At 64.0% G+C, this 109,213-nt stretch overlaps 5 protein-coding genes across 15 annotated transcripts in view; 3 read left to right on the forward strand and 2 right to left on the reverse strand.

Moving 5' to 3' along the window:
• The window catches only part of STK16 (serine/threonine kinase 16), a 5,527-nt gene extending 5,143 nt beyond the window's left edge, over positions 1-384 (reverse strand). Inside the window, 1 exon segment of the mRNA XM_073304837.1 lies at positions 147-384. Coding sequence (XP_073160938.1) covers positions 147-232 — 86 coding nt within the window. The 5' untranslated portion in view covers positions 233-384.
• Positions 385-15,026: 14,642 nt separating this feature from the next.
• On the forward strand, positions 15,027-35,687 carry GLB1L (galactosidase beta 1 like). Of its 5 annotated transcripts, XM_073304846.1 has the most exons (16): positions 15,031-15,149; positions 16,791-16,963; positions 17,508-17,658; positions 20,663-20,723; positions 21,081-21,175; positions 29,067-29,247; positions 30,231-30,289; positions 30,630-30,751; positions 31,613-31,653; positions 32,781-32,899; positions 33,187-33,261; positions 33,344-33,433; positions 33,612-33,725; positions 34,165-34,296; positions 34,508-34,723; positions 34,959-35,269. In XM_073304846.1, the coding sequence occupies exons 1-16, from the start codon at positions 15,096-15,098 to the stop codon at positions 35,184-35,186; spliced, it is 1,911 nt and encodes a 636-aa protein (XP_073160947.1). In that variant the 5' UTR covers positions 15,031-15,095; the 3' UTR covers positions 35,187-35,269. The 5 variants fall into 5 exon arrangements, with proteins under 5 accessions (XP_073160948.1, XP_073160945.1, XP_073160946.1 ...); XM_073304847.1 differs by lacking the exon at positions 34,959-35,269 and having other exon boundaries at positions 15,027-15,149; positions 34,062-34,296; positions 34,508-34,717; XM_073304844.1 differs by having other exon boundaries at positions 15,028-15,149; positions 34,508-35,687.
• ANKZF1 (ankyrin repeat and zinc finger peptidyl tRNA hydrolase 1) lies at positions 34,850-49,670 on the reverse strand. 2 transcript variants are annotated; one of them, XM_073304849.1, is made up of 16 exons: positions 49,573-49,670; positions 46,826-46,968; positions 46,247-46,356; positions 45,442-45,544; positions 43,749-43,939; positions 43,079-43,194; positions 42,347-42,500; positions 40,708-40,930; positions 40,246-40,347; positions 39,781-39,918; positions 39,362-39,487; positions 38,149-38,473; positions 37,632-37,743; positions 37,133-37,267; positions 36,935-37,005; positions 34,850-36,785 (listed from the first exon to the last, which is right to left on the reverse strand). In XM_073304849.1, exons 2-16 carry the CDS (start codon positions 46,950-46,952, stop codon positions 36,665-36,667), a joined length of 2,154 nt encoding a protein of 717 aa, XP_073160950.1. In that variant the 5' UTR covers positions 46,953-46,968; positions 49,573-49,670; the 3' UTR covers positions 34,850-36,664. The 2 variants fall into 2 exon arrangements, with proteins under 2 accessions (XP_073160950.1, XP_073160951.1); XM_073304850.1 differs by lacking the exon at positions 40,246-40,347.
• Positions 49,671-49,728: 58 nt separating this feature from the next.
• Positions 49,729-64,862, forward strand: ATG9A (autophagy related 9A). Of its 4 annotated transcripts, none has more exons than XM_073304839.1 (15): positions 49,729-49,775; positions 50,646-50,767; positions 51,160-51,202; positions 51,838-51,903; positions 52,289-52,450; positions 54,103-54,244; positions 55,431-56,179; positions 56,724-56,877; positions 57,324-57,503; positions 58,135-58,380; positions 58,767-58,984; positions 59,674-59,791; positions 60,270-60,492; positions 61,032-61,174; positions 61,843-64,862. In XM_073304839.1, the coding sequence occupies exons 2-15, from the start codon at positions 50,665-50,667 to the stop codon at positions 61,846-61,848; spliced, it is 2,553 nt and encodes an 850-aa protein (XP_073160940.1). In that variant the 5' UTR covers positions 49,729-49,775; positions 50,646-50,664; the 3' UTR covers positions 61,849-64,862. The 4 variants fall into 4 exon arrangements, with proteins under 4 accessions (XP_073160940.1, XP_073160939.1, XP_073160941.1 ...); XM_073304838.1 differs by lacking the exon at positions 49,729-49,775 and adding an exon at positions 49,778-49,852; XM_073304840.1 differs by lacking the exon at positions 49,729-49,775 and adding an exon at positions 49,778-49,852 and having other exon boundaries at positions 55,458-56,179.
• An 8,785-nt stretch (positions 64,863-73,647) lies between these two features.
• On the forward strand, positions 73,648-98,252 carry ABCB6 (ATP binding cassette subfamily B member 6 (LAN blood group)). 3 transcript variants are annotated; one of them, XM_073304854.1, is made up of 20 exons: positions 73,649-73,729; positions 76,577-77,108; positions 79,256-79,393; positions 82,846-83,035; positions 85,998-86,090; positions 86,779-86,971; positions 87,321-87,442; positions 87,726-87,835; positions 88,104-88,169; positions 88,527-88,652; positions 88,880-88,956; positions 89,331-89,394; positions 89,966-90,051; positions 90,858-90,915; positions 91,150-91,254; positions 93,203-93,377; positions 93,826-93,938; positions 94,480-94,574; positions 96,624-96,692; positions 97,530-97,772. In XM_073304854.1, exons 2-20 carry the CDS (start codon positions 76,593-76,595, stop codon positions 97,669-97,671), a joined length of 2,538 nt encoding a protein of 845 aa, XP_073160955.1. In that variant the 5' UTR covers positions 73,649-73,729; positions 76,577-76,592; the 3' UTR covers positions 97,672-97,772. The 3 variants fall into 3 exon arrangements, with proteins under 3 accessions (XP_073160953.1, XP_073160955.1, XP_073160952.1); XM_073304851.1 differs by lacking the exon at positions 94,480-94,574 and having other exon boundaries at positions 97,530-98,252; XM_073304852.1 differs by lacking the exons at positions 94,480-94,574; positions 96,624-96,692; positions 97,530-97,772 and having other exon boundaries at positions 73,648-73,729; positions 93,826-94,473.
• Positions 98,253-109,213: the final 10,961 nt, after the last annotated feature.

The following is a 109,213-nucleotide window of genomic DNA, read 5'->3' on the forward strand; positions in this document are numbered from 1 at the left end:
ACGCGCTATCTCAGAGTCGGCCCCCCCCGCGCGCCCCCCCCAGCTCGGCCCCCCCGCGCTCACCCCTCACCCAGCTCGGCCCCCCCCCGCGCGCCCCCCCGGCCCCCCCGCGCGCGCCCCCCCCAGCTCGGCCCCCCCGCGCTCACCCCTCCCCCAGGCGCTGCAGCAGCAGGTAGCGCTGCCCCTCGATGCTGAGGCTGCCCCGCGCGCAGGCGCACAGCGCGTGGCCCATCGCCCGTCCCGGGCCCGGCGCTGGCGGCGGCTGGGCGGGGGCGGGACCCGGACCCCGGCGGGGACGTCATGACCCGCGAGCCCCGCCCCTTCCCGGCCGGCGCCTGGGCCGGAAGTGCCGTCACGTCATCACCCCGCGCCGGCAGCCGCGGAGAGGGGGAGGGGCGGGGCTGTGGGGGAGGGGAGGGGAAGGGGCGGGGCAGAGGGGCTGTGGGGGGGGAGGGGCAGAGCAGAGGGGCTGTGGGGGAGGGGAGGGGTGGAGGAGAGGGGAAGGGGAGGGGCAGAGGGGTTGAGGGGAGGGGTGGAGGAGAAGGGGAGGGTCAGAGGGGTTGTGGGGGGGTGGGGGGAGGAGAGGGGAAGGGGCAGGGCAGAGGGGCTGTGGGGGAGGGGTGGAAGAGAGGAGAAGGGGTGGGGAAGGGGCGGGGCTGTGGGGAAGTGGGGGAGGGGAGGGGTGGAGGAGAGGAGAAGGGGCGGGCTGTGGGGAAGTGGGGGAGGGGAGGGGTGGAGGAGAGGAAAAGGGGCGGGGCTGTGGGGAAGTGGGGGAGGGGAGGGGTGGAGGAGAGGAGAAGGGGCGGGCTGTGGGGAAGTGGGGGAGGGGAGGGGTGGAGGAGAGGAGAAGGGGCGGGGCTGTGGGGAAGTGGGGGAGGGGAGGGGTGGAGGAGAGGAGAAGGGGCGGGCTGTGGGGAAGTGGGGGAGGGGAGGGGTGGAGGAGAGGAGAAGGGGCGGGGCTGTGGGGAAGTGGGGGAGGGGAGGGGTGGAGGAGAGGAGAAGGGGCGGGCTGTGGGGAAGTGGGGGAGGGGAGGGGTGGAGGAGAGGAGAAGGGGCGGGGCTGTGGGGAAGTGGGGGAGGGGAGGGGTGGAGGAGAGGAGAAGGGGCGGGGCTGTGGGGAAGTGGGGGAGGGGAGGGATGGAGGAGAGGAAAAGGGGCGGGGCTGTGGGGAAGTGGGGGAGGGGAGGGGTGGAGGAGAGGAGAAGGGGCGGGGCTGTGGGAAGGACATAAGAACATAAGAGCGGCCAGACTGGGTCAGACCAAAGGTCCATCCAGCCCTGTGTCCTGTCTGCTGACAGTGGCCAGGGCCAGGTGCCCCAGAGGGAATGGACAGAACAGGTAACTATCAAGTGATCCATCCCCTCGTCTATTCCCAGCTTCTGGCAAACAGAGGCTCGGGACACCATCCCTGCCCATCCTGGCTAATAGCCATTGATGGACTTAACCTCCACGAATTTATCCAGTTCTCTTTTAAACCCTGTTATAGTCCTAGCCTTCACAACCTCCTCAGGCAAGGAGTTCCATAGGTTGACTGTGCGCTGAGTGAAGAAGAACTTCCTTTTATTTGTTTTAAGCCTGCTGCCCATTCATTTCATTTGGTGGCCTGCAGTTCTTATATTATGGGAACAAGTAAATAACTTTTCCTTATTCCCTTTCTCCACACCACTCATGGGTTTATAGACCTCTGTCATCTCCCCCCTTAGTCTCCTCTTTTCCAAGCTGAAAAGTCCTAGCCTCTTTAATCTCTCCTCCTATGGGACCCGTTCCAAACCCCTAATCATTTTAGTTGCCCTTCTCTGAACCTTTTCTAATGCCAGCATAGCTTTTCTGAGATGAGGGGACCACATCTGTACGCACTATTCAAGATGTGGGTATACCATGGATTTATATAAGGGCAAGAAGATATTCTCCGTCTTATTCTCTGTCCCTTTTTTAATGACTCCTAACATCTCGTTTACTGTTTTGACTGCCACTGCACACTGTGTGGACGTCTTCAGAGAACTATCCACAATAACGCCAAGATCTTTCTCCTGATTAGCTGTAGCTAAATTAGCCCCCATCATGTTGTATGTATCGTTGGGGTTATATATATATAAGTGGAAGGGGTGCAGGAGAGGAGAAGGCCTTCCACTCTGTCAACCATGAGGCTCTGTGGAAAATCATGTCAAAGTTTGGCTGCCCAAGCAAATGTAGCACCATTGTAAGACTCCTCCACGACCAGATGACTGCCTCCATCCTGTGCAGTGGCTCTGCCTCTGAGCCCTGAGCCATCCGAACTGGCGTGAAACAAGGCTGTGTACCAGCACCCACCCTTTTCTGCCTTTTCTTAGCAGCTACGAAAACACTAACCCAAGACCGGTTACCACAGGACATTGGCATCCAATATCAGATGATGGCAACCTCTTCAACCTTTTTCGTCTCCGTGCCAGAACTAAAGTAATATCAGCAACAATAGCTGAACTCCAGTATGCAGATGATTGTGCTGGAGTTGCACGCTCAAAGGAGGATCTTCAAACAGCCCTTAATTGCTCTCTGAAGCTTACAAAAGCATAGGGATAACTCTGAACATCAGCAAAACAAAAATTCTCCACCAACCAGTCCCCAGTCAATCATCAGACCCAGCAAGGAAGAACTATATCGACAAAGCAGATCTGGAAAAGGTAGAATACTTTGCCTATCTTGGCAGTCATCTCTCACAGAGGGCAGACACAGACGTCGAGATTCAGCACAGAATTCGCTGTGCCAGCCTTGTCTTTGGCAGACTGTCTCGCCGGGTGTTCAACAATCACAACATCAGAACACACACTAGACTTTTAGTTTATAAAGCGGGGGTAATCCCAACTCTCCTCTATGGCTGTGAGACTTGGGTGACCTACAGAAAACAGCTGAAAAACCTGGAACGTCAGCCCCAGCACTTTCTTCGGAAGATCCTCAACATAAAGTGGGAGGATCATCGCACTAATGTCAGTCAGGGCCTGATTAACTCTCCTGTGGGCTTGAGGCTATTAGATTTTGTGGGGCCCCCCGTATACAAGTCTTTTTCCTAATTTAAAACAAAATTATCACAATTATGGCATCGAGGCTATTAACACTATACCAAACTTGCCTTTAAATTAACATCAAGCCGTTCTGTGGTTACATTTCAGTCTTAAAACATAGTGGTTAAGTTAATTCAAAATAGCCTACTTCTTACTTTAAACAGCTGTTATATTAGTTTCCTTCTGGTCTTCAGGGCTGAGAAATCCTCGATGATGTCACTGAAATCCAGTTGACAAAGCAAGTCATACTGTACTGACATTAGATCCAAATTATTCAGTCTCATCTGGTCCATGCTTGACCTCTGCTTGTTTTTCATTGAGCCAGTTTTGAAAACAATCATTCCCTTCCAGCGTTAGTTACTGGCAATGTCAAAAAAATCTGTAAGGCAATGGACTGCAGACACCGTTGTCTTAAAACGTGAAGTAGTGTGTTTGCTGTTTTGTTTTCCTCGTTTTTTGTGAAGTTCCTAGATTGAACTAGTTCATCTGCAAAATCCTCTTGTAAGTCGGTACTATATTTGTTTTGTAGTTTAATCATATAGTTCTGATGCAGAAAGTAGATGAAGATTGTTCATAAATCCGAAGTAGCCGCATACCTCTTTGTATGCTTCATACCTGCGATGCAACTCTGCAACAAGTTTATCAATAACAACGCTGAAAACCTCCATGCAAAATTTCTCTCGACCTGACAACTTACAGTCCGGCTCCCCAGACTCGTCCTGTTGGTTTTTACGCTTCAGTTCACAGTGCTTTTCCGATTTGTGCTGTTGAGAAACTCAAAGTGTCATTTGTTTAGCAGTAGTTTCAAAGCTGTCAAACTGAACTTGTAGATCAGCCACAAAATCCTCTAAAGAGCCCACCAACCTTACAGCATTAGGCAAGTCAAGGTCAGCAGCCTGAAGTGTTTGTGGCTTGAAATCTCTGCAGAACTGTGTTCCAGAGGTTGCAAAGAAAAGCAATTTCCAGCTTGTCCATTTTCATGACCAGTGATCAAGCATCGTTGCACACTGTTTGGGTTCTGATTTTGATTGTTGGCTAGTTTTCAGAGAGATTCCTGAATATTATCATAATTCACCTGTACTGCTCTTGTAGCCTGGGCATGTGCAGACCACCTTGTATCTGAAAGAGCTTTCAGCATCTCAATTCACTATTGTCATTTGGCTCTAATCCTGCAGTAACAATTTGCCAGCGAGTGGTTGATTTGGAGCAGAAATTAAAAAGTGACCGAACAAAGGAAAAAAACGTTTGCCTCCTAGCAGCAGTTTACGCTCATAACTGCAACTAAATGGAGAGTGTGAGCTGCGCAAGGTACCCACTCTACTAAAGGGTTTATCTCGTGAATTCGTGATTGCAGACCATTGTATGCCCCTGACGTGTGTGACAGTGTACCCCATAAAGCTCTATGGAAATATGCTTATGAATGTATATATATGACATAACTGGAATATGTTCTATGCTACATATGCCATGTAACATATCTCTGGAAAGGTTATGATCTACTAAATCTATTCCTTCTCTTTGTATGCCTGTATCATTTTTGTAGTTGAAGTTACGAATATTGGCCGTGTACTGGCTTGATTTCTAAATAACCTTAGTAGAGCATTTGGTCAATTCCTGGAGAAAGGAATTTGTGAAGTTACGTTCCCAGTCAAGAAGCACTTAAGGAACAATGCATCTTGGAAGGCTCCAATCCACATAAGAAGTCTTCCTGGAGACATTCAAGACGCCATGTGGGCAATGGCTGCTGTCTGTAAAAACTGTTAGTTATGAATGGACATGTGACTTGCCCAGGTGACTCCAGAACTCCCTCTTGGAGCTGGACTTTCCATAGGAGAGAGGAGGGGGTCTCCACCCAAAAGAGAGAGTCTATTTAAGCCCATGGGAGACCCCTCCATTTTGTCTTCAGCTGGCTAAGGAGAGAGCCTTTCTGCCCCCAAGGATACCTGAAAGAAACTGGAACAAAGGACAGTAACCACGGGGGTGTGAGTGATTGCTGGACCAGACTAGAAGGAGATCAGTCTGTAAAAGGAAGCTTACTGGAACTGGTTAGGTTTATCATAGAATCACAGAAGATCAGGGTTGGAAGGAACCTCAGGAGGTCATCTAGTCCAACCCCCTGCTCAAAGCAGGACCAATCCCCAACTAAATCATCCCAGCCAGGGCTTTGTCAAGCCTGACCTTAAAAATATCTAAGGAAGGAGATTCCACCACCTCCCTAGGTAACACATTCCAGTGTTTCACCACCCTCCTAGTGAAAAAGTTTTTCCTAATATCCAACCTAAACCTCCTCCACTGCAACTTGAGACCATTACTCCTTGATCTGTCATCAGCTACCACTGAGAACAGTCTAGATCCATCCTCTTTGGAACCCCCTTTCAGGTAGTTGAAAGCAGCTATCAAATCCCCCCTCATTCTTCTCTTCCGCAGACTAAACAATCCCAGTTCCCTCAGCCTCTACTCATAAGTCATGTGTTCCAGTCCCCTAATCATTTTTGTTGCCCTCCGCTGGACTCTCTCCAATTTTTCCACATCCTTCTTGTAGTGTGGGGCCCAAAACTGGACACAGGACTCCAGATGAGGCCTCACCAATGTTGAATAAAGGGGAACGATCACGTCCCTCGATCTGCTGGCAATGCCCCTACGTATACATCCCAAAATGCCATTGGCCTTCTTGGCAAAAAGGGCACACTGCTGACTCATATCCAGCTTCTTGTCCACTGTAACCCCTAGGTCTTTTTCTGCAGAACTGCTGCCTAGCCATTCGGTCCCTAGTCTGTAGCGGTGCATGGGGTTCTTCCATCCTAAGTGCAGGACTCTGCATGTGTCCTTGTTGAACCTCATCAGATTTCTTTTGGCCCAATCCTCCAATTTGTGTAGGGCCCTCTGTATCCTATCCCTCCCCTCCAGCGTATCTACCTCTCCTCCCAGTTTAGTGTCATCTGCAAACTTGCTGAGGGTGTAATCCACACCATCCTCCAGATCATTTATGAAGATATTGAACAAAACCAGCCCCAGGACCGACCCTTGGGGCACTCCACTTGATACCGGCTGCCAACTAGACATGGAGCCATTGATCACTACCCGTTGAGCCCGACAATCTAGCCAACTTTCTATCCACCTTATAGTCCATTCATCCAGCCCATACTTCTTTAACTTGCTGGCAAGAATACCGTGGGAGACCGTGTCAAAAGCTTTGCTAAAGTCAAGGAACAACATGTCCACCGCTTTCCCCTCATCCACAGAGCCAGTTATCTCATCATAGAAGGCAATTAGATTAGTCAGGCATGACTTGCCCTTGGTGAATCCATGCTGACTGTTCCTGATCACTTTCCTCTTGTGTAAGTGCTTCAGGATTGATTCCTTGAGGACCTGCTCCATGATTTTTCCAGGGACTGAGGTGAGGCTGACTGGCCTGTAGTTCCCAGGATCCTCCTTCTTCCCTTTTTTAAATATGGGCACTACATTAGCCTTTTTCCAGTCGTCCGGGACTTCCCCGGATCGCCATGAGTTTTCAAAGATAATGGCCAATGGCTCTGCAATCACATCCGCCAACTCCTTCAGCACTCTCGGATGCAGCGCATCCGGCCCCATGGACTTGTGCTCGTCCAGCTTTTCTAAATCGTCCCGAACCACTTCTTCTTTCACAGAGGGCTGGTCACCTCCTCCCCATGCTGTGCTGCCCAGTGCAGCAGTCTGGGAGCTGACCTTGTTCGTGAAGACAGAGGCAAAAAAAGCAGTGAGTACATTAGCTTTTTCCACATCCTCTGTCACTAGGTTGCCTCCCTCATTCAGTAAGGGGCCCACATTCTCCTTGACTTTCTTCTTGTTGCTAACATACCTGAAGAAACCCTTCTTGTTACTCTTAACATCTCTTGCGAGCTGCAACTCCAGGTGTGATTTGGCCTTCCTGATTTCACTCCGGCATGCCCGAGCAATATCTTTATACTCTTCCCTGGTTATTTGTCCAATCTTCCACTTCTTGTAAGCTTCTTTTTTGTGTTTTGTCTTTTTTGTGAGCCACTTAAATCCTTCTTTCTGTATTTAATAAAATCACTTTTTACTTATTAATTAACCCAGAGTATGTATTAATACTTGGGGGGGCAAACAGCCGTGCATATCTCTATCAGTGTTATAGAGGGCAAACAATTTATGAGTTTACCCTGTATAAGCTTTATACAGGGTAAAACGGATTTATTTGGGGTTTGGACCCGATTGGGAGTTGGGCATCTGAGTGTTAAAGATGGGAACACTCCTGTAAACTGCTTTCAATTAAGCCTACAGCTGTTAGGGGACATGGTTCAGACCTGGGTGTGGGTTTGCGGCAGTCTAGCAGGTCTGGTTCAACCCAGGCAGGGCACTGAAGTCCTACGCTGACGGCAGGAAAGCAGGAGCAGAAGTAACCTTGGCACATCAGGGGGCAGCTCCCAGGGGGTTTCTGTGATCCAGCCCGTCACAGTGTTACTAGCATTGTCATAACACTGACCTCTGCCGTTTGCTGTGTCAATGTCCATCCTGTGAACTGTCCAAACTGTGAAAACCGAATGACAAAGTGACTTTCCAGTATGACTTATTATTGCGAGAGATTTAAGAAAACGCTCTTGAATCTGCGTCTCTCTTGCGACACATAGCGGACAATGAATATAAGTTGATCTACGTGGGATATGTCAGGAGTGGAATCTACAATAATTGAAAAGTACTTTGCAATCTGCAACTGACTGTTTATTTCTGTAAGCACCCTTTGTCCCATTAAAGTTATAAATTCCTCACAAATCGTTGAAGAAAGGTATGAAGGCCTTCCTTTACCGGGGTTCCCATATTTTTTTATATGTTCATTTAGAAAAGGATCAAAGTGACTCAATAATTCCAAGGTGCCCAAGTGTCACGGAGTCACTGGGCAATGCTCTGGAACTACGAAGCCAGTCAGGACTCTGGGGGAGCCTCCTCTCTCTGAACAGACTGCCTCCAGGACAAGAAGCTTCCACAGCTTCCACCTTCCTGGGTCTGACCTCGGAGCATTCAGCATCCCCTGCCCCACTGTGCCCTTCCCGCAGTGAGTCCGCCCTGGCGGGGCTCCTGGGGGGGGCCAGAGGGTCCTGCCCCCCAACTCCGCAGTCAGACCTGACTCTCAACCAGCCAGTAAAACAGAAGGTTTATTAGATGACCAGAACACAGCCCAAAACAGAGCTTGTAAGTACACAGAACAGGACCCCTCAGTCAGGTCCACCTTGGGGGCCAGGGAGCTGGGCTCCCTCCTTTTCCCCAGCCAGCTCTGAACTGAAACCCCCTCTAGCCCCTCCTCTGGCCTTTGTTCCTTTCCCGGGCCAGGAGGCCACCTGATCTCTTTGTTCTCCAACCCCTTCAGTTATCACCTTGCAGGGGAGGGGCCATCACAGACACTCTGTGCAGACACCATCACACTGGCCCTCTAGGGCTCTGCAACAGTCACACCTCCTGATCCCCCCACCTGGATACTTAAGAACTGCCTAGGGGAAACTGAGGCACCCCCACAGTATTCAGAGGAAACGTTCCCACTTCATCACACCAAGTAATTCCCGTTAATGGGGGATCCATCAGTTTCACTGTCTGCTCCGAAAGAAACCCCACGCTCTGCCAGAAAATTAACAACTGCAACAACCCGTCTGAGGACCTCTTTCCAATGAGCAAGGTCAGTTTCAAACTCTTTTTTCAGTTCTGAGTCAATTTGCCCTTTGGCTTGTGTCTGAGAAATCTCGGTAAGCATTGCATCTCTGTGACTCGGCTGGACAACAGGGACTGCAGCATGTTTCCAGTCATTAAAGCCACAACCACTGAATGCCCTTGTATGAGAGGATGAATCTCCAAACAATCAACACACAAAACGAAAAACAGACCCTGTCGATGGAGAATAAAGAAGTCACTCCCAAGGAACAGATTCCCCATTTTGAAAAGTACATGTGAAGAGGGTTTTCGATAAACACCTTTTCTGCTGTTTGTTTTTCAGACACTGAAAAATCACAATTTTTGTTTTGATTTTGTGATCCAATAAGATCGCCCCATTTCACTTCCTGGGCCCCAGCGTGCTGCATCCGGGCTGCATGGGTCAAAGTTAGCTGCGTTTTTACCTTCATCACATACAGCTCTTGCACTCTCGTCTGAAACTGGCTGGCTGACAGTTGTGGCTGCTGTCGCTCCCTTGCGCGGATTTGTGACGCTCGTTGACTTATTTTCCAAATCACTGATATCTGGTGCATTTGTTGGCGGTTGACTGAAATAGCCTGTCAGTATCGGTATTTTGTTTAACAGCTGTTCCTCATGATTCGTTTTTAGCTTCTGCACTTTCCTCTTTTGAGCTCGACAGTTGTATTTTCTCGGTTCACGTGCACCATCATCTGACAGTTTTATGAAACCTCTGCACAGATGCACAAATCCAAGCAATAAGAAATGGCACGTGATTGGATTTTATCCCATGATAATTATGATCAGGAAGGAAGTTGTTTTAATAGGACATGTTAGTAAAATAGATTTGTTCTATGCTCTTGTTTCTTTGGCTATTTGCACACGTAATTGCAATAACTGCCCATGTAAATTGGGTATGGAAGGACACATGCATTTTGCATGCAGAATTGTCCCATCTATGTTTTTAGAAATCAAGGCCCTGGCTTCAAGGTTAACATGTCATTTAGATAAATGTGGGGTGGTGGTTTTCACATCTCTCAACGCTACAGCTTCACTCTAAGACCATGCTACATTGCTTGGTGTTAGTTAGGTTTTCTTAGTGACCGTAAGAGCCAGAAAGTTTCTTTGTTTTGTTTTTAAATAAAATCTGGAAATTGGCAGGATCTCAGTGTGCTATGAGGACATTAATAATACATTACATAGGCCCAGTCTGGCCTGGCTACCCCAAACCTAGATCATACTTTTTTTTATATATGGGGTCGGCAACAACCTTTGGCCCGAGGCCTGTCAGGGTAATCCGCTGGCGGGCCACAGAGTTTATTTACCTGACAGGCCGCGTGCCAAAAGTTGTTGCCGACCCCATTTTTTTCAAAAATATATAATTGGATTTATTTTTGCAGGGCCAGGGCCCCCCTTAGCCTGAGGCCCTGGGCTGCAGCCCCTAAAGCCCCTGCATTAATCCAGCCTGATGTCAGTGTCCTCACAGAGACCAACATCTTCAGTGTTGAGGCCCTGACTACCCAGCACCATCTGAGTTGGAGAGGGCACTGCGTGCGCACGCCTGATGTGCGCTTACCAGAACAACGGCTGTATGCCCAGCTCACCAAAGGAGAAGGGAAACGAGGAGGCCCAAAAAACCGCTATAAAGACACCCTGAAGATAAACTTCAAGAGACGTGACACCACATACTGGGAGACAGCAGCCCAGGAGAGGAGTAACTGGCAAAGGAGGGAGGGAGGGAACGTCCACCTTTGAGGAAAATCGCCTTGCCCTGGTCATGGCAGAAAAATGCCAGAAAAGAAAGGAAAGACAACAGCCACACAGCAATCACAGCCCGACCCTGTCTTCTAACACCACCTGCAGTGTCTGCCGACCAGCCTGCGGCCCAGGGATTGGACTCCTCAGTCCCCAAAGGACCCATGAAAAATAAAACCTGAGACAGAGACCCTCCTCGACCTCGAGGGATTGCTGACGACCATCCGCCCCCTCTCTTCCACAACCCCTGGAGTCCCTCCCAGTCCCAGGTGTTCTTATAGTTAACGAAAAGGAGGCAGAGGGGATGCAGAAACCCTCCCTGTCTGCCTTTGGCTCCAAACACCAGAGAGGCCTTTCGGGGAGGTGGGTGTTAGCCCTTTTGAATTCAGTTTCTTTTCTATGGCCTCAATTCCCTCCCCTGGGAAGGGAAATTCCCCCATGCTGCCGGGGAATCATTTACCTGCAGCAAAATAAGCTAGAAGACAGTGGAATCTGAGCCAAGTTCACGGTCACCAGCCCGTAGCACTGACAAAATCCTCAGTCAGGCCCCGAAAATCTGGAGCATGGCTTAAAGATCACAAGATTGTTGTTAACAACGATCAACCTTGGGTTCTTTCTGTTTGTCTCCTGGTTTCTGAGTCATTGTGTGTGGGAAGGGGGGGCATGTTTCTAAGCTTTTCTCCCCGTTCAGGAGGGCTAGAAACATACGTATTTTTCAAATGGAAGCTGAGATTCTCCCATCATCACCTGACAAATTAGAGGATTGGGCGAAAAGAAATATGATGATGTTCACCAAGGACAAATGCAGAGTCCTGCACTTAGGAGGGAAGAATCCCATGCACCGCTACAGACTAGGGACCGAATGGCTAGGCAGCAGTGCTGCAGAAAAGGACCTAAGGGTTACAGTGGACGAGAAGCTGGATATGAGTCAACAGTGTGCCCTTGTTGCCAAGAAGGCTAACGGCATTTTGGGCTGTATAAGTAGGGGCATTGCCAGCAGATCGAGGGACGTGATCGTTCCCCTCTATTCGGCACTGGTGAGGCCTCATCTGGAGTACTGTCTCCAGTTTTGGGCCCCACACTACAAGAAGGATGTGGAAAAATTGGAAAGCGTCCAGCGGAGGGCAACAAAAATGATTAGGGGTCTGGAGCACATGACTTATGAGGAGAGGCTGAGGGAACTGGGATTGTTTAGCCTGCAGAAGAGAAGAATGAGGGGGGATTTGATAGCTGCTTTCAACACCTGAAAGGGGGTTCCAAAGAGGATGGATCTAGACTGTTCTCAGTGGTGGGAGATGACAGAACGAGGAGCAATGGTCTCAAGTTGCAGTGAGGAGGTCTAGGTTGGATATTAGGAAACACTATTTCACTAGGAGGGTGGTGATGCACTGGAATGGGTTCCCTAGGGAGGTGGTGGAATCTCCTTCCTTAGAGGTTTTTAAGGCCCAGCTTGACAAAGCCCTGGCTGGGGTGATTTAGTTGGGGTTGGTCCTGCTTTGAGCAGGGGGTTGGACTAGAACCTCCTGAGGTCTCTTCCAGCCCTGATAGTCTGTGATTCTATGACTCTGAGAGCTGGGGCTTTACGAAAAACATCGACTGTCGCAAGACTCCTGCTAAAATCAGGAGAGTTGGCAGCCTGCAAGTGTCACCTCCTGCCCAGAGGAGCTCAGGGGACTCGTCGCAGGAGAGAGGCCAGCTAGTGAGAGCGGATGGCACCACGGGCCCCAGCGTAGAACCCTCTGTGTGAATACGGCGGCACCTGTCAGGCCTGCGGCACCCAAAGGACCTGGTTCTCACATGAGCTCCCATTAGTGAGAAAGGAATTACACCCGCCTGTGCCGGGGAGGTCCTGAGAGCCCCGCCGGGGCTGCTCGTGTGCGGACGGGCCTGTCCCAGCTGAGCTGGGATTCTCCTCTCCACACTGGGGATGGCCACAGCCCCAGGTGCCTATTTCAGCCAGGCTCCGCTCTTGCCCCGCATGGGGCTGCAGCCAGTGGCCTTCTGAACATCACCAACTGGCTGCTTTCAGCGGCATCCTGCCGCTGCCCGTTCCGGCTCTGCACCCGCACTGCCCTGGCTGGGTAGAGAGCTGTTTGCTGATGGAGGGGAAGGGGGAAGGGAGGGTGGGCAGCAGCCTGGCTCTGCACAATCAGGGCCGTGCGTCAGCCCAAGGTGCTCTCCCGCGGGTGGCCCTATGTGGGGAGCCACTCTCTGCTGTGGCTTCATGACGGCAAGGCTGGGAGGGGGCAGCTGCCGGGAGGGGTGTGAAGGGTGGGCTACCAGGATGCAAGGAGAATGCCTGTTGCGTCAACATTCAGCATCTCTGGTCTCTGCTCCAGAAGGACCCTGCTCCCCCACCCCCTTCCCGTCCCTTACAGTTCAGTGAGCAGCCGGCCTGTGCTTCACCGCAGGGCAGACCCCTCACAGTGGCAGCGTGCCCCACTCTGGCTGCGCATGTCTCCTGAAGGGCGCGTAAATTCGGTCTGGAGCCCCAGCCTTTTGCCAGCCTGCCCCGAGGTGCTGGGGCCCTGGAAGCAGAATGGTGGGTTACTTGCTGGTGAGAGCCAGCTCTCGCGGCCGGTCTTGGCGCCGTGGTTTAACCGCGTCCCAGACAGCAGCAGGTTCCAGGCAAACGACGCAGGAGCGAAGAAGGGCGAGGCTGGCAGAGCGGGCAGTCCCGGCCATGGGCCCCACCGGTGATCGGCGCTGCGGTAGCATCCGCACACCCACCAGGAGCGCGCTGTGCTCGGTGGCCAGCTGCCCCCTGGCCTTGCCGCGGAGCCGGTCGCTACTTTCCAAAGGGAGCGAGAGGGAGGGGAGGGGGAGGGAGCAAAGGGGGGCAGAGACGGGCACAGAGCAATGTCCTGGGGGGATGGGAAGCTGCCTCGGCTGCGCCCTCATTGTGAGCTGTCATGGAACATGGTGATGTCCTGCTCTGGGGGGCGCCGGGGCCAAGGCAGCGGGCAGCGTCCAGTGGAGTCGTGGGCCTCCCGCTCTCCAGGGAGCTGGCCTCGACCTGGTGATAGCGGGGAAGCTCAGCTGGCCAAGGGGCTGCCCTGCCCCAGCCGCTGGGACACAGGACTCCAGCGAGGGCAGCTGGGCTTCACCGGGCACTGCCCCAGAGGGACGAGTGTGCCTAGCGGGCACTGCCTGTGGCTGGCACCCGGTCAGCAGCCCTGCTCCTTGGGACTGACCCCCCTCCCCTTCTGCCCCCAGCACAGACCCCCCTAGAGATCGCTGCTCCCCGTCCCCCCTGTCTGCCCCCAGCACAGACCCACCCTAGAAATCGCAGCTCCCCAGGGCCCCCGTCTGCCCCCAGCACAGACCCCCCCCAAGATCACTGCTCCCCTGTCCCCCCATCTGCCCCCAGCACAGATACCTGCCTCCGAGATCTCTGCTCCCCTGGACTCCCGTCTGCCCCCAGCACAGACCCGCCCCACAAAATCGCTGCTCCCCTGGGCCCCCGTCTGCCACCCTAGAGATCACTGCTCCCCTGTCCCCCCATCGGCCGCCAGCACAGACCCCCCCAGTGATTGCTGCTCCCCTGGGCCCCCCCATTAGCCCCCATCACTGATCCCCTAGAGATCACTGCTCCCCTGGGCCCCCCGTCTGCCCCCAGGACAGACCCCCCCAGAGATCTCTGCTCCCCTGGGCCCCCCCATTGGCCCCCAGCGCAGACCCTGATGCTGGGTCCCTTCCCTCGGGTGGAGTCACCGGGGGCCCTGGGGCCGCAGCTGTGGGCCGGGGTCCCCGGCTCTCCTGGCTCTGGCCTGGCCAGTGCCGTGCGCAGAGGGGACCCTCGGGTGCTGTCCGCACTGCGGGGTCGCTGGCGGCAGAACTCCAGCGGTGCCTGGGCCGAGCCCGGCTCCGTCCGCACGCGCAGGGCACGGCCCCAGCTGCTCAGTGACTGCCCCGGCTGCGGGTACGAGCGCCCGGCTGAGCCCAGCGGCCTGGCTCTGGTGCGGTGCGAGGACAAGGAGCGGCCAGGGGCTGCCCCCGGGGAGGCCTCTCGCCCAGTGGCTCTCAGCCCGGGGTGCACGGTGGGGACACCAACGGGTCTGTTCTGGGGGGACACCAACCCCGCTGGGGATTTGCCGAGTTTCACGGCAGGCTCCAGACAAGCCCTAGCGAAGTCGGTGCAAACGGACCCTTCCTGCCGCCAGCGACCGGGTCGCAGGGCTCTGGGTAGGACGGACCCCCGGCCACGGGAGGACCATGGCCCGCTTCCAGTCGATTCCTTGCCCCGGGGCACCGAGAGCGGGGCCGGGGCACTGGGGTCCTCGTGTCTGGTTTTGTCAGCAAGTCGTTTCTCAGTGAGGCGAAACGTGGGGTCCACAAGACACAGCCGGCCCCTGCCAGGGGGCCAGGGTCTGGCCAGGCTGAGAGTCGGGGCGCTGGGCCCGGCTGGCACCGGGGGGGGGGGTGCTGTGGGGTCCAGGCTCGTGGGGGTGCGATGCTGGGGCTGGGGCGCTGCACAGAGCCCAGGACGGGGGAGCTCGGGGGGGGGCGCTCGGGGGGGGGCTCCCTTTGCCCCCCCCCCCCCGTGGGGCTGGTGTCCCTGGGAAGGGGCCTGTCTAGGGCCGGGAGGGGCCGAGGCCGGTCATGTGACGGCTCCTGCTTCCTTCCCAGCTGCGGGGGGCTGTGAGCATGGGGCCCGGGCGCCGACTCCTGCTGCTGGCCGCGGCGCTCCTGCCGCTGGAGGTGAGTCGGGCCGAGCCGAGCCGGGCCGGGCCGGGCCGGGCCGAGCCGAGCCGGGCCGGGCCGGGCCGGGAGCCCGGGGGGCGCTGGATCCGCTTTGACAGAGCAGCTAAAAACCCTGCGACCCGAGCCTGGGTCTGTCTCCCCGTCCCCCTTGGGGGCTCCGGGACTCGGAGCCCTCCGCGCCCCCTCCACTCCGGCCCCCAACCCGCCCGAGCCGGGGGCGGCAGCGGCCCGGGTGCCACCGAGCGGGGCGGGGGGTGGCCCATGGCCAGAGCTGGGTAAACCCCGTGGCCGTCGCCCTGCTCTGGCACCTGGCTGCGCCCCCAAGGCTGACCTGCCGGGCGTCGCGGAGAGCAGCCCCCCCACCCCGGCTCGTCCCTGCCTTGACCCCCCAGCCATGGGGCAGCAGGAGGCGCCCCCAGCTTCCCTTCGATCCGCCCCCCAGGGCGCCCCCAGCTTCCCTTCGATCCGCCCCCCAGGGCGCCCCCAGCTTCCCTTCGATCCGCCCCCCCGGGGCGCCCCCAGCTTCCCTTCGATCCTCCCCCCCGGGGCGCCCCCCAGCTTCCCTTCGATCCTCCCCCCCGGGGCGCCCCCCAGCTTCCCTTCGATCCTCCCCCCCGGGGCGCCCCCCAGCTTCCCTTCGATCCGCCCCCCAGGGCGCCCCCAGCTTCCCTTCGATCCGCCCCCCAGGGCGCCCCCAGCTTCCCTTCGATCCTCCCCCCCGGGGCGCCCCCCAGCTTCCCTTCGATCCTCCCCCCCGGGGCGCCCCCCAGCTTCCCTTCGATCCTCCCCCCCGGGGCGCCCCCCAGCTTCCCTTCGATCCTCCCCCCCGGGGCGCCCCCCAGCTTCCCTTCGATCCTCCCCCCCGGGGCGCCCCCAGCTTCCCTTCGATCCTCCCCCCCGGGGCGCCCCCAGCTTCCCTTCGATCCTCCCCCCCGGGGCGCCCCCAGCTTCCCTTCGATCCTCCCCCCCGGGGCGCCCCCCAGCTTCCCTTCGATCCTCCCCCCCGGGGCGCCCCCCAGCTTCCCTTCGATCCTCCCCCCCGGGGCGCCCCCCAGCTTCCCTTCGATCCTCCCCCCCGGGGCGCCCCCCAGCTTCCCTTCGATCCTCCCCCCCGGGGCGCCCCCCAGCTTCCCTTCGATCCTGCCCCCCCGGGGCGCCCCCAGCTTCCCTTCGATCCTCCCCCCCGGGGCGCCCCCAGCTTCCCTTCGATCCTCCCCCCCGGGGCGCCCCCCAGCTTCCCTTCGATCCGCCCCCCCGGGGCGCCCCCCAGCTTCCCTTCGATCCGCCCCCCCGGGGCGCCCCCCAGCTTCCCTTCGACCCTGCCCCCCCGGGCGCCCCCCAGCTTCCCTTCGACCCTGCCCCCCCAGGGCGCCCCCAGCTTCCCTTCGACCCTGCCCCCCCAGGGCACCCCCCAGCTTCCCTTCGACCCTGCCCCCCCAGGGCGCCCCCCAGCTTCCCTTCGATCCTCCCCCAGGGCACCCCCCAGCTTCCCTTTGACCCTGCCCCCCAGGGCGCCCCCCAGCTTCCCTTCGATCTGCCCCCCCCGGGCGCCCCCCAGCTTCCCTTCGATCCTGCCCCCCAGGGTGAGGCCAGCACCCCGGGTAGGGCAGCGTGTGCTCACAGCCCCCGTGGGGCCAGGCCTATGCCGGTGCCCGCTCCTTCCAGGTGGATTACACCCACGACTGCTTCCGCAAGGACGGCGCCCCCTTCCGCTACGTCTCGGGCAGCGTCCACTACGCCCGCGTCCCGCGCCCCGCCTGGCGCGACCGGCTCCGGAAGATGTACATGAGCGGCCTCAACGCCGTGCAGGTGTAGGTGACCCGCGTGCTCCCATGGGGCTCCCCCGGGGCGGGCTGCCCCCAGGGCCGGTCCTGCCAGGGCCACTCGCCCGCCCACGGGCTCTCCAGGTCACGGCTCTCGCCCTGGGGTCCCCGGTTCCTGCCCCAAAACCAGAGCCTCGTGTGGGGCCGAAGTGATCTCCGGTCCCCGAGCCTGGGGCTCTGATCCCAGCCCCACCCCTGCAGCCTCCGGCGGAGCAGCCATGGCCCCGGCGGCTGGTGACGGTGGCCAGGTCGGCTCACAGGAGACACTTGTCCCCCCCCAGCGCGGCCAGTCGGCCCTCTGGCGTCCGAAGAGTTAATGCACCGATAACTGGGTCAGGGCCCTCGGTCCTGTGCCGCGCCCGGGACCCACACCTGTCGTTAGGGATCTCCCTGCCGTGCTGGGGTGCTCGGCCTTCCACCACGGGCCGAGCCCCCCCCAGGGAGTACAGACCCCGGCAGCTGTGCCCCCCACCACTCTGAGATAGCGCGTCCGGCGGCCGCTCCCCTCACTGATCCTGTCTCTCTTCCCCAGCTACGTCCCCTGGAATTACCACGAGCCACTGCCCGGGGTCTATGACTTCTCTGGGGACCGAGACCTGGGAAGCTTCCTGGACCTGACGGCAGAGCTGGGCCTCCTGGTGATCCTGCGGCCCGGGCCCTACATCTGCGCCGAGTGGGAGATGGTGAGGGCTGGGCAGGGGCTGCTCTGCCCTGAGTCTGACCCCAGCCCCTGTGTTCCCGGCCCAGCCCCCCACCCCACCCTGGCCCAGCCCCCAGCGCCCCACCCCGGTCCGGCCCAGCCCCTCCTCCCCCGCATCCGGCCCAGCCCCCAGCGCCCCACCCCGGTCCGGCCCAGCCCCTCCTCCCCTGCATCCGGCCCAGCCCCCAGCGCCCCACCCCGGTCCGGCCCAGCCCCCTCCTCCCCTGCATCCGGCCCAGCCCCCAGCGCCCCACCCCGGCCCAGCCCCCTCCTCCCCCGCATCCGGCCCAGCCCACAGCGCCCCACCCCGGTCCAGCCCAGCCCCCTCCTCCCCCGCATCCGGCCCAGCCCCCAGCGCCCCACCCCGGTCCGGCCCAGCCCCCTCCTCCCCCGCATCCGGCCCAGCCCCCAGCGCCCCACCCCGGCCCAGCCCCCTCCTCCCTGCATCCGGCCCAGCCCCCAGCGCCCCACCCCGGTCCGGCCCAGCCCCCTCCTCCCCTGCATCCGGCCCAGCCCCCAACGCCCCACCCCGTCCGGCCCAGCCCCCTCTGCCCCCGCATCCGGCCCAGCCCCCAGCGCCCCACCCCGGCCCAGCCCCCTCCTCCCCCGCATCCGGCCCAGCCCCCAGCGCCCCACCCCGGTCCGGCCCAGCCCCCTCCTCCCCCGCATCCGGCCCAGCCCCCAGCGCCCCACCCCGGTCCGGCCCAGCCCCCTCCTCCCCCGCATCCTGCCCAGCCCCCAGCGCCCCACCCCGGTCCGGCCCAGCCCCCTCTGCCCCCGCATCCGGTCCAGCCCCCAGCGCCCCACCCCGGTCCGGCCCAGCCCCCTCCTCCCCCGCATCCGGCCCAGCCCCCAGCGCCCCACCCCGCATCCGGCCCAGCCCCCTCCTCCCCCGCATCCGGCCCAGCCCCCAGCGCCCCACCCCGGCCCAGCCCCCTCCTCCCCCGCATCCGGCCCAGCCCACAGCGCCCCACCCCGGTCCGGCCCAGCCCCTCCTCCCCCGCATCCGGCCCAGCCCCCAGCGCCCCACCCCGGTCCGGCCCAGCCCCCTCCTCCCCCGCATCCTGCCCAGCCCCCAGCGCCCCACCCCGGTCCGGCCCAGCCCCCTCTGCCCCCGCATCCGGTCCAGCCCCCAGCGCCCCACCCCGGTCCGGCCCAGCCCCCTCCTCCCCCGCATCCGGCCCAGCCCCCAGCGCCCCACCCCGGTCCGGCCCAGCCCCCTCCTCCCCCGCATCCGGCCCAGCCCCCAGCGCCCCACCCCGCATCCGACCCAGCCCCCTCCTCCCCCGCATCCGGCCCAGCCCCCAACGCCCCACCCCGTCCGGCCCAGCCCCCTCTGCCCCCGCATCCGGCCCAGCCCCCAGCGCCCCACCCCAGTCCGGCCCAGACCCCTCCTCCCCTGCATCCGGCCCAGCCCCCAGCGCCCCACCCCGGTCCGGCCCAGCCCCCTCCTCCCCCGCATCCGGCCCAGCCCCAGCGCCCCACCCCGGTCCGGCCCAGCCCCCTCTGCCCCCGCATCCGGCCCAGCCCCCAGCGCCCCACCCCGGTCCGGCCCAGCCCCCTCCTCCCCCGCATCCGGCCCAGCCCCCAGCGCCCCACCCCGCATCCGGCCCAGCCCCCTCTGCCCCCGCATCCGGCCCAGCCCCCAGCGCCCCACCCCAGTCCGGCCCAGACCCCTCCTCCCCTGCATCCGGCCCAGCCCCCAGCGCCCCACCCCAGTCCGGCCCAGACCCCTCCTCCCCTGCATCCGGCCCAGCCCCCAGCGCCCCACCCCGGCCCAGCCCCCTCCTCCCCTGCATCCGGCCCAGCCCCCAGCGCCCCACCCCGGTCCGGCCCAGCCCCCTCTGCCCCCGCATCCGGCCCAGCCCCCAGCGCCCCACCCCGGTCCGGCCCAGACCCCTCCTCCCCCGCATCTGGCCCAGCCCCCAGCGCCCCACCCCGGTCCGGCCCAGCCCCCTGCTCCCCCGCATCTGGCCCAGCCCCCAGCGCCCCACCCCGGTCCGGCCCAGCCCCCTCTGCCCCCGCATCCGGCCCAGCCCCCAGCGCCCCACCCCTGTCCGGCCCAGACCCCTCCTCCCCCGCATCCGGCCCAGCCCCAACGCCCCACCCCGTCCAGCCCAGCCCCCTCTGCCCCCGCATCCGGCCCAGCCCCAGCGCCCCACCCCGGTCCGGCCCAGACCCCTCCTCCCCTGCATCCAGCCCAGCCCCCAGCGCCCCACCCCGGTCCGGCCCAGACCCCTCCTCCCCGCATCCGGCCCAGCCCCCAGCGCCCCATCCCGGTCCGGCCCAGCCCCCTCTGCCCCCGCATCCGGCCCAGCCCCCAGCGCCCCACCCCGGTCCAGCCCAGCCCCCTCCTCCCCCGCATCCGGCCCAGCCCCCAGCGCCCCACCCCCGGTCCGGCCCAGCCCCCTCCTCCCCCGCATCCGGCCCAGCCCCCAGCACCCCACCCCGGTCCGGCCCAGCCCCCTCCTCCCCCGCATCTGGCCCAGCCCCAGCGCCCCACCCCGGCCCAGCCCCCTCTTCCCCCGCATCCGGCCCAGCCCCCAGCGCCCCACCCCGGTCCGGCTCAGATCCCTGCTTGAGCTGAATTCAGGCCAATGTGGGGAAGCTCATCACAGAGGCACCTCGGAGACCCGCATGCGCCCACCAGCAAATGTCTGGGAGCAGAGAATACGCGGCGTGGATGCCAGACGGGGCAGCTGGAGCCGGGAACATCCGAGCGACCCCTTCCATCTGTGTGCTCACGAGCACCCCACACACGGCTCTGCTATTCCCTGCCCTGGGCTCCCCCCCCACACCTCCGCTGGTGCCCCTCACTCCCGACCCACAGCCCCCTCCTAGCTCTGCTGCCGCCCGTGAATTCTGACCCCTTTGTGGTGGGTCTGTGACGCAGGCCAATGAGACCTTCCTGCGCCTTCCACTTGGCCCAGAACCGCCATGTGTCTGGGGACTTACGAGTCTCTTTCTCCTCCGGGCTGTTTCTCTAGGGTGGCCTCCCTGCCTGGCTGCTGTGGAAACCAGACATTGTCCTTCGCTCCTCTGACCCAGGTAAGGGGCATCCCTCGAGGACCAGCCCACCGGGCTCCTGCCCTCAGCCACGCAGGGCCACTTAGTTGGTGCCAGGACGCTGTGGGGCTCTTGCGTTTACCTGCTAGGCTTCTCCCCATCCTTGGAGACCCGAATGCAGAGCAGCTGGGCTCCTTCTCTTCCCCCTCCCTCCCCGCCGCCCGCTGGAGACGGGGGTCAGCCTCTCACCCCTGGGCGCGCCAGGAAAGGCTGGCAGGCTCTGCCAGCGCCCTGTGCCCTCCCCACAAACCACAGTGGGCTTCTGGCTCTCACACGAACCTGCACCTGCCAGTGCAGTCCGAGACGGGGGCTGAGCCCAGCTGCTGTCTCTGCTCCCAGATTACCTGCAGGCCGTGGATTCCTGGCTGGACGTCCTGCTGCCCAGGATCAAGCCCCGGTTGTACCAGAATGGAGGGAACATCATCAGCATCCAGGTGGGGTGGGGTGCGGGGCTCAGGGTCCCTTCCCTGGCTCACTGCTTCTTTCCAAGCCTATCCCAGCAACCCAGAGCCCTCTGTGCTGTCCCCCTGGAGCTCCCTGCCCCTATAACCCTCCCACTAGAGTCTCCTACCCCTGCAACCCCCATTGCCCTGGAGCCCTCTTCCCATCACTCCTGTCCCCCACAGAGCCCCCTGCCCCAGTTGTTACCCGCACAAAATTCTGTTACTTGCACTCTCTAGGACATCCCACCTCTACCTAGTTCCTAGGGCTCAAGGTGTAACCCAGTTGATTTTAGCACCCCAACCCTTTCCCAGTTCCTAGGGCTCCCGGCAAAAGGCACCTAACTTTACCCCTTCATGGCTCCACTTCTACTCCAGGCTCAGAGCAAACACCCATTCCCTGTGGACTCAGGGCTTAATCTTTTGTGGGTTTACGGAGTCTTTTACCAGTGAAAGAGCCTCACACAGTAATAGCCTCTTGACCTCTATTTATTAACAGTCACCAAAACAGAACGTGCATGCTACACATACAACCCCCACCACTCCCAGTAAGACAGAGGAACTTTTCTTGATGGCCCATCAGGATCAGGTCCGTCTGGGGGACTCCAGTTTCTGCCTGGTGTCATTGGCAGCGTGTTGGTGTCTGGCAGCTCTGGGGCTCTGTCCTGGAGTTGGTTCCCAAGAATTCCTTTTGGACATCAGTTTATATAGTGAAACTTGCATCTCGCTTAGCTGTACCTTCACCAATCATTTTACTAACCAAGCCTAACATTGTAACAAAATTCTCTAACCAGTCCTACCCCACCACCTTAATTAATTTACACCTAGCAAAATTAACTATGTAACAGACAGAAACAATAGGGAAGTGGGGACCATGCAGATAAAACAAGACATGAGGATTTCGCAACCCCAACTATTGAGAAGTGATTTCTTGCCAGACAGGACACTATGAAACTACGTTGTCTTTAACCAGCTTGAGATCTGTTTCTTTATCCGGTGAGGGTGCATGCTATTTGGATGGGGTCTCCTTCTTATCAGCCCGATATTACATTGTTTTAATGTCATTAGTTGGAATGTGAGGATGTGACTTCCTGCTTCTCAGCGAACGGCTGCTGCTCTCCTAACATGGCTGCAGACAAAGGCCTCAGGCCTCACAACATGGCTACAGGAAAAGGCCTGAGGCCTTACAGTCCCTTCCTTAATGACGCTTTTACCAAAGCTGCCGTTACTATCCCATGAGTCTGACACTGCAGGCCAGCCTCCCGTGTTCTTCCAACCGTTCTCCTCCTCCAGCAAGCCAAAGCCACTAATAAAGCCACTAATAAAGCCAATTGGATTCCAATGATCACCACAATGGGGTGAACCGTAGAATATCAGGGTTGGAAGGGACCTCTTGAGATATCTAGTCCAACCCCCTGCTCAAAGCAGGACCAACCCCAACTAAATCATCCCAGCCAGGGCTTTGTCAAGCCAGGCCTTAAAAACCTCTAAGGAAGGAGATTCCACCACCTCCCTAGGCAACGCATTCCAGTGTTTCACCACCCTCCTAGTGAAAAAGTTTTTCCTAATATCCAACCTAAACCTCCCCCACTGCAACTTGAGACCATTACTCCTTGTCCTGTCCTCTTCCACCACTGAGAATAGTCTAGAACCATCCTCTCTGGAACCACCTCTCAGGTAGTTGAAAGCAGCTATCAAATCCCCTCTCATTCTTCTCTTCTGCAGACTAAACAATCCCAGTTCCCTCAGCCGCTCCTCATAAGTCATGTGTTCCAGCCCCCTAATCATTTTTGTTGCCCTTCGCTGGACTCTCTCCAATTTATCCACATCCTTCTTGTAGTGTGGGGCCCAAAACTGGACACAGTACTCCAGATGAGGCCTCACCAATGTCGAATAGAGGGGGACGATCACGTCTCTCGATCTGCTCGCTATGCCCCTACTTATACATCCCAAAATGCCATTGGCCTTCTTGGCAACAAGGGCACACTGCTGACTCATATCCAGCTTCTTGTCCACTGTCACCCCTAGGTCCTTTTCCGCAGAACTGCTGCCTAGCCATTCGGTCCCTAGTCTGTAGCTGTGCATTGGGTTCTTCCATCCTAAGTGCAGGACTCTGCACTTATCCTTATTGAACCTCATCAGATTTCTTCACCACCCTCCTGGTGAAATAGTGTTTCCTAATATCCAACCTAGACCTCCCCCACTGCAACTTGAGACCATTGCTCCTCGTTCTGTCATCTGCTACCACTGAGAACAGCCGAGCTCCATCCTCTTTGGAACCCCCCTGCAGGTAGCTGAAAGTGATACAATTGTGGTTTAAACTTCAAAGTAGTTCACAGTCCTTACTGATACGTAGTGTTCACAGTCATAACTTTTAACCTTTGTAATGTTGCAAAAACTTCTCTTAACTAAATAAGTCATAAAATACAATTCATTATTGTCTACTCCTGCCATTGGACAATGACTTCTAACACAAACACATCCCCTTCCTGCCTATACAACAGCTGGCTTTTGTTCGGTGAATATCTCAGACATACAGCTTGGGTTCCTTTGTCTTTAACATAGACACGTCCATCTCTTTCTTGTAAATTTTGATCCTCACACACACACCCCAAATTTTCATGGGCTACCTGCTGAAACATGTCAATGGTTTTCCGCTCTTGGGTTTCTTTATATGCCCAGGGATGGTGATTTTTTTGCTCGCCGGGTTCCCACAGGTACCACTGGATATATACCAGTAGCAAGAGGGTGTAGAGTTACTAGATATGCTCATAGAACCCTTTGATCTTTATTTAGGGTAAAGTTCACCAATTTCCATCATGCCGTTAATTGTCTCTCCCCTTCTGTAACGTTTTCCCACAACAGTTTTTATTTCCAAAGGCAAATTTCCTCACATGCCTTCCCAGATTATTTGAATGACCAAGTGCTGCCTTATTTCCTGGGCCCGCGTACAGGCGAATGCTCAGGACACGTTTCCTTGTACTGAGTCCAAAGTCCCTGCCAACAAGAACGAATCCTTTTCACCTCGCTGTTGCCACACTGGCAGTATTTTAGAAAATCATTGTTGCCCCATCCCTCTATGTGAGCAGCACCCAGTACTCAACTCCTAATCCAGTTCCACCCAAAGCAGTTTCCAGTACACCCCTTGGGAGCCTAGGCTACCCACCCCTCCTGGCTGCCAGGCAAATCCAGTAACCTTCAGTGGTTCACACTGAGGAAATGTTGGGGCAGTTCTACCTTTACCGTACTGCCCCGTATAGTAATCAGGGAAGGTGTGGCAATGGCCTTCCTTCCCTTCCTTCCAACTTTATACAACACCCAGGTGCATTCAGCTGGGCTTGCGTGCTGGAAGTTGATTAAGGCATGCTGATTATTACTGATTTTCAGGGGCGGCGGGTCGCATAGGCTAGGGGAGGCTCAGCCTCCCAAAACAGCCGGGCATGACCCCACCGCTTGCCGTGACCGCTCCCTGGGCTCCAGTTCTCTGGCTCCTTGAGCCCCCCGCGCTCCAGGGCAAGGGGGGCTGGGGCCACAAGCCGCTCTCCCTCCTGGCGCTCCTTTGGGGTTGGGGGGCTCGTCATGGGACTGGGCCAGTAGCCGCGGTGTGGGGGGTGGGGCTCTGGCAGGGTGTGGAAGGGGCGGGGCTGGGGATTCGCCTCCCCACACTGGGGGTTCACGTGCCCCTGGTAACCAGTGGTTTCACATACTTTCCTTTCCCTTGGTAATTTCACTTTGAGCTTAAAATGTTTTATGTCCATCCTTCCATTCCCACCAACAGATAAACCTTGTGTCTGAGGCACGTTCTGCCTTTAAACGTGCCTTTACCACCTGGGGATGTTTCCCTGTTCGCCTCTGCCTTTGACCTCTGCCATTCTGCACTATTGGTTTCTGTGAATACAGTTCAAATCCTCATTAATCCTGTTCTGCCTAATGCAGTAGTTAAAACAAAACAAAACAAAACGCAACACACAGCAACGGTAGCACAAGACAAACAACAACACAACACAAAATATAAAGCACAAAACACGCTATCTGCCGTGGCAGTGGATCCGCGGTATTCTGGGCTGCTCTTCAGCGGGTAGCAGCTTTCCCTGAAGTTCTGAAAGACAAAGAGCATTTTTCTACCCCCTCTGGGGGCGGCAGATTATGGCTTAAAATATCTCTTCCTTTTACAAATCTCCTTGCGGATTGCAGGCAAAACAGAGGAATTACCCCACATTCTTTCCTTTGGTTTTGTTCTATAGGCAGGCCAGGATTTAATGGCGTCTACCTTTTAAGGGTTTAGGGTGAATTATCTCACTGTTCAGTCATTACATTCATGAGGTGGTGTACCTCAGTTTCCCTTTCCATACAGCAAACCAAGTTTGTAATCGATTTTTGTTAGGTTGCTTTTTTGCTGTGCTAAGCGTTAAGTTTATTCCCAGGTCATAGCTGAGAAGCATCATTATCATAATGCTTTTTTCTTCCTTTTTTTTTTTTAAAAAACCACGAGGTGTGTTTCCAATTACCATTTCTAGCAGACTTAAAATTTTTTTCCCCAAAAAATCATATACATCGTTACAGGGTTACTCGTTAACATTACATTTATCCCAGTGTTTAATATTAACAATAACATTTGCATCGAATGTATTACAAGTGGGCATTTAACCATATCTTGTTATGCCTCTTACTTAGACAATTTGTCAGTGAGGCCAGTGCGTTCAATGTCCTCTTGAATCTTTGCATAGGCTTTAATTGAATTATATCCTTGGGATTTAGGTGAATTACACGGTAGGGGGATCATGCATGTCAGCAGACCCCTTTTGATCTGTCTATAGATTTCAGCACTGTGCATATACACACACGCACACAAAACATTCTACTTAGGGTAACCTGTCCTTATTCTTGGGCTTGACTCCTTTTTCCTTCCTTCCTTCCTTTCCAAAGGGTCATAATTTGAGCCTTTTGGTTTCAGGTAGTTTGTTTGCTGACCAGGTATGTCCTTTATCTGTGGCTCCTTTGTGCTGCCATTTATGGGCAGCTCTCTCCTTCCTCTATCAGTTAGGTAATTTGCATCAACACAGACGCTTTCTGGCTTGCTTTTGGCTCCAAAGCCATCAGCAGCTCAGAGACTCTGTCTTAAAAGAGACACAGTTAACTTCCACCAGAGTTTTGATTACTTTCCACTTTCAACTCCTGCTTCCAAAAGACACACAGTGATCTGAAAAAGAAAACACAACTGTCAAGGCTGATTCCCCCCTCTGGCACTTCGAGTGCAGAAGGTGGGGGCCTGCAAGGATTCTAAAAATTAATACTGGCCGCTCCAGGCTTGTATTAACTCCCAAGGTTACAGCTTCTCTCTGGCCTTGGCTTGGTAAACGCTGCCACCACCCAAATGCAAAAAAAACCCTTTGAACCCAGGAAGGAGCACTTGGGAATTCCTCCCTGTGGGGTACCCTCAAGCTCTTTCACCCCCCTCCAGGGAAGAGCTGAGAAAGAAAACAAAGGAAATTAGCTGTGGCTATCAGCTACTCAAACAGCATACTGACAGGTTTCAGAGTAGCAGCCGTGTTAGTCTGTATTCGCAAAAAGAAAAGGAGGACTTGTGGCACCTTAGAGACTAACCAATTTATTTGAGCATGAGCTTCCGTGAGCTACAGCTCACTTCATCGGATGCATACTGTGGAAAGTGTAGAAGATCTTTTATACACACAAAGCATGAAACCTCTTAGGACACCAAAAATCCAACACTGTTCTTAAAAAGGTAAATTTTATTAGAAACCAAAAGGAAAAAAATGCATCTGGAACTTAGGCTTTTTGCTAGAACTTAAAAGAAACAATTACAAAAATTAAGCACCCAAAATAGCTTTCTTGGGGGTTCAGCTTAAAGGTTACAAGCAAACTAAGGCTTCTGGGGTTAGCCCAGAGGAGATCCACAAGCCAAAATAAACTAAAAAAAACCTAATTGCGGCTATTTAAACATGCCCTGTCCAATAATTTCTTCTAGGTATGGAAGATGCATATTTATACCTGGTTCAAGCCTTACACAGCATTCCTGCTGCCCTCTGTTGCCCTCTTTCCCGGAGAGACACAACACACAAACCAAGAGAAGTTTCCCCCCCACCCCATTTTAAAAAGTTCTAGCCCTCCCATTGGCTCTTTTGGTCCGGTGCTCACTCCTTTTCCTTTACCTGGGGAACTTTGTTAATACTTTACAGGTAAAGCAAGCAGAGAACAGCCACCAAGAGGGACTTTTTTAGCTAACTGGGTGGCTGGGTGTCCATAAAAGGAAACTACCCCCCCCCTTCATTTATCACAACAACCTACTGTGGCTCCTTTTGGAGCCCTAATAGGATTTTAATTAAGTAGCATGTTTTGTTTGTATTTCTTTTACCCGTTCTACAATAGACACTGCACATGACCTGGGGAAAATGCACCTTCAGTGAGCTGTAGCTCACGAAAGCTCATGCTCAAATAAATTGGTTCGTCTCTAAGGTGCCACGAGTCCTCCTTTTCTTTTTGCGAACACAGACTAACACGGCTGCTACTCTGAAACCTTCCTTCCCTAGTTTAACTTCTATAACGTTAGCCATACCAGTTTTTACATACAGTGTAACTGTTTCTTTTGAGCTCAGAGAGTTTTCATGTGCGCTTATCACAGTGACAGTCTGATTACGCAGAGCCACCTGATCAGTGTTCCCGACGTTGTTTCTTTGTGCACCTCACCTCTGCTGTCACTCCAGAGGGCACCGTCTGTTCGTTAACAAGAAAAAGTTAGAATCTCTCTCCCTTCTCCCGGTTCTGGCTGCCCCTTACTACAGCCCCGACTTTGGTCTATAAAAAAATATTGAACTTTATAAAGCACTGGGGTATCTTAAGGGTTAAATGCTAACTACCAAAGCCAAACACCACTAGTTACCTGTGTCTGGCAAAAAGCCTCCCTCAGTTTTGCAGCTTTGAGTGAAAGATTCAAATGGATTTTTAGTGGTATTACTTAAAACAAACAAAGAAACAAACAAAAAGCCAATTCGTCTTAAACCTACAAAACAGGGTTTTACAAACCAGGAATGTTGTAAAATACACGTTTACACAATATATTTACCCCCCCCCCCCGATATGTACCTACAGTCGTTTTTTCCTTAGCAGCCCTTACACTGCTTTAATTCTCACACAGCTGTGCCGCCTCTTATACACTTGGGGGCAGGTAAATTCCAATAGAAACCCCTTCTTCTTTTAGCGAATTTGACTAAATTGTCGATAGTCCAATTATTTAAATCAGATTGTCTCTGTGCCTGGATTATTTACAGACATTTCTTTGGAAAAGGGCCCATTTTTCCTTCAGAATCGCTGCAAAGAAACCAAGAATTCTCTTTCTGTAACACTTCCCATCTTTCAGCTGTTCCGTTCCCTCCAGCCTCTGCATAGTTAACTTCTCACTCTCTGTCCTTACATCACTTGTTTATCTCCCAAAATGACACCTTCATCAACTCAGATTTCACCATTCCCAGTATTGTCCCAGGGATCTGAAATCCCCATGCCTGGACTGACTTACTCCTTCCCTTACTCCTGCCACTATGCCCCTCAGGGCTCCTAACCTGTTTTCCAATCTCTTTATCTGTTGCCTGCCTGCTTGTCTGGGCCTGATCCTGCTTTCCTCGCTGAACTGCCCCTGCCCATGGGCACAGGCCTTGTCCCACTACCCATTTAGCAAGGAGGGTGGGCTCCTCAACTAGCCCCCACCCCTCCTGGTCCCTTTTCTTTGTTCCCTTTCTCTCGTGTTGCTCTGGGGGGGTCACTCTGCCAAGTAGGTAGCGACCCTTTCTGACAGCAGGCACAGCGGGGGGGGAGTGGGGGGAGGCCAGGGTCCCGCAGCGCCCCCCCCCCTCACGGCTGCCCGGCCCCGCAGGTGGAGAACGAATATGGGAGCTACTCCGCCTGCGACTACGACTACCTGCGTCACCTACTGGCCGCCTTCCGCGCCCGGCTGGGGCCCGACGTGCTGCTCTTCACCACCGACGGCAACAGCGCCCCCGAGCTGCGCTGCGGCACCCTGCAGGGGCTCTACGCCACCGTGGACTTCGGGCCAGGTGCCCCTGGGCGGGGGTGGGGGCAGGACGGTGGGGGACTGGCTTGGACGGGGGGCAGGACAGTGGAGGGGCTGCCTCAGACGGGGGCAGGACGGCAGGGGGAGCTGGTTCGGATGCGGGCAGGACGGCAGGGGGAGCTGGTTCGGATGGGGGGCAGGACGGCAGGGGGAGCTGGTTCGGATGGGGGGCAGGACGGCAGGGGGAGCTGGTTCGGATGGGGGGCAGGACGGTGCGGGGAGCTGGCTCAGATGGGGCAGGACGGTGCGGGGAGCTGGCTCGGATGGGGGGCAGGACGGCAGGGGGAGCTGGCTCGGATGGGGGGCAGGACGGCAGGGGGAGCTGGTTCGGATGGGGGGCAGGACGGCGGGGGGAGCTGGCTCAGATGGGGCAGGATGGCAGGGGGAGCTGGCTCGGATGGGGGCAGGACAACAGGGGGAGCTGGTTCAGATGGGGGGCAGGACAACAGGAGGAGCTGGTTCAGATGGGGGGCAGGACGGCAGGGGGAGCTGGTTCGGATGGGGGGCAGGACGGCAGGGGGAGCTGGTTCGGATGGGGGGCAGGACGGTGCGGGGAGCTGGCTCAGACGGGGCAGGACGGTGCGGGGAGCTGGCTCGGATGGGGGGCAGGACGGCAGGGGGAGCTGGCTCGGATGGGGGGCAGGACGGCAGGGGGAGCTGGTTCGGATGGGGGGCAGGACGGCGGGGGGAGCTGGCTCAGATGGGGCAGGATGGCAGGGGGAGCTGGCTCGGATGGGGGCAGGACAACAGGGGGAGCTGGTTCAGATGGGGGGCAGGACAACAGGAGGAGCTGGTTCAGATGGGGGGCAGGACGGCAGGGGGAGCTGGCTCGGATGGGGGCAGGACGGCGGGGGGAGCTGGCTCGGATGGGGGCAGGACGGCGGGGGGTATAAGGGAGGGGGGCTGGCAGACAAGCCCGATGGGGGCCTAGAGCCCTGCACTGACCTGCCCCCTTCTGTCCCCCAGGCCCCAATGTCACAGCCGCGTTTGCCCCTCAGCGACTCTATGAACCCAAGGGACCTCTGGTGAGAGTGGGCCCCGTGGGCATGGGGGGCGGGTGCTGCCTCGGCCTTTGTGGGTTGTAGGAGTTGGGGGTTGGTTGTGGCAGGAGCTCTGTGCTCAGAAGGGCTCTGGGGGATGTCGCTCTGGGGCATGGGGGGGCTCTGTGGGGCACAGGGGGCCTGGGCAGGGGGCTCTGGACTCCCTTGTCTCAGAAGCGACTCCTGCAGGCTCAGTGCTGGGGGGCGGGGAGTGGGGGGGCTGCCCGGTGCCTGGAGCGACTCCCTCTGGTGGCTGCTGGGAGCTGGGGGCTTGGGGGGCCCTGGCTGGCTGCCGGGGCTGTGGGTAACGGCCCGTCTGCCCCAGGTGAACTCGGAGTACTACACGGGCTGGCTGGACTACTGGGGAGAGCCGCATGCCAGCAGCAGCCCCGCGCAGGTGGCTCAGGGTCTCCAGGACATGCTGCAGCTGGGAGCCAACGTCAACATGTGACTGTCCGGCCGCGGGGGGGGGCCGGGCCGGGGGGGTGGCCTGGGCGGGGCAGAGGAACCCCTGGCCATGGGGCGCCTGCTGCCGGATCCCAGCGGGCGCCAGGCCCCCAAGGCCCGGGGGTTCCTCTGCCCCAGGCTGCCTGGGGAGGTTCTGCCGGGTCCGGCCCCAGGGCTGTGTCGTGCGGGAGGGAGAGGGATTGGTGCTGCCGTGCTGGAGGGCCAGGGCCATCCTCTGCTAGGGTCTGGCCAGCCCCGCAGGAGCCGCCCTCGGCAGTGGGGTGCGGCTGGCCCTGCCCCAGGGAGCCCCGTGCGGCCAGTTCCTTTGTCCCTGGTTCCCCGTCTCCGCGCCACCCCCAGCACCCAGGGGTCCCTGGGCTGAGCCAGGTGCCAGCCCTGCCATGCAGGTCGGTGCCGTGGCCCTGGCACGATTCTGGGCCACGCTGCACTCCCTGCATGGGGACTGGTAGCAAAGGGCCCCAGGGGCTTCCCCTTCCCTGCTCCAGGCAGGAGGCCCCAGTGCAGCCCTGGGTCAATGCAACCTGCCCTCTCCTTCCTGCCTCCCCTCCCCCCGGGTCTCTCTCGGTCCCTGTCCCCCCTCCCGGGGTCTCTCTCTGTCCCATGCTCCCCAGAGGCTCTGGCCCTTTCCCTTGGGCAGTAGCCGGTTTACACGGCTGGCTGCATTTGGTGATTTCCAGCCCATGGTGGGGCTGGGTCCCTCTTTGGGAACTGGGGGGTCAGGAAGGAGGGAGGTGATGGGGGGTAGCTGAAGGGAGGGTGGCTGCCCAGCCCTCAGGCCTGTCTGGGCTAGCTGCTGGGGCCACGCTGGGCGCTGATGGCCCCCTCTGGGTTATCACGTAGGTACATGTTCCAGGGAGGCACCAACTTCGGCTACTGGAGCGGTGAGTCCCCCCCGCCCCCGCCCCTGGGGAGCAGAGGAGCCAGGGAGGGCACAGGGCTGGGGGGGCTGTCCCGGCATCCCCGGGCCATGCTCTGGAACTGCTCCCTACGAAGCCAGGCAGGACTCTGGGGAAGTCTCCTTTCTGTGAGCAGCCTGTCTGCAGGACACACAGCTCACCCGGCTCCACCTTCCTGGGTCCGACCTCGGAGCATTCAGCCTCCTCTGCCCCTCCGTGCGCTTCCCACAGCGAGTCCGCCCAGGCGGGGTCCTGGGGAAGCCAGAGGGTCCTGCCCCCCAACTCCGCAATCAGACGGGACTCTCCGCCAGCCAGTAACACAGAAGGTTTATTAGACGACAGGAACATGGTCTAACACAGAGCTTGTAGCTGCAGAGAACAGGACCCCTCAGCTGGGTCCGTTTTGGGGGGCAGTGAGCCAGACAACCCCGTCTGCCCTTCACTCCATGTCCCAGCCAGCCCCAAACTGAAAACCCCCTCCAGCCCCTCCTCCTCTGGGCTTTGTCCCTGTCCCTGGCCAGGAGGTCACCGGATTCCTTTGTTCTCCAGCCCTTTAGCTCTCACCTTGCAGGGGGAAGGGCCCAGGGCATCAGTGGCCAGGAGACAGAGTGTCAGCCCTTTATGGACCCTGGCCCTTTGCTCTGCAACAATTACACCCCCTTATCCCACCCCTAGAGACGTAAGAAATGCATAGGGGAAACTGAGGCACCCCACCGTATTCAGAGGAAATATTAAGAACAGTCCCGCTTCGTCACAGCGGCTGCCTGGCGGGTCCCTGCAGGGCTGTGGTACCTAGGCATTGGCCCATCCTACTGGGGCCTGGTGCAGCGAGCCCCTTCTCTGCCCTGTAGCCCATGCCGGCACTGGCCCTCATCCTCCAGTAACGTGCCAGGCCACAGTCCGTGCGGTTTCCGTGCCACGGGCCAGGCCCCGTTCCCATCAGCGGCCCCTGGCCCTTGCCCCTGTCTCCCTCGGCTTGCCAGGCTCCGAGCCAGTGGGGGGCCCAGGCAGGGCCACGGCAAGAAGAGCCACGGCAGGGCAGAGCCACGGCAGGGCCCAGGAAGGGGCACCGTTGGGGCCCAGCCGTGGCTCACTGCGCCTGCCTTGGCCAGGTGCCGACTACAAGGGCCAATACAAGCCAGTCACCACCAGCTACGACTACGATGCGCCGCTCTCGGAGGCCGGCGACCCCACCGAGAAGCTGTTTGCCATCCGGACGGTCATCAGCAAGGTACCGAGCCCAGCGGGCCGGCGGGGAACCAGCCCCAGGCACAGCACAAAACCGGTGCGGCTGCCTGTGTCTGGGGCAGGGCTCTGTCCTGCCCACACCGTAACGCCCTGCTCTCCGCGGGGACAGCTGGGGGCGAGGGCGGCTCGCAGGGCGGAGGGAGAGGGGCGCCCCCGGCGCGCCCCCTGGGTTGATGGCTCCGGTCCCCTGCCCCACTTCCATGGCATCAGGAGGGGGCACCGTGCCCCTGACCCAGCCTGGCCGGCTCCTAATGGGGGTTTGCTGTTCAGTTCCAGCCCCTGCCTGAGGGTCCGATGCCGCCCGCCACCCCCAAGTACGCCTACGGCTCCGTGCCCCTGCGGAAGGTGAGTGGCTGCCCTGGGAGCTCCCCCCGCCCGGCCCCAGGAGGCGGCCGGCCACCCACCCAGCCTCTCTCCTCTTTTGCAGCAGGGCGAGGTGCTGGAGCTGCTGGACGTGCTGTGCCCCAGCGGGCCCATCCGGAGCCGGTTCCCCCTCACCTTCGAGGCCGTGAAGCAGGTGAGGGGGCAGGGGTGGGCACGGGGTCCTGGCGCCAGACTCCTCGCCTCTGCCAAGGCTCTACCTGGGAAGGAAGGAGCTGGGCCTGCTGCAGCCGGGAGGCCCTGGGGAGGGTTTCCCATGGGCAGCGCCTCAGCCCCCTGCTCCCACGGGGCTCTCACCCTCCACTCTGCTGCAGGCTCACGGCTTCGTCCTCTACCGGACTCGCCTGCCCCGGGACGTCTGGGATCCAGCCCCTCTGAGCTCCCCTCCCAACAGCGTCTGCGACCGCGCCTACGTGCTGCTCGACGGGGTGCGTACTGGCCCACTCCGGGGCCCTGAGCTCTGTGGGGCAATGCCCAGCCCCTCTCTCTGCAGCAGAAGGGGGGTTAGTGCCCATGGGGCAGAGGGGCTGGCAGTGCTGGAGACAGTGCAGGGGTCCTTGCTTCTGGGCACTTCTGCGGCGCTTGCTTGTCTGTGGGCCTTTGCCCTGGTCCCCGTCTCTGCTGTGGGGGCGGATCTGTGGGGGGTTTGCTTTGGCGTTCACCCCCCCGGGGTATCCATATGGGAGGGAGACCTGGGAGCTGGTTCCGCCTGCCCCCCGCTGGGGAGAGTCCATCTGGTCGCTTGCCTGTCCCGGTGTGTGCAGGGAGTGGGGGCGCCCAGACCGGACCTGGAAGGCCTGGCACCAAGGGGCCTCTGGGGAGGGGAGGCTGGCGCTGACCGAGTTCCCCATGCCTGCCTGGCGCCAGGAGTACCAGGGGAGGCTGGAGCGCGACGGGCAGACAACACTGAACCTCACGGGCCAGGCTGGTGCCACGCTGGACCTGCTGGTGGAGAACATGGGCAGGATCAACTTTGGTGTGAACACCAGCGACTTCAAGGTGAGGGGCGGGAGGTGGGCGCGCTGCTGCCAGGTGCCCGCTGGGCCGGGCACCCTCAATGCCTGCTGTCCCTGCGGACATAGGGGAGGGGCTGGGCAGCCTCCCCAGGCGGAAGGAGCAGGGTTCGCCCTGTGTGGGGAGCCCGCGGGCGGAGCCGTCAGTGCCCGGGACGTTGCTCCTCCCCACCGGTCTCCCGTCCCCGTGTTGGCAGGGCCTGCTCCGGAATCTCTCCCTGGACTCGGCTCTGCTCAGCGACTGGCTGATTTACCCCCTGGACGTGGACGCGGCCGTGGCGCGAGGCTGGCCCCTGCCCACCCCCCAGGCTGAGGGGAGCAGGGCCACGCTGCGGCCGGCTCTCTATACGGGGACCTTCCAGACCCCTGGCATCGCCTGGGACACCTTCGTGAAGTTCCCAGGCTGGAGCAAGGTACCGAGGCAGAGGGAGAGCTGGGGGCAGGGGAGCCGGCTGGAGGCGGGGGGCCAGCTTGGGGCCTGGCTGCGATGGAACAGCTGCTCACTGCCCACTGCTTGGGGGTGGGGGTCAGGGGAGAGGGCACCGGGTGGGTGTGTAGGGTGGAGGCAGTGGGCAGGGGCAGCAGTGTGCCAGGCTGAGAATGCCCCCCCCACACACACACACTCAGGTCCTCTCTCTGCCCCTCCAGGGCCAGCTCTGGATAAATGGCTTCAACCTGGGCCGGTACTGGCCGGCACAGGGGCCCCAGCAGACGCTCTTCGTGCCCGGCTCCCTGCTGCACGCTTCGGCCCCCAACAACATCACCCTGCTGGAGCTGGAGGGGGCCCCCCCCAGGCCCTTCCTGCTGTTCCTGGACCGGCCCCTGCTCAACCGGACCGCCAGCCCCGGGACTGGGGCCAAGCTGCTGACTCCCTAACGCGCCCCCCGCAGTGTCTCCTGGGCCCCAGAGGGCTCACCCTGGCCCAGCTGTGCAGAGGGCAGGGCCTGGGGGCCCCTTGCAGCCGCAGAGGCGGGGGGCAGCGTTGCTCCTGGTGAAATAGCAGGTACTGGCTGGGGCAGGGCTGCCCAGAACCTCATCATGGCCCCCCACAGCTGGGCCAGCCCCCAGCGGGCAGAGTCTGTCCCCCCACCAGTGGAAGACCCCAAGTGCCGCCCCTGGGGCCCGGCAGGCGCCCGGCCCAGCTGCCTGCAGCAGGACGAGCCGAGGGCCCCCCGTGCCCCGCAGAATGGAGACACAGCGTTCACTGCCTGCGGCTTTGGCTTGCCCTTTATTGCCCAGTGCGGGGTGTGTTGCGGCCACGTGCCGCGGGGGCTACTCCTGCGGCGCTGGTTTCCCGCCTGCCGACTCGCCCCCCAGGCTGGGCACCAAGGGTTACATTTTATTACCTGGTAAAGCAAAGAAAATCTCGTGCCCTCCCTACCGTGTCCGGCGTGTTCTGTCACCCTGGCACCGTGCCCGCCCCAGGGTGGTTCACCGCAAACCTCACGGGCCGTGAACAGCTCTGAGTGACCACGGGGGCACCAGCCGAGCCACCCTGAGCCAGAGCCCGGGTTCAGAGCCCCGGGGGGCACTCAAGGGCCATTGGGGGCTTGCTCAGGGTACTGGGGTCAAGGTACTGCACCCTGGGGAAAAACCGGGCACTCGTCCGCAACATGGCCCCCAGCACCCAGGGGGTGACTAGGACCTTGGGCACTGGGGGGGGGGGGGGAGGTTCCTCCCCCACCTCTGCAGGGCAAGGGGGAAGCAGTGCGGGGGCTATATCACCTTCCCCCCCCTTCCCCAGATCCAGCAGCAAGGGCAGGCGTGTGCTGGGCTGAGCTTTAGGGGCAGCGGCCTGAGTCAGTCACCGCTTGGGCTACCCCGGGCCAGCCAGCTCAGCCCCTGGGTAAAGGGGAGGATTCATGGGTGCCGGGCAGGGCCCAGGGTGCTGCAGGGAGCTCCCCCCAAGGCAAGGGGCTGCTGCCCTGAGCCAAGCTGCCCGTCATTAACCACCCTCAGCCCAGCTTGTGGGGCACACTCAGGTGGATGGCACAGCACCAGCGTTGAGCCGTCTAGTCCCTCCTCCATCGATCCACCAGCCACGCTGCCCCTTCAGCACCCCCTGCCCCAAAACAGGACCCTGACCCCGTGTTCCGGTGACGCTCCTGCCCAGGGGTCGGTGCTCGCCCCCCACCCAACCCATCCTGCGCCATGATCCCCTTCCCCTTGAGGCAGGGGCAGGGGGCTGCCCCCCGTGCTGGGAAGGAGGCCTTGAGGTGCGACAGGGATTTACACTCGGGCTCAGCCCCCCGGGAGCTCCCAGCGCCTCCCCCCAGCACCTGGCAGGCGACTGTCCATTTCCACACAACCCCCATTGCGCTCGGCAGCTGCCTGCCTTCCCGGCGGCGCGGGCGCTAGGTGGGGCCGGCGCGGCCCCGGCGATGAGCCTGCAGGCAGCCCGTGGAGCAGAAGGAGGAGTCGAGGTAGTGGAAGGGGATCCGGCCCAGCAGGGACTCGCCACACTGCCAGCAGCGCCTACACAAACCAGAAGGTACGGCATGGGCCAGCGTCTGGGGCCAGGCCTGCTCCCTGCCAGCAACTGGACAGGGGAGCTGCCAGCCCCACAGGGGAACAGGGCCTCCCCGCTGCCCCCCCGGGCCCGCAGCAGGTTCAGTGCCTGTTACCTGGTGTTGGCGAGAGCCGCGCCCGTGTCCGACAGCTGGGCAGCCAGTCTCCGCTCGGCAGCGAGGGCCCTCTGAGGAGCAGAGAGCCAGAGCCCCAGTGAGTGGGGTGAGCCCTGCCCCCCGGCCTGAGCAGCCCCTGAGAGCCAGGGCAGGGAGCCCCCCATGGGGGTCGGGGTGTCTGGGCCCCCCAGGCCTCACCTTCTCCCGGTCTGGCAGGGCCGCAAAGCGCCGCTTCTCCTCCTCCTCCTGCACCCGCTGCTTCCGCTGTGCTTTCTGTGCCCGCTGCTTCTCCAGCCGCCCGGCCTCCATCTCCGCCGTCAGGGGCCCGGGCACCTGGGGAGGACGAGCTCCGTCAGCCGGGGGGGGTCCTGGCTCCCCGGCCCGGCTCTGCGGACAGCCCCCACAGCTGGCTCGCGGTGGGCCGGGGGTTGGGTTCCTCGATTGTACACAGGGGCCTTAACACTACAGCCCCTCCTGGCTCCTCACACGGCTACCCCCCACCCCAACTCAGAGCGGGGCAGGTGCAGCCTAGGGGCAGGGCCCCCCAGCGTGGGGGAGGGGGCCAGCAGCCTGGAGCTGGATTGGTGCTCCCCAGGGAGGGCTCAGGCACCCCGGGGTGGGAGGATTTGAGCTCCCCCAGCTGTCCGAGGGCGCCAGGGAGGGATCTCAGGGCTGAAGGGCAGCGGGAGGCACCCACCTTGGCCCGCCTGTAGTCGTACTTGGCTGGGTGATCCACCATGAACCTGCGGAAGACGTTGCGTGTCGACTTGTCGGCAGAGACGCAATACGGAGGTCGCTCCTGCCAGTCCCTGGGAGCCAAGCAGAGAGCGGCTCAGGGCCGGGATAGGCCAGGGCTTGCTGCTTCCCTTTGGCAGGCTGCCCTCCCCCAGCCCCTGCAGGACGGGCAGCCCCACGAGCCAGCCAGGCCCTGGGGAGAACTGGGAAGGGGACCCCACCCCGCCCTGCTCCCTGGCCAGCCCACCCACCCAGCTGGCTAGATGTCCTGGGGCAGGGGAGAGGGAGCAGGCTGGGGGGCCCAGAGGCTGGAGTGGTGCAGGCGGAGGGCACCTTCCCGCAGGCCCCCGGGACCAGACCAGACCGGGCATTGAAGGGCGAACAAGGAAGCTGCAGACCCCCGGGCCCACAGGCAGGGCCAGCCTTGGGGGGAAGGGGGGGTGACTGCCCAGAGCGCTGGCCTCAGGGGGTCGCTGTACCTGAGCGCAGGATCGGCACCAGCCTCCAGCAGCAGTCGCACGGCTGCCCCCTTCCCTGCCGCAGCCGCCACGTGCAGCAGGGTGAAGCCGGTCCCGTCGATGGGCTCGCTGAGCAGCGAGAGGAGCCCAGGGGCCGCACAGGTGGGCTCTGACCCCTCACTCTGCACCCTGCCAGGGTGGCCTTGGGGCTGCCCCACAGCACCATCCTCACTGCCCGCAGGGGGGGCCCCACTCTCCGCCGCACCCAGGAGGCGCCGCAGCGTCCCCGCGTCCCCCGTCTTGCAGGCCGTGAACAGGGCGTCACGGAGCTGGCCCAGCAGCGTTTCTGGCAGGGAAGGACAGAGCAGCTCAGAGCCGGCCCCAGGGGCCCCCCAGCCCAAGCAGCACAGGGGTCTGACCCCTGTGCGGCATCCACCAGAGTGCGCCCCCGGCCCGTCACCCCAGGCTGTGGCTAAAGCATGGGCCAGGATGGCACCAGGCCAGATGCAAAGCCAGCCAGAGAGGACATGCCATGGTTAACGACCTGCAGGGTTAGCGAGGTGCACCAGCTTTTCGTTCGTCTGGCTCTGGCTCTGCCTGTCTCGGCTGGCCTGAGGAGCTGTTAGCCCCCGCAGGGCTCTCCCGCAAGGAGTGACGCACCGCGATCACCACCGCTCCAGAAGGGATGCAGACGGTGCTCCCCACAGGTCTCAGTGCAAGAGACCTCTGCTTCTCTGCACCTCTCCGTTTTTTCAAACATCCTCCTTAAACTGTGGAGCCCAGAACTGGACGCAGGACCAGGGGCGGTCTCCCCAGGGCTGTGTACAGAGGTAAAATCCCCCGTTCACACCCCACGGCTCACGTTAGCCCTTCGCCACAGCACCACCCTGGGAGCTCATGCTCAGCCATTTACCACTGACCCCCGAGTCCTTTCCAGAGGCCCCCACTCCACGGTGTGGCCTGCAGCCTCGCTCCTAGGGGTGGGCCTTTCCACCTGCCCATATTACAGCGCAGACTGGGCGATCCGGATCGCTCAGTATGGCCACCACTCTGCTGATCTGCCTCTTTGGCCCCCCTCGGCCCCTGCTCGCACACAGCAGCACATGGGAGGGGTGAGCTGGAGGGGTCTGACAGGGCAAATGGGGTGCAGGGGAGGAGCGGCCTGAGCCCACAGAGCCCCGACGTGGCACACGTGGGCAGGGCAGAGACAGCAGCATGGCCCAGCCTGACTTACCTCCATTCTCCCAGGGAGCAGGCTCTGCCCCAGGCCCGTCCTGGGGCTCCGCCACCATCCCTGCTCCTGGCTGCGGTGCTGAGCCCTCGGGCTCTTCGTGGCCTCCTGGCCCCACGGCGCAGGCCCCTGCTCCGGGAACAACCAGGAGAGGGATAAACACGGTCCGGGGCCAACACCCTCCCCCCATCCCGGGGGCATGCAGCTTCCCCCAGCCCCTGCCAGCAAAGGCCAGGTGCCAGCTGCCCCCAGCGCCAGAGGCAAAGGCAGGGAAGCCAGCAGCTTCCACCTGCTCATGCACCCCCCCCAACACACACCAAAGGACACCCATGTTAGCCCCTTGTGCCGCGAGGGCCTTGCCCTTGAGTGGGTCTGGCAGGGCCACCAGCAGCGCCCGTCCCAGGGGAACCCCCCGTTCTTACCTCTCCCCACTTTGTTTTTCTTCTTCCTCCTCTTGCGGCTTCGCTTAGGCATCACCTCAAACTCCTGGAGCTGCAGCGTGCTCAGCGTCACCTCCACGGTCTCCAGCTCCCCAGCCTGGCTCTCCTCCTCCGACGGGGCTTTGGGGGAGACAGGTGGGATTGGGGCTGGTGGGCCCGCCCGTGCGCTCAGGCCCCACCCCTTCTCTGCAGGTGAGTTGGGGGAAGGGCCCGCTGGGAAGGACTGTGCCTGGATCAGAGCAGTCCAGGAGCGCCCCCCACGCCCAGACCGTGCCCTGCGGCACCGTGCTCTTACGGGGTGCCCAGATGCCTGGAACCTGCTGTCCCAAGGGGACCACAAGGCTGGGGCACAAACAAGAGCAGGTCCAGTGCTGGGCACCCTCCCTCCCCGATTCAGGAAACACCGCTGGGGGTGGGAGTCAGCCGGTGCCCTTCCCCCTCACTCACTGCTGGCGTCACCCTGCTGGGGCTCTTCCACCGGCACACACGGCACTTTCCTCCAGCCCTTCCGGGGGGAGCCAGCGAGATCCGCCACTGCTGTGTCCTTCCCTGCGGGACAGGAGCCTTGGGGCTGCGGGCCACCAGCTGGGCCCCGCAGAGACCATCCCCAGACAGAGGGCAGAGCAGGGAGCCAGCCCACCCCCCTTCCACAGAGCGTGGGGCAGGGCAGGTGCTGCAGACAGAGCGGGATGGGGCATCGCAGCCAACCACCATCCCTGGGGGAGGAACCCACTGCCCCCCACCCAGGAGGATTCCTCTGAAGTAGGCAGCTTGGCACCGCTACTCTGGCCTGGGCAGAGTCTAGAAACAATGCCATCCCAGCCTGGTGGCCAGGGGAACAGGCAGCAGGGAAGCAGACCACTCACGCCTGGCCCCCCAGCACCACTGTCCCCGCACCCCAGTATTCACCATACACCTGCAGGGTGGCCAGGGCCACGTGCACCCGCAGCACCTCCCTGAAGGTGGCTCTGCGGGTGCTGAAGGGGATGTTGTAGACGCGGGGGTCGTCCTTGTGCAGAGGGGGGTTCCTGCCGCCGAAGAGCAGTGCCCGGTTGGCACGGGGGGCACGCAGGAAGATGCGCTGGGCTCCCTGCAGATGCTGTGCCCAGCCGGCCAGCAGGTCCTGGATGTCCTGGGGGTGGAAGGGGAGGGATCACCGCTAGCTCCTGGGCCCCACCTGCCAGCCCTCCTCTGGACTGGGGTATGGCCAAGCACAGCCAGCCCTGTGCAGCTGGGGGGTGCCAGGGCGGGGGGGACGGGGATTCAGAGGTTGTGGCCGCACAGCTTAGTGGTTCTGCTATTATCAAGGCATCAGTATGGTGCTCGCTGCAGGATCCCCCGTGTGCTGCCTGCCGGCCGCCCCTCCCCCCAGCCTAGGGACAATGGGGACTCATTAACCTTAACGACTGCTCTGATGCCTAACGGGTACTCGAAGGGGCTTGGCTGAAGGCACAGGTTTTCGCCACAGCTGGTTGGAGAGTGGGCACTTCCCGGAGGCAGAGGTGACAAAGCAGGGTTAAAGGACTCCTGGGGAGAAGCTTTGGAGAGAGATCCAGGAAGATCTGGCACGACAGGGACAGGCAGGCTTTGCAGCAGGGGGCCTGGGGCAGCGGTGGGACCACCCAAGGACCGAGAAAGCAAGTGGGCCATGGTGGAAAGAGGGCGCCGGCCTGGAAGTCAAGCCAAGCTCTGCAGCAGGAAGATCCTGGACCCCCGAGGACCAGGGCCCTGCAGAGCACGCTGCAGCGGGGAGGAAGCTGGGGCAGGGAGATGCGTGTAGGGATTATCGGTTAGGTCTAGATCTGGGCATTTCTCGAGCTGTGAAGTGAAGAGCAGTGGTGGGTAGGATTCTGTGCGGGGACGTGACCCCAGAGCGCCCGGCCGGTGGAGGTCTGCCAGGGGCTGAGTTTAAGCGATGGGGCCCGTCTGAGGGGCCAGCAGCAGTCCCCCCGGGCTGGGCAGGGGCCCATGAGGTCTCCGCTCTCGGGAGGAGGAGCTAGAGAGGGGTCTGCATTTCCACTGTGCGCCGGACACCCCGAGCCAGGGCAGCGCCTGGACTGTTCAGATGCCAGCCAATAAGGGGCACTCAGCTAGATGTGACAGGGCGCCTGGCAGGCTGGCCTCGGATCCTGGGATGGGGGGGGCGTTATCCCTAAATGCCTCTCTCAGGGACTGCCAGAAGCCTGGGGAGGGAGCCCAAAGGCCTGGCCCTGGGGTAGGAGGCAGGGCATCCCAAGCACAGGGGCGCCTCTCTCATGCCCCAGCCCCTAAGCAGGGGGACTGGAACCCAGGGTGGCATCCCAGTGGGGAGCATGGCACTGTCCTAGCCTCCCTGCCAGGCCCCGCGCGCCCCCTCCATCCCCACTCCCGGGCACTCCAGCCATAGCACACACCCTGTCCAGCCTCTGCCCACGGAGCCACCTGCAGCCAAGGCCTTGGAGGGGCTGCTCATGGCCTAGGCAGCCCCCACCCAGAGGCTGCCCCAGAACAGTGGCGTGGCCAGCACCGAGGGCCCAATCCTGAACTGGGCCCGTGCGCTCGCCCCTACCTTGAGCAGAGCCGCCTCGTTGTAACGCCGCAGCGAGGCACCAGCCGATTTGGGCATGGAGGCCTGGCCCTGGGCATCGCGCACTCCCTGCACTGTGCCGCGGCGGGCACGCACTGTGTACCGATGGAAGGTCTTGTGATCCAGCACCTCAGGCCTGGGGAGAGAAACCGCAGAGTGGGCCAGGGCAGCAGGACCCAGACCCTTGTTGCCATGGGGGGACAGGGCTTAAGCCCACTCCATGAGGGCAGGCCTGGCCATGGGTCTGTGCGGCACACACTGGGTGGGTGTCAGGACTCCTGGGTTTTCTTCCCAGCTCCGGCACTGACTCACTCTGGGACCCGGGTGAGCTCCTGCCCCTGTTGGGGCCTCCATACAGAAGGGAAATGAACACTCCTCTTCCAGCCAGAGCACACTGCCAGCTTCGGGGGACAGACGGGCAGAAGAAGGGTCTCCCAGGAGCTGCTGCTGCTACGGGCCCGTGAAGGCTCTGGGAGTGCCACATGTCCCTGGGGAGAGGAGAGACGCCTTCTGGGCCAGCCCCACAAGCAGACAGGGGGCAAGGGCCCATCTCACCACGTCCCCTCTGATCCCCTCTGCCAGGGGAAAACAGCCCCAAACCACCCACAAGCTACAGAGCTCTCCTTCCCACACCAAGGCCCTCACAGGATTCTGCCCACTGGAGCAGCAGACCCTGCCCCAGCCCCATGCTCAGGGCCAGACTGGGACACTCACCCCCTGAAGACGGCTCCTGCAAAGTGTCCACCGCCTGTCATCAGGATAACCCAACAGGTGCCTGCGCCCAGGCTCTGCAGAGATGCCACCAGCTCCGCCTGCTGCTCACCACCACCCTGGCACAAGGAAACCCTCCTGTCAGCAGCCTGGTGGCACAGGCTCTCCCTCTGCTGGAGCCGATGTCCCAGCGGGGTTTGCCAGCTGGGAGCCATTAGCCAGGGGCTCTGCAGGCAGTCAAGGAAGGGGCAGTCTGGGGGCTGACCCACGTGGCAGGGGTCGCCCCTTCCTGCTGAGGCCAGACAGGTGATCATGGCAGCAGCAGCTCCCATCTGAACAGGGCTCATCATGCACCAACTAAAGCCTTGGTTCCTGCCGGATGAGCTGGGCCTGGCCACCCCCCTGCACTTGGGCAAGGATCCTCTGGCAAGCACCGCTCCAGCTAAACCCCGACCACTTGTACAATGGAACAGCCAGATCCCGACAGAGCTGGCGCCCGGCTCCCCTGCACATGCGTCCAGCTGCCCGCAGGATCATAGGGGGCAAAGAGGGGTCGGGGTCCCAGCCAAACCCCGCTTGCTGGCCCGTCAGGGCTATCCCGGACCATGACCTGCTCCAGGACCTCTGGCAGGTCACCGGGGATGGGGCTCAGCACTGCTGGGCCGTTGCTTACCTTCTTACTGCCCAGCACACAGCGGTAGGCGGAGAGCAGCTGGCCCTGGGAGTTGCGGAACAGAACCTTAGCCGAGCGGTGGCTCTGCTGGCCGCTCCCTGGGTCTGCATGGCCTCGGGGAGGGAGCAGGTCGGTCTCGCTGCCCGAATCGGAGTTGTCAGAATCGGACCCGGAGATGCTGGAGACATCACCTGCAAACGGGGCAGGAGGGGGACAGGGCTGTCAGATGCTAAGGTGCCCGAGGAAGGCACGAGTCCTAAAATGAAGAGGAGGGAACAATTCCCAGTCCACTAGGATCACAGAGCCACCTCCTCCACGTCCCACCTGGAGACCTAGAGATCCCGCGAATATCCATTGCCCTCCCCCCCTCCTTCCCCCAGCCTTCTAGGTCACGTGCGATGGCCTCTCACAGCCCAGCCAACGTGAACAGTGTGGAGACGACCCACCTGACGCTCCTGGGGTAGCGAACCAGGCAGATGCTGTGGAAGGACTGCACCACATTCTGGGGTGCAGCAGGATCCTGGGGTCGGGGGAGCGAGTGTTTGAGGAGGGAGGCACCCGCAGAACATACAGTCCTCACTGAGATACCCGACTATGGCTTGGTCCCACTTGACAGGTCAGAGCAGCCAGCTCCAGGGGGCAGAGAAGGGACTAGAACAAACCTCACCACAAAGAGCAGAAGAGCGGCCAGCCTGGGTCAGACCAAAGGTCCGTCTAGCCCAGTCTCCTGTCTGCCGACAAAAAGAACAGGAGTACTTGTGGCCCCTTATTCTTTTGCAGACACAGACTAACACGGCTGCGACTCTGAAACCTGTCTGCCGACAGTGGCCAGGGCCAGGTGCCCCAGAGGGAATGAACAGAACAGGGAATCACCCAGTGATCCTTCCTGTTGTCCACTCCCAGCTTCTAGCAAATCTTTTTTGAGATGGGGCAACCATATCTACATGCAGTCTTCAAGATGTGGGCATACTATGGATTTATATAGCGGTAATGTATGACATGACCTGACAGGACCTGAACTCATCTCAGAGGAGCCTCCCACATGGGGCAGGAAAACAAAGGGATCCAGGAAGCAGGCAGCTACTAGGGAGAAGATAAGTGGGACTGGTGCTCAGAGCTTCTCCACACAGTCAGGTGCCAGCAGAGAGGCTTCCTGCTGCCTATGGGCCCTGCTGAAGAGTTGCTGTGATGGAGTGTACCAGACATGTGACGCCCCTGCCACATTGTCACCTCTCCATCCAAAGGAGGCATGCTCTCTGGGGAGAAAAAAGTAGCAAGTTTAAACCTCCAAGAGCTGCCCAGAAAGGCCACCCCTAGGATCAGCTGCTAGTGGAAGCAACAAGAATTGATCCTCCAGCAGGTAGAAAGGCCAGGAGTGGGCAAAACCCAGTCAGGGCCCAGCAGCCAAGATAAAACAGCCAGCTGCCTCCTCCAGTGGCCAGTTGCAGGTGAAGCTAGGATGGGGAGGAAGGATTGCTCCAGCTGATCCCAAAAGCCAGTCTGGTCAGGGGCCTAACCCCAGCCGCACCTTTGGATTGAGCCAGCGACAGATTGTTCTATGTTGCAGAATTTGCAGAGCAGGGGACGCCTAGAGTTGGATACCAACTGATAATCAAAGGGTGCTTGCTTCGTGCGGCGCTCCACCAACTCAAGCAAGCCCGTGACAGCAGCCCTTCCTGTCTGCCCCCCTCACCTGCACGGGTCTTCTCCTCAAACTCCTCTGCTGCAAGTGCCCGGCGCCCCAGCAAACGCTGCTTCAGGTTAAAGCGGTGCCAGTCCAGGCGGTAATGCTCAGTCTGGGAAGGAAACGGAGTGAGAAGGGGCCTCCCATACTGATAATCCCCCAGGTCGGATGAATGGAAGCGCACCGACCCATGCCCCGGGACTGGACAGTGCGGAGGTCCCCTCAGCCAGATGCCAGCCTGCCGGGGACTTGGGAATCAGCAGAAGCTGCCTTGCTTTATTGGCACGTCATGGTCACTTGGTTAGCTAATGCCCTTAGCGCCAAGTTCCCACCCTGCCCCCAGGGTTGCAGGGCCTTGGCACCAGCTTTCTGGCCCAGGGCTTTGCAGCGTGTGGAAGCTGGTAATGTGGCTATGCCAGAGCTCCCAGACCCTGCCCAGCTGAGAGATGCAGCCGCAGTTTACCAGGGGCCTGAGGAATGCACTTGACTGGCTTAAAATAGAATCAATTGCAGCCTCCCTCGTTCTGTGGGTGCGGCTGATGGAGACTACAAATCCCAGCGTGAAATACTCCACCTTGTGCCAAGTGGGTAAGCCCAAAATGGAGCACTGCATTTCAGGACCAGTAGTCTCTGGGCTGCATCTCCACGTACCCAGGCCACAACTGCAGATCTCCATGGTCCACATTTCGGCCATTCACATACCCATTTCACACAACCCGGCTTCCCCAGCTGCCTGCTCGCTCACAACACTGCCTGCTGGAGGCAATGGAAAACACACCACCCCTCCGCCTCCACCCCCGAGGCTGCTGCCTACCTGCTCCTCCCTGCTGTCAAACACCCGGGAGCAGGCTGAGCAGCACATCCGGTCCGATATCTCTGGGACCCCTCGGGCTCTCTCCTCCCTAATGGCCACCACTAGCTTCTCTGAAAGAGGGAGAGGAGCTCAGGGAAGATAAGCCACTTCCATTGGAGAGGGACAGAGGGCTACAGGACAGACAGATCACTCCAAAGTGTGGCTAGAGCAAACAGTGAAGAGTCAGTTTGACTGTTCCTGACTCTGCCACTCACTTTATGCATGGCCCTGGGCAAGTTACTGCACCTCTGTGCCTCAGTTTCCCCACCTGTAACACAGGGATGATACCGACCCACCAAACAGGATTAGTTTCAGTGTGCGTGTGAAGTGTTTTGCGCTCCTCAGGCTGAAGGCTCTTGACTGGGGTAAAGCAGCTCAAACCAGAGCCCATCACCCCACCAAGCCCCAGAGAGTGGGATACCTCTTAGTATTGGACTGCAGCAAAATCCCCCCACTGGACACTCTCCCACCCTCCCCCCAGGAAGCCCCTCCGCTGGCTCCACTACCCCTCTAGCCAGCTCACTGGCTTTTATGCACTACCTTGCGTTATGGCATTAGAGTCTATGGACCGCACGTCCTCTGAAACACCATTGACGAGGGAGAGTCCATGCAGGAAGGTGGGGTCCTGGGCAGCCTCAAACACAGACCTGACCTCGAGGGGCTGCATTGTTTCCAGCAGGAGTCTGAAGAAGGAATGAGAGTGAGGCAGAGAGAGCCATCGACAGGCTCCCGTGCCCTGTGACTTGGCACCCGTGACCTGGCAGGGGATGGGCAGTTGTGCCGCACCATGAGCTGGAAGAAAAGGAGGACTTGTGGCACCTTAGAGACTAACCAATTTATCTGAGCATGAGCTTTCGTGAGCTACAGCTCACTTCAGCGGATGCATCCTGTGGAAAGTACAGAAGACGTTTTTATACACACAAACCATGAAAAAATGGGTGATTATCACTACAAAAGGCTGGGGGCTGCCGTGAGGAGGGGGAGGGCTGATGGGGGGGAGGGCTGTATTGATGGGGGTTCTGGGCAGATGGGGTGAGTGCTGGGAGGGTGAACTGAGGGTAGTGGGAGGCAATGGGGGAGGGGGACTGAACTGAGGGGCACTGAAGGGGGGGTTGGGTGAGGAGAGAACTGGTGGGGGGCTGGGGGACAGGATAAAGTGCTGGGCAGGAGACTGCAGATGTGGGGGTGAGAGCTCATTAGCTGGGGGACACAGGGCAAAGAGCCCGCAGTGCTGCTCTTGGCGATGGAGGTTCCCCTCCAGGACAGGGCTGCTGGCTTTGGAGCGAAAGGTCCCAAGTTCTATCACTGCGGCCATGTGACCGCCGAGTGCCTGGGGAGCCTGCCACGGACACCAGGCACCAACCACATCATGACCCCACCGCAGACGTGCCAACTCTTGGGGAAGAGAACGCTCACATGGCAGGATGATTCTTTCCAGTCAAACAGGAGTTACCTGCCCTGGACAAAGGAATGCGGTTTCTCCACCAGGCAGCTAATTACAAAGTACTTTGAAAGACAATGAGAATTTATTTACACCTCTGATAAACAAAGCTGTCAAGCTAACGAGAGACAGGAGCCGACTCTCCAGCAGGGAAGAGAAAATTCATCTGGGGGGGGCCCCCTCCACAACCCTCAAATAAGCAATTGAATCAACTAGAAAAAAATGAGAGTTCTAAAAGTGAGGCTTAATTTTATTTAGAAATCCTGTCAGCCACCCCGGGCCTGAGCGGGGCTTTGGCTGTCAGCCCAGGCGGCTGCTCCCCTGCTAGCCTGGGAAGTGGGAGAGGGGACCCCACTGCAGCCCTGCCCCCCTCCCTGAGGTCTGGAGAGGGTGAAGAACCTTAAGGAGCAGAGGTGAGGCTGGGAGCTGCCATGAGGAGGGGGAGGGCTGACGGGGAGGGGAAGGGCTGTATTGATAGGGGGTTCTGGGCAGATGGGGTGAGTGCTAGGAGGGTGAACTAAGGGTAGTGGGAGGCAATGGGGGAGGGGGACTGAACTGAGGGGCGCTGAAGGGGGGGTTGGGTGAGGAGAGAACTGGTGGGGGGCTGGGGGACAGGATAAAGTGCTGGGCAGGAGACTGCAGATGTGGGGGTGAGAGCTCCTGCAGCTGGGTTTCGGGGCGAGCCGTGTCAGTCTATATCCACAAAAACAACGAGGAGTCCGGTGGCCATATCCAGCCCGTGTGGGGGAGCGGGCGACACTAATTGCCCCACACACGCACCTTGGGAAGGGGTGCGAGGGGGGTTTCAAACACCACGAGACTGGCCGAAAACACACAATTAAATCTGGGTTTAAATGTCGCAATTTGGGGGCCAATCTCCGGGTTCCTGAGGGTCTGACGCACGATTGTCGATCTCCTGAAGGCGGCAATGAGGCGTTAGAATGCGGCTAGAGGGGTCAGCGCAGGCCAGGACGGGCCACGGGGACCTTGTGCCCTGAATGCCCAGCAGAGCCTGGAGGATCCCCCCCCCATTGGCCAGGGGGACCCAGGGGACCCCGCCCCCCCCATTGGCCAGGGGGACCGAGGGGACCCCGCCCCGCCCCCCATTGGCCAGGGGGACCGAGGGGACCCCGCCCCGCCCCCCATTGGCCAGGGGGACCGAGGGGACCCCGCATTGGCCAGGGGGACCCAGGGGACCCCGCCCCCCCATTGGCCAGGGGGACCCAGGGGATCCCGCATTGGCCAGGGGGACCCAGGGGACCCCGCCCCCCCCATTGGCCAGGGGGACCCAGGGGACCCCGCCCCGCCCCCCATTGGCCAGGGGGACCCAGAGGACCCCGCCCCCCCCATTGGCCAGGGGGACCCAGAGGACCCCGCATTGGCCAGGGGGACCCAGAGGACCCCGCCCCGCCCCCCATTGGCCAGGGGGACCCAGGGGACCCCACCTCCCCCCATTGGCCGGGGGACCCAGAGGACCCCGCCCCCCCCATTGGCCAGGGGGACCCAGAGGACCCCGCCCCGCCCCCCATTGGCCAGGGGGACCCAGAGGACCCCGCATTGGCCAGGGGGACCCAGAGGACCCCGCCCTCCCCATTGGCCAGGGGCGGCCAGGAGACCCCGCCCCGCCCCCCATTGGCCAGGGGCGGCCAGGAGACCCCGCCCCGCCCCCCATTGGCCAGGGGCGGCCAGGAGACCCCGCCCCGCCCCGCCCCCCATTGGCCAGGAGACCCCGCCCCCCCATTGGCCAGGGGATCCCGCCCCCCCCCATTGGCCAGGGGATCCCGACCGTGCCCCGCGCGGGGCCAGAGGGGCCCTGCCCCCCGAAGGCCGCGAGGGCGGCGCTCACCTGTCCCGAGGGGAAGCGAAGCGGGCAGCGCCTCACCCGGAAGCCAACGGCAGCCGCGCAGGACGTCACATCCGCCCCCCGACGGAGCGCCGTCGGGGACAACCCTGTAGCCCCGCCCCCGCCGCCTCTCACCCTCCCTCGGATTGGCCCCCCGCGGTCCCGCCCACAGGCGCCGATTGGCCGCCGGAGCCGCCCGTTCGGAGGTAGTGACACAGGAGGCGGCGGCCCGGCCTGGTGCAGGGAGGGGGCGGCTGGGGCCGGTTACCGGGGAGACCGGCAGGTGAGGGGGGGTCCCCGCCGAGAACCCAGGAGTTCGGCCCGAGCCCCCCCCGCCCTGACCTTCCCCCCCCCGAGGGGCGGGCCCGGGCCGGGGGGGCTGGTCCTGCTCCCCCCTGCTCTGACCTTCCCCCCCCCGAGGGGCGGCCCCGGGCCGGGGGGGGCTGGTCCTGCTCCCCCCCTGCTCTGACCTTCCCCCCCCCCGAGGGGTGGCCCCGGGCCGGGGGGGGCTGGTCCTGCTCCCCCCTGCTCTGACCTTCCCCCCCCCCGAGGGGCGGCCCCGGGCCGGGGGGGGCTGGTCCTGCTCCCCCCCTGCTCTGACCTTCCCCCCCCCGAGGGGCGGGCACGGGCCGGGGGGGCTGGTCCTGCTCCCCCCTGCTCTGACCTTCCCCCCCCCCCGAGGGGTGGCCCCGGGCCGGGGGGGGCTGGTCCTGCTCCCCCCTGCTCTGACCTTCCCCCCCACCCCGAGGGGCGGCCCCGGGCCGGGGGGGGCTGGTCCTGCTCCCCCCTGCTCTGACCTTCCCCCCCCCCCCGAGGGGCGGGCCCGGGCCGGGGGGGCTGGTCCTGCTCCCCCCTGCTCTGACCTTCCCCCCCCCCCGAGGGGCGGCCCCGGGCCGGGGGGGGCTGGTCCTGCTCCCCTCTGCTCTGACCTTCCCCCTCCCGAGGGGTGGCCCCGGGCCGGGGGGGGCTGGTCCTGCTCCCCCCTGCTCTGACCTTCCCCCCCCCCGAGGGGCGGCCCCGGGCCGGGGGGGGCTGGTCCTGCTCCCACTCCCTCTGACCCTGCCTCCTCCCCGCAGGGCCCGGCGGGCCGGCGCCATGGCACACTTCGACACGGAGTACCAGCGCCTGGAGGCCTCCTACAGCGACTCGCCGCCGGGCGAGGAGGATCTGCTGGTGCACGTCCCCGAGGGCAGCAAATGTGAGTGGGGCCCGGGGCCTGGTCTCTGACACGCCCGGCGGGGCACCTCCCCTGGGTCAGGGCGAGGGGCAGAGCGGAACGCCCCCGTCTCCCAAGCCCTTCCGTGGGGCGGGGGATCCTCTCGATGCCCCTAGCTATTGGCCACTGCTGCAGGCCAGACGCCGGGTCTGATCCGGCGTGGGGACTCCTGTTCCTTGCCCTGTGTAAGCGCAGTAGCCGCCCTTTTGAGCCTGGGCCCCAGTCGGGGGCGACTGCGGGGCCCCAGCCCGCTCCGTGCCCTGGGTTGTGTCACGAGAATAACTAGCCAGTGGCAACCAACTGACCCCCCTCGCTGGGCAAACCACCACGTAGCGAGCCCCAGTCACCCCCTTTGCCTCCTCTCTCTCCTGCAGCTCCTTGGCATCACATAGAGAACCTGGACCTCTTCTTCTCTCGCATATCCTTGCTGCATGCCGGGGGGGGGGTGGCTGCTCCAGCCCTAGCAGGATGGTCAGGCCAGCATCAGCTTGACACAGCTCGTCCATCTGGCACAGATCGGAGTTGGAATAGTCGGCGCACGTCCCGTCTCCTCTGGGTTGGGTTGCTCCCTGCCCTGTGGAGTCCAAACAGGCCAAGCAGAGGCGTTGCCACCCCTTCCCTTGTGGGAGAGGGTTGTAGGGGGACAGAAACGGGTCTCTCCAGCCCTTTGATGATGGCCTCCTGGCCATTCTTTGTCGCTCTGATTGTTAGGCTTTGGATATGTCTTTACCTCCCTCTGTGCTGGCCAGGTCCTGCCCTTGCAGACTTTAGAGAGGGCTCCGGGGGGGTGGTCTGTGACTGGAGTGTTCACAATCCCCTGCTGGGTGTGGTGGGGGGTTGGGTTTCTGTGACAGGCTAGCATTACCCTCAGCCTGGGACAGGCATGGAGTCTGGACCCACCAGCATTTTGTAGCTGAGCAGAGAGTACACTTGCTTGGCAGCCTCCGTCCTGACTGGTGGCTAGGGGGTGGCTTGGCATGGGAGAGGTTTTCTCTCGGCTGGTGGCCGGAGAGGAGGGGTTGCCAGGCTGTTCTCCTTGACTGCAGCTCCCACGTCTATAATCTGCATCAGAAGAACGGCTTCACCTGCATGCTGATTGGCGAGATCTTTGAGCTCATGTATGTCTGGAGTCCCCCTGCTCTGGGGGTGGGGATGCCGGGGAGGCAGCAGGTTCTCTCCATGCTCTTGTTGCCGTTGGGGTGAAGGGCCTTGTTCCCTTGGGCCCCAGCATTCCCGCTATCCCTGCACAGCCATGGCTGAGAGTTGGGTTTCAGGGGGTGAGGTGGGAGGTGGTCAGGCCACTCCCCTTTCAATCAGGACCTGTCTCCCTCTCTCCCCCCACTCTTTTTGGGCCATCTCCATCCCCAGGAATCTGCCCTCATCATGCCACGGACAGTGGGATGTAACCTAGTAGCCACTCCTGGCTGTGGTATATTAGGAGTTGGGGGCAGGAGGAGGGGAGTCCCTCTGAGCTGCCCTTCATGGCTGCTGCCTTTCCCACAGGCAGTTCATTTTCGTGGTGGCCTTCACCACCTTCCTCGTCAGCTGCGTTGACTACGACATCCTGTTTGCCAACAAGATGGTGAATCACAGCCAGCTCTCCAGCGAGCTTGTCAAGGTGACGCTGCCAGATGCCTTTCTGCCTCCCAGCATGTGCAGCGCAAGGTAAGGGCAGCAGCCACACCTCTGCCCCCAGTCCTGGCAGCCTGCCACCCTCCAAAGGCCATGTTAGTGCGAGCTCCCTCTTTGCCCATTTCCAGACGGGAGCTAAAGATCCAGTGGGAGTGGCCAAACCTTACCCATGGCAGCCCTTGCCCTCATCATCAGTAGAGGCATGTAGCCTGCCAAGATTGCAAGTCACTGGTTTGTCTTGGTCTGAGTGGCCAAGCTGCATTGTATTCTGGGTCATGTAATCGCCAGGAGATGCGTCTCTGGGTATGTGCTTAATGGCAGGGTTGCTGTGTGCTGTTACACAGCTGGTGCATCCCTCCCCAGCTGTGGCTACGTTCTGGTGGTGGGTGAAGCGATCTCTTGGCAGTGTGTATAGCTTGGGCTCCTGTGGGATGAGGCTCTGCTGTGGGGCATGCCTTCTAATTGCTTTCTATGACGAGATAACTGGCTCTGTGAATAAGGGGAAAGCGGTGGACGTGTTGTTCCTTGACTTTAGCAAAGCTTTTGACATGGTCTCCCACAGTATTCTTGCCAGCAAGTTAAAGAAGTATGGGCTGGATGAATGGACTATAAGGTGGATAGAAAGCTGGCTAGGTCATCGGACTCAACGGGTAGTGATCAATGGCTTCATGTCTAGTTGGCAGCCGGTATCAAGTGGAGTGCCCCAAGGGTCGGTCCTGGGGCTGATTTTGTTCAATATCTTCATTAATGATCTGGAGGCTGGCTGTACTGACACTAAACTGGTAGATACGCTGGAGGGTAGGGACAGGATACAGAGGGACCTAGACAAATTAGAGGATTGGGCCAAAAGAAATCTGATGAGGTTCAACAAGGACAAGGGCAGAGTCCTGCACTTAGGACGGAAGAATCCCATGCACTGCTACAGACTAGGGACCGAATGGCTCGGCAGCAGTTCTGCAGAAAAGGACCTAGGGGTGACAGTGGACGAGAAGCTGGATATGAGTCAGCAGTGTGCCCTTGTTGCCAAGAAGGCCAATGGCATTTTGGGATGTATATGTAGGGGCATTGCCAGCAGATGGAGGAACGTGATCGTTCCCCTCTATTCGGCATTGGTGAGGCCTCATCTGGAGTCCTGTGTCCAGTTTTGGGCCCCACACTACAAGAAGGATGTGGAAAAACTGGAAACCAGACTCCAGCGGAGGGCAACAAAAATGATTAGGGGTCTGGAACACATGACTTATGAGGAGAGGCTGAGGGAACTGGGACTGTTTAGTCTGTAGAAGAGAAGAATGAGGGGGATTTGTTAGCTGCTTTCAACTACCTGAAAAGGGGCTCCAAAGAGGATGGATCTAGACTGTTCTCAGTGGTAGCAGATGACAGAACAAGGAGTAATGGTCTCAAGTTACAGTGGGGGAGGTTTAGGTTGGATATTAGGAAAAACTTTTTCACTGGGAGGATGGTGAAGCACTGGAATGGGTTGCCTAGGGAGGTGGTGGAATCTCCTTCCTTAGAGGTTTTTAAGGTCAGGCTTGACAAAGCCCTGGCTGGGATGATTTAGTTGGGGATTGATCCTGCTTTGAGCAGGGGATTGGAGTAGATGACCTCCTGAGGTCCCTTCCAACCTTGATATTCTATGATTCCATGCCAAAAGGGAAGCATTGCTGTGAATCTCTTCTCCCTTGCAGAATCCAGCAGAATGGATTTCTCATTTGCATCCTGGTGATAGCGGGGGTTTTCTGGATCCATCGACTCATCAAATTTATCTACAACATTTGCTGCTACTGGGAGATTCACTCCTTCTACATCAACGCTCTCAAAATCCCCATGGTGAGTGACCCTGGGGCTGGAGAAGTGGGCTGTTGTGGCTAAGCAGGGAGCTCCCGCTGCCTTCACCCCCTAGCTCAGGGTTGCCTTGCTGAAGCTGTAGGAGAGGGGTTCACCCACCCATTGCCCTCAAGGGTTTTGGTCTCTCCCTCTTTCGGACCTCCTTTGCAAGTTAAGTAATCCTGTGTATCTCCTTACAGCTTGTTTTCAGGCAAACCTGCCCCTGCACGCTGTGTGTGTCTGGGTGTGTCGTGGGACAGCTCTGTTCTGCTGACTATCTGCCAGCCAATCACTTTGCTTTATAACCTCTAGGCTTTTCTTTGCCATGCTCACAGCAGTGTCACAGCCTCAGAGGTGTAAAGCAGTTTATTCTCATGTCTTCCCCAGGAGGTGGGGCAGGATCTCTCTCCCCATGTACAGGTAGGGAAACTGAGGCATGGAGCAGCTAGGCGTTGCCCAAGGCCATGGGGGAGTCTGGCAGAGCTGGGTATTGAGCCCCAAGTCCCAGCCCAGGGTCTCCCTCAGAGAGAACTTGGATAAGTTGAGTAACAGCAGGATCCTTTACATTAATTTTTGCGAGGCTATGAGGAATAGGCTATGAGGCTTTACGTTAATTTTTAATTTTACGTTAATAGGCTTTGCGTTAATTTTTGCGAGGCTATGTGGAATAGGCAAGGGCCTGGGACTTGAACACCTGGGTTTTCCTCCCAGACAGCTGCAAGCTCCCCATGGGGCACTGGGCATGTCCCATCACTTCTCTGTCTGGGACGGGGGAAGCTATGAAGGGCTCGGAGCTCTCAGTGGGACGAGTGCCTCGGCGGGATCAGAGACATCGGCACGCCACCCTTTGCGTGCATGTGGCGATGACACGTGTAGTTCTCTAGCTCTTTCCTGCCAGCCCGGGTGGGGTGAATGAGGCTCCCCGCCCCCCCAAGGGCTGCGTTTATCCCTCACTGGGAACCCCAGAGCAGCACACAGCAAGCATCCTGCTGAGCAGGGTGCAGCATTGATGTGAGACGGAAACACCCAGCCTGCAGCACGGCCCGGGTCTGTGGCACGTTGGAGCAGTGCGTGCTGGGACCTGTAGTTTCTGTTGGCTGCTTTGTAGTGCTCCCCGTGCAGCACTTACCCTGCAGGCCCCTGTTGGTCTCCCCCAGGTTCTAACACTGCCTCCTCTCCTCCCGGCCAGTCCAACCTGCCCTATTACACCTGGCAGGAGGTGCAGGCTCGCATTGTGCAGATCCAGAAGGAGCATCAGATCTGCATCCACAAGAAGGAGCTGACAGAGCTGGACATCTACCACCGCATCTTGCGTTTCAAGAACTACATGGTGGCCATGGTGAACAAGTCGCTGCTGCCCATCCGCTTCCACCTGCCCGGGCTGGGCGACACCATCTTCTACACCCGCGGCCTCAAGTACAACTTTGAGCTCATCTTCTTCTGGGGGCCCGGCTCGCTCTTTGAGAACGAGTGGAGCCTCAAGGCGGAGTACAAGCGGGGCGGCAACCGCCTGGAGCTGGCTGACAAGCTGAGCGCCCGCATCCTCTGGATCGGCATCGCCAACTTCATCCTCTGCCCCCTCATCCTCATCTGGCAGATCCTCTATGCCTTCTTCAGCTACACCGAGATCCTGAAGCGGGAGCCGGGCAGCCTGGGCGCCCGCTGCTGGTCGCTCTACGGCCGCTGTTACCTGCGCCACTTCAACGAGCTGGATCACGAGCTGCACTCGCGCCTCAGCAAGGGGTACAAGCCAGCCTCCAAGTACATGAACTGCTTCATCTCCCCCCTGCTCACCATCGTGGCCAAGAACGTGGCCTTCTTCGCCGGCTCCATCCTGGCCGTGCTCATCGCTCTCACCATCTACGACGAGGACGTGCTGGCCGTGGAGCACGTCCTCACCACCGTCACCCTGCTGGGTGTGGGCGTCACCATCTGCAGGTGAGACGGGCCGGCGCCGCCCGCCTGCCCTGGGGGGAAGGGGGAGGCCCTCTGCTCCCAGCCCCCCGGAGGCTGCAGATCTGTCCTGGGCCACAAGTGAAGATAAGTCTGCTTAGGGAGGCCCAGGCCTGGAAATGGGGAGCAGTGGGTCAGGCCAGGAGTGAGAGGCACTGGCAAAAATCTTTTGGGGGGGGAGAAGAAGAGGCTGGGGCCAAAATCCTGGTGGGGGAGGGAGGGTTGCATATCAGGACTGAGGGGCTTTGGCAGAGCTAGTGTGGGGCCCGTCTGGGGTGGCAGGGGGCTGCAGGCCGGGACTGAGGGGCACTGGCAGGGCTGGGAGTGAGCAGAGCTGGAGTAGCAGGAGGCTGCAGGTTAGGGCTGGGGTAGCTGGGGGTTGCGGATCGGGACTGAGGGGCACCAGCAGGGCTGTTGGAGAAGCTCTCGCAGCCCTTCTCTAGGCGTGCTCTCCCCCCAGCATGAGACTCCAGGCTGGGGTTCTCTGGGAAGTGCTGCCCTTCCTATCCTTGTCCTGCTCCCCCTATAGGTCCTTCATCCCCGACCAGCACCTGGTGTTCTGCCCAGAGCAGCTGCTGCGGGTGATCCTGGCACACATCCACTACATGCCTGACCACTGGCAGGCCAACGCCCACCGCTACGAGACCCGGGACGAGTTTGCTCAGCTCTTCCAGTACAAAGCGGTGAGCCCGGCCGCTCTGGCTAGCTCGGAACCGGGGCGGGATTGGACTGGCTCCGGCGCTCAGCTAGGGGCACTCGCAGCGCCCGGGGGGGCAGGGCTGGGGTCTCTGACACACGGGTGCCACCTCAGGGCCGCTGTATGTCGGGCTGTGATGCCCAGAGAGAGGCTGGTGCATGCGAAGGGGCGGGGCTGGGGCTGGGGCCGTGGGCCGTGTGTGTGATGGCTCAGCAGCTCCTGTGTGGTTCCCCAGAGCAAGGGACGTGGGTGCGTGGGTGGGGGACCATTGGTCAGCTCGGGGCAGAACACTGCGGGGGTGATGCTGACGTGGGGCTGCTGTTCCAGGAACGTTCCCTGGGCGGCCCCTCACAGTCACCGTGCAGCAGCCCCCTCGGCCTGCCCGGGCTGCTCTTGTCGCTGCCTGCTGAGCACCCACCTCTCCCTTCCCAGGTGTTCATCCTGGAGGAGCTGCTGAGTCCCATCGTTACCCCCTTGATCCTCATCTTCTGCCTGCGGCCCAAGTCCCTGGAGATCATTGACTTCTTCCGGAACTTCACCGTGGAGGTGGTGGGTGTGGGCGACACCTGCTCCTTCGCACAGATGGACGTGCGCCAGCATGGGCACCCGGCGGTAGGGCCTGCCTGCAGCATGGCATCTGCTGGCGCGTTCCCTTCCCCCTCCCCCTGCACATGGGGGGTCCTGCCTGTGGCTGGAACCGAGGCGTGGGCTGACATCACCCATGGAGTTCTGCCAAGCAGCCTGTAGTGAGAGAGACCTTACACGCTGCACCTCTGCAGCGGCTGCCAGCCCCAGAATACTTGAGGCCAGGCTGCGCCAATCAAGCTGAAGCGTTGCATGGTGGGACCTGTAGTCTCAGTGGGCTGTGTTGTTGCAATCTCATATCTAACATCCGGGCACGCTCTGTGGGGTGCCCTGTCCCTTGGGTGCATGAGCCCAGCTGGCCAGGTGAGGGCTCGTGCCCTGGAGTGGGGGCCCGTGATGCTGCCCCTTGGCCTTGGAAGGCCCTGGAGCTGGGCGTGCTTGGCTATGGTGCGCTTCTCCTCCAGCGAGCCGTGTCCCAGCGTCTGCGTGAGGCCAAGCTGCAGCTGCTGCGGGGGTTCCTGGTTTTGTGCGTTGATGGGTTTTGTGCAGCCTGGCCCTTTGGGGCTCCCCAGGCCCCCCGGTGGGTGTATAGCAGGCCCTGGGCGGGTCCAAGGCTGGGTGTGGAGTGGACCCCTCACCCCACCTGTGTGCTTTGCAGTGGATGTCAGCGGGAAAGACCGAGGCCTCCATCTACCAGCAGGCCGAGGATGGCAAGACTGAGCTGTCCCTCATGCACTTCGCCATCACCAACCCCAAGTGGCAGCCGCCCCGTGAGAGCACGGCCTTCATCGGCTTCCTCAAGGAGCGCGTGCTGCGCGACAGCAGCATGGCGCTGGCCCAGCAGGCCGTGCTGCCTGACAACGCCCTCTTCACCTCCATCCAGTCCCTGCAGTCAGAGTCCGAGGTGCCCCAGCTGCGGCGGTCGTGCGTGGGCGGGAGAGGAAGGGCTCTGGTGCTCCAAGGCTGCCTGGAGGGCAGGGGTCTTGCAGTTGCCCAGCATTGTCTAGCTAGCCCAGTGGGGCTGGCTCAGGTGGCCGGTGCAGTGAGTTTCCTGGGTCTGAACTGGGGTTGGGTTTCCAGGGAGGGCTGGGCCCATCTCCGAGGGTGTCAGCATGTTCTGGCCTGTGATCAGGCAGGAGGGGCTGCCTTGGAGGGTGAGGTGTTCTGGGGTTCTGCCCGGCAGCATGGGGGGCTATAGAATCTGGAGTGCCCCAGGGAGCTGGGTTGGGGAGGGGCCCTGTCCTGGTGGCTGCCTGTCCAGGGTTGTGACTCCCCCACTTCTCCCTGCAGCCTCACAGCCTGATTGCCAACGTGATCGCGGGCTCCTCGGCCCTGGGGTACGCAAGCCACGAGCTGCAGGCCTCCCGCCAGCTCTCCGAGGTGGCTTCTGCCCTGCGCTCCTTCTCCCCACTGCAGTCAGCCCAGCAAAGTCACAGCGGCTTCCAGACGTCCGGGTCCCATGTGGAGGGGGCACCGCCCCGGGCCCACAGCACCATGACAGCTTCCGGGTAAGAGTCTGCTGAGCTGCGCCAGGCACCTACTCAGTGATCAGAGACCTTGCGAAGCCCAGGCCCTGCTCTTGAGGTGCTGGGTGCCCCTCGTGTGCCTGAGATCGAAGGGATTGCTCCTCTGGGCCCATGCTGCCCCTGGGCACTGCCGGGAGCAGCTCACAGCGCCTCCTGCTGGCACACTCTGCGACGTGCCTGGGGATGAGTCCCTGAAGGGGCGGGGAAACTGGGCTGCTCTGAGCCCTCCCCTGCAATGGAGCAGGTTACACAGATGACTAGAACAGGAATTGCCCCGAGGGCTGGCTCCTTAAGTGACTGCTCCACCCCAGGAGGGGGTGCTGGAGCACTCCTGACCCCCTGCAATGGGACACTGCCGCAGCCTCGGACACTGGCTGTCAGTCCCCTGCTTTGGGATCTGTGGCCCTTGGGGGGTGCCTGTGTTGGGGCTGGACCCCACTGAGCGAAGCCTACATGTCTGGGCAGAGGGGGCCCTTTCTGAACGGTGCAGGGAGCGGGTGAGGTGGCACCGTGGGACACCCCGTAGCCCAGCAGTGCAGTGGGGCTGGGCAGGGGCACATCCCCGATCGGCTCGAGAAGGGCTGTGCTGGAGCCCATGGGCCTGCTAGGGCCTCGGCCCTGGGCAGCAGACCCCCCCGCCCCCCCAGCCCTTCTCTGTGTCCCGGCTGCAGCACAGATGCCAGAAGAGCGAGCTCAGGGAGCAGTGCCTGGGAGGCCCAGCTACAGAGCCTGATCCTGTCGGAATACGCCTCCACGGAGATGAGCCTCCATGCGCTCCACATGCATGAGGTGAGCGGCCTGTGCCCCAGGCCAGGGCTCAGACACCGGGGGCCGGGGCGGGAGAGGGCAGCTCGCGTGGGGGTCTGCCTGCCGAGGCAGGCTCGCAGCACGGGGGGTGCAGGGCGGCCTGACAGCTGGAGAGAGGTGTGCTGTACCTGAGGGTCAGGGAGGCCCTGCAGAGACAGCCAGGCACATATCCTTCTCTGCGGTGCTCCCCGGCGCTGGCTGGCTCTGCAGGGCCCCACGTGCCACCCCGGAGCGCGGGAGAGCGAGGGCTAGTGCAGAACGGCCCCCATCCTGCACTGGAGTCGCAGAGGGAGCGGTGGGACCTGGCAGCGCAGGGGGAGGGGGAAGGAGCCAGCACCACTGTGGGGCTGCCGCGGCGGCGGGGCCGCTTCGCCCTGAGCTCCTGTGGACTGGATGTGGGGTGGGGCCATGGCTCTGCCCCCCCCCGCTTGCCTGACCCGCCCCCTCGTGTTGTGCGCAGTTACACAAGCAGCACACCCAGAGCGAGCCCGAGCGGCACGTCTGGCACCGGCGGGAGAGCGACGAGAGCGGGGAGAGTGCCCCGGAGGAGCCGGATGCGCAGAAGGGCGCCCCCGCCGCCATCCCCCGCTCTGCCAGCTACCCCTTCTCCTCGCCGCGCCAGGCTGTGGAGGAGTCGGCCACCCTGCAGACGGGCTTCCAGCGCCGGTACGGCGGCATCACAGGTACGTGCTGGGGCCGCTGGGCGCCACGGCTGGGGCGGCCTCGTGCTGTGGGACCCCCCTCCAGACAGGTCCCCCACTCCAGGCGGAGCCTGGGAACCTCTCAGCATATTCCCTGGCCAGTTCGGAACGTGCCGTGGGACCACGCGCTGGCTTGTCATCGTCGGGGCGTTGGGTCATTGTTTAAATGCCAGCGAAGTGTTGGAGATTCCCCTCCCCTCCCCCCCCACGTGCCAGGAGATCAGCTGGGGCTGGTGGCTGGCAGGTGCCACTGCGTGGGAGCCCTGCTTATCCCTGGCTGGCAGTGTGTGTGTTGAGGAGAGTGCCATGGGCTCCTGCCGTGATGTTCCTATGTCACCCTGCGTGCTTTGGGGAGGAGCCTCTACCGGGGAGCTGTTGGCTCCCACCCAGTAACAGCCCCTCCCTCACTCGGGGGGTTGGAGAGATTGGCGTAGAGCCCCCGGACTGGTGTCCTGCTGGCACCAGAGCCTGTCTCACCCGCATCTACACGTTCTGCTGACTCTTCTGTGCCCATGCCGCAGATCCAGGCACAGTGCACAGAGCCCCTTCGCACTTCTCCCGCCTGCCTCTCGGGGGCTGGGCTGAGGACGGACAGTCGGTGCGACACCCGGAGCCAGTTCCAGAGGAGAGCTCAGAGGATGAGCTTCCGCCTCAGATACACAAGGTACAGCCCAGGTGCCCGCCCTGTGCCCGGCTCTGCTGGGGGGGGAGTGGTGTGTGCAGGGCATTGCTTACCCGGGTAGTGAATGCTGCCCTGACTGGGTGGGGCTGGGACTGCTGGCAGGCCGATGGCGGTAACTCTCTCCCCAGGAGAAATTAAAAAGACGGGGACTTTTCAGCCTGAAAAAGAGCCAGCTAAGGGTAGCTCTGGTAGAGGTCTATAAGATCGTGACTGGTGTGAAGAAGGTGAATAGGGCAGTGTTGTTTACCCCTTCCCATAACACTAGAGCCAGGGGTCACCCAGTGACATTAACAGGCAGCAGATTTAAAACAAACAGAAGGAAGTATTTCTTCACACAACACACAGACAACCTGTGGAACTTCTTGCCAGGGGATGTTGTGAAGGCCAAAAGTATAACTGGGTTCAAAAAAGAACTAGATAAGTTCCTGGAGAATAGGTCCAGCAATGGCTACTAGCCAGGTTACTAGCCTGCTCTGGGTGTCCCTAAACCTCTGACTGCTAGAAGCTGGGAATGGGTGACAGGCTGGATCATTCGATAATTGCTGAGTTCTGTTCATTCCCTCTGAAGCACCTGGCCCCGGCCCCTGTCAGAGGCAGAGCGCAGGGCTTGGATGGCCACTGGCCTGACCCAGCATGACTCTCTCCTCCAGGTGTAGCTCTGGGGGCTGAGGATCGCATGGGACTCTGGACTCTGGAGCAGCCTGGGCAGCAGGACCTGGGTCCCGACCCCCTCGCCTGTCCCCCAGAGGTGGGGCAGGCAGAGGTGCCTAGCGCTGGCGTTCATGCCCAAGGGACAGAACCACCACGTCAGCGCCTTGCAGTGGAAGCTTCTGTACAGACGTGTGTCAAGCCAACGTCACTCTGACTCACGTTGGGTGAATGCGTGTGTGAGTACATACGTGTGTCCGTGTCCGCATATGTGTTGTCCGTGTGGGAGGGAATCGGCGAGAGCTGCACGGAGCACCGCAGAGCCTGCGAGAGGCCAGCGACCCACAGCTGGCAGGGGGAGCTCCGAGTTCTGGCTGCCGGCAGGAGAGGCTACGGTGGAGTCCCTGAGCAGAGCCAGCAACGCCTCTTCCACAGTCCAAATAAAGACCCACTTCAAGCTGCAGCCGGCCCGGCCCAGCCCAGGTTCCCGCGGGGGGAGGGACGCATCTGAATCTATTTTTGTAAGAAGGCTGGAGAGTTGGTTTCCCCCGAGGCCGAGCGGGCTGGAGTCTGACCCCTGCTGGGAGAGAGACTGGCTCAGGCTTTACAAGGCCGCGCCCCCCCCAAAGCCCATGCAGCTGCGTGTGTTCTGGCCCCGAGCTGTCCTGTCTGTGGTGCAGGGGGCGTCAGGGTTCCTGGCTCAGTGCTCCCCCCAAGTGATCCCACGCCCCATTTGCTGCTATTGTCCGTGAGTCAAGGTGGCTGAACTCCTCTAGCCTCAGAGCGCAGACAGCCTGGCCAGCAGCAAAGTGAACCCCCCGCGCTGCCCCTCCAGCATGCCAAAGCCCTGCTGTCTCGGGGCTAGAGGGGAGCTCCATCTCCAGGGCCTCTCTGCTGAACCTGCCGGCCAGCGGGCTGCTTCTCGTACTGGCCCTGGCCCTCTGGGAACTACACCGAGCCCCCCTCCAGCAGCCTCCAGGGTGGGGAGAGGCACACTCCTCTGCCTCGGCCCCCTCAGTCAACACTAACCTAGCAAGTCAAAGGAAAGAATCAGGTGACTAAAGTAGCTTTGCCCCCCCCTTTTTCCCCCTCCCTGGTGCTATGGGGAAGCCCAGCCCAAGGGGAAGTCTGGCCTGGGCTCCTATCATCTGACAGGACCCCTTGCTGGTTAGCTGGGGCCACACTGTGCCTCTGAATGGTCCCTTGGCCAGGATCACTTCCCCTCAGCAGGGTCCTGTTGCAGTGCCAAACGGTGGCTCCCATCCTGCTGCCAGGGGATCTCCTCTGGGCTGTCTCAGCTTTTCAGCTAGTCCCCCCTGGCCCCGAGAGACCCTGAGCCCACGGGGCACCTCCAGTTCCATCTCCCCTTCCCTGACTCGGAGCCGGGAGCCTCTGCCCAGTTCACTCGGCCTTCAGGTTCAGGGGAGGTTCTGCTACACCTGGTCTGTCTGCCCAGTGTGGCCATCGCTGTGATTTCAGGGCTGCTCTCCGGCCCCAGGTCCTGCTGGTGCCCTCCCGGCTGGTGGCCCTGCAGACGCTATCCCAAGCTGGAGCTGACTGCGGGAGCCGGCAGGCACCAGGCATCCAGTCTCCATGGCAGACCTGGGGCCAGGGGGCAGAGGCAAACCAGACCCCCCCCACCATAGGTGGCCGGTGGGGGTGGGGGGGCTGTGCTGCTGCCTCCCTGCATGACCTCAGAGGTCCAGGGAACCCCCCCTCCCAACTACTGGAGTTCATTATAAATTATTAGCACAGGGGCGGCCAATCACGGCACGGGGCGGGGGAGGCTTCAGCCAATCAGAGTACAGCTCTCCTAGGTTTTCTGAGTGACAGCGGCAGCTCCCGGCTGATTGCTAACCCCTTCTCCCTGCACCCACAGCTGACAATCGCCCGCATGGCCCCCCCAGCCCCGCTCCTTCGGCCCCAGCCCAGGGGCGCCCTGCTCCCCCAGCGCTGACCCCTCCTAAGAGCCCAACCGCTGCGCTCCCTGCCCGAGCCAGGGCTCGGGCTCGGCCCCCTGGTGCTCTGCACTGTACCGCTGGGGGGCAGGACTCCTGGGTTCTCTCCCCAGCTCTGCCACTGGCCTGCTGTGTGATGTTGGGGCGGATCACTTGGCTGACTCTGTAAAGCAGGGCTGAGGAGGCTCCCCTGCGGCCCGGGCTGCTCTGGCATCCTGCCTGTCGGGCAGAGCACTGACTTCCGGCCGTGGGGGGGCTCTGCTGCCTGTTCCTTCAATACCCCCACCCGGTTCCTCTGACGGGGCTTGGGACCCCCTGCCTCTCTGTGGTGCAAGCCCTGAGCTTTACTAGCCCAGCGTACTGGTGCTTTACAGGTTTGATGAGGGACAAGGTGCTTCAGTGGCCTTTGAAACAGGGCAAGTCTCCAGCACACCATTGCCAGGCCGGCCCCTCTCTGCCCTGGGTCCTAGACCAGACAGACCTCAGGCTCCCGGCCGGGTATGGACCCCTTCACAGCAGGGAATGCTCTCCCTCGGCCAGGCATGGCCAGAGCGCAGCCCGCAGCGGACTGCCAGTGTGGCCCTGGCAGGGGCTGTGCACTCTGGGAAATGTAGTCTCCATGGGTCGCACCCCCGCATTAGTGGCTGCCCTCGGTCGTGCTCTGTACATACTAGCTGGGCAGAGCTTGTCCCCCCCGCCGATGCGCTCAGCCCAGAGTGCCTGTTCTTAGAGCATCTCCAAGCCTGAGCTGCAGCCTCCCCCAGGAGAGCTCTGTGCCCCAGGGACGGCTGGGCCTTTCTGAAGGGGGCTGGCAGCTGCGGCTCCTAGAGGTGGGGGCAGGGAGGCAAGGCCTGGAGCAGCCGGAGAACCTTGCCATGTGCTGTGCTTGTATCTGTCCGTCTCCTGTGTGCCCGTGTGCATGGCAAGTTGCCCCCCCACCCCCCGTTCCACTTGTGACCCCAGCGGGGGGTGTGCGGGCGCGGAGCTCTTTGGGAATGTGCTGGCTAGACAAGCTCGCGCCCCTCGCTGTAGAGCCATTTAATAAAGAGGGGGCATTTCGTTCACGCCGGTGTCTGGGCCTGTGTTAAAGGGGAAGCTGCTCACCCTGTGTCCTGGGAATCCAGCCGGGGTGCTCATGGGGTGTTTGCCCCCAGCGCTGGAGCCCTGATCAAGCCCTGTGTGCCCCTGCAGGAACGGCCGAGAGCTGCAGCAACAGGGAGCAAAGGGTGGCTCTGACCTGCTGCCCTGGCCGGAAGAGCTAGAAACCCTGGCCCAGTCTGTGCCCTGGAGCCCAGCTTGGCTGCGGCCTGTCTCATTCTCTCAGCCTGCTGCTTAGGGAAGGTCAGCAGGGCCTGGCTCGCCGCTGGCCCTGGGCCAGGCCAGACCACTTCCTGGGGCCCAACCAGTGCTCCTTACGCAGGCTGAGGCTGCTCTGCCAGGCGATTAAAACTGCAGCCCCCTCCCTCTTCCACTCCCTGACAGCCTAGGCGTGCCCTAGTCCCTGCCAGGACACAAGCCCAGCCTGGATCATAGCACTTGCAGAGAGGAGCACTGCTGTGGGAAGGGGAGGGGGAAGGGCAGCCTCAGGGAGGCCATGTGGGGAAGGGAAGCCTGGCCCGGCCCAGCTTGGGGGCTCAAGGTACTGGGCTGGGCGCACTGGAAGTGGGTGCAGGGCACAACGGTCCCACTGAGGTGATGGGAGCCGCTCCCAGGAGGCACTTGGGAACCCGGGTACTCAGGAGAGGCCTGTTAGCACCTTCCTCACAGGCTGGCTGAGCTGGGTCCAGTGCGAGTCAGTGGGGCGGGGGTGGGGGGGCTGCCGCTGGACTCCTGCAAAGGCCTGGCCTGGCGGAGGTGCGCTCAAGTAGGTTGTTTTCTCGTTGGTCGAGCCAGCTGCTCTTGGAGGCAGAGATCTGTGTACCAGCAGCCTCCCTTCCCTTGGGAAGCAATACGTGAGGATTGCAGGTTGTCACCGACCCGTGTGAGCAGGCCACAGCCCCAGCTTTGGAAGGGCTCAGGGAGACCCCATTCAGTGGGCCAGACCCCCTGGGGGTCTCTCCTCCAGGGGAAGCCACACAGCTTCATCACCCCCTGGGGCTGGACCTCTGGGTACTGCAGGCCCCCTGCTCCCCCCTATGAGCTCCGGGCAGGGCATCGAGTCCCACTGCGACAGACCCCACCGGAGACTTGTCTGCTCTTCAGGGCCTAATGCACCTCGCCCGGCGTCTGCAGGGGGGTCAGCCGTTCCCCGGACCCAGCACAGGGAGGCCTTGGGTAGCCCCCTGGAATGAAGGCTAAAGCAGGGTCCATGCTGGTTGCCCAGAGTCCAGCCACATTGTAGTGAACCCCATTGTTCAAGCTCCGTCTGTCTCTGTCTGACCTCCTTGGCCAGACGCCAGGTGAGTCCCGACTCCTGCCAGCAGCCAGCTCTGATCTCCTCCCTCTCCCGGCCTCTTCTCCAGCTGGGGCATGTTGCTTAGCCTCCCTGGGGAAACCCGCCCCCTGGTCCTTGGTTGCCAGGTGTCAATGTCAGGGCAATTGGACTTACCATGGTCTTTTCAAATGCTCCATTGCTGGGGGGACCTAGTCCCAGACACCCACACCCCTGGTTCTTGGCCTGCCCTCAGAGCAAACGGTAGTAATGCAGCATAGCAGGGAAACTGAGGCACAAACAGGACTCATACAAATATTCCCACTTCCTCACAGGTGAGTGTCTTTAAACCTCCTCCCTTTCCTCAGAGGTAAGTGTGATTTTTTTTTTTTATGGCCAGTAGCATGAGCCTTGTATCTCCAAAGGAGGAGAGACAGGTCTTTGTCTGTCTGTCCAGCTCTGCGGGCCAGTGCAGCACCCAGATCTCTTGCACGCTAAGCTGCTTCAACACCAAATGATTCTTTGCTTCATAACGAGACAGCTCCGAGGTGCTTGCTGGCCATTTAGCGCTGGAAAGCAGGAGGCTGGGCTCATGGGGCAGCTCTGGGAGGCCAGAGAGCTGCCTTCTAGTCTCTGCTCTTATGGGCCTGTCCCTTGATCCCTCGGTGCTAATGGGCCCCTGACAAGGCGTCTGGGGGGCTCAGCTCGCAGAGTGACAAGCACCAGCCAGGAGCCACAAGCTAACTAAGAGACATACCAATGACCTGCCCTCCTGCGAGGAGGCATACGGCTGCTGCCTCCTGTCACAGAGTCCCCGGGCGATGCTCTGGGACTGCTCCCCAGGAAGCCAGGCAGGACTCTGGGGGAGTCTCCTCTTGGGGAGCAGCCTGTCTGCAGGACACACAGCTCACCCGGCTTCCACCTTCCTGGGTCCGACCTCGGAGCATTCAGCCTCCTCTGCCCCTCCATGTGCTTCCCACAGTGAGTCCGCCCAGGCGGGGTCCTGGGGAAGCCAGAGGGTCCTGCCCCCCAACTCCGCAGGCAGACGTGATTCTCAGCCAGCCAGTAACACAGAGGTTTATTAGACGACAGGAACATGGTCTAAAACAGAGCTTGTAGGTGCAGAGAACAGGACCCTCAGCTGGGTCCATTTTGGGGGGCAGTGAGCCAGACCACCACCTCTGCCCTTCACTCCATGTCTCCAACCAGCCCCAAACTGAAACTCCCTCCAGCCCCTCCTCCTCTGGGCTTTGTCCCCTTCCCCGGCCAGGAGGGCACCGGATTCCTTTGTTCTCCAACCCTTTAGCTCTCACCTTGCAGGGAGGAAGGGCCAGGCTATCGGTGGCCAGGAAACAGGGTGTCGGCCATTCTCTGTGTCCAGACCCCTGCAACACCTGCCCTCTAGGGCTCTGCAAGGATCATACACCCTTACCCCACCACCTAGATACTTAAGAACTGCCTAGGGGAAACTGAGGCGCCCCCACACTATTCAGAGGAAACATTAAGAACAGTCCCACTTCGTCACACCTCCTTTTGCTCTTGTTTTTATTACACAGCCAATGCAGAGGCATTAACCCACCCGCGTTCTCCACCCTGCCCCCTCAGCCGCCACAGCAAGGGCGGTGTCATGGTTAAAAACACACCCACACAAAGCCGCCACGAACAGCACATTCAGTGAGTGTCAAGGTCAAGCCCTCGAAAGTGAGGAGATGGCAGAGAAGCAGCTGCCCGCGCAGTCGTAAGTCCCCTTGCGTGTCCCACCTGTGCACGGAATGGGGCAGGGCCTACAGACCAAATATGAACTGCTGGGGGCGTTAGACAATGTCCGGGTGCTTCTGCACCAGGGCAGTTCTCCGTAAGGGAAAGGATCGGGCACCAATGTAACGTCCTGCCAGCTCCGGTACTATTCATCGCTGCTCAGAGGCGAAAGGGATCATGCTGTATAATGCCTGCAAAGGGCTAAGTAAACCCAAATCCCCTCCCTGCGTCCTGCTGACAGGGGAGGCCCCAGACTGTGCTTTCTTTTCAGGGTGACCTCGGCTTCCCTCTTTCCACCGGGGCTGAAGGGTGGAAGTAGACGAGTCAGTTTCACAGTGGTCCCAGTCAATGTCTCGTCAGTATCAATTTCCAGTCACCCCCCCCAGGAGAGGGATTTGTTTCTGTGCTTTCCTCCCTCCCAGAAGGGGAGGGCCGGGTTGCTTAAGGTCACTGAGCATCTTTGCAAATCAGACCCTTCCTGCCTCGATGTCCCAATGCTGGACATTTTGGGCATTCAGCGGGGACGCGGCGTGGTGGGGTCTAGGGGGCTGAGAGGAGGGGGTGGGTCTGGTTTCCAGGCTGGTCTCATTACTGATTCCCCATGCTCCTAGGGAGGAGAGCCTGGACTTTGCCTCCGCGCACGCAAGGCATGTCAGTGTCATGTGACCAGGATTCCCTCGTTCCCAGGTCCAGGGCACGACACGCTGTAGTGGCCCCACGCAGGAGGATTCCCAAGTCCGAGGCATGGCTGCTTGGCACACAACCCTCTCGACACGAAGTCCCTCGTCCCTAAACGAGACACAGACTGCAGCAATGCCCTGGGCCTGCCATGCAGGGGCAGGGCAGCTAAATATACCCTGGCAGAGAGCCCGGCAGGCGGCTGGGTGCCTCCTGTCCTAGGTGACCTTTCTCCGGGAGGGTGTGTGGGTCCTGCTCACTCACCCTGCGGCGGGCAGGATGGGTCAGTGGGCAGGTGCTGCAGCTGACTGGCTGGGATCAATGGAGGGTGGTCAGAGCAGGGATCTGCTTTAACCAGGAGCCCTTCCCCCAGCCCAGTTCCCTGCTCTGGTGTGACTTCCCCAGTGACGGCTGATGCCCTGGCCAGGTGCATGAAGGGGCACAGGGCTGGGGGCCACCCACGCCGTGGTTCTCTCCCGGCTCACCCATCCTCCAAGCCCAACCCTAATCCTGTCACACACCCCCATCCCACCCCCTGTTCCCTGGCTTTTTGTCTTCCTCCCTTGAACTTCCTCCAGAGTGGAGCAGCAAAACCAGCCCCTCCCCAGCAGACAGACAGTCAGACGGCTGGCTATGCTCGCCCGTGCCCACTGCCATCCCTGGCTCTGCCCCTCTGCCCACAGGGCACGAGCACATGGGGCCTCCCTCAGCCCACCCCTGAACTGGGGGTGAATTACCTACACGTGAGTTCCCGTCCAGCGAGCCTGCCAGGCTGAGCGGGAAGGGAATGGTGTCTAGTGGGTAGAGCAGTGGCCTGGAAGCTGGGAATCCCAAGTTCTCCTGGGAGTCCCTTGTTACAATGCCTGGTCACAAGGTTGGGGTGATGTCCCGGCCCTGCCCCGCGCCGCGATGACGCAGCCTTGGGGGTCTCGCGCTGCCGCTGAGGAGCTGGCGAGGTGGCACCAGGGATTCTCCCCACACGCTCTGCACCCTGCACCCTGCTCCCTGCAGAAGACACAGGGCGATCGCAGCTGTTCCCTGCTGTGACTGCAGCGAGCTGGGGCCTCTGCCTCCCTCTGGGCCTAGGTCAGCTGGGGCTGGGGGAAGCACAGGGCTGGCTAGCAGGGAGCTGACAAGGCTTCTCTGGGCAGGCTGCACCGTGGTGTTAACTGGTTTACAACGCGCGCCGGGGGAGCCTCTTGGTGCCCTGTGCGCTAACCTGGCCCTGCACCAGCGTCAATGGGACACCTTGGCTGTGGGTGGCTTGGTGTGAATGGACACACAAAGGGGATAAGTCCCATTCGCTCCCCCCCCCCCCACAACATCTACAGCTCTTGAGGTTGGGTGGCGGGGGCTGGGGACTTGAAGCCAGGATTCCTGGGTTCTATTCCCAGCTCTGGGAGGGGAGGGGTCTCAAATGGTTAGAGCACCGGGTGGGGATAGGGGACACTAGAATTTGGGAGACCAGGGTGTGACAAAGTGGGAATGTTCTTAATGTTTTCTCTGAATACTGTGTGGGTGCCTCAGTTTCCCCTAGGCAGTTCTTAAGTATCCAGGTGGGGGGATCAGGGGGTGTGATTGTGGCAGAGCCCTAGAGGGCCAGTGTGATGGGGTCTGCACAGAGAATGGCTGACACCCTGTCCCCTGGCCACTGATGGCCTGGGCCTGCCCTTGCAAAGGGGCCAACTGAAGGGGTTGGAGAACAAAGAGACCAAGTGACCTCCTGGCCCGGGAAAGGAACAAAGGCCAGAGGAGGGGCGGGAGAGTTTCAATTTAGAGCTGGCTGTGGAAATGGAGGGAGGCCCAGATGTGGCTCTGGCCTCCCTGCCCCCTAGAGGGACCTGGCTGAGGGGTCCTATTCTCTGTACTTACAAGCTTTGTGTTAGACCATGTTCCTGTCGTCTCATAAACCTCCTGTTTTACTGGCTGGCTGAGAGTCCCGTCTGACTGCGGAGCTGGGGGGCAGGATCCTCTGGCTTCCCCAGGACCCCGCCTGGGCGAACTCGCTGTGGGAAGCGCACGGAGGGGCAGAAGATGCTGAATGCTCTGAGGTCAGACCCAGGAAGGTGGAAGCCGGGTGAGCTGTGGGTCCTGCAGACAGGCTGCTCCCCGAGAGGAGACGTTCCTAGAGTCCTGACTGGCTTCGTAGGGAGCAGATTCAGAGCATCGCCCGGGGACTCCGTGACACAGAGTTCTATTCCTGGCTCTGCCACTGGCTTCCTGGGTGAGCTTGGCCCCCTTCCCCCACTCTGTGCCTCAGTTTCCCCATCTGTGCAATGGGCTTGAGATCCTGGCTCAGCCCTGTAGGTTGTGAGGCTCAGTTCACTCGAAGTTCCGAGGTGCTGTGAACCTTGCACTGACAGCACTAGGGCAGGGTCCAGGGGTGCTCTGTGTGTTGCCCCCCACACCTGGGCCTGGCCCTCCTGGTGGGGTGGGGGCTGCCTCAGCCTCGCTTAGGCATTTGGGAGCGGTCTGGTCAAAGAGCTGTGGGGCCAAAGGCCCCCCTTGCAGCTCAAACACCCACAGAGCACCAGGAGTCGGGCCAGCTGAGCGCCTGGCTCGCGAGCAGCCCCAAAGCTCAGCCACTGGGAGGGAGAGGCCGCTGCGCTGGGCCCCAGCCTGGCTGAACAAACACACCCCACACGGGCCCCACCATCCTGGAAACGGGCTCAGAGAAGAGGCTGGTTCCTGCGCAGGGCTCCTGAAGAACGTCCTGCCCCTAGGCCCACAAGAGCAGCCCCAGGGTCCCCCAGCCATCGCTGTGGGGCCTTGGCAGCAGAAGCCTGATGAGCTGGGGCCCTGCACCGCTGGAGTCCACCCCAAGTGCAGCTGGGACCTGCACTGGGGGCTCTGTCCAAGCATTACTGTGCACAACCCCCACCCTTGGCCTTCAGCATGGGGGATCAGGTCCCGGGGTGTCTGGATAGAGGGAGCAGGGGATGGGGGGGGGAGCGGGGCACCGGGGGATCAGGTCCTGGGGTGTCTGGGCAGAGGGTGCAGGGGGGATTGCGGGTCCTGGGAACAGGGGGGCCGGGCACGGGGGGATCAGGTCCCGGGGTCTCTGGGCAGAGGGAGCAGGGAATGGGGGATCAGGTCCCGGGGTGTCTGGGCAGAGGGTGTAGGGGATGGGGAGGCAGGGCACGGGGGGATCAGGTCCCGGGTGTCTGGGCAGAGGGTGCAGGGGATGGGGAGGCGGGGCACGGGGGGATCAGGTCCCGGGGTGTCTGGGCAGAGGGTGTAGGGGATGGGGGGCGGGGCATGGGGGGATCAGGTCCCGGGGTGTCTGGGCAGAGGGTGCAGGGGATGGGGGGCGGGGCACGGGGGGATCAGGTCCCGGGGTGTCTGGGCAGAGGGTGCAGGGGATGGGGGGCGGGGCACGGGGAGATCAGGTCCCGGGGTGTCTGGGCAGAGGGTGCAGGGGATGGGGGGGCGGGGCACGGGGGGATCAGGTCCCGGGGTGTCTGGGCAGAGGGTGCAGGGGATGGGGGGCGGGGCACGGGGGGATCAGGTCCCGGGGTGTCTGGGCAGAGGGTGCAGGGGATGGGGGGCGGGGCACGGGGAGATCAGGTCCCGGGGTGTCTGGGCAGAGGGTGCAGGGGATGGGGGGCGGGGGCACGGGGGGATCAGGTCCCGGGGTGTCTGGGCAGAGGGTGCAGGGGATGGGGGGGCGGGGCACGGGGGGATCAGGTCCCGGGGTGTCTGGGCAGAGGGTGCAGGGGATGGGGGGCGGGGCACGGGGGGATCAGGTCCCGGGTGTCTGGGCAGAGGGTGCAGGGGATGGGGGGCGGGGCACGGGGGGATCAGGTCCCGGAGTCTCTGGGCAGAGGGAGCAGGGGATGGGGGATCAGGTCCCGGGGTGTCTGGGCAGAGGGTGTAGGGGATGGGGGGCGGGGCACGGGGGGATCAGGTCCCGGGGTGTCTGGGCAGAGGGTGCAGGGGATGGGGGGCGGGGCACGGGGAGATCAGGTCCCGGGGTGTCTGGGCAGAGGGTGCAGGGGATGGGGGGCGGGGCACGGGGGGATCAGGTCCCGGGGTGTCTGGGCAGAGGGTGCAGGGGATGGGGGGCGGGGCACGGGGGGATCAGGTCCCGGGTGTCTGGGCAGAGGGTGCAGGGGATGGGGGGCGGGGCACGGGGGGATCAGGTCCCGGGGTGTCTGGGCAGAGGGTGCAGGGGATGGGGGGGGCGGGGCACGGGGGGATCAGGTCCCGGGGTGTCTGGGCAGAGGGTGCAGGGGATGGGGGGCGGGGCACGGGGGGATCAGGTCCCGGGTGTCTGGGCAGAGGGTGCAGGGGATGGGGGGCGGGGCACGGGGGGATCAGGTCCCGGGGTTCTGGGCAGAGGGTGCAGGGGATGGGGGGCGGGGCACGGGGAGATCAGGTCCCGGGGTTCTGGGCAGAGGGTGCAGGGGATGGGGGGCGGGGCACGGGGGGATCAGGTCCCGGGGTGTCTGGGCAGAGGGTGCAGGGGATGGGGGGCGGGGCACGGGGGGATCAGGTCCCGGGTGTCTGGGCAGAGGGTGCAGGGGATGGGGGGCGGGGCACGGGGGGATCAGGTCCCGGGGTGTCTGGGCAGAGGGTGCAGGGGATGGGGGGCGGGGCACGGGGGGATCAGGTCCCGGGGTTCTGGGCAGAGGGTGTAGGGGATGGGGGGGCGGGGCACGGGGGGATCAGGTCCCGGGGTGTCTGGGCAGAGGGTGCAGGGGATGGGGGGCGGGGCACGGGGGGATCAGGTCCCGGGGTTCTGGGCAGAGGGTGCAGGGGATGGGGGGCGGGGCACGGGGGGATCAGGTCCCGGGGTTCTGGGCAGAGGGTGTAGGGGATGGGGGGCGGGGCACGGGGGGATCAGGTCCCGGGTGTCTGGGCAGAGGGTGCAGGGGATGGAGGGCGGGGCACGGGGGGATCAGGTCCCGGGGTGTCTGGGCAGAGGGTGCAGGGGATGGGGGGCGGGGCACGGGGGGATCAGGTCCCGGGGTTCTGGGCAGAGGGTGCAGGGGAGCTCGGGGGGTCCGGGGGGTCCGTAGCCAGGCCAGTGGCCGTCCGGGCACTAGGACCCGGCGGGAGCCGGCAGGCCGCAGCGTGTGCGCAGCTGGGCTGGGAGCTGGAGCCGCGGCCGGAGCGGGGCAGGTGAGAGGGGCCGGGCAGAGCCCCCGTGTGGGGCGGGGGTGTGACGCGACTGACCCCCGTGTGGGGCTGGTGGGGGGCTGAGGAGGCCGGTCCCCCCCATGTGGGGCTGGTGGGGGGGTTGAGGAGGCCGGGGGAGGCGAGGGGGCCGGGGGAGGCGAGGGGGCTGGTCCCCCCCATGTGGGGCTGGTGGGGGGGAGGCGAGGGGGCCGGGGGAGGCGAGGAGGCCGGTCCCCCCCCCATGTGGGGCTGGTGGGGGGAGGCGAGGGGGCCGGTCCCCCCCATGTGGGGCTGGTGGGGGGAGGCGAGGGGGCCGGGGGAGGCGAGGGGGCCGGTCCCCCCCATGTGGGGCTGGTGGGGGGAGGCGAGGGGGCCGGGGGAGGCGAGGGGGCCGGTCCCCCCCATGTGGGGCTGGTGGGGGGGTTGAGGAGGCCGGGGGAGGCGAGGGGGCTGGTCCCCCCCATGTGGGGCTGGTGGGGGGGTTGAGGAGGCCGGGGGAGGCGAGGGGGCTGGTCCCCCCCATGTGGGGCTGGTGGGGGGGTTGAGGAGGCCGGGGGAGGCGAGGGGGCTGGTCCCCCCCATGTGGGGCTGGTGGGGGGGTTGAGGAGGCCGGGGGAGGCGAGGGGGCTGGTCCCCCCCATGTGGGGCTGGTGGGGGGGTTGAGGAGGCCGGGGGAGGCGAGGGGGCCGGTCCCCCCCCGGTGTGGGATAGATGGGGGCGTTGAGGAGGCCGGTCTCCCCCATGGAAGCTTTCGGGGCTCCAGGGTGTGAAGGGGCCGGAGGGAACTGGGGGTGGCTGAGCCTGAAACCCGCCCCCCCCCGGCTTCAACACTGGTCCTTTGCCCACCCGGGTCCCCCTGCCCGTCCCTGCCCCTCTGCAGCCTTGGGCCCCGTCCTGTGCTCCCCTTCGCCCCCTGCAGAACGCTTGGTGCTCAGGTGCCCCGTGGGGCAAGGTGGTCATGGGGCACCTCGTGGTGCCGGGGGGTTCAGGACCACTGGTGTATGCAGCTCGCGCTCTGCTCCCCCCCCCCGTGCAGGGCCCCCCCCCCCGTGCAGGGCCCCCCCTGCCTGCCAGCATGGCCGGGGCAGTGTGGAATCGCACGGGTGGGTGCGCGCTCAGGGCCGTGCCCCCCTCGCAGCTCGGCTGCGTCCTGCACCCGCTGCCGGCTTGGTGTGATTTGTTTCAACTAGGGCTGTCAAACGATTACAAAATGAATCGTGATTAATCGCAGCTTTAATTGAAGCATTATAAATATTTGTGGATGTTTTTCTATGTTTTCCAATATCTTGATTTCAGTGACAACGCAGGATACGAAGGGTACAGGGCTCACTTTATGTTGTTGGTTTTTATTACAAATAGTTGCACTGTAAAAAACGTTAAACAGAAGTCCTGCAATCTGCAAGTCGAAGCACGAAGGGGCAGCTGAAGGTTTAGCGCATCTGGCGCGTAAATATCTCGCCACGCCGGCTACAACCGTGCCCTGCGAACACCTGGTCTCACTGTCAGGTGACATGGTCACCCAGTCATTTTCTCCTGCAAATGTAACCGAAGCTGTTTGTCTGAGCGACTGGCTGAACAAGAAGTTGGACTGAGTGGACTTGTGGGCTCTGAAGTTTTACAGGGTTTTGGTTTTGAGAGCGGTTATGTAACAAAGATAATTCCACCTTTGTAAGTTGCACTTTCAGGACAAAGAGAGATCTCAGGACGGGACGTGTACGGAGTGACCTGAAAAATATTATTTCTTTTGTTTATCTTTATTACGGTGCAAATATGTGCAATCAAAACCAATAATGTAAAGAGAGCCCTGTACGCTGTGTATTCTGCGTTGTCATTGCATTCAATATACTTGAAAATGGAGAAAAAATCCACAAATATTTATAATCAGTTTTGAGGGGTATTCTATTGTTTAACACTGCGATGAATCGCAATTAATTTTTTTAACCGTGTTAATTTGTGTTGAGTTAATTGCTTGAGTTAACTGCGGTTAATGGACAGCCCTCGTTCCAAGGCGTCCCAGGAGCCATTGCTCTGGGCAGCGAATTATGGGGGTACCTACCCAGAGGGCGGTACGGCTGCACTGGGGGAACACAGCCCCCTGCCCCCACCCAGCGTGGGCACACTGCCCGGCTGGGGCCACTGGATGAATGGCCACTACTCAGCCTTGGCCTCAGAGAAGTGCAAGGCCCGGCCTCTGGAGCTCATCTCCTGGGGGGGTCGTGTTGGTTTATAGCCCCCTGAGGGGCACGCCAGGCACCAGTGTGAAGTGCCATGCCCCTCTGATTACCAGCCCCCTCCCTGCCTGTGTCCCAGCAGGGTTTGAGCTGGTGCAGGGCCAGACCAGGCCAGTGCTGTGTCCAGGGAGGGCTGCGGGGAATCCCAGCCTTCCGATGGGCCCAGGCCATGATCTCTGCAGGAAGCTGCGGGGGAGGGAGATCCAGGGAACTGTGTCCCGCCATGGGTGTGCCTGGGCACTGGCTTGGGGATTTGACCATGCAGTGCAAGGGTCTGTACGCACGCGTGGGCTTGTGGCCCTGTATTTGCACACCCGTCACACAAGATGGCTGAGTGGTTGCAGCCCTGGATTGCTGATCCGTTGTGCTGTGCACGCCGGTGTTTGCATCCCACTCTCGACGGAGCCTGTCTTCCTGGGGGCTGAGTTGCTGGGGTGAGGAGTGTGGTCGGAGAACCTACGCAGAGTAGAATATCTGTGTTGCATGGCTGTCAGTGTGTGTTTGCACACCTCGGAGCAGGGGTGCTCACGCGCGTCTGTGCGCGGCCATGTCAGCGTCCACTCGCCTCGGTGCCAGCCGCCTGCTGAGCGCCCGCGTTTGTGCCGTTGTGTCTCCGCAGCCTCTCGGCCGGCAGGATGGCGGTGCTGGGGAGTTACTGCCCGGGGAACGGCACCCTCTCCCAGGCCTGGGCGCAGCAGGGGCTCGCCCCCTGCTTTTACTTCACGCTGGTGCCCGCCGTGCTGCTGAGCGTCTGCCTCCTGCTGGGCGCCCTGCAGTACGGCTGCTACGCCCGATTCGGCCGCGCCATGGAGCCCAAGCACGTCCCCCGCTCGCGCCTCTACCACGGGCAGGTGCTGCTCTCGCTGCTGCTGGCGGGGCAGCCCCTCGGCGCCCTCCTGTGGCAGGCGCTGGGTGCGGGGCCGCTCTCCGGCTACTTGGTGCTGTACGGCTGCCTCTCGGCTGTGGGCTGGGGCTGCTCCCTCGGCCTCCTGCGGCTGGAGCACACCCGGGTGCTGGCGCAGGACAGGACCAGAGGCCACGGCACCGTCCTGCTGCTCTTCTGGGCGCTGGCCTTTGCGGCCGAGAACCTGGCCCTGGTGTCCTGGAGGAGCCCCCTGTGGTGGTGGTCCCTGGGAGACACCCCTCAGAAGGTAGGTGGGGGGCGAGGGCCTGGAGGGTTGGCGGAGCCCGGAGTGGGGGGCTTGGGGCTGTTGCTGGGCTGCACCCCAGTCCCTCTTTGGGTAGAGACAGGAAGCCTCCCCCCTCAGCCTGAGCAGGGTCCGGTTTGGGTTTGGGCCCCCACGCCCTGGGAGCGCTGCCAGGTGCAGCCTGCCCCTGGGGTTAGCCCATCGATTGCACCCCCCGAGCCCAGGGCAGAGCAGAGCCCTGCTGGTCTGGAGCCCCACCTGGCCCCATAGATGTCACTGGTGCTGGCTGGTCCGGCCCCTAATGCCAGGGCACCGGAGGATCCCCCGTCTGCCAGGCTGGCTGCCTCTGAACCCCCTTCCCCAGGCAGCCCTGCGGTGAGGGCTTGCAGGGATGGTCCCAGATGTCCCTTCCCCATTATCAGGGCTGTTCACTGGGCAGCCGTGTGCGGTGGCACTGGGCCAGTCACTGCCAGCGTCCGGCTGTGGGGAGGGCTGTCCCCGGCTCGGATTGGAAAGCCCCGAATGCCAGGGCCCCGGCCCTTCCCGTGGGGACAGTTCCAGCGGAGCCACCTCCCGGCTGGGGAGTTTGTCCTGCTCTCCGGCCCGTATCGTTCAGCCCCCTGGAACCCCCCCAGCACTGCCTCCCCCTCCAGGGCGTTTACCCTGCGGAGGCCGGGGACCCCCGGGGAGAGGCAGCCCCTGTTTCTCCCCCCACCCAGGCCTCGGCTGCCCGGCCCTGGGATTCCTGCTGAGTCACGGTGGGGTGGGGCAGGCCCCGTGGGGCAGGGCTCCCGCTGGCTGTGTCCTGCTGAGTCACTGGCGGGGGGGGTGGGGGGGTCTGTGTTCCCGGGGCTGGATGTGGGGCCCCCTTCCCTCAGGGAGCTCATCCTACTCCCGGGGCCAGTGGCGCAGGCTGGTGGGGGGCTCTGCGGTGCTGCATGAACCCCCCGGGCCCTGCCTCCCCCTCCCCACACCCCGTGGGTCGGGATGTTTGTCTCGTCCCTCTTTGGCCCCACTGCGCAGATGGGGGTAGCTCCGAGGGAAAGGGGGGGCTTTAGATACCCCTCCCCCCCAGCCAGACAGCTGCCCCACTTCAACCCAGCCCCGATACCTCATCTAGGGGCCCCTCACTCACCACAGCTCCTCCAGGGATGGGACCCTGGCTACTCTCGCCGAGCCTCACCCGGCAGCCGTGGGGGGCGTTATCGGGGCGTCCCCTGCTGTGGGGTGCTAGGGGTACCCGTTCCCAGGCAAGGGGGGCCCCCAGCCACATCCTAGAGCTCCGGCTGGCCAAGCTCCCCCCGCCCCTGGCTGGGGCAGGATGGCTCCCACTAGCCTGGGCCGCGGGCCCCACTCCGCGCTGGGAGAGAGGTGACTGCCCAGCGCCCCAGATCCTGGAGCTCCCAGACCTCACCGGCCTCAGAGTGGAGAGACTAGCTAGAGGGGGAGCAGCCGGGACGTGGCATGAACGCCCCTTCTCCACCCCTTGGTGCCCCCTGGGGCCTGGTCCTCAGCGGGACCCACAGTCCCGGATCCCCAGGATCCCCGGCCGTTGAAGAGTCCCTGGAGGATCCATCAGTGGGCCAGGCCTCGGGTCCCACTCCCCTCAGGGCAGGGCATGCGGCTGGCCCTAGCCCTCCTGCTTGGCCCGTCAGCTCTGCCCAGCGAGCGCAGGCTGTGGTCGGAGACGTTCGCACTGCACCAGACCCGTGCACTGGCGTCGGCAGCGTCAGGCCTTTCCTAGTGCCCTGGAGCCAGCCTGTGGGGGCCGCGGGTCAGCACGGGGGAGCGGAGGCTCGGACGAGGCCAGACCGGCCAGCGGCAGGACCGTTTGGGCTCTGTCTCCCCCTCTCTGTCCAGCCCTGTCTCTCCAGAGCCCGGCTCGCATCGCAGCCTCCTCTCACCTGGTTCGTGGGCCTGCCACCCCGAGACGCCCCCCAAGTCTGAGCCCATCCACGCAGGCACGACCCAGCCCAGCCAAGCGTCCTGCCTTTGCCCACGCACCTGGGCCCTCCCAGCGCCACGGGGGCCGCTTGTCTCTGAGCCCCCGGCCTGCTCTCCAGGTCTCTGGCTCAAAGCTGAGGGCTCCAGCCTGCGAGGGGGGCTGGGATCTCGGGGCTGCAGGTGGCTGATCCGTGGCTCCCATGCAGGTGCAGTTCAGTCTGTGGGTGCTGCGGTATGTCTGCACCTTCGCCCTCTTCGTGCTGGGGATGAAGGCGCCCGGGCTGCCGCACAAGCCCTACATGCTGCTGGTGAACGAGGATGAGCGCGATGTGGAGAACAGGCAGGTGGGTCCCCCTGTCCCTCGCAGGTGTCCGGGGGCGGGTTGTAGGGGGGTGAGGGGCATCACCAGAACAGGGCTGTGTTGGGTTATCACAGTGGTTTGTGAGAGGTCGATTCTGCTGGGAAAGGGTTCCGTGGGTCCTGCTGCCTCCCTGGGGTGGTGGCTCAGTGCCCCACTTGGGCACAAGGGAGATGGGAGCAGCTCCGTGAGGTGGAGAGGATCTAGGGTGTGGGCTGAGCAGGCCAGAGGGAGGAGCCCTGCACCAGCCCAGCCTGGACGAGTTGCACTTTCCCTGGGTGCTGAACCCTACCCAGCCCCAGGCTTTGGGGGCAGTTGCACCCTGCAGGATGGGGATTGGTGCTGCTGATGGTTCTGAGAGTGTCCCAGTCACCCGGCCTTGCCATCCGGCTGCAGCTCCCTCCTGAGGGCGTGAATCCCTCCAGCTTCAGTGCACAGCAGGTGCTTATGTCCCGCAGCTGCCAGCTGAACCTGGCCGACCCCTCAGGAGGGTGCTTCCACACGGACCTCAACCCCACAGCTGGCCCAGGTCAGGGGCTGCGGCTGCGGGGCTATAAACCACAGTGTAGGCACCGGGCATGTCCCAGAGCCCGGAGGTCTACATGCTGTGTTATAGCCCAGTCCCACACTTACTTCCTTCCTGCTGCCCCACACCCAGCCCCACACTCCATCCACACTGCCCCACGCCCAGCCCTTCACTTCCCCAGGAAGTACCCAAAGCCTGGCTCCAGCCCTCACCCCTCCTTGCGGGCACCTGGTGCCCCCTGCTCCACTTCTCCCTGGAGCGAGGAGTGTCCGGTGCCCATGGGCACTGAAGGACTGCAGAGGGGGGAAGCCAGGGCACAGGGTCACAGCACCACTCAGATTTGGTTGGGCGCCCCTCTGTCATGCCAGGAGGGAAGGGGCTCTGCCATTAAGCCACCCAGCTCTGGTCAGGGAGCGGGGGGGCCCGGGCCCCCCTTGCTGCACCCCTGGTACGTGTGATCTCTTCAAAGGGCCCCGTCGCCTGGGCACTCAGTGTGCGTTACTGGCCCCAGCTTGCCTGTGTCTTGGTGTGATGGGCACCGCACCCCCAGCCCTCCAAGAGGAGTTGGGGGGCAGATGCTGCCTGGGGGACGATGGAGCTGGAGAAGATTGTGTCTGGCTGAGGGAGGCGAGGACCATCCCCCTGGGTCAGACTCCCTCCATTCCCTGCCCAGACATTCCTCGTCCCTTCGAGGGCTGTGTTCAGGTCTCTGTCTGAGCCCCCCCAGCCCCACCCCCTTGGGGGCTCATCCACCCACCCACTGTTCTGTTCTGACAGGTTCTTCTCCCGCCCCCTTCACCAGCATCCGGTGCCTTCCTGCTGTGCGTTAAACACCGCGACTGGCACCTGTCCCAGTCCTTTTCCGGCCCCATCCCCATTGCATGTGGGTATCTCACCATCTTCAGCCCCACACCAGGCCTGGCAGGCAGGCCAGCTACCGCCCCATTGTACAGAGCGGCTGGAGGCACCGAACATGCCACAGGGAGTCTGGGGCCCAGTGGGGAGCTGCCCTACCCACTGGGCTGTCCTGTCTCTTGCCTGGCCAGGGCGGTCTGTTCTCCCTCTCATCCCCGGCCCAGGGGGAGCGCTGTGTGCGCCGGGGAAATGTCCCCACTGCGGGATGTTTGTATCGGGGAGGGCTGGGGTGAGCCTTAGTCCCAGTGAGTTCCTCCCGCAGCCTGGGTCCGGCCCCGAGGACGCTGTCCCCTGCCCAGACGAGCTCTCCCCGGAGAGCAGAGCGGCCGTGGGGCCCGGGGTGTGGAGCTGTATCTGCGGTCTCCAGCCCGGATCCCTGGGCCCGGCCCACGGAGATCAGGACTGGATCCTGGGACTTGCCTCAGTACTGTCCATCCCTGTGCCTAGGGTGGTGACCAGGGGGACACAGGCCTGGGTGGGACCCCCTGGACCATCGACTCCAGCCGCTGCTCTTGCAGGCGACCCTGAGAGGTCAGCCCATTCAGACACGCATCATGCTCCATCTTCAAACCAGACAGGTGGCCCCCGCTGCTCCCAGGGGAGGCTGTCCCAGACCCTCCCTCCACCGCCCCGAAGCTGTCTGCCCGTGTCCAGGCTGTGTGTCCTGCTGGCCAGTTTGTCCCATTGCTCCTGCTAGCCCCCACCCCCGCAGCCCAAAGGCACTGCAGGCCCCCGGGCTCAGGCTCTGGAGGAGGAACCGTGGTGGGAATGGAGCTGTCCGCAGGGTTTATTCTGTCCTTGGTTTCAGTCCCAGGATTGGGGTCCGGGGTGGGGCGGGGGTGGACACCAGCACCCCAGAGCCCTGGGCTGGAGCCTGCTGGGCAGAACTGAGCAAAGAGCAAGCGACAAGGCAGGGGAGGGAAGGCACCCTCTTGCCTTGGCCCAGCGCCTGCTGGTGCCAGCTGCCGAGCTCCGCAGGGCTCTTCCTGCGGCCCGAAGAGGGAAGCAGAGGGTGCGTCCTGTCCCGGGCCTGGAGCTCTGCAGCGCTCAAGAACGGGCACCTTCCACCCACAGGCCTTGGGCCGAGAAGGGCTTCCCGCGGCACCTTGTCTCTCCTACCCTGGGGCCGCCATGGCAGCCAGAAGCAAGGTGGGAAGGCAGCCGTGGCCCTGATCCTGCCACCGCAGTGCCCAGGCGTGGGGACCCACCCACCCCAGCATTCACCCCAGCAGGGTCTGGATCGAGTGTGTAAACGTGACCCAGCAAAGAATGGGTTTAAGCGAGGAGTGAATCTGCCAGCAGATGGTGCTGCTGGCTCGGCCGTGTCCCGCAGCCGGCCTCCCCCCACCCCAGCGCTGGCCTGTCCCTTGGCAGGGGATGTGAGCTGCCAGGGTCGGGCCACCCCCTGGCTCACGCAGCGTCGCCAGCAGGGGGGCAGCCAGACTCTGGCTCCTTGCCCTGGCGCTGCGGGATCTGAACCCTGGGGTCAGGGGTCAGGCCCCCAGTCTCCCCCATGCCTGAGCACAGCACAGTCCGTACCGCTGGGGTCGGGGCCCCCCATCAGTCCTCTCCCCTCCCATAAACATGGGGCGTTGTGCACCAGAGCCAGGGTTCCTCCTTCCACATCCCCACTGCCCCACTTGGGTGGCCCCATATGAGCGGCAGGACTCTCACTTTGGCCTCCTCCTCCAAGGCCTAGGAGTATCTGTGCCCCACACCCCAGGGCCAGGATTGCCCCAGGGCCTGGTTCACCCCACATCTCCGTGCCTGGTTCACCCCAGGGCCTGGTTCACCCCGCACCCCAGTGCCAGGATCGCCCCAGGGCCTGGTTCACCCTGTGCCAGGCTCACCCCAAGCCCATGGGATCAGCACCCCAGGGCCGGGAGCTTTTGCCCCCCTGCCCAGGTATCCCCAGTCCTGTAGTGCTCTGAGGCCGGGGGTGAAGGGACGGATCGCCCTGGGCACACAGCCCTCCTCACCCCTTTTCTCCATCTCAGCCCCTCCTGGCAGGCGACCGCGACAGCCACTCCACCTGGAAGGGTTTGGGCCGGAAGCTGCGGCTGCTGGTGCAGTATGTGTGGCCGCGGGGCAGCCCCCTGCTGCAGGGCCTGGTGCTGTTCTGCATGGTGCTGATGGGGCTGGAGCGCGTCATCAACGTCTTCGTGCCCATCTACTACAAGAACGTCGGTGAGGCCCGCGGCGGGGGGCCGGGAGGGGAAGGGGTCGCGCCCCCAGCCCAGGGCAGGCTGGCACTGCCCAGTGACCCCCTCTGCAGACACAGCTGCGTGGAGCTATGGGCCGCCGGGAAGCAGGTGTGGGAGGGGTGTCTGATGCTTGGTTGCCAGGCCCAGGGGACCCCCTCCCCCCCTTGCCCCAGTACGCGCTGGTTCCCATGGCCCCTGCTCTGTCTGCAGCCCCCCGGGCAGAGGCCCTGTGCGGAGGGGAGCTGCGGCACGTATTGGGCCGTGCCTTGGCTTCTCCACCAGGGGGTGCTCTCCTGTGGGGTTTTATAGGGGGCCTGGGATGAGCCCGGTGTTCGGTGTCTGCTTTGAGGGGGTTGGGGGGAGGCTGCCCTCAGCCGAGGGCCAGCCAGGATCCCGTGCAGCATGGGGAGGCGTGGCTCAGTCCCTGCCCAGGGCATCCAGCCCTGCATCCAACCCTGGGGCCCAGCCGGGCACCGCTGCATGCCCAGCCCGCTGCGGGTGTCGTCGCAGAGGCCTTGTGGGACGGAGGCAGCCCAGCTCCGGCCTGGCAGGAGAGTGTGTCCTGGAGCTGAGAGGGGACCTGCCTTCTGCACCCTCCATCAGGTGCTGCTGCTCTGGTACGGTCACCCCGCAGGCGCCCAACGCCCGTGTCACACAGGGATCCCTCCCCCAGCGCTGAGCGGCAGCCACCTCTGGGGTGGGGCGAGGGCACTGTTTATACAGGGATCCCTCCCCCAGCGCTGAGCGGCAGCCACCTCTGGGGTGGGGCGAGGGCACTGTTTATACAGGGATCCCTCACTGCAGCCAGCTCTGGAGTGGGGCACAGCAGGCTGGGAGAGAAGGCGAAGGAGAGGTCTGCGTCCAGTGGCGATAGCAGGGGGCTCAGGGAAGCAGGATGCTCGGCCCGACGCCCTGACTCGGTGGGCTGATGGGCTCCGGGCTCCACACTTGATGCTCCCCATGTCCCTCCGAGTGGCTCCGATTTGTGCCGGGCTGGAAGGTGCCGGGCAGCCCTAGCCCCTGCGTTCACTGTCGGTGGGGCTGGGGCTGGCTGAGCGCAGGGCCCTTTCCTTTGTAGCTGCTAGGGTGCCAGCTCCCGGCGCTAGGCCAGGCACTGGGAATGGGAGAGGCCGGCCCTGGAGTCTGCCTTTCAGCCTTGACTTTTAGACTTACAAAGGCGTCGCTAAGCAGTGCTGGCAGGAGGCTCCGGGGCGGATAATGTGGGGTCTCAATGGGGGGAACGGCCCTTGGCCTGCATACAAACTGCCTGCCCCCCTCACCCCCACTACTGGGGGGCTGGGGGAGATGCTGCTCTCCAGCCTCAGGGGCTACGCAGCGAGCTCCCATCAACCCCAGGCCAGAGGCTGCAGTCCCAGCTCCCCATCCCAACCATGGCCCTGGGGTGCATCCCAGCCCTGCACAGTGCTGGACAGGGCCCCAAGGCCCACCTTGGGGGTGCTCCCCTGGGTGTTGGGGGAGCTGGGCCACAGATTGCCCAGACCCGACGCTTGGCTGCCCCCTGCAGGCGTCCTCTGGCCACCCCTGTGTTCTCGCCAGGCCCCTGGGTTACATGCAGTGGGGCAGGTACCCCGACCTCTCCCCACATGGAGCCGGCAGGTGGTGTCCCTGCCTGTCCCCAGGCTCCCCACAGATGTTTGGTCCAAGGCGGCTGAAGAGAGGAACGGCTGGGGGTGAAGGGCCCATCTCTGAGCAGTGGGAAGCAGTGTCCCCCCACCGCAAGGGTCCCCCCCCATCACTTAGGATTAGGGCAGCCCTCTCCCCTTCTCAGGCAGACCAAGCCCAAGCCAGGAACAGGGGCCCTTTGTGTGTGCTCCAGGCCCCTGCCACCCACAGGCTCTGCAGCTACCTTAAAACGGGGAGGGGGGGGTGTTGCTGGGGGGGGCAAGGAAAGGGGGGAGTGATGGGAGGGGGGCTGGGTATGTACTGACATGTTTCTCATGGGTGGGGAACGAGTACCCTGGGTAGAAGGTGGGGGAGCAGGGCTGGGGCCCAGGCCAGGGTTGGGAGGCAGGGCTGGGGGTGTGGAAGGGCATCCCAGGACAGGATACCTGTGGGGAGCAGGGCTTGGGCCTTGGCTGACTCAGCCTGCGGTGGGTCTGCGCTCCAGTGCCCCCATCCTGCCCCAAAGCACTGGGAACACCCTTGCCCAGGGTGGGGTGAGCGGCCGGCTCTCCCATCCTGGTCCCTCCCCCCCGAATGACTCATTGCCACGGGGCTGAGCCTGGCACCCCCAGCAAGAACTGACCTGTGCCTGGCTGGGAGGGTGCTGCCCCGGTGAGAGTCCTCCCTGCCCCAGTGATAACGAGCCCACACACGCCAGACCCCTCCTGCCCCCCAGCCTGTCCAGGTCTAGCTGCGGGGGCCTCCCCAGGCTGGGGAGGTGAGGCGCTTGGGGGGAATTCTCTGGAGCTAGGGGGCACGGTCTCTCAGGACCCCCACCAGCCCCCTGCATTCACGGCCCAGCCCGGGGCCCTTTCCCCAGGGTCTCTGTTGGCCCCGGTGTCTCCTCATGAGCAGTCCCCTTCGGCCTGCCAGAGTGCCGAGGAGCCCAGGACTTCACCTGGGCCTAACCCCGCAGTGGCTGTCGTGCCCCACCCCAGAAGAGGCTGCATTTCAGCCCGGGGTGGCTGCTGCCTGGTGGTCGCGGGCGTGGGCCGTGTTATCTCTAGCACCACTGAGGTCTGGGCGGGTGGATCCCAGGCCCCTGCCCCGGGAGCTGGCGGGGCGGTAGCAGGAGAGCGCCGGCTGGGCAGCGGCACCCTGGCACGTGGCGGGGGAGCGGTGCCGTGAGAAGCTGGGGGCGGGACGGCACGGCACGGGGGTTGGGGTGCCACGCAGGCCCCAGCTCCCTCCCGCGGCTGCAGGGAAGTGGTGCCAGCCGCCTCCACCCCCAGCGCTCTGATCCGGGTCTCCCGTCTCCCCAGTGAATGAGCTGACTGAGGGCGCTGCCTGGCACACGGTCGCCTGGACCATCTGCACCTACGTGTTCCTGAAGTTCCTGCAGGGTGGAGGCGCCGGTAGGAGCCGCCTTGGGGCTGGGCATGGGGGGCTCCAGGCAGGGCCTGAGGCCCTGGTGGAAATGGTGAAATGCTGTCCCGTGGGAGGGTAGCGGGCAGTGCCCTGCACACAAGCCATCCTTAGCCCCCAGCCACGGACGATCCCCGGCTGGGCCCCCCGACCCTCTGGACCTGGCAGGGGGCGGTCCCTCGGGCAATCCTGGGGGCGGCAAGGCTCTGCGCGTGCCCTTTCCGGGCGCTGCCCTGCCCAGGCGGGAAGCTGCTGTGGAGACTGGGGCTGCCATGGCAGGGGTGTGGGCATCAGCTCTGCTGACCCAGTGCTGGGCACAGAGATGGGGGGACGCTGGAGGGCAGCAGTGGGGCTGGGGGCATTCCCTGGAAGGGGCCGGCAGAGGGAGCAGATTAGCCAGCCCGGGCCCAGCCCCTCCCTGCTTTGGCCAGCCAGGGCCCTGGGTGGGTCCCAGCTCCCCTTGGGTGCCAGGGTTTGGGCGCTGGGGGCAGGTGTCTAGGCGTTTCCAGGGGCCCCGTGGCACTCAGGGCTCTGGGGGGAGCTGCTCCAGGCCTACGCCCGGGGGTGGTTCTGGGTGCCGGCTGCGTTGCTGCCCTGGCCGTGCCCCCTCGGGTACCAGCGCTGGGCAGTGGGCGGGGGAGGTCTCCGCCGATCCATCGCGTGCCCCCCCCACCGCAGGCTCCACCGGCTTCGTCAGCAACCTGCGGACCTTCCTGTGGATCCGGGTGCAGCAGTTCACCAACCGGCAGGTGCAGGTGCGTCTCTTCGCCCACCTGCACGGCCTGTCCCTGCGCTGGCATCTGGGGCGCAAGACGGGCGAGGTGCTGCGCAGCGTGGACAGGGGCACCAGCAGCGTCAACAGCCTGCTCAGGTACCGCGGGGGGGCCTCCGGCAGCCGCCCCCAAAGCCCCCGCCCCGCAGTGGCCGCTGAGCCGGGGAGGGGGCGAGAAGGGGGTAAAGTGGGGGCAGGTCTATGGGACAGAGGGTGAGTCAGGGTGGGGGAAGAGGGAGATGGGCAGGGCAGAGGGGCGGTGGCGGGTGGGGATGAGGGTGTGAGGGGTGGACAGGGCTGTGGGGCAGCGGGGGAGGTGGATCGGGGTGGGGGGATAGGGAGGGCAGAGGAGGTGGGGGGTGGAGAGGCCCATGGGGTGGCGGGAGGAAGGGGGTAGGGGTGACCCTGGGCTGACACGACCCTTCCTGTCCCCCCCACCCCCCCACAGCTACATCATCTTCAGCATCTTCCCCACCATCGCGGACGTCGTCATCGGCATCATCTACTTCAGCTCGGCCTTCAGCCTCTGGTTCGGCCTCATCATCTTCGTCTGCATGAGCCTCTACCTGAGTGCGTGCGTGCGGGGGGCCCTGCGCTGACTCGTGGAGGGGGCCGGGCGGCGGGGGGGCCTGCCCTGATTCGTTCCGGCGGGAGGTGGGGGGGGCCCTGCGCTGGCTCGTCCCGGCGGGGAGGCGGGGGGGGCCCTGCCCCGGGGGGGGCTTGTGCTGGGATCCGTCCCCCACCCGCAGTCGGTGACCCTGGGGCGCAGGTCTGGGGGAGCAGTGGCCGAGGGGCTGGGCGTGGGGGGCCGTGGCAGCAGGACAGGGTGACGTGTGACACCCCCCCCCCGTAGCCCTGACCATCATCATCACAGAGTGGAGAACCAAGTACCGGCGGGACATGAACACCCGCGACAACGAGGCCAAGGCCCGGGCCGTGGACTCTCTGCTCAACTTCGAGACGGTACCGACCGGCGGGCGGGGCCTTGGGCAGATCCCCCCCGGGGGCCGAGCTCTGGTGGGGGGCGGGGGGAGGCTCAGCTCCGGGGAGGTGCTCGCAGACTGGGGGGGCTCTGGGTGGGGAGGCTGTCCCGGGAGGGGGCATGGGGAAGTGGCAGGTGGGAGAGAGGAAGGAGGTGCTGAGCCCTGGGGGCGGGTGGGGGGCCGGTTCTCAGCCCAGGGGTGGGCTGTGTCCAGGGGCTGGGACTGAGCCCGGGCTCCATGTGTTTCAGGTGAAGTATTACAACGCGGAGAGCTATGAAGTGAATCGATTCAATGACGCCATCCTCAAGTACCAGGTGCTGGGGCAGGGGGGTGGGGCTGGGGGGGCTCCGATCCCTGTGCCTAGCTCCCCTCGCCGCCCTGCACTGGGGGGTGGGCGCCAAGGAGGGGCCTCGCGCGGGGCAGTTGACAGCCCCAGGGGGCTAAGCATGACCCCAGCCCTGCAAGGGGAGCCCCAGCTGCCTGCATCCCCATGGGGTTTCCAGCAGATACATTGTGGGAGGGGGGCAAATTCAGCTCAGTGGTGCGGGGTGGGGGGTTGCAGTGGGTTGAGCATGGGGCACTCCTGTGGCTGGGGACGTGGCTCTGGGTGGAAGGGAGGCCCTGAGCCTGCTGGGGGGTCCCTGACGCTCCCTCCCACCGCCCCCCGCCAGGTCTCGGAGTGGAAGGTTAACGCCTCACTGGGCCTGCTGAACCAGACCCAGAACCTGACCATCAGCCTGGGGCTGCTGGCGGGGTCCCTGCTCTGCGCCTACTTTGTGATGGAGAAGAGGTTCCAGGTGAGCCTGGGCCAGCCCGTGCCCCACGGAGCCCTGGCATGTTCTGGGCTGCGAGCCCCCCGCGGACGAGATGCCCCTGGTCGGCTCTGCCCCAGCCCCCACCGCTGCCCCCCGGCTGGGTGCCCCTGACCCCCGGCTGGGTGCCCCCGACCCTTGCCGGCCCGGGGGAGCCAGGGGTGGGGGCCCTGGCTCCAGCTCTGAAGGGCGTCTCTCCCCGTCTCTGCCAGGTGGGGGACTTCGTCCTGTTCGGCACCTACATCATCCAGCTCTACACGCCGCTCAACTGGTTTGGCACCTACTACAGGTAACGCCAGTGTGGGAGAAACCGACCCCTGCCAGGCCATTGGGCCAGCTAGCCTGTGGCCCCGCCCCTTGCTGCACTGGGCCAGGCCATTGGGCCATACCGCCTGGTAGCCCCGCCTCCTGCTGCACTGGGTCAGCCCATTGGTCCATCTAGCCTGTTAGCCCCACCTCCTGCTGCACTGGGTCAGCCCATTGGTCTGCCCAGCCCACCCTGTTGCTGCCGGCACTTCCCTGGTGAAATCCCCCTGGAGGTGTGACCAAGGCAGTTCCCCCCGCTAGTTCCCCCCGCCCCACACCATGGGGGTGGGAACGTCTGGGCTGAGTGGGGCAGTGGCCCCCTGCCCCATCTTTACCTGCCCTGTCCTCCGCCTGCAGGATGATCCAGAGCTCCTTCATCGACATGGAAAACATGTTTGAGCTCTTCAACGAGGAACAAGAGGTGGGTGCCCCGCCCCCTGCCCTCAGCTCCGCCCCCAGGAGGGGCCCCACCCCCTGCCCTCAGCTCCGCCCCCAGGAGGGGCCACACCCCCTGCCCTGCCCTCAGCTTTTCCCCCAGGAGGTGGGTGCCCTGCCCTATGCCCTCAGCTCTGCCCCTAGAAGGGGCCACACACCCCCTGCCCCGCCCCCTGCCCTCAGCTCCACCCCCAGGAGGGGCCACACCCCCTGCTCTGCCCCCTGCCCTCAGCTCTGCCCCCAGGAGGGGCCACACGCCCTCCCCTACCCCCAGTTTCTCCCCCAGGAGGTGGGTGCCCCACCCCCAGCAGATCAGCTGCTCCCCTCCACAGGAGTTGAGGGTCACCCCCACACACACGTTCAGGCAGCTCCTCTGGACTCGGCCGGGGGCTCTGGTCCCCTGCGCTGGCCCGTTTGCTCCTCCTGGGGCCCCGGGGGGCAGGGGCAGAGAACGGAGCTGTAGTGAGGGGTCTGCTCTGCGCTCCCTTCCCCCCACCGCGTCCGGGGAGCATCCCCAGGGGGGCAGGGCTGAGAGGCCGCGTGTCTCTGTCCCGCAGGTGAAGGACGAAGTGAATGCAGGGGACCTTCGCTTCTGCTCGGGGCGCATTGAGTTTGAGAACGTGCATTTCAGCTACATGGATGGGTATGGGGGGCATGGAGCCAGCACAGAGATCAGGGGTGGGGCAGGGATGGGGGCTACGGGGTGCAGTGGGGATGGATGGGTACAGGGATCAGGGCTGGAGGGAGGAGGGGGCCGTGGGGTGGGTACAGGGCTGGGGCATGCAGGGTGGAGGGAGGAGGGGCTGTGGGATGGATATGGGGCTGGGACGTGCAGGGTGGAGGGAGGAGGAAGGTGTGGTGCGGGTACGGGGCTGGGGCGTGTGGGTTGGAGGGAGAAGGGGCTGTGGGATGGATATGGGGCTGGGACGTGGAGGGAGGAGGAAGGTGTGGGGCGGGTACGGGGCTGGGGCGTGCGGGGTGGAGTGGGGATGGGCCGTGGGGTGGGTACAGGGCTGGGGCATGCAGGGTGGAGGGAGGAGGGGCTGTGGGGCAGGTACAGGGCTGGGGCGTGCGGGGTAGAGAGAGGAGGGGCCGTGGGGCGGGTACGGGGCTGGGGGATGTGGGGTGGAGGGAGGAGGGGTCACGGGGCGGATACAGGGCTGGGGCGCGTGGGTTGGAGGGAGGAGGGGCCATGGGGCGGGTATGGGGCTGGGGCGTGCGGGTTGGAGGGAGGAGGAAGGTGTGGGGCGGGTACAGGGCTGGGGCGTGCAGGGTGGAGGGAGGAGGAAGGTGTGGGGCAGGCACGGGGCCGGGGCGTGCGGGGTGGGGGCGGGGGCAGGTATGCGGGGCAGGACGCGGCCGTACAGCCCCAGCGTGAGGTCACGGTGCCCCGTGCTGAGGGCTGGGGAGGATCTGGGGGGAAGCAGCTGAACCCTTCTCTGCCCGCAGGAGGGAAATCCTTCAGGACGTCTCCTTCTCGGTGATGCCCGGACAGACCCTTGCCCTGGTGAGAACGGGACCTTGGCGCTGGGCTCCGTGGGGGGGTCCGTTGGGAGCCTGCCCACCCTGCCCCGCCCTCCCGTGCCAGTCTGCAGAGTGAGCGGGCATGCAGGGGTCTCCGTACGACGAATTCCCTTTGCTCAGGATCCTGCCCCGGCCCGTACGGTGCCTTCTCTGGGCCCCGGCCCCACTGCGCCGAGCGGCCCCTTGGCCTGCTGACCCTTGTGCTCTTCGCGCTCAGGTGGGTCCGTCCGGCTCGGGGAAAAGCACGGTCATCCGCCTGCTCTTCCGCTTCTACGACGTGTGGGGCGGCTGCATCCGCATCGACGGGCAGGACATCGCCAAGGTGAGGGGCAGCGCTGGGGGTGCCTGGGGCAGGGTCCAGGGAGGGCGTGAGGGGCTCTGGGGGTGCCTGGGGCAGGGTCCAGGGAGGGCGCGAGGGGCTCTGGGGGTGCCTGGGGCAGGGTCCAGGGAGGGCGCGAGGGGCTCTGGGGGTGCCTGGGGCAGGGTCCAGGGAGGGCGCGAGGGACTCTGGGGGTGCCTGGGGCAGGGTCCAGGGAGGGCGCGAGGGGCTCTGGGGGTGCCTGGGGCAGGGTCCAGGGAGGGCGCGAGGGGCTCTGGGGGTGCCTGGGGCAGGGTCCAGGGAGGGCGCGAGGGGCTCTGGGGGTGCCTGGGGCAGGGTCCAGGGAGGGCGCGAGGGGCTCTGGGGGTGCCTGGGGCAGGGTCCAGGGAGGGCGCGAAGGGCTCTGGGGGTGCCTGGGGCAGGGTCCAGGGAGGGCGCGAGGGGCTCTGGGGGTGCCTGGGGCAGGGTCCAGGGAGGGCGCGAGGGGCTCTGGGGGTGCCTGGGGCAGGGTCCAGGGAGGGCGCGAGGGACTCTGGGGGTGCCTGGGGCAGGGTCCAGGGAGGGCGCGAGGGGCTCTGGGGGTGCCTGGGGCAGGGTCCAGGGAGGGCGCGAGGGGCTCTGGGGGTGCCTGGGGCAGGGTTCAGGGAGGGTGCGAAGGGCTCTGGGGGTGCCTGGGGCAGGGTACCCAGCGTGATGGGGTCTGAGGCTGCCCTGCCCGGGGCTGGATTCGTGGGATGCCCAGGGACCTTGGTGGGATCAGAGCCCGGGGCACCCAGGCCCTGGGTCCCTCCCGCCCTTGCTGCACTGGCCTGGGCTGGGTGCACCTGGCCGAGTGTCCGGTGCCTGGTCCCGGGCAGGGAACCCACCCGCTCAGCATCTGCCCCGGTGTCCGAGCGGCTAGCGGAGCTCTGCTGGCCCGGCCCCTCCCCTGGGGGCCCGGCCCCCCCCCGGGGGCCCGGCCGTCTGGCGATTCCCAGGCTGGCCGGGGACGCCCCGATGGCTACGCTCGCGGGGCACCGGGGAGAGTCCGCGCACCCACCCCCAAGCCCTGAGGTGCAGCCGCCCCCAGCCACACGCGCCCTGGGCATGGACGGTGTCACCTCCCAGCGGCCCCAGGGTGGCCTGTGCCGGGGCTGGGCAGCATTGGAGGGAGGGAGCCCCGGCCTGCAGGGGGTGAGACAGCCCCTGGCTCCCCGATGGGGTGGATCCGGGCAGGAGCCCCGGCCCCCGGGGTTCTTAGGACAGGCCAGGCCCAGCCATGCCCAGCGCTGGCAGGGAGGGAGCCTGCCAGGAGCCGCAGTCCAGGGACGAGAGGGACCTGCCAGGCCTTCCCCATCTCGGCCCCTGGGTTTGTCCCGCAGCCCCTGGTGCCAGCACCTCGGGGGCCCCAGGAGGGGGCCTGAGCCTCTGCTGCCCAGGGCAGGTCGGGGGGCCATGTGCTCCCCCAGGAACTCAGCCTGCTTTGTGGGACCCCCCCCATTTCCAGCAGGGGCGGGGGCAGAGCCCAGCCCGCCTGGGCTAATGGGACAGGCCGGCTCCCAGCCTGGCTTCAATTACGCACCAAAGGGAAGGGAAGCTGCCGGCGGAGGGGGGGCCCAGGCAGCCCACTTTGAAGTGCTGAGGGGGCCAGATCAAAGACTTCCCGTGTTACTGCAGCCCCCCAGGGGGGCAGAGGGGGTTCCTTTCATTTGTGCTCCAGGGGCAGGCTGAGGCAGGGGGCTGGGAGCCGGGGGGCCGGCTGGGGGGCCCCAGCAATGGGTCACTGAGAGCTCGGCCTCCCTGTGGGGGACCCGGCTCTGCGGCAGGGGGATGGGGGACCAAGTGCCTTGGGGCTTCCTGGGGCTCCGGGCTCGGGCAGGTCGGCGGGAGGAGCGGGGCAGGGGCTGACTCAGGAGAGCCTGGCTCTGCCCCGGTGCCCGCACTGACGGGGCACGGCCGGGCTGCCCTGCAGGTGACACAGGCCTCGCTGCGCGCCCACATCGGGGTGGTGCCCCAGGACACTGTGCTCTTCAACGACTCCATCTGCAACAACATCCGCTACGGGCGTGCCGCAGCCTCCGACAAGGAGGTGCGCCAGGCAGCCCGGGCCGCCGACATCCACGACCACATCCTCTCCTTCCCCGAGGGTGAGTCCGGCCCGCCGCGGCCTCCCCGGGGCCCCGCCCCAGCGCGCCCGGCCCCCGGGCTGGGGTCGCCACCTCCCAGGACTGGAGCCCCTGGACCCGGCCCAGGGGCTCCAGTGTGCCGCGGGCCCGCTGGGACGGGCCGTTAACCCTGCCCCCTTCCCGGGTGCTCAGCCTGGTACAGTGGCACCAGCTGCTTTCGCTGGGGCACAGCCTCACTCCTGCCCCTGCCTGGCTGCCTAGTGCCCGGGGGAGCAGCAGGGGGGCTGGCCGGGGCGAGCTTTGGCTCTGGGCCCGGCACCGCTGCATCGGGGGGCATGAGGGGCAGGAGTGCGCAGCGGCCCGTGGGGCAGGCCGGGCACTCACAGTGAGGGAGGAGGAGGGGCCGGGGCGGCCCCGTGGCGCTGGCAGCGGGGAGCCGGGTCCCACACGTCTGCCCTGCGCCCCGCAGGTTACGAGACCCAGGTGGGGGAACGAGGCCTGAAGCTGAGCGGGGGCGAGAAGCAGAGAGTGGCCATCGCGCGCACGATCCTCAAGGGCCCGCAGATCATCCTGCTGGACGAGGTAACCTGGGACCCCCGCCCTGCCCCCCGCGGGCCCCTGTCCCCTCATCAGCCCCCTTCCCTCCCCCCTCCCTTCCCAACATGGGGCCCCCTCCCCACCCCCCCCATCAACTGCCCCTCCCTACCCCCCGTCACTCCATCAGCAAACACCAGCCCTCATCCCCCAGGGCCCTCCCCTTCCCGCCATCAGCGAACGCTACCCCCCACCGTGCCCCTTCCCCACCAGCGAAGGCCAGGCCCCCGCCTGCCCCGCTGCCCTCCCATGCCATTCGCACTCCCCACGTCTCCACTCGCCTTCCTCGGGGCACCGGCTCTGAGCGCGGCCTGGGGCCGGCGGCCGACCTGTCCTCACTGGGGGGCGACCCCTCCAGCCCGCGAGCCGCTGGCCTGGGCCTGCCCTGCTCACGGCTCTGAGCGCGGCCTGGCACCCGGGCTGGTAGGGTAGGGCGGCTGCAGCGCGGTGTGGGGCTGGGGGCAGGGAGGCTCGGGGCGGGTCCAGCCTGGCACCCCAGCCCCTCCCGCAAGCTGTGCCTGGCACGCAGGCCACGTCGGCGCTGGACACCGAGACCGAGAGGAACATCCAGGGTTCGCTGGCCAAGGTCTGCGCCAACCGCACCACCATCGTCGTCGCCCACAGGTGAGGGCGGGGCAGGACTTTGCGCGGGATGTGGGGGTCTGGGGGGGCGGGGGGGAGTTCAGCAGGCCCAAGGGCTGGGGGGGGAATTCCCTGGGGGGCTGTCGCCACAGGCCGGGGGTGTAGCGAGAATTCTGCTGTGCAACACCCAGCAATGATGGCGGGGTTGGGGGGGCACCCCCCTAGTGACCCCTCCCTGCAGTACAGCCCCCCCTAGCGCCACGCTAGGGCCAGCACTGACGGGGGGGGCACCCCCTAGTGACCCCTCCCTGCAGTACAGCCCCCCCTAGCGCCACGCTAGGGCCAGCACTGACGGGGGGGGCACCCCCTAGTGACCCCTCCCTGCAGTACAGCCCCCCCTAGCGCCACACTGGGGCCAGCAATGACGAGGGGGGGCCTCCAAACAGCCCAGTAGAGTGGAGATTGGCGCAGGGGTCAGCGGGTCCCGCCAGGCTGGGGGAACAGGCCACCTAGTGCGAGCCAGGCGGGGGGGTCGCTGCCTTGGTTGGGGCTCTGCTGCTGGCATTGCTCTGCGTCCCCCCCCCGGGTATCTGTCTGGGGAGGGGTCTCCCGTGCGTGGCTGTCACTGGTGTGAATGGATGGAGAGCAGCTGAGGAAGGGGGGTGCTGGGAGCCCCCATCCTTCTGGAAGCAGCCTGGGCGGGGCCAGCATTGCCCAAAGCCCCGTGTCTGCTGGGGGCTCCCGTGTGAGTGGGGGGGGGGACGACGGAGCCCAGCTGTCACCACCCCCGACTCCTATGAGAGACACAGGGTGTGAGCTGGGCTGGGCTGGGCGGGGCCCGGCTGCCCCCTGAGAAGGAGCCAGACCCCTTTGATCCCGTCCCTGGATCCATAACCTTGCTGGGGCCTCCCTCTCCGCCAGGCCTGGCCCCACAGCGGCGTGTGCTGGCCGGGGAGGGGGGGAGGGAGCGGCACGGGGTCTCCCACGGGGCTGGGACATGGGGTGTTGGGAGGGAGCCACGGGCCGGAATGGTGCCCTTCTGCGGGTGCTGGGCACATCTGCAGTGTCTGCCCCGGGGGGCACAGTGCCCTGGCAGGCGGGGGGGGCTCAGTGGGGAGGGAGCAAAGGAAAGAGGTGGGGGCAGCGGGCATGAAGCCCTGAGCCACAGCCCAGAGCGTGGGGCGGGGAGAGGCGGGGGGTGCCCAGCCCGCGGCGACGGTGACTGATGGCATCGCTGTGCCGGCCGCAGGAGGCCGTGTCCCTGGGGCGGAGCGGCTGGCGGTGCTGGTGCCCGAGGCCACGCGAGGGAGCCGCACGCCCTGCGGCATCGCAGCGCCCATGGTTGGGAGCTGGGGTGGGCAAGGCTGGCACCGGGGGCTGTGTGAGGAGGGGTGGTGCAGGAAGGGGCCAGGGAGTTCTGCGGGGCGCGCCTGGAGCGGAGGAGCAGAGGGTGCTGGGGCGGGGCAGGCTGGGTGGGGTGGGCCGTGTAGGCTGGCGAGATGGGCTGGGGCACAGGACTGGCTGGCACCTCACTGCTGGGGGCTATGACCTGTGCAGGGCACCCCGGCACTTCCAGCCCCACAGCATGGGGGCACCTGCAGCTGTTCCACCCCCGGCCCTGGGCACGCGCGGCCAGGCCCAGTTTCAGGCTCTCGGCAGACTCCGGCCGCCGGCTCCGGCTCGCTTGGGCACGTTTTTGAAATCAACGTGCCAGCTGTGGCCCTGGCTCCGTAGCAGGGGCGGGCGCAGGGGTCTGTGGCTGCAGGCCCATGGTGGCTTTGGGACGGCGGGGCTGGAGGGACCCCTCCCACGGTCACCCTGCCAGGAGAGTGGCTTGTTTGTGGTGGCGCTCACGGCCAGCTTTCCACTCGCTCCACCTGGCTGCCCCGCCCCAAGCAGCTGCTGGCCCCGGGGCTGCCTCGTGGCTCGCTGCCAGCGCCTCCCCGGGTCTGTGCCACGCGGGATGGGCGCATTGTCAGCCCCGGGAGCTTGGGCACCTTGGGGCAGGTGTGGCTGGTGGCGGCTAGGATCACGGGGGGGCTCTGCTCAGGCGCTGGTAACATACTGTCTCTCCTCCCCCCCCCGCCCCAGGCTCTCCACGGTTGTCAATGCCGACCAGATCCTGGTTCTCAAGGACGGGCGCGTCGTGGAGCGTGGAAGGTAACGTACCAACGCATCTGCAGGCAGGTCCCCCTCCAACCCTGGGAGCTGCAGCTGCCCCTGGACTGGCACCGGGTGCCCGGCTGCTCCCTTCCTGGTGCCATGCTGGCTGCAGCTGGCGGCTCCTGCCCGGTGGGATGGTCGCAGCATGGGAGGGGGTGGGGCCTTTGCCAAAGGGTCCTATGCAGATGCTGCAATGTGCCCTGGGATGGGCGGAGCCCTTCAGCGGGGAGAAGGGCACGGTGTAGAGGGGGGTAGCTGGCTCCTGGGCTGGGGCAGAGGAGGGGCTGGGCAGCACCCGGGGCAGGGCAGGCGGGAGCTGCAGGGGGTGGAGCCGGGGGCAGGTGGGAGCTACAGGGGACAGAGGAGGGGCTGGATAGCACCCAGGGCAGGGCAGGCTGCAGAGGGTGGAGCTGGGGGCAGGGCAGGCTGGAGGGGAAAAAGGAGGGTCTGGGCAGTGCCCGGGGCAGGGCAAGGTCCGGCCAGTGCCCGGGGCAGGGCAGGTTGCAGGGGTGGAGCTGGGGGCAGGGCAGGTGGGAGCTGCTGGTGGCCCGGCAGGCTGAAGGGGGCACAGGAGGGGCCGGGCAGTGCCCAGGGCAGGGCAAGGTCCGGCCAGTGCCCGGGGCAGGGCAGGTTGCAGGGGTGGAGCTGGGGGCAGCGCCCGGGGCAGGGCAGGGCAGGTGGGAGCTGCTGGGGGCCCGGCAGGCTGAAGGGGGCACAGGAGGGACCGGGCAGCGCCCGGGGCCCGGCAGGCTGCAGGGGTGGAGCTGGGGGCAGCGCCCGGGGCAGGGCAGGGCAGGTGGGAGCTGCAGCCCCTGAGCCCCGGCTCTCCCGCAGGCACGAGGAGCTGCTGCAGAAGGGCGGCGTCTACGCCGGGATGTGGCTGCAGCAGCAGGCTGGGGACGCGTCCGACTCCGACACGGAGAGCAAGGACCGCAGCACCGAGAAGCTGCCGGCGGCCCCCAGGAAGGGGCCATGAGCGCGGGCAGGAGCCAGGGGACTTCGGGCAGGGGCACAGAGCTGCCCCCCGCTGTGGCTGTACTTTGCTGCCCTGGCGTCGGTCGGCACGCCAGGCCCCCCGGGCTGCGTGACCTCGGCTTGGTTCAGAGCTCTGGCACCTTCCTGGAGCGGGGGGCTGCACCGCTGTTCCTGCCGCACGAGCGGCCGAACGGGGCGAGCCGCGTCCTGGCCCAGACACCCCCTGTGATCCCTGCTGGGCACACGGGCAGCCCGCTGCCCGACCCCCAGCCGCCCGTGGCATGGGTGCAGCCAGCAGAGCATTGCATGCTGGGATTGCGCACCCCCAGCATTGCTGCCCGCGGGCAGGGGAGGGGGCAGCCCTTTCAGCTGGCCATGGCCCAGGGCACCGCTCTGTTACGGGAGGCTCCCGGCAGCACTGGGGTGGGGGGAGGTGCTGCCACCCCGTACAGAGCCCTGGGGGGGGCACTAAGGGGCAGGGCACCAAGGGGGCAGAGCAGGGGGTTGGTTGTTTTTCAGGTTTTGATTTGACGTCTTGTTGCTGAATCTTGTAAACTGTTTGTGGCCAGCTCTGGGCTCCGGCTCTGTGTTGTCTGGGGCAGGGGCAACTCTCCGGATTGGGTGGGGGGAGGCCAGGCCCAGCTTCAGACCATGCTCCTGGAGAACCTGCACTCAGCCCGCGGGGGGAGTTCAGCAGGGCACCCCAGCGCCGTTCTCCGGGTCCCTCAGCGAGAGCCGACCCTGGGCAGCTCTCACAGGAGCAGCGTGGACGAAGCGACCCCCCACCCCACAATCGGCACCAGTAAGTGAGGGACAGTGCCCCCGGGGGAGCGGAGAATGGAACCCAGGAGTCCTGCCCACCCCTCACTTCTCAGCTGTGCAGGAGGAATGCCCACATGTGCAGAACCCCGGCGTCCGGGGGCAGGCGCTGAGAGGGTTAAACAGCTCCACACAGGGGGACAGGACTGGTTCTTTATTGAGGGAGCGGGTTATGGACAGCGGGTCCCTGCCTGCCCCTGCCTGGCACGCGCCGGGGGCCCCGTCAGAGCCCGAGCGCTGCCCTCCCCCATCGCAGCTTTAGCCAGACCCCGCCCCTGGCCGTTCATCCCAGCTGGCCCTGGCGCTGCGGGAGGCTGCGGCTGATGCCTGGCCAGCCTGGGTGGGGCCACGGCCCCTGCGGCTGGCTCTGGGCGGGCATGGGGGGCTCAGTCCCGCCCAGCAGGGAGCAGGAACCAGGGAGGGGACCCGGCTTCAGGCGTCGTCCTGCTGCGGCATGTGCGTGGCCTGGCACCAGAGCCTGGTGGGCAGGTTCTGGCAGCCCAGGAACTCCCACCTGCGCTTGTCCTCGGTCCGCGGCAGGGTGCTGTGGCAGGGCGCCCCGGCCAGGGTCACGTTGAGCAGCTGCAGCGTGGCCCCGGGAGAGGAGCCGGCTGCCCGCGGGCCCGCCTGGAGAGCAAGGGAGGCAGCGTCAGGGCCGAGGGGGGGCTCCTGGGGGGTGCCCAAAGCCTGGGAGAACAGCGCTACCCCCCGCCAAGCCCCAGTGGAGGGGGGACCCCCTGGCGTCGGTGCCCCAGACTTGCACCAGCCGTCCCCCCGCATGCTGGAGGTTGGTGCCCCCCCCCCCTGGCATGCCCAAGGGGCAGCTCCAAGGCGGGCCTGGGCCTGGAGGGTGACACGGGCATCTCCTGTGGGGCTCGGTGCCACTTGCCCGGCGGTGGCCTCGCCCTCGGGATCCCCGCCCTGCCAACCCACCTGCCCGAGGTCCTGCAGCAGGCACTGGTCGGGCTGCGGCCGAGCCCAGAACTCGCTGAAGGCCGAGCCCCGGGCGACGTGGGAGCCCAGCTGGCCGCTCACCAGCACCATGTTCCCGTGCCGCCCGGACGCCAGCAGCTTCCTGGCCAGCGGGCCCGGGTAGCTCCGGTCGAGGAAGAGGAAGACGCTGCGGGCGTTGCTGCCCTCCAGGTCCGCCAGGAGCTCGGCCACAGGGTAGCGCTCCCTGGGGTCGGCCTGCGGGGGGGCAGAGGGTGCCTGTCAGTGCCCTTCCCCCACCTGCCCGCAGCACAAAGGGGAGGGGTACGACGCTGCCCCCCCCCACACACCCCAGCTGCTTGGAGACTCCAGGCAGGAGATCAAGGGAATTCCAGCAGCCCAGCACTTGACAGGGAGATTTGGGGGGTCCCTCCCAGCCAGTGCAGATGAAAGTGCCAAGCCGGGGCCTTTGAAGTGCAGCAGATCAGAGGCGAGGGGGCAGCGAGCTCACCTCCACCTGGAGATCCGGGGGGGCCCGGTTCTCTCAGCGCCGCCCCGGGGCCCTGGGAGAGACACAGAGCCGAGGAGTCACCCCGCGTCCCCTGAGGCCCCCACTGCCCCAGGGGGCCGGGCGAGGGCACAGCGGCGTGACGGGAAGCAGCAGTTGCTGCAGGGTCCGTACGGGGCTCGGGGCTCCCTTGGGCTGAGCTCCCCTGGCACCACCTGACGGGAACCTCAGGCCCTCGCCTGCCCACACCCCCCGGCCCCGGGGGTCCCAGCTGGGGGGCGCCCACTCACGCTGCCATTCTCCTTGCTGGCCCACAGGAGCATGGTGCCGGGGCTGTTCAGATAAAGCACCAGGGAGTCGGCGTAGAGCCGCCCACGGCACCCCAGCGCCAGGTGGCTACGGATCTGCCGCTTCTCCGCGAGACGTCGCCCACCTCCGCGCCCCTGGGGGCAGAGAGCCCTTCAGTGAGGCCACGGGCAGCGCCCGCCCCCAGCCCCCTCCCGCCCTGCCTGCCCATACCGCCCCAGCCCTGTCTCCACACCCTGGGGCCTGCTGCCCTCGGGCCCATGTCCCCACCGAGCCCCCTCCTTCGGCACCAAGCGCAACCCCCTGCAACCGGGTGCCCCGCACGCCCCACCTCCTCCCAGTCTAGGGCTGAGTGGGGGAGGGAGAAGGCCGGTGCCCGCTGCAGGAGCTGGTCAATCTGCAGAGCATAGGGCACCGGGGGGGGGCTGTGCCAACCAGTGCCCTAAGCCTTGATTCTCTTGGGCCCAGTCCACAGGGTCTCTGCCCCCAGCCCCGCCCCTGGTGGCATCGCACTGAGACCCGGCGTCGGGGCCAGCGCTGGCAGCCAAAGCCCCAGGTAGCCCCTGCTGGAGGGGTCAGGGGGTGATCACAGGCTCCGCATGGCCTGGTACCCCCCCCCCCCCGGGGCAGTCACTCGAGGCCCCAGGGCCGCGCCCTGACCTGGCGCCTGGCCGTCGCCCGCGAAGAAGGCCTCGATGTGCTCTTGCCGGAAGCCGTTCCGCCCCAGCATCTGGGCGAAGAGCCGCAGGTTGCGGGCGTGGTGGGGGCAGGTGATCTGTTCCTGCCAGCTGCCTGCGGGGGGGGGGGGGGGCGCGGGCAGCGTTGGGGGCAGCACGGGGCTCGGCTGGCCGGAGCCAGAGGGCTGGGCAGGGAGGGGGCACCAAGGCCAGTGTCTCTCCAGCCCTAAGGGAGGGGCCAGAGCCTGGCAGCACCTGCCAGTGGGGGGGGTGTGGCACCGTGCCACGTTCGGGGGCTCTGACGGGGCACCCAGCTCACAGCAGCAGGATTCAGCCCCTCGGCGCCAGGGGAGGGCAAGGGCCCCCGCTTCAGGGCCCTCGGCCCGGCCCACCCCCATTCAGCCCCAGAAAAGACAGAGCCGGGGCAAGCCGCCCTCCAGCATGGCCAGGGGGATGAGCCCCACTCAGGGGGGGCTGATAGAGGGAACTGGCCTGAAGATGCCCCAGCCCTGCCCCCTTCGCACCGGGCCCCCAGGGCCCCCAGCTGGGAAATGCCCTTCACCCCCGGCCTATGGGGCCGGAGCCAGACTGAGAGCCCAGAGGGGAAAGGCCCCATGGCCCAGTCCCTGCCCTGGGGCCAGACCAGAGCCAGCGCCCCCTCCAGGGGAAGGAGCGTGTCCCATTCCCCCCCCGGGGCCACACCTGAGATGAGCACGGCGTGGTGGCAGGTCTGGTACATGCGGCAGGTCTTGTGGGAGGGCAGCTGCTGCCGGTGGCATCGGCGCCTGTTCTCGTCCAGCTCGCAGGGAGCGGCCGCGGGGCTGGGGCTGACGACGGGCAGCGAGCGGCTGGGGGCACGGGCTGAGCCTCTGCAGCTCTGCGAGGAAAAGCAACAGGTGATATGTGGCAGGACTGACAGCCTGAGGTGGGGCAGGGCCCACAGACGGATGGACAGAGGTGGGGCAGACGGACAGACAGACAGAGGCGGGGCAGGGCCCACAGATGGACAGACAGAGGTGGGGCGGACAGGCAGACAGACAGAGGCGGGGCAGGGCCCACAGACAGACAGAGGTGGGGCAGACGGACAGACAGACAGAGGCGGGGCAGGGCCCACAGATGGACAGACAGAGGTGGGGCAGACGGACAGACAGACAGAGGCGGGGCAGGGGCCACAGATGGATGGACAGAGGCATGGCCCACAGACAGACAGACAGACAGAGGCGGGGCAGGGCCCACAGATGGACAGACAGAGGTGGGGCAGACGGACAGACAGACAGAGGCGGGGCAGGGCCCACAGATGGACAGACAGAGGTGGGGCGGACGGGCAGACAGACAGAGGCGGGACAGGGCCCACAGACAGACAGAGGTGGGGCAGACGGACAGACAGACAGAGGCGGGGCAGGGGCCACAGATGGATGGACAGAGGCATGGCCCACAGACAGACAGACAGACAGAGGCGGGGCAGGGCCCACAGATGGACAGACAGAGGTGGGGCAGACAGAGGCGGGGTGGGACCCACAGGCAGACAGAGGCGGGGCAGGGCCCACAGACGGACAGACAGACAGAGGTGGGGCAGGGCACCCACAGGCTCATGGCTGAGTCAGAATGGGGCAGAGGGGAATTGGGGCCCAGGGAACAGCCTCCTTCACTAGCAGAGCTGGGCCCGTCACCTGCCGGCAAGGCCCCGGGACAGTCACCGGGTTGGGGTGGTGCCTGGCCGGGGCCCCATGCCCCAGTGGCCGGGGCCCTGGCTGGGGGGAGAGTGGGGCGCTGCATTCCCTGCGCAGGGGAGTCCCGCAGATCCCTGGTCGCCGGGTGCCAGAGCGGCCCCTGGCTGCCGGCCCCGGCTCCCCGCGCACCCACCTACGCAGTGCAGCCTCTGCGGGCGCCTGGGGTCCTGTGCCGCGACCACCAGGGGCAGGACGTGAATCTCGCAGAGCCCCGCCAGCGGCTCCTCCCGGCGGGCACGCCTGGCCCCGGCGGCCTCCCCTGGCCCTGCCCGCCGCGCCCTCGCCGCTCGGTCCGGTTCTCGCAGCGGCTCCGCAGGGCTAGGGTCAGGCACTCGTAGCTGCCTGTGGGGCGAGCGCACGGTGTGGGGCCGGGCTGGGCACACCAGGACGGGGGGCGGGCCGAGCTGAGGGGCACGCTGACCCACGCAGCCGGAGCCCAGGACCCATCGCGCCAGTCACCGCGCAGGGCAGGACGGGGCACGTCACACCAAGTGCTGGGGAGCCCCCCACTGAGCCCTTGCCCGCTCCCTGCGCACAGCGCCCCCTAGGGCCCCCCACGGGCATTGGGGCCCACCCTGACTGCCAGGGGAGAGCCCCCCACTGAGCCCCCGCCCGCTCCCTGCGCACAGCGCCCCCTAGGGTCCCCCACGGGCATTGGGGCCCGCCCTGACTGCCGGGGGAGAGCCCCCCACTGAGCCCCCGCCCGCTCCCTGCGCACAGCGCCCCCTAGGGCCCCCCACGGGCATTGGGGCCCACCCTGACTGCCGGGGGAGAGCCCCCCACTGAGCCCCCGCCCGCTCCCTAGGGCCCCCCACGGGCATTGGGGCCCACCCTGACTGCCGGGGGAGAGCCCCCCACTGAGCCCCCGCCCGCTCCCTGCGCACAGCGCCCCCTAGGGCCCCCCACGGGCATTGGGGCCCACCCTGACTGCCGGGGGAGAGCCCCCCACTGAGCCCCCGCCCGCTCCCTAGGGCCCCCCACGGGCATTGGGGCCCACCATGACTGCCGGGGGAGAGCCCCCCACTGAGCCCCCGCCCGCTCCCTAGGGCCCCCCACGGGCATTGGGGCCCACCCTGACTGCTGGGGGAGAGACCCTCACTGAGCCCCCGCCCGCTCCCTGCGCACAGCGCCCCCTGGGGCCCCCCACGGGCATTGGGGCCCGCCATGACTGCCGGGAAGAGCGCCCCCTACTGAGCCCCGGGGGGAGGCAGCGGCCGCAGGCTGCGCACTCCCAGGCCCTGGGCTACGGGCACCAGCCCCACCCCTGGCCGGGCCCAGCTCCCAGGGCAGGACACGGAGCCTTTTCTCGCCTTGGCCCCAGCCCCTCTGCAGAGGCGGGACGTGTCCAAAAAGCGGGGCCGGGGGGCAGGCGCAGCCCCCGGGGGCCCGGCTGCCCCATGCCAGACAGGCAGGGTGGGGTAAGGGGGCTGCGCCGGCGGCTCTAGTGACCCTCCGCTCCCCGGGGCTGCCTGTCCGAGCCGGGGCGCGCCCGCGATCTGCCCCATCGCTCTGAGTCCGGGGCAGAGAAGGGGCCGCGGGCACTGCTGGGACGGAGAGGGCCGGGCCGGGTTCGGACGGGGATGGGGAGCGGGGTACGAGGGGGGCTGGGTCGGGGAGCGGGGTCAGACGCGGTCGGCCTTGGGGTGGGGAGCCGGCCTCCGGGGGGCGGACGCGGGGCCCGTCCGGGCTCGGAGCGGGGCGGGGAGCCGGGCTCAGGGGCACGAAGGGGGCCGGTGACCGGGGGCGGACGCGGGGCCCGTCCGGGCTCGGAGCGGGGCGGGGAGCCGGGCTCGGGGGCACGAAGGGGGCCGGTGACCGGGGGCGGACGCGGGGCCCGTCCGGGCTCGGAGCAGGGCGGGGAGCCGGGCTCAGGGGCACGAAGGGGGCCGGTGACCGGGGGCGGACGCGGGGCCCGTCCGGGCTCGGAGCGGGGCGGGGAGCCGGGCTCGGGGGCACGAAGGGGGCCGGTGACCGGGGGCGGACGCGGGGCCCGTCCGGGCTCGGAGCGGGGCGGGGAGCCGGGCTCGGGGGCACGAAGGGGGCCGGTGACCGGGGGCGGACGCGGGGCCGTTCGGGCTCGGAGGGGCGGACGCGGGGCCCGTCCGGGCGCTCACGCAGGTAGACACGGTCCGGGCCCCGGCAGCGCCGCGGGCTGATGCCGAAGTCCGGGCGGAAGAGCCGCGGCGGGTGGCCGAAGCTGGCCCCGGGGCTGGGGTCCGGCAACAGCGCGTCGTGCTCGGGGGGCGCCCCGGGGCCGCTGCGCTTGGCGCCGCCTGCCGCGCCCGAGCCGTCGGGGAGCAGCGCCCGCACCTTGGGGCCGGGCCGGGCGGGCTCCGACACGTAGAGCGCGGGACACTCGGGCCCGGGGCCGCCCCGCGGGGCCCACGGAGCCGCCTGCAGGTGCCGCAGGGCGGCCGCCCCCCGGAGCCGGGGCTGGGCGAAGCGGCCCGAGCCGCCCAGGGGCTGCGGCAGGGTGGCCAGGAGCAGCAGCGGGGCCATGGGGGGGACCAGTGCCCGGGGCGCTGCCGTGCGGGGCCGCCTCCCGCTCTCCCGGGCTCCCCTCCCCCTGGGGCTGCCCTGCCCCGGCTCCTCAGCGCCCTGCCGGGGCGGTCTCCCCGGCTCTGCCCTCCCGGGTCCCGGCCGGTCCTGGAGGCGGGAGCCCCGGCTGGAGGGACCGTGGGCTGAGGCGCGGCCTGGGAGCCCCGCTGCTTACCCCGACCCTGCCAGCGCCGGACCGGCTGGAGGCGAGGGGGGAGCGGGCGGAGTCAGGGCCCCCCTGGGCGGGGCGGAGTCGGGTGGAGGCCGCCTCGGTCCCTGCTGGTGTCAGGAGTGGGATGCTGATGACCGCCCCGGGAGCGAGTCACCAGTGACCCAGGGCTAGGGTAGGAGGGAGCTGGCGGGGGGGGGGAGCCCAGAACTGGAGCTGGTGCGCGGCGGGGGCCACAACCCAGGGCTGGGGTAGGAGGGGGTTGCGGGTGCGGGGCCTGGTGGGGGGAGGGGGAAGAGCCCAGGGCTGGGGCGGCAGGGAGTGCGGGTGGGTGAGAGGGGCACTGGTCGGGGGGGGGGAGCCCAGGGGTGTGGGGGGGGGGCAGCCTTGGCAGTGGCTTCCCCCCAGCTGGACACCGACCAGCCAGGTACTGGGCGCCAGGCAGCCACTGGCAGGAAGGGTGGGAGGTGTTGGGAAGCCCGGGCCAGGGGCTGCAGGAGGGGCAGGATCCGTCATCGCAGCGACCCAGTCTGGCTGCTGGGGCTCTCTGCCCTCCAGCCCTGGGTGCCGGGGCAGCCGGCTGTACGTGGCCTGCCAGTGCTGGAGGGGACCCCAGGGGCACCGCACTCCACCGGGGCAGTTCGACACCAGCCTATCACTTGCCGGTGGGGGCAGGAGCAGCCACCCTGGGGTGACTGGAACAGGCGAGGCCTGGAGGGGCCGGCGGCCCACCCAGGGGCCCCCTGTGGCTGCCCATCCTCACAGCCTCGGCCTCCGTCCTGATTCTGGCTTTGTCAGCTTTAGCTACACAAGGCCTCTGGCCTCCCATGGGGCCGGCTCCGCGCTCCCTGCCTGTTGTGGTGGCTGTAGCCAGCACCTCGGGGCCTGGCAGTCCAGGGGTCTGGCCCCGCTTTCCTCAGAACCCCCCCTTGTGAGCACCCAGGCAGGGACTCTTCCTCCAGGCTGGAGCTTGGTGGGGCCAAGCCCTGACTTGTACCATGCAGGCCCGGGGCAGGGAACAAGGCCGCAGCGCGGAGCTGGTGCTCTTAGCCCCAGCCCGGGCGGAGATTCAGTGGCACTGACTGCCAGTCAGTAGCTGCGCTCAGGAGAAAGAGGGCGGAGGCCCTGCCCCAGGGTCAGCGACCCTGCTCCTGGAGAGGGCCCGCCAGGCTGCCCGAGGGGGGGGTCTGCCCTGCAGGGGGGGCGGGGAGGCCTGTGCTTGCCCCTGCAGCCCTAATGGGAACAAGCTGCTCAGGGGGCTGCCAGTGTCCCCTCCCCACAGGGCCGGAAACGCTCCCTGGGACATTTCCCAAGCACCAGCCGCTGGAGCCTGCCCAGCCCAGCTTCCGCAGGCCGAGGCCCAGGGAGACAAAGTGACTCTCCTTGTGGGAGCAGCCCCCCGGATGGCACCCCCAGGCCAGGGGTTCTCAGGGGCAGGGTGTGACGAAGCGGGACTGTTCTTAATGTTTCCTCCGAATATTGTGGGGGTGCCTCAGTTTCCCCTATGCAGTTCTTAAGTATCTAGGGGGTGGGGTAAGGGTGTATGATCCTTGCAGAGCCCTAGAGGGCAGGTGTGTGCAGGGGTCTGGACACAGAGAATGGCCGACACCCTGTTTCCTGGCAACTGATGGCCTGGGCCCTTCCCCCCTGCAAGGTGAGAGCTAAAGGGTTGGAGAACAAAGGAATCAGGTGACCACCTGGCCCGGGAAAGGAACAAAGCCCAGAGGAGGAGGGGCTGGAGGGAGTTTCAGTTTGGGGCTGGCTGGGACATGGAGTGAAGAGCAGACGTGGTTGACTCACTGCCCCCCCAAAATGGACCCAGCTGAGGGGTCCCGTTCTCTGCACCTGCAAGCTCTGTTTTAGACCATGTTCCTGTCGTCTAATAAACCTTCTGTTTTCCTGGCTGGCTGAGAGTCCCGTCTGACTGCGGAGTTGGGGGGCAGGACCCTCTGGCTTCCCCAGGACCCCGCCTGAGCGGACTCGCTGGGGGAAGCGCACGGAGGGGCAGAGGAGGCTGAATGCTCCGAGGTCAGACCCAGGAAGGTGGAAGCTGTGTGAGCTGTGTGTCCTGAAGACAGGCTGCTCACAGAAAGGCGACTACCCCAGAGTCCTGACTGGCTTCATGGGGAGCAGTTCCAGAGCATCGCCCAGGGACTCCGTGACAACTGGTGGCAGCGGTGGGATGTACTGCACCCCGTGGATGGCACTTCCTGCAGTAAGTGACTGGGGAGCAGTAACACGAAGGGGGATCGCCGAGGACCAGGCCTGCTGAAGGCTCAGAGAGGAGCGGTTTCGGGGGGCGGTTAACCCCTGGGAGTGTGTGACCAGCGAGAAGGACTGTGCAGTAATGGGGTCCCCCTAGGGACTGCAGTGAGCAGTCCAAGGGGCGGAGGAGTCTGCAGCTCGACCCTGACAAAGAGGCGGTGACCTCGAGAAGGGCTGGCACACTAGGGGTTCTCCCTGGAAACCGTGGGGAGCTGCGAGCACACAGGCCTGTGAGTCCACAACAACTTGGGAGGAGCGGAGTGATGGTCTGTCCCCGTCTCCTGAAGAAGGACATTGTAACCCGGTGCAAAAAGAGAGGGTTGAGCGTTGGAAAGTTCACCAAAGCACAGTTCATCGTGCAGCTGGAGGGGGATGACCGCTCTAAGGAACAGATTCCTGACCCCCAATGGGGCTACAGCAGGATCTGGGAGCAGCTGGAGTGGGAGCCAGGCATCACCAAGACTCCTGTCCCCGACCAGACGGGGCTCTTCACGATCGGGTTCCCCATCCGGGGATCGGAGACGGACGGGATTGGAGCTGAGTCCGAGGGAGCAAGAGGACTGTGGGAGACAGCGAGAGCCCGAGAAAGAGCTGCAGAAGCAGCAGCAGCATGAACTGGCGGTGGGGGAGCGGAGAGGCCTAGGGGACCTCCCCGGGGTGAGTGGGGATAGACCCCGGGGGGCCAGTTCCACAGGGAACCTCGAGACTAAATTGCTGCCCCTGGTTAAGGAGGGGGGGATGTGGATGCCACCTCACTGCCTTTGAGCAGGCTGGAGATTTGAACCAGGGGCACTCTGCGGAAAAGCCCCAGTGTCTAGCTCCCTTGCTGGGTCCCAAGGCCATAGACTCCGTCAGCCAGATGGGTGGGGAGGTGGACAGGCTCCCACTCCTGACCCCCAACCTATATGTCTGTGTGGAGTTTCCTGGGGCCAGGCCCCTCGGACCCCCAGTGGGAGCAGAAGGTGATGGTCAATGGGGAGACGTTCCTGGGGTTGCAAGACCCTGGGACAGAGAGAACTGGTGTCAGGCCCTGGGTGGTGCAGCCTCAGATGCTGAGGGGCTGTGTGAGCTGGGTGAGGGTCCCAGGGACTAAGCCCCTCGCCCTGCCTATGGCCCAGATCCCTGTGCAGACACAGGAGGGGTCAGGCTGGCTGGTCGTTGGGGTTCTCCGGGATATCGGCTGCGAGACCCTGTTGTGGGGTGACTGTGTCTCTTTGGGACAGGATCCAGGTCCTGTTCCTGTAACTGCCAAGGGTTTGAATTTGAATCCAGGGAGCCAATCAGTGGAGAGGGAAATGGTCAGTGAAAATGCAGATGACCTGGCTGGCATGGGGGAGGAGCGTCTAGGCTCAGGCTACCTGCCTGCCTGTAACCAGACCCCTGGGGCTGGGTGGGACAGAGAGATGCTCCCCGCCCCCCTTGCACACTGGAGAGGGGGCTCACGCTCTGATGCTGTGAGGAAAGCAGTGAGCTCCCTGCCTACCCGCAGTGGGACAGCAAGGGCAGTGCTGAGCAAGGGGGCAGATAAGACCCCAGCTGAGTCGGGGGAGACACAGGCAGGGCAGGGGATCTGTGGGGAGTGGCAAGGTGCTTGGTAAGGA

Source organism: Lepidochelys kempii, chromosome 11, assembly GCF_965140265.1.
Source record: "Lepidochelys kempii isolate rLepKem1 chromosome 11, rLepKem1.hap2, whole genome shotgun sequence".
Classification (NCBI taxonomy): domain Eukaryota; kingdom Metazoa; phylum Chordata; order Testudines; family Cheloniidae; genus Lepidochelys; species Lepidochelys kempii.

What these genes read in the sequence shown, in the direction of transcription:
- ANKZF1 (XM_073304849.1), bottom strand. Translation starts at nt 46,952, where the DNA reads ATGCAGCCCCTCGAGGTCAGGTCTGTGTTTGAGGCTGCCCAGGACCCC. An exon ending in GGCCACCCTGCAGGTGTATG is followed by an intron (nt 40,348 to 40,707) that starts GTGAATACTGGG and finishes CCTGTCCCGCAG; the next exon opens with GGAAGGACACAGCAGTGGCG. An exon ending in ACGACTACAGGCGGGCCAAG is followed by an intron (nt 37,268 to 37,631) that starts GTGGGTGCCTCC and finishes CGTCCTCCCCAG; the next exon opens with GTGCCCGGGCCCCTGACGGC.
- ATG9A (XM_073304839.1), top strand. Translation starts at nt 50,665, where the DNA reads ATGGCACACTTCGACACGGAGTACCAGCGCCTGGAGGCCTCCTACAGC. An exon ending in GTGGGCGTCACCATCTGCAG is followed by an intron (nt 56,180 to 56,723) that starts GTGAGACGGGCC and finishes CTCCCCCTATAG; the next exon opens with GTCCTTCATCCCCGACCAGC. An exon ending in AGCACCATGACAGCTTCCGG is followed by an intron (nt 58,985 to 59,673) that starts GTAAGAGTCTGC and finishes TCCCGGCTGCAG; the next exon opens with CACAGATGCCAGAAGAGCGA.
- GLB1L (XM_073304844.1), top strand. Translation starts at nt 15,096, where the DNA reads ATGGGGCCCGGGCGCCGACTCCTGCTGCTGGCCGCGGCGCTCCTGCCG. An exon ending in CAACTTCGGCTACTGGAGCG is followed by an intron (nt 31,654 to 32,780) that starts GTGAGTCCCCCC and finishes TGCCTTGGCCAG; the next exon opens with GTGCCGACTACAAGGGCCAA. An exon ending in CCTACGTGCTGCTCGACGGG is followed by an intron (nt 33,726 to 34,164) that starts GTGCGTACTGGC and finishes GCCTGGCGCCAG; the next exon opens with GAGTACCAGGGGAGGCTGGA.
- ABCB6 (XM_073304851.1), top strand. Translation starts at nt 76,593, where the DNA reads ATGGCGGTGCTGGGGAGTTACTGCCCGGGGAACGGCACCCTCTCCCAG. An exon ending in TCTTCAACGAGGAACAAGAG is followed by an intron (nt 89,395 to 89,965) that starts GTGGGTGCCCCG and finishes TCTGTCCCGCAG; the next exon opens with GTGAAGGACGAAGTGAATGC. An exon ending in ACGGGCAGGACATCGCCAAG is followed by an intron (nt 91,255 to 93,202) that starts GTGAGGGGCAGC and finishes GCTGCCCTGCAG; the next exon opens with GTGACACAGGCCTCGCTGCG.